This window comes from Leptonotus elevatus, chromosome 13 (genome assembly GCF_054856555.1).
Source record: "Leptonotus elevatus isolate MCC_2025b chromosome 13, RoL_Lele_1.0, whole genome shotgun sequence".
In the NCBI taxonomy this organism is placed as follows: domain Eukaryota; kingdom Metazoa; phylum Chordata; class Actinopteri; order Syngnathiformes; family Syngnathidae; genus Leptonotus; species Leptonotus elevatus.
Window position 1 is genome coordinate 13,071,348 of NC_141251.1, and position 144,179 is coordinate 13,215,526.

A 144,179-nucleotide genomic window follows, 5' to 3' on the forward strand; every position below is an offset into this window, starting at 1 on the left:
GGAGACGAACGGGAAAAAAAGCAGTCTCGTGGATGAAACATTTCCCCCAAAGAATTGATAGCTTGCTGATGTCAGCAATAAAGTCCTGATTTGTTCCCACTATTTCTGTCACTCCTCTCGTGTTGATTTATTATCTCAGAAGTCACAAGTGTTTTATCAAGCAGTGAACCAAGAGCTGCCGTTGATCGTGACAGTGCAGATAGATGCGTTTACAACATGGGACCGCCAAGGTTGAACGCGTTCTATTGCGGGATACTGCTCCACCATTTATTCAGATTTTGAAAAATAAGTATGAGAAATAATTATATTAATCTGTTCTGGACAGAGGTGGCAAATCCAGGTCCAGAAAGTAAACTCCATGCCAGAGTTTGGCTTTAGCCCCAGGTACTAGCTACCTAGCTAGCTAGCTAGCTCCCATAGTGCTCATTTGCCAGCTAGGGAGCTAGCTAGCTACAACTATTGCCACATTAAACATTTTTAGTGTTGAAATGGAAATGAAGCCTATTCTCTACTTTGCTGAAGTATTGCAAGATAAATGTTCTGTCATGATGTCATTGCATGGCAGTTACTACACTTTTGAAGTTTTGTAAGACTTCAAGAAATATATTTTTCCAAATGATTGCATTCCGTGTTGTAAGGAACAGGATGTGAATGATAGTGTCCTTGAATGGGAATCATGAATAATATTGTATTGGCATGTTGTTACGTGCAGTTCAAAGTTAGACAATAGGGGTCTTATCTTATTTCTGCAGCACTTCAATTGAACTGAGGATCCTGAATAGCACTCAACATATATATATATATATATATATATATATATATATATATATAAATATATATATATATATATATATATATATATATATATATATATATAAATAAGAGAGAGAGAGAAAGGGGGATGGAGGAATAGATGGATAGATAGAATTGTAGCTTGGAATATAATCAGAAGAGTATGACTATAAAATTACAAAGAGTCAAAGGTGAGACCACTATCAGCAAACTTGACGAAGACATGTCAAAGACAGAGTTGAATGCGGAATGAACTATTCTAGAGAAAAGTAAATCCCAGTAATGTTTATATTTATGAATATGAAAGCAATTACACAATGCGCAGGGAAGTAATCATCCCCAGGGCAGTAGGTTATCGCCCTTAGAATTGGTGCCAGCTCATTATTTTTCTAATCGAGCAGCAAGCCCTCAAAGTGTATTCAAATTCCATGAAATAGCAATGATTTCTGATAAGATGAATCATATACGCTTCCTGCAGGGTGTTTTTCAACTTCTTCCCCATTTCTACGTACTGAGATCAGATAAGAAAAGCTCCCCGCCTGCATTTCCTATTACACGAGTGCTGTGGTCTTGAAAATAACATTTGCACCTCCAATCAAGTGAGCGAAGAGCATTCCAGCGTGGAGGCAGACGCTCATGGTGGCCCTCGCCTCCGCTCCGGGACAGCAGCTGGCAGTCAGTCAGGAGGTATTTGTTTCAAACATCCCTGTCTACGCACAACACGTTGCGTGTGCAGCGTTCTGTGACCATCCTTTATAAAGGCACGACCTGTCGTGTGGGTTTTCATGACGAGGAATTGATTTGTTTATAAGGGGATCCTGGAGTTTTGCAAATATTGCCTAAAATGTCGAATACATAATAGAAAGCATGAAAAGAAAAAAAAGAAGTCATTTTTGTGTGGCACTATTTGTATCCATCTTTCAAAGATGGCCTTTTAAAGACGCCAACTTACTGATGCCCATTGAATTGTGGGCCTTTAGGATCATCTGTGTTCCTTTGCTTGTTAGCATAAAAAAAAACTCACAAAAAGGAATGAAAATAAAATACGCTAACCTTTAAATTAACTTAATTTGACCATCTCTTACTGGCCAATGTTTCACTAATTGCACAATTTACCATTCTTCTGCTGACCAAGTTAGGTATGGTTTTTATCTCATGATGAAAAAATATGAACAGCATGAGAAGAAGATTGTGTAAATGCCAATATTCTAATTGAACCAGGATATGTATTGGTCATGAATCAAACACTTGTTGTTGGAGAACAGGTAGTTGTAAAAAAAAAAAAAAAAAAAATTGGTTATTCCATTTGTAACTTTATATCAATAGTTTGATTACATTCACTTTAAGATGGATTAATTTGGATTTTGCTTAAAAAAGAGATATGTAAAGATAAATAAATAATAAACTTGTTCAATACTTAGCTAGCTCACTCGGCAGTTGTGCTAGTTTTCCATGACTACACATTGATAAAGGAACTAAGTACAAATAGTTACTATGCACATAATGTATCTGTACTTTACTTGAGTATTAATTTTTCCAACGAATTCTGGCTTTTCTCACTGATACTTTTGAACACATATACGTATCTGTTCCTTCTACTCATGACGAATGTGTTGCCAAAAGACCATCATCCTCTGCTGTTCAATCCATCTAATGTGACCCCCTCACCCAACAAAAACATAAGGTAAGGTGTGTTTTTTTCAGTTATTATTAGCTAAGTTCACATTTTGTATTGTTAGTCAGTTCATGCTAGTGCTTTGTTTATTCAAAAAACAATGTAATAATTGTAATAAAATATATATTAGTATTTTTATTTTATAATTTTATTATAGTTTCTATTGATTAATATTCGCCGCCATATACCATATTTATTTTATTTGTATTTTTTGCTACGCATGTAGCTTCACTGCGTACTTCAAGTTCCAGAATGCACTTCGACAAAGCTCCTCACCTCCCATTGGTGCAGCTCTCAGCAGCAGAGGCGGACATGAGGCGGTGCTGAGAAGTATTTCGAGAGAGAGCTGCGGAACTCAAATGAAGCTCCCATTCCGAACGGGCTTCAGTGCGACCAGTGCCGCCTGGGAAAAGCCTCTTCTTCTCCCCTCCGGCTCGACGCTACTTCGGGTGAATGAAGCGTTCCGTCCATGCGGAGGCTAGCGCTGGTTCTTCTGCCCTGTGCTCTCGCCGTACTGGTGCACTTGTGGTCGGCTCAACAACGGTGCTCCACGCCGCTGGAAGACGACGACACACACTCGGGTACTTTGACGCTCGGCGGCGGGGTTTCAACCCCTTGAGCCCGGCAACTTTTTGGGCGCAGGCACGCGCTTGGCTAACTTTGCTCTTGCCGACTCGCTTCGTCGGTTGTTGTTGTTGTTGGTTTGTGTCGTTATTAAGGGAAATTCATTTTGCGCCTATGCTATAATATACAGTTAAGTACATAAGCTCACATCCTAGTGGGTTGTTTTAAGTTGCAAAAATTGTGACAGCTGAGCGATATGGGGCGTTGCGTTGCAGCATCTCTCTCTCTCTCATCCTGTCGCTTCATGTCAAATCATGACAGACTTGGAAATTTGCACTCAGAATTCTGTCTGTTGATTTATAGTTTCTCCGCTGTACGCACACTGCTCATGCTCGATGTTCTGTGTCCAATGCAGATGGGGTGGTACCGTCCTATGAAGTTCTGGTGGGAGTTCTATCAGCCAGACAGCATTACAAACTGCGACAAGCCATAAGGGACACCTGGCTGGGCTACTTGCACAAGCACCCTCACTTCAAGCACAGGTCAGCAAGGTCCAGCTCCAACTTGTGTTTTTATTTTCTCTTGGGTAGTATAATGAAAGTGAAAACAACACCTGCAGCAGCTGGCAACAAATAACCAAACTTATTTTCTTTACCTGACTAGTGGGCAATATTGTCCACATCCGTTACTCTCTGAAACCAAGATCACAGATGCGGCACGGTGACCCTTGCAGCAACCTTTTAGTAACCATGGTCACTGGGAGTGGATTGATGGAAAAGATTTAGGAAAATAATTGAATGTTCTTGTTTTCAGAGTGGGGGTGAAGTTTATCGTGGGCAAACATGGATGCCCAATCCCAGAGGAGGACAGAGAAGATCCTTACTCCTGCTCCCTACTCAACATCACCCAGCCAGGTAGCAGAAACATTCCATGTTACTCAAATGTGTAAGCTTTAAATACCCTAGGTGCTCAGGGTGCAATCTATTGTTTGCACGACCAATTGTCAGTATTGAGCGGTGACTTGAGTCGAAAGAAGCAAATTCTGAATAGAGGTAAAACATATTTTATTCCACCTCGCTTGCAGCTCAAGGACACTTTAGTTTTCTTCTCCATGGTCAAAGAATGAAATCCACAGTCAATGTCACCGCTTACGCTTTGGTTGCACTAGAACACATCTTGTGAAATATAGTCATTGAACAGGCTCAACATCAGTTGGAAGGTAATTGTTTATGTCCCTCAGCTTCACTGAGGCGCACCGCTACTTAGCGTCATGAAAACATAATTACGGCTCATCAGAGTAGGCTTTGTCGGCCTTATGGGTCACGGCAGAGACGTCTCATTTGTCCAAGCCTCTTCCCCAGCTGTGATAATATCGTGAAATGCCATTCGATTCTATGCTTTGATGCTCCGAAGCACAAGAGTAAAGGACATTGCTCGGCTTGTAAATCCAGTTCAATATTTGGCTTAATATCTTAGATCAGTAAGCAGACTAATAAAAGCTGATTGAAGATGTCGGTTTGTGCTGCATTAATCACAAGGATGTTGGTCATATAATTAGCCGACTTGCTGGAGTTGCGTTGCTGGGGCAGAGAGACGGCATTAATGTTTTTTCAGCCACTTAGCATCAAGGTAAAGTTTGGAGAGCCCAAACTTTTAGATAGCCTGCAAATTAAATGTGCCCATCATTTAATATACAATACTTAAAAGGGAAGTCGGCCCAACATTTTAATTGCAGTAATACTTACGCCACACCAGTCTAAACACGGCAGTCTAATTAATATTGTGTTTGTTGAATGTGAGTTAAGCAGCAAAATCCACCTGTTTTTATCCATCTCAGGGGGCGGCCATTTTGTCACTTGCTGTCGACTGAAAATGACATCACAATTGCTCAGGTAACGACCAATCACGGCTCAGCTTCAGAACGTCGCATGACCTAAAATCCAAAAACAACTGTGATGTCACTTTCAGTCGACAGCAAGTGACAAGATGGCCGCCCCTAATATGGAAAAAAAAACTGGTGTATTTTGCTGCTTCAGTCATATTCCACAACCACAATATTAATCAGAATGATGTTTTGAATAGTGGGGCCGCATACATATTATAGTAAAGAAAATATTTGGGTTGACCTTCCCATTAAATGTATGTTATGGAACTTCTTAAGGAATGTACTGAAGCAGGAGTCCGTGTATCATAAGCCACTGTGCATTGACATATCGACTTGAAGAATTTGGCTATATGCTGCATTCTTGGTGTCAAGCCACTCTTGAAACAGAGCCGATGTTAGGAGCACGCAACCTGCTTCAGGGAGAAAAGAAAATGGACTATGGCTCAGTGGTCCAAAGTCCTATTTTCAGGTGTGAAAGTAAATTTTGCATCTGGGATTCAAGGACCCAGATTCTGGAGGAAGAGTAGAGGGGAACGTGATCTTAAATTGCTACATGTCATGTGGAAAGTTTCCTCTGTCAGTGAGAGTTGGGCTGCCATGTCGTCTACAGGTGTTGGTCCACCCTGTTTTCTGAACAACACAAGAAATTTTCGGGCACTTACTGCTTCCTTCTACTGACAAGCTTTATGGAGATGCTAATGTCATATACCAGCAGAACTTGGCACCTGACCTCAACCCCGCTGAGAATTTATGGGGTACTGCCAGGAGGAAGCTGTGAAACACTAAACCCAATACCGAATTGAAGGCCGCTGTCGAAGCAACCTGAGCTTCAGTAACACCCAATTGTGCTTTTCCAGGACCTGCTAAGGCAACTCAAGGATTTTAATATCGGCAAGGACAACCCTGGTTTGAGGCTTGTTATTAAATTAATTCTCCCCTTTAGCATTTTATGCTGGTATAACTCCCTCACCACCCCAAAAAAACTCTCCCGTACATCAAAACAGGCTGGCAAAAATAATTGGTTCACCCCAAGCTCACTTATCCAAATTATACGCCTGCTGTGAGATTGGGAAGGTCATCCTCCTCCCTCCCTCCACCACCCACTGCTGTCAGGTAAAGTTACACTGGCCCAAAAAAAAAGAAAGTATTCTCCCTGGCATAACCACAAATATATATATATATATGGTGGTCACCATTTTCTGTCTATTACTAAAACTCATATAGCTATTTATGGGAATTTTAATTAGCACTAATGCTATTCCTGCAAGCCTGTGATAAACTCGGGGTTAATAGCATGCAGAACAACTAATGGAGGTGTTAAACAACAGGAGTTACCTTTGAACAATTTTAGAGGGGGGGGGGGGTGCACGCACAAGTTAATTTTCTGTCCTTTTCATTTTGCACATTAATTGAATAAATTAATATATAGTCATAATCAACTAGAAAACATTTGCATGTTATGTTACTCAGACCAAACTTTAGTGATTAGCTGCTTTGTGACATAATTCCATCACCATGCTAACATGTGCACACGCAATAATCCCACTTGGTATTGTGCATAATAAACATTTTGTAGATAATTGATCACAAAACAAAATATCAAGCTGAATGAATATTTCAGAGCTGGCGTTGGCACCCGCGAATATCTAAAAACGATGGATGGAGTTATTTTGTTCCTTGCTTTACTCAGCGGGACACTGAAGAAGTCAGCAATCATTCTTGCAATCATTTTCAGCTCTGGTCTGTCAAAGCGAAATTTGGGAAAACAGTCATCTTGACACATTCCTGCAAGGCCAATTATGGATCCCATCACACTGTTTGTGCCTTTTGCAGCTAGTTTTGATAACTGTAAATTGCCTTCTCAATCACGGTCATAAAAGTCTCTTTCAGGTTTTTGCCGCAGATCCTATCTGTGTGCTGCAAATGTCAAGAAGCTCCTCTGTAATTGTGCCCTGTCTGACCACCCATGACTTTTCTTGGAAACCACTTGTTCGAAGCAATAACTGGCATTTATCAAGATCAACAGAAACATACACTGTAACTGTGTTTCAATTAAATTGTGAATACCCGGTGTCGTGTTGTCAGCTATGGATGTGACAAATATACAGAAGGCTTTAAATTATTATATTCAGGACTGAGTACAGCAGCAATATTTGCTGAGCGTCTATCTTCCCAAGGTCTGCTTCCTTTGTGTGGATCCTCAACAATGCACCACACCACTTCTTTTGTCGATGTGACAATCTCTGGCAGAGTTTTGCACCCAAGTCGCAAACTATTCAGGCACACGTTAGTGTAAAACATATTTCTCATTTCTATGACTTTGAAGTAGTCCTTCTCAAATAGGGAGTGTGCGCAGTGTGATGTCGGTGGGGGCATGTGTGACCTGTTTGTTTTGTTGCCCCTACTGGAATAAAGTGTAATTTCACATCCACTACAGTAGGTGGCAGGGACACTCATTGTCAGATTGCACAATGAGTATTGGCTCCTCTGCAGAAGTGTACTTGGAACCATTTTATAGACAAATGATACAATTTATACTGGGGGCGTGATTTTTTTTTTTCCTGGGGTACAGACCAAAAAAATAATTGAGAAACACTGCTTAAAGCACTTAAAACGAAAAAATAAATCTGAAGTTTAGCAAGTGTTTGAAGCAGCTGAAAAACAAAATTCAGTTTTTAGCCTTACACAATGATGTTTTTATCTAACACTGTGCTGTTGACTTTTATGGCCTTTTTTTTTTTCCGTTTTTTTTTTCGTTTTTTTTTTTTTTTTTTTTTTTTTTTTTTACAAGTCTGCACAATCATCTACTGGTGCGTTTTATATTTTCAAACAGCACTTTATGTTTCTTCTTTGTTATGTCCTTGAAATCACATCTGCCTTTTTAGATAAATATTTTATTCATTCTACTTGGATAGGGTCATGCTGAAAAGAAACAAAGGTGCTTCAATAATAAAGTTAAAATATTGCAAGAAGAAAGTTACAGAATTAGAAGAAAAATAATATTTTTTAGGAAAATAACACTATATTTCAAGCTGAATATACTACCTGCATTATTTTAAGGATGTTGTCAAGTTATATTTTAAACAATAGCAAAGTCAGTGATAGTGTAAGGCATTTGTTTGTGAGAAAGAACTCAAGACACAAATTTCCTTTTTTGGGAGTTTGTTCCCTCATCAAGAAAAATTTCAAGCAAATATTTAATGATATTAGCCTATTAATATATGGCAGCGACTCTTGTGTTTACATTTCTGTCGCAATTTTGACACTTGTTAAATTCAGACAATACGTAAATAAATACTTAGTTTCTTAGTTTGGGGAATGTTTTCATGTCCTGTTACTATTTTTTTTTTCCAATGTGGCCTTTTTGGATATGGCAAATGATCCTCCTGTGATATTCTGATTAAAAAGTGACCAGGATGTCCAAAAGGACGCAAAGAAAATCCATCCTGTCATTGTGCACACACAGGCGCACGCACATCTTTTACTTTTATTCAACACTTAACTACATTTGTTCAACTCAACATAACAATAGCCCGCTTCCCATTAATAACCTCAATCTTTTAATTGATCTCCGGTATATCAATGTGACTCTTTTTACTATTCAGCATTAACGACATCCCCACGCAATTTGAGTCTGAATTTTTCACAGTGAAATCTCTTTACCAGGGGCATTCTGTCTTCTTCTGTCACTTGGGATTTCCTTAAAAAAAATATAAAAAAAGAGGGGAGGTCAGTATGTTGGCATTGTAATAACGCTCACGTAGTGTTTTCTGTGTTCGCTGACTCAGCGGCAGGACAGGATGCTGAGAACGAAATTGTGATGGTGCCCGACCCCGCGGTGCTCGTCCCCTCTGACGTGTCGGCTGTTGCCCTGGATTTTGAGGTGCTCCACCCGGTGGTGATCACCAGGCTGGGGGTTTTCCCCCGAAGCAGCCGGCCTGAGCTGAAGAGCAATGTGACTGTGAAGCTCCTGCAGTTGGATCAGGAGGTCGCTTCTTTTTGCTGCTCCATTTACAACCTACAGGTGAAAATAGCCTCCTAATGAGCAGCTTCGTCTTTTTTGCAGGAGGCGATCGTAACGGCTCGCTTCAGCACCATCAGCACAGGGACCCTCGTAAGCGGAATATGGTACAAACCAGTGGAGCAGTTCATCTTGCCCAAGGTATGTTATGACATTTTTAGCAACACAGGCCATGAGAGAAAACAAAGTGCGTTTGTTATCCAGGGGTTTGAGGGGACGCTAGTATGGGAGAGCTCAGACTCGGACGTACTGACCACGGTCAACTCATCCTGTGCGCAGCTCAATGATGGAGGAGGCGTACTCAAGTTCTCCTCTGTAAGTAAAACAGTCAGGTAGGGTTAGAGATGAAAAGGTGAGATAAGATAAACGTCCCGCTTGTTGTTTTTTGAAACTACAGATTGCAGAAGGCATACTGCCCCACAGAAGTGCTCTTGGATTTCCTGGTTTGGCTGGAGGATTCACCTTTACCATTTACGGTTGGTCCCAATTCCCCAGTGTTAACATTTCAAAACCTTGTTTTCTCAGGCAGGTGAAGAGATTCTGTCCTTTCAGCCGCAGGGCGCTTACCTTCTCACCCACCTCTCATCTTGTTGTGCTCTATTATTGATTCCACATTTGAGTTGTGCTCCAAACCGATTCGAGCTACTTTGGGGGAAACTATTTTAGATGTGCAGTTAAATAATACCTTGCAACAAAACAAGCAATTCGCTTCACTGTTCTATTTGTTTTCTCTCTCCAGCAGGCATCAACTTTGTTTAAAAAGCCCTAATTTAGTCAGAAATGCCGCCTTTTGAAATTGTACTGTACCACCCAAGCCCTCTCTACCTTGCTATGTGCCGCCAGACAGGAACAGTCTGTCTGAGCAGCTGCGGGGCCGCCCAGCCAGGATGGAGCGCCACGCCTCGGGGCTGAGGCAGGAGGACGCCGCCTTGAAGCAAGAGAGCCTAAGGCACGGCGACATGGTGTTCGTAGACGTGGTGGACACTTACAGGAACGTGCCTTCCAAACTGCTTCAGTTCTACAAATGGTACGCCAAGTGCTAATGACTCTTTCCGTCTCCAAATTACCCGGGTCCTCCAAGGAAATCAGCCATCTAAAATGAAAGTGTGTCATTGCCTCACAAGCGTCACACTGTCAGAGACATACTTGCAATCAGTGTGACTATGTGTCATCAATTATCCAGACATAAGCTAAACACGCGCACATTGGGGCCTAATCAATCAAAGATAGAAATGTGCAGCTTGTTAGGCTATTCATTTAATCCAAATATAACTTCTGCTACAGGAATTGCATCTGCCACAAAGATGCACTAATTGCATCATATCACTTGTCACCCTGTGTTCCTAACCACTGTGATGTTTTAAACAGAAATTGATTGTCCTACACGTAGCTCTGTCTTGATTTGTAAAGATTTAAAAACAATCTTTCCCAAATGCTGCACATAAAGATTTCCTACATCCCACTGGCAGCAATGCAATTTTTACTCTTTCATTTACATGTGATTATTTTCCAATACGGTGTGAATGGTTATTTTTCTATGTGCCCCTGTGTGCTGGAGGCCAGTCCAGGGTGTGCTTTGTCTTTTGTCCAATGTCTGCTGAAATAGGCTCCAGCTCACCAACAACCTAACACTGGTCTGTATTAAAAAAAAATAAAAAAAAGTTGCCCAAAAAATTTTCTGGGGCAGTTTTGGATCTAAATATTTTTTCTCTATATGCTCCTGTTTTTTTTTTTTAAAGTTATTTTGACATTTAAAAAATAAGAATAACAATGAATAGGAATTCAGGAAGTACCAGTGGTATTGGATTTGCTATTTTGTATCGGTGACAACTCAAATGCAGAGTACTCGTATTGTTAAAAAAAAGTGATATTGAACATCCCTAATATCAATAATGGAATGTCTGTTATTTTGTCCCCAAAAAATTTGCAATGCAAGTATCTGCAATTTAAACTGAAAATGCTTGCCCACTAAACGATGACTAAGCTACCAACTCAACCTTGGAAAGTCTAGGATGCATATGACAGATTATATTGTGGTCTCCAACCAGTAGAGGATAAGCTTACCTTTAGTTGGTCCTTGAAAGCTCTTGATAAACGTTCACTTGTTTAAAAGCCACTGGCTGTGAGGAAAAGTGATTGAAAACAAAAAAAACCTCCAAATATCCTTGCAGCAAAGTGAGGTGAAATCTTCTCTCATTGTACTCTATGAATCCCTTGGCAGTTCAGGTTTTGTTCTTGGAACCTAGCTAAAAGTTAGCGGTGTGCTGTGTTCCCTTTAAGCTGTGTGGCTGCTGCCCCCCCCCCCCCCCAAAAAAAAAGATTAGCGCATAGAGTGTAACACAAAAGTGGAGCATATGAGGGCTAAATGAATGGTACTGCTTACTTCAGTGCGAAAAACTGATCTATGAATATATTTGTCATTCTTTGTTTTTTTTGGTGCAGACCAATGTAATGAAAATGGATTGTAGAAAATGGATAGATGAGTGACCAGTGCGATGGACTTAGCCATAGTACTACAAGCAGTAAGGTCAAAAGCTCGAAATTCCTTTATGTCAGAACGTTCTTTCATTTTTATTTTACGCTTGTGGTTGAATTAGGCAAATGTAACCCAAACAAGCCACCGCCAAAAAAACACACCAAAATGTAATTAATCCTCTGTCACGGTTTGCTGAAATGTCGTCAAATCAATATGCCTACCTATTTGTTCCTTGAAAGTTTTTGTGCAAATTTTTGCCTTTTGGGCATTGACTGAGATTTTCAAACTTAATGTCACGCTCTACTATGAAGCCTTCAGAAGGACGCAATTCTGCATGTTAGTTCCAGTTCCCCCTTGCGTGTCCTGAATCATCATCTCAAGTTTCCCTACTGTGGGACTAAAAGAGATTATCTATAAATCTACTGGCTCTTATCTTTTTCCTCGATACCATCGCATTTGTATTGACAAGGCACACTTTGGGCTCTAGCCTAATGTTTTAAGCATCTGTGTGCAATGTTTTTTTCTTTTTTTATAGTTCCACTATTATTCAAAATACATCCACTTGTAAATACACTAATTCCCAATTCGACAGGTCTGTGGGGAATATTGACTTCAGTCTGCTCCTGAAGACTGATGACGATTGTTACATCGATGTGGACTCGGTATTAATGAAGATCGAGCACAAGGCTCTCCAGCGCAGCCATTTCTGGTGGGGAAAGTAAGTACAGACTTGTGACATGCTCGGCACCGCTTCGTGCTGTGTTTTGTGCTCAATCGCCAAAGATCATTGATGGGTGAACGTGAAATGCGGTTTTGTGCTAACACGCCATCTTGACCCAGTTTCCGACAAAGCTGGGCGGTGGATCGCATCGGAAAGTGGCAAGAGCTCGAGTATGCCAGTCCCGCCTACCCGGCCTTTGCGTGCGGATCTGGCTATGTGGTGTCACGTGACCTGGTGCAGTGGCTGGCCAGTAATGCAGAGAGTCTCAAGGCTTACCAGGTAGCCCCGTTGAGCGCCAAACACGTTGCTGGAACTCGCGTATGAAAGGTGAGCTAGTAAATGTGTCGTCATAGGGAGAAGATGTAAGCATGGGCATATGGATGGCAGCCGTGGGACCACAGAAGTATCAGGTAAAGTCTGCTGCAATAAGTTATAAATTGGAAGCTAGCGAAGGTCAGCTCGTCACTTTCAGTTTGTGCTCGTTACTAAAAAAAAAATAGTAACTAGTTACAGTTACTAGTTACTTCATTTTAAAAGTTACTAAATTACTCTGATGATTACTTAAACAAAAAAGTAATATGTTACAATTAAAAGTAACTTAAGTTATTTTTTTTTTTTTTAAAGAACATACACTGTTCTTTTATGCTCAACTAAAGTAAAGTAATGAGCGTATTTCCACGTCGAAAAACTCGTCTTGCGCTCGCCTCGACTCTCCATGACTGCCGAATCCGATACCAGCCCACAATGCATCTTCTTCGTTCCATTGTAAACAGGAAGTTGTACAGTACAGTAGTTGATTCTCAACCGCTTATCCTCACACATGTCACACAATTAAGTTAATAAATTAAATGGATCAAGTAACTGACTAACGCACCATATTGTAACTATAACTCAGTTACTGGATTTAAAAAAGTAATGCCTTAGAGTATTAGTTATTGTATGAAGTATCTAAGTTACAGTAATACATTACTAGTAACTAGTTACTGCCCAACACTGCTCACTTTCATGAGTTCACACCAGATAATCCTCTCATGAGAACACAAAATATGAAGTGGACAATACATACTGTATTTTTCATTCATTGTAAATTAGACAGATTAGGTCATGGAAATGTATTTTGCATTCAAACATTTCCTCTGAGCTCGACTGTATAAAGAGAGTAGAGGAAGGCAATTTGAAAATAAATGTAATCCCTATATACCGATTTATTTTCTGAATCATGTCCAGAATGTAATTATGATTATCTAGCAGTGCACAAAATGCAACCAAATTGGGTTTGTTAGCATTTAAGTGCACATGACCAGAGGATTACATCCTTGGGGGGGATGTAATTACTCGAATGCCACTCAGTGGAGCGCAGACAACAATCCAAATTTGGATCTGCACTGAATTGTACACCTTCAAAAATACTCAGCGTCCGCATTGATTATTCATGTAGAAATTGAGGAAAATAGGGCAAAATTCCCTATCATAAAAAGTACACATATTTAATAGTTTCGTCCTTGGCCCATGACCCACCACAAAGTTTAGTGACAATTGTTTTGTTTTTGTCTTTGAATAACGCTAGAACAAATAAAGGGCTTTGAAAACACCCCCCCCTCCTTGGTGGAGGTAATGTCATGCAGACATGCAAACAAGTCCTGATGTTTGCCGCCTAAACACACGCAGCCTGTCATTGTGTTGTTCCATCTCCGCAACATGGAAGCTTGTTTGCGGCGCGTTCACCGAGCAAAAATAAACAGTTGGCGACGGGCCGTGTTAACACAGCTCCTCTCCTGGCCAGGACCCCAGCTGGCTGTGTGAGAAAGAATGCTACCTGGACATGCTGTCGTCCCCTCAGCACACGGCAGAGGAGCTGCGTGCCCTGTGGGACAGGAAGAGGACGTGCGGTGACCCCTGCGGATGTCCCTGGGGACAATAAGGTCTGGGTCACACTCCGCATGCAGCACTGCAAACGTGTGACATTTACTGCTCGCTTCTGCGCTTTCGTCGTACCTTCGATTGGGATTCAGGTGTTTTAAAGTTGACACTGTAATGTTTCATTGAGTGTTTTGAAGAATGATCATTTCTGATATTTGACACAGACTTTTTTTAAGGAATGAGAAGATGATGGCTTTTCTTTGCTTTCCTCCTGTCATTTCTGTCCTGCCACCCAGTTGTCATCGTACAAGGTAGTGACGTTGCCTTATTGTATTTGTAACAGCAACATCGATTCTACGTCTACATATCATTGTACAATTTGCGACCCAAACTTTTGGAACTTGACTCCTTTACAGGACATAAAGAAAATGTCAAAGAGATGAAACTGTTTCTCGTGTACTTTGGGCGAAGATGCACATTTATATTCTTGTTGGGTCTCCGTTTATTTGGTGTCATTTTGTTTGCGTTCCAGCTCAACAACTGTGAAAGGTCCACTGTCAGCAGATGCTCCATTTTGCTACTGAAGTCCATTTTTGGATCTAAAAAGGAATAGGAAATCATTCTGAAGCAGAGTGCTGGTTGTTTTCCTAAGACATCAATCATGAACCTGTGGAATATTTTTTTTTTGGGGGGGGGGGGGGGTCATATATATATAGTTTGGTTCAAATGTAGTTTGACAGCGAAAGTGAGCTCATGGATTATATTTTGTGTGAGTGTGTATATCACTTTTGAACTCCTGCAACCATCAGTTTGCCTCTACAAAATGTTCATAAATAACAAGCATGCTTAACATTTAACTACTATTAGATGAAATGTCTTTGTTTTGTTTTGTTCTGGATGTTGCCTTGAATATCCGCTCGTACAATTAGGCTGACATTTAAACAAACTCTTGTCCCTTGAGATTCAACCTCCTTTCATAGCGAGATAGAAAAGTCCCATCTGCATGCGTTCCAGTCGCCGGCTTGGATAAAGAAACACTACAACCCCCCCCCCCCCCCTCCTCCTCCCCTCATCATTTTGTTGTCTTCTTGGTGAAGTGAGCGAGAAACGAGGGAATCGCATGCAGATGAAAGCTCTCATTTGTGCTTGAGTGCTTCTTCAGGAGATGAACTTATTTAATTTGCCTAAACGCCAGCCAACACTGATGTAAAAGGTTTAAATTACCAACACTCTTTTAATGTGTCCACCTACACGCTTCGCTAATGTGTCTATTCACAAGTCGAATTCAGCCTTTTTAGCTGTGCCTGCCTTCTCGTGAATAGACCATTTTAAATAGTGTTGCATTCACGGTGTTGTTTGCCATGCGATGAACGGACTCATTTGCAGGTGAAGGAGAAAGTGGAAGAAAAGGAGTTGGACTGTGTGAACAACATGTCAAATGGGAAGATTGTCATTATCAACTATCTCTTTTTCTCACACAAATCAGTAATTGCCTGTGAAGCCAATTGATACAACAATGAGAACCAAAAGACTCCATCAAAAAAAGAAGCAAAGTAACTCAAGTTGATACTGAAATGGAGACACATAAATGGTTAAGGGTTCACTTAGGGTGGAGCGGTTCACTCCTCTTGACGTTTTCGTTGCGGGCATCGTGGGTTCAAGATAGGCTTCGGCTCCTTGGACAGAACAAGCGTTATTAAAGCTGCAAATGGTTGATGACAAGTTCAGGGTGTTTTCAACCTATCAAAAAGTCAAGTAGAAGAGAGTCCAGTTCACACACGACCCGAATGAGGAGAATGAAATGGATGGTGGATGGTTTCTGTTTTGGTGTGAGTATGTGACATTGAACTTTATGTTTCAAAGATAGCAATGGTCAAACTGCACCATCGTTTTTAGTAATCATTTTTAACCCTACAAAGCCTGAACCATGAGATTTATGAGAGAAAATTCTGATTCTTTGTAAATAGAGTATTTATTGGTCCTTTTGAACAAACAAGCAAACAATTTTTTGAAAATCAACTTCCACATGTAACTTTGGATTTGTGTCATATTTGATACATCTGGTCACAATGCTTTAAATTTGTACATTTATAACTGTCATTAGTATTTCCTAAAATCAGAAAGAACATTTTCCACTATTAATGAGGTGTCTCTCCTTTCTCAATTGGGGCGATCTTGCAAGGTCGCTGGAAAGGCCATCAGATGGGGGATACTGCCCCCTAATGGATTATCTGTGCAATGCGTGTGTCAGATCATATATGTCAAGAGTTTTAATGGGACAAAATATATTATACTCATGAATTAGACGGCTCAAAATGTCTTGTATTTAATATGATACGTTTGGCTTCATAGGGTTAAAATTTTGAAGAGACTTTCTGCTCCGCGGCATATACCCCATTACGTTGTCCGCGCGTCGCGGCCCGAACGGGTTATTCCAATCGAGCACAAATGAGCATTCAACGGGAGTACGTTTTTCCGCCACGAATGTAAACGTAGTCACGGTTCTATTTTTCAGTTTTCTAATACAGCCTTGCTGCTCTTTGACCTATCCAAATTGAACAACGCCTTCCCCTTCCAAGCCCGATTGAATACCCATAAAGCGTGTTGATTGACCACCATTTGAACAATTTTTGTAGTCATGCAGAACGTTCCGCACTGCTGTCAGTCATCCTCATCCATCCATGTGTGGAGCTCTCCAGGGGGGAGGAAATCATTTATTCATGGCACCCAAAGCAGCCTTGCTGACCGTTTATGACTCCCAGGAATGAGGAGGTAATATTAGACACACAATCACAACTTTCATTCCCACTCTCCTCTCCATGCTTTCTTTCGAACCTCGCGTGTGACATCAGGTCACATGAAATAATCCATTAAAAGACTTCATCGCTTGTCAATGCAATGCTTCTCGAGAGTGAATCGCGTTGTTTTTACTTAAGCCCACTCGACTCCTACCGCAGTCATATGGAAGAGCTTCTCCGACCGAGTGTGTGCGGTTGTGTGATAATGGACTCGCTGAGTGACAGACGTAAAGAGGATCTCAAATGAGCTCGCGCAGCGCACGTCTGCAGTCACACCCAACTCCTAAACACTTTTCCCCGTATGATACATGAAGGCTGAAAACAGCGAATACTTAATTATTCCTTCTTATCCCAAATGGGATGCGACGAGGCAGACGGGAACGAGTGAATGCTGGTAAAAATATGCGCGGGCACATGTTGCTCTGGGTGCATTGACATGCATATTAAGCAGGCTGTTTTAATGTCTATACATCAAGTGTGGTCAAGTCACGTGTCACAGTACGTTATCAAACCTAACAGCTGTCTTCTGAGGCCTATTGATGCATTCAAATACACTTACATATACTTTTATGTCATTATGATCAGTGATACTTTATCACAAAATTTAGTAGAACGTATTGTAGCCACACGTGGAATGATTCTGTAATATCGTACTTTTTCGCGGAGTTCACGATGCACGCAAACATTTTTGGTCACAAATTTAATTCTTACCTTTTACATGTATTTATTGTATTATTTATTGCTGATACTTATACAATAAAAAATAATGTATTATATAAACAACATACCATATCTTAAAAAAAAAAACTTTAAATATTTACCATATTTAAATTTGGACATTTTTGGCTATTTTCTAACATCCCAAACTTAAGAGTGACATGTCCTAATTTAAAAGTCCTCTAAAAAGTCCACCCAAATATCAACATGAGTGTGGGAAGTGCTTCTCAATTATTTGAAGAAAATATTTTGCACCTCACAACTCTCTGCTGTGACTATAAATAGAATCATGTTTATAAAACTGCTAAGCTTCCATGTGTGACAATGAGTGAGTGCCACGGCCACCTACTGTAGTGAATGTGCAATTGCACTTTGTGTGTGTGTGTGGGGGGTGGGGTGGGGTGGGGGGTAACGGGGGTTATTGGGGTCACACTCGAAGATCTCCCCCACCACCTCTAATTTGATAATACAGGATATTTTTATATTACCACCATGTATTTGTATGTGAACATGTGAATATAAAAATGAAAATTAAATACTAATTTTACTCTATATTACATTCTACAAAAAAAAAAAACACTTAATCCAGGACTTTTATCATCAATGTAATTTGCAATTAACATATATAAAAGTATGAAAAGAAAAAGATTTATAAAAAAAAGCTCCATCCCTGTTAAGCACAGTCTGATGATAAATAAACCAAATCTTGGAAGGGGTGGGCGGGGCTGATGGGTTTATCGGTTCCCACACAAACAACAGCATGCTTGCTCTCACTCGAGTGGAGAGAATCAAACCATGAGAGAATACATATGATTGGTGTGGGGTTTTGATGAGTGATTGTGTTGGACTTAAGTCAGCTCTTCTGCTGCTGCGTCACATGCATTTGATCACACTTGCTCAGAGGAGCAAAACAAAATAGCTTTTAGATATCGATGCACACCATCTTGAGAATTCTACCCTGCACACAGAGCGCTCACCACTGAAGAGAATGTCAGCTTTAATAAGACACGAAACAGACACAGGCAGGGGTTGAAGGAGTTCAGGCATAAGTTGCAGCAAAACAGCAGCCATGTCCATAGCAACCAGCCTGGAATTCACTCAAGGTTTTCTGATTTGGCTGCTGCTGCTGGATGTAAAAAAAACAAAAAAGGAAAAAAAGAAACACAACCCGTGTGTCGTGCAGCAACGCATTCATGATCATAGTGCTGAAAAGTTTATTTTTTACAGAATGTTTGTGTTTTGTCGTTTGTGTGATGGCTTTAATGAAAAACATGTATTCCGCCGCTTATCCTTATTAGTGACACCCTGTAGATGGCGCTATTCCTCTGCTCACAGGTTTTAGAGGAAAGCTGAATTGGCAACTGAAGACAGCAAGACCTCAAATCTTGACACATTCTTGAAGATCTTTTTTTATTTAATAGATATAAATGTGAATTTGTGCCGGAGTGCAATGGATAAAGGCTGAGAAAAGCATACAAACATCTTTTAAATGGAATCGCAATATGTTGCATCACAAGTCGACGATTTGAGGTTCTCTCTGAGCGGTGGCGGCTCGATGAATAAGAGCCACGTGTCTCTTAAGCACTCCAAACATCCACATGCTTTAAAGATGGACTTCAGCAAAACACTCAGTTGGTTAAAAAGCAAATGGCGTTCCATTTATATCGCGCCGTGCTGACTTCAAGGTACTCAAAAGGCTTTTAAAATGTCGCCTCATTCACGCAATGATGATAGCGTACGTGGCCATGGTTGGAAATAAAATGTCTGCAGCACACAAAGACCCTGAGCCAGGCCTGGAATATTTCACATTGAGAAGCAAACACTACAATTTCCTGCGGAGTGGCATCATGATAGTCACCCCTGGCCAGAAAACCCGATTCAAGTGTTTATTAAAACATGAACAGCTGCAGCGTGATTCGAACACGCTTCCGACACAGCGAGGACAAAGGCAGGACGCGGGTTGGAGTTTCTTCGTCTTGGTTTTTTGCGATACCATGAGCATTTTCTTGGATGCAAGGCGTGCAGGTTTGTCAGGTGCGGTGAGTGACGAGGAGGTGTGGTCAGTGGTTCCGGCTGACGCGCTGCTCAGCATTGGACTCCGTTTCGGCCTCTTGATGCATGCGGCTGAGGAGTTCCACCAGGCTCTCCAGCTGCGGGTTTCCCCCACACTCCCGGATCAGACGGTAAGACTCGGCTTCCAGCTCCCGCAGAGTCTGACGGGTGTATGCGAACGAGCCCACCTTCTCCAGGTAGTCCACGCAGTAGCGCTTGATGTCCAAGTTGTCTGTGCGCTGTCTGAGGATGTTCTGCACCTGGGTGCTCTCCGGGCGCGACCAGATGGCGTGAATGGTGGGGAAGGAGAACTTGCCCTCCGTCAGGTCCTCACAGAAACTCTTGTTCTCGCTGTACTCGCGCGAGCTCAGGTTGGCGTAGTCGTCGCGGATCTGGAAGAAGAGGCCCAGCGTGTCCAGGAGGGGCTTCAAGTCCTGCTTCCAGTCTGAGAAGAGCTGCATCAGGCCCACGGCCAGGCCGAAGAGACCCCCGGTTTTCTGCAGCACCATGTTGCGGTACTCCTTCTCGGTGGGGCAGGTGTACGTGTCCCTCCAGTGGATGTCCAGGCCCTGGCCGCGGTGCAGCTCCAGCAGCTGCCGGGTGAACACGCGCACGGCTTCGGGGTTGTTCAGCGTCAACACCTTCTCCAAACCCAGGAAGTACACATAGTTGGCAGAGTTGATGACCGAGGGAATGCCGTAGATGCTGTGGGCCACGGGGAAGCCGCGCCGCAGGTTGGAGCTGTCCTCAATGTCGTCTATGAGCAAGCTGGCGTTGTGCAACATCTCGGTCACTTCGATGATCACCTGAATTAGGAATACAACGCAAACTTAAATAAGTTGCGGCTTTATTCATGCGACTTGGCGCATAGAGGCACATTGTTGATGCGCTTCAACTTGAATACAGCAGAGGGCGCCATGTTTTCATGTTCTCTCACTCAAGGTCTGACACGTCAAATGGTGACGTGAATGAATTACACGTCGACACGTCTGTAAATGGATGCCGGACTAAACACCTCATCACCTCCTAAAAAAAACATTCTATTTAGCATTAGAAGACAAAAGGTGTCAGAAAAATACAAATATGAGAGTGAGAATTCTGCAATATGGTCTGTGTGCTCCCACTAGTCTAAACACGGTATTTTGATGAATGTTTTCATTTGTGTTAACATTAATTAAGCAGAAAAACCCACCTGTTTTGATTTTGTTTTTTTATATCCATCTCATTTAGCCTTGAACTGACACACAGGTGGCTGAAAATGACATCACAGTGCCTAAAAGGCTGGTGGTGGGAATGAGAGCTGTTTGCACAAAGAGAGGCTCAGCGGGTCAGGCAGCTGGCGACGACCGCCTAAAACACAACCCCTCACGAACCCTGAAACCTTAGTGAGCCACTTTACACATTACTGTATGCTCTTGGACTGGGGTTCTCAAAGTTTTGGGCCCAAAGGACCCCTTAGATGCAGGGAAGAGAACGTTTCCAAGCACTCCCTCACTCTTGACGCCAATTAAACATAACCATTAGGGGTGGGAATCTTTGAATGGCTCACGATTCTATTCCGATTTTTGGGTGTGCGACTCGATTCAGAATCAATTTTCGATTAAGAGTGATTTTTGATTCTAAATGATTTGATTGACAATGATTTTTGCTTCAATTTATAGATGTTCAAGGAATCGTAATGATCTACTCCAGTCTGACTCGCTAATGCTAATTAGTGCGCTACTTGCGGCACTTTTATCACTCAAAAAAACATCTCTACGCTGCAAAAAAACAACTTTTATTGGAATAACTTGATTGTGACTTTTTCCTTCTACTCTCTAATGTGGCTACAACTTAAGTGTATCAGATCACGTGGAACCACACTGCCCCTAAGTGGCCAAATCGGGTACAACATGGACAGCGCTCCCAATAAAGGCACACGTAAACAAAGGGAAGACAGTATAAAATAATTTAAATAAAATCGATTCTGAATCGTACTAAATGAGAATCGCGATTCTTATAAGAATCGATTTTTTTGGCACACCCCTAATAACCATGTGTGTTTTTTCTTTCAACCTTTATATTAGAAAAGAGTAAGAAAGCACTAGAAATGCTCATTACATGCGGGCATGTCACATTTATGTGCTATCACAATCATTTCAGAGCTTTTAACTGGCTCAATTTGGTTTTGTAGGTTTTATTGGCACACTTGTGTCTATATGGAGGTATGCCTCCTTTTTTAAAATTTTTATTATACATTGTTTTTGTTATAAATTATTTTGCAGACAATAGTTTGACAACCACTTCTCTAGTATAACTTAAAACGGAACATGTTGAATTGTCAATCACACCATTGGTGTAATCTTTGAGTGACAGTCAGTTGCCTCCAATTAGTCAAGTGACATTGGCTTAGAAATGGCAAATGCCGTCACAGCAAATTCAAAATTTCCATCAATAACGGTTCTAAGATAAGAGCGGCAGCAACAATTGCTATGGAATGCGTTTAGTCAGACTGCCATTGCCAAAGTGACGCGTGCCTTCACTGATTCGCAAGTCTTCATTGATTAGCACCACACTTTGCCGACTGTGGACGTCACAGTTTGCAAAAGCCACAAACAGTGATCTATTAACAATGCAGACATGTCTTCGCCTCAAACAAATGCATTCAAGGCAATTTAGTTTGGGGCAGTCAGTTGTGAGCAGGCTGGGTTTTTTTTTTTCATTTAGGGAGGCTGCACAAGCAGAGTCGTACCAGACGAGGCAGCGGATGGAACGGATCATGCCCTTCGCCTCGGACCGAGACAGTACAGGAGGGTCCTGTGTTCTGTTCATACAACAATCAAATGCAAAAACAATAAGTACAGCACTAACTATGCCTTCTCTACTCGCGCTGCTTGATGGCATAATCTTATGCCACTACGCAAACTAGTTTTGTGCGATTTTGTATGCGAACAACCATAACGAAATGACTGCCCGCTATATTCCGGGAAAGAATAAACTAGCTGTTTGGTCCATTTCAGGGCCCACTGCAATACAATCGGACTCAAGTCAAGTGGAACTTGCAATGTTCCACTTGACGAAGTAAAAATGGATATTTTTTGTTATTGACCCATCCAGCATTTAGGAGTAGCCACACGTTATGTGACTGCCACTCACTTCTTAGTGATGTCTTACAGAGGCTCTGACTCTGAATTTGTCACATGAAATGTGCAAGAGGCACTTAGCTCAAAACAACAGAAATAAGGGAGTAATTGGTAGTTTGATGTATGCCATAGAAAATATTGATTCTGAAAGGAAAGGTTTTCTGTTTGGAATGGATTCATTTGTTGAGCACTGTATGCGGCCATTGAAATACACAACATTGTGACGCTAATAACCATTCTACAACGCGCCAGCGAGAACAGAACAAGGGCAACGTCGCAACGTGCTGCGCAAGAGGCACACATTACACATTATGTACTGCCGATGTCCAAATGAATGACACAGTACACCGATGTCACTCCCTTCATCTATCTGAAGGCACACTTTTTTCCATGGCGGCGCCTTCTTGGCAGCGAAGCGCTAATGATGCCGAGAGGAGTGCTCTCAGTCTGCGTGATGGGTTCAGCAGGAGTTTACCGAGCGCCACGCAAAGAGGGGGTGGGAGGGGGGGGGGGGGCGTGCTGTGCCATAATTCACCGAAATTGGAATCATAAGCTTTGTGGCAGAGGACTTAAGTCAGATTTGTTTAGAATATGAACATGTGGAGGTCACATGGAGTGCAAACAGAAAAGGATGTATGAAGTGGGACACACGTTAGGTTACATATGAGGCAGCATGATGTGAGTTTCTGCGTCTAATAAAATAATAATAAATAATAAAGAATAATCTTACCAACATTCCAGGACAACTATGCGTGCAAATATGCAAAACTGCAGTTCAGTGTGCAATGATCAACTGCTTTTATGTTTTTCTCTTTATTTTTGTTGTGCCACCACAGAACTAAAAGAGGTAGTAACGTATGGTGATGGACCACAAATTGGAATATGCTGCTAAGTTCTACACACGTTTCTGTCATGGCTGCTCGGGACAACATGGCGAAAGGGGCAAGTCAGTGTAAAAATAAAAAGAAAAAAAGAAACCAGTCAGCTGTTAAGTCTTAACAAGTTCACATTTGTTTGTTTTTAAGTTTTAATAGATAACATTTAACTTCTACATTTATATGACCATTAAAGAGTTGTTTGGGGAGGGGGAGGGGTGGTAATTGAAAAAACAAATGTTATTAACACTGTTTAACTCATTCACTGCCATTGACGGCTATAGATGTCAAAAATTAATTTTAACTATTTCTATTATTTTTATTTTTTTTTCATTTTTGTGAACAAGAGTATAAAAACCTAGAATTTTATTATTGTACATTTAGAACATACAAAATTTGTGATTAATCTTAAATTAACTATTGAAGTCCTGCCATTAATTACGATTACAATTTTAATTGCCTGATGCTCCAAATTTGTAATCTTTTCTTTTTCTTTTTGATTCATTCACTGCCATTAACGGCTATAAATGTCAAAAAATTATTTGAACTATTTATATTAGTTTAACATTTTTTTCCACTTTTGTTAACAAGAGTATGAAAACCTTTAGTACAGATGTCAAATTTGTGATCATCCTGAGTTAACTGGTAAAGTTATGCAATTAATTACGATTACAAATTCTCATCGCCTGACGCCCCAATGTATTTTTATCTTGAATTTTTTTTCAAAAACAAAAAAAGAAGAAAAGATTATTGAAAATTAGGGGCGTCAGGTGATTAAAATTAATTGTAACTAATTACGTGACTTCCCTCATTAACTCACGATTTAATTTCTTTTTTAAGATGATTAAAAATTAGGCGTCAATGGCAATGAATGAGTTAACAGGTTAAGCTATTTTCAAATCTAAACAAAGGAGAGGTTGACCAACCCACACTGACTGTGTTTGATATGTGAGGGACGAGCTAGTGTAAATAAATGTAAGGCAAGTCCTCACAACAGAAACAATACATGCAAAGCTCAAGCGCACCCCCTGTTGGACGGATGGGAAACTGACGTACATGAAGATTTTATGAGGTCACACAAAACAGTTTTGAACCGCAAGCTTAACCGCGTCTGACAGGCAACGCACTTCTGCCCGCTGTAAGATTAAGAGAGTCGATCTCCACGTTTGTGTCACACGTTTCACTGGCAGTGGGCTGAGCACTAGTTTTTAATTACTGCCACTGCAAAGATGATAGCAAAATGGTTGTGCTAAAAAAAACCCGAATGAATCCTAAGTAGCTCATCCAAATGTAATTTAAAGAAAAACTAAAGCGTCTGATTGACTTGCAAGCCTTAAGATGACATTGAAGCGAGTCATTACCAGCAATTCATGATCCAAAATACATTCAAAAAGTACTGTAATTCTCCTTTCCTTAAATGCCGTCCCTAAATTGTATACAACTTACAACAGCTGTAAGTTAAGAGACGTATCTTGTATGTGTGTTTGAACCCAACCTTGAAATACAACAAAAGCAACATTTTCATAATTTGTTAAAGGATTATCTTGTGCCATAATGTCAGACGGCTGTTCATAAAGACCTCTTTGGTGCTTTAGCTGCTAGGTTGTGTCAGGTTTCATATAAAAAAATAAACCCAAATATTGACACTGTGGCTCGATTTCCAGCAACCCTGCTGTAGTTGTTATCCACAAAACATGCACTAATCAGCCTCTGGGCAATACAAAGCGAGTCAAGGGTAGAATAAATCTGACTTTGCCGGCTGATTGTGGCATGTGACGCACTTAACTGTGAAGCTAGCATTGATTCTTACTTTAATTAACATATCCAAATGTGTCCAATAAGTAATAAGATAGAATTGTGTTTCTTTCTTAGGTTCAGCTTTGTATGTCACCGCTCACACTGCTACTTGTCCTACAGAAATGACTCTCATGATGTTAACGGATTTGGGCTGAGATGAAGTTTATGACCAAATATAAACTGCTTCTCAATTGTGCAAGCGCACCATCTGCATTGCTCTTCGTCGTCACGGACACATACAGTACGAGTACGGCTCTGTATTATGCGTCTGGGTTTACGGTGGCCAGCATATGGTGGCTTTTGTACTGCCAACATAACATAACATGATTATTTTGACTATTTTATGTATATTTAAAAGATGTCTTGTCGATTGGGCAATTACTGTAAGTATTTTGTTCCAACTACTCACCTGCAGTTTGTCTTCTGGAACATTGAGCCAGTGATTGAATGCTTGAGCAAGTTTTGTCCGCACTTGTTTTCCTGAGGAGACAATAATGAAAACTGTATGGATTATTTGAATCTCTTTGATATGAATGTCAACCAGCTAAGAAAACGGGGGGTGGCTGGTGTTTAATTTATATTCTGGATTGATTAGTATGTGTTGTACAGTAACCCACTCGTTTTAATTGCAGGTGTGGAGTACTTTGAATGCAACATTAACTGGTAGGTGGTAGCAGCAGGACCCCGGGAAAAAAAAAAATCAATATTAGATGAATCATATAATTTTATACAGAATTTATCTGACTGAACATTTTGTTCCAGGACTCACTTAATATATTAAAGCTCCAACACACAGTGACGGTTGTGTTCTTGAAGATGGACAGGAACTCACCTGGCAGTTGTAACAAGTATTTGTATGGCTCCAGGAGAATTCGCTCTGAGGCCGCTTCTGGCTCACCGTCCATCACTTCAAAAGTATTTGAAGTCTTGTTGTGAGAAGAAAAAGAGAAAGATATTCTTGAAAATGGGGGGGGGGGGGGGGTATTTTGGTCAAATGTGCATTAACCTGAATGATGGTGAATGATGGTGCTCTTGTTGAGCATCTAGCGTATTTGGCCATTGCAGCATAATGATTACATATCAGATGTGAACACCACTTATGATATTTTATTTATTTATAATTTAGTAGGCCTACTTACACTCACCACATACTCCTAATCAGAACAAATTACAAAAAAAATATTTAATGATTGATTGAATACTTGGAAAAATGCAACGGATGGATACTAACTGATCACATGACTGGATGTGTTTTGTCAACAAGAAAGAATGCATCAAGAAAAGCAGCACAGTTCTCAAATGATTTAATAGAAACACTTTAAGAAAATAGAAATGACTCGATGAGTCATTTACCATCAGTGGACGATCAGAGTACAAAATCAAAAAAACAATACAAAGACATCCAGCAGTATATAATATTTTCCTTGTGTAATGATTACTTCGAGAAAGGCAAAACGGGTTAAATATAAGAAAACGTCTGAATTCAGAATCTCATTCAAGACTAGAGTATTTTAAGAACATACTTCCTATTTAAAATAGGGTTTTACGGCTTATACTGACCTGTTCAGAGTTGCAGGTGAGCTAGAGTGTTGAAAAGTCACGACTGTAATTTAAAAAGTGTAGCCGTGTAGTCTTCAGCTCTACCTACCTTGGTTGTCTCTGTGATATCCGAATGGTGACTAGCCGTTCCTGTTAGCCGCCCGGCTAGTTGACTTGTGTTAGCATGCTAACACAAACGAGCCGCTAACGCGCATTTCTGTGTGGTTTTAAAAGCAATACTTTGGTCGAATGGGGTATAGACGACAGAATTACCAAGTTCGGTAAATGATATCATTGTAGTAATCCACAATACTAGCCAACTCATGGGATGTTGTGCTGTGCTTGCTCCGGAACTAGTGGGTAGATAACGCCTGCTGTCAGAATAGTTAGCTTGCTGAAGCTACATTTATATTCGCGTCGAGCTCAGTGTGTATTGTTTATATACCACACCATTGCCCGATAGCGACATCTGGACTGTACTTGACAAGGAAGTAAAAAGAATAACGAATCGGGACACATGTTACATTAAAACGAACGCACCCAGTTATTATAAACATGGGTGTTGTAGTTTTCTTTATTTTCTGTATTGAGTCGAGTAACCAGTAGGTACGTTTATTTCGTATGGATTGCCTTGGATATTTTTTTTTCCTCCACTATAAACCAATCATTGAGAAGTAAGGCGTTTCCTATGGCGTTATTATCCAATTGCATTGCGCAGGAATGGCAGGGCGTGATCAACGTGCCCGTCAATCATACTCAGAAGGCTGGGGGTGGGGGGATCTGAGAAAGAGGCAGGCTGGAGAAGCTTCTCAACAAGGCAAACAGCACAGCAGTGCTCTGCGAAAACGACTTTATCTAGCCGTGTTCAACATCAACCTGGGGCCGACGAGCGACGGCCAAACCTCCCATAGTCACCACTTAAATGTTCCTATGGATTACTAGCACACTTTCGTCGAAAAACGGACGCGATTCTCAACTTGACAGCGCAGGTAAGACTGCTGTTGTTCGACAAAAGCCATGGCTTATTTTGAACATCTTTGACTAGCTCGCTGCCCTGCTTTATATTCTAACTAGCCAGACTGCGTGTTCGCTAACTTGTTTACTGGCGATGCAGTGTGTCTTTGCACGATCTACAAGGGAATGAATGAATCCACCGGGATAATGGCCGAAAAACAACTCTGGTCAGCTCGATCGCAAAGTTATGCAGTAAACAAACAACCATAAGGCGAGTGAGACGGTTCTTTCGATGTTGAATAGTTCCAAGGCTGCCGGGGGGAGCACCAGCGTTTTGTGTTGTTGAGCGGAGGAATCCTCGTCGTCGAGCGTAGTCTCATAGGCGTCAAAGTGATTTTACACGACACACTAAGGGCGAAGCTTGGCGTCGATGCAGTGATTAAACGACATTTTTTTTCACCCCGTCGTGGCTGTCAGTTGCAGTGCCACACCAGTTCTTCCGAAGTCGCGACAGAATGGGCCACCTTTTATTTAATGAAAAACGAAAGTCCCCTCTCACGATGATGTTTCCCCCCTTTGGATTTGTTCCTGTTTAGCCGCGTCCTTGGTGGTATTTTGACAAAGCAAGCTCGATGTTTCCTTAGAAGATATTCGAGGCTGACCGGTCACTCACTCACTCACTCACTCACTCACTCACTTGTATCGGGCACTAGGAGCTGCTTGTCTGGGGCGGATGACTCCATGTCCTCGGCGTATGTCGGATAAACACGGCGACCTCGGTTCCCTCTTCTAACAATACGACATTAATGTTATTAGCGCTACTATGTCAAGTCGCCATTAGGCTGACCTTGTTGCGAACCGTTTGTCGGGCTTGCTCCTTTGTCAGCAAGCGAGTAGTGTGCAGACATGTCGCTCGAAAAAAAAAAAAAGGAGCTCATTCCGCGAAAGTGACTTTTTAATTGGATGCCTGGCCGCTCGCACTTTGACCAACTTGACGCTTTTAGCGTCTCTTTTTCAACACGACACGGCTGACACGGCTGTAAATGTTCGGCTCGGTGACAAGCGAGTGTTATCACGGCTCTATTTTCGCTATCGAGCGAGTCGCTGAGTCGGCGGAGGAAGGAAACGGGAAGCGCCACGGAGCGGTTTGCATTTAAAAGCCATATCATTCGTGTTGGTGTTTAAAGGCTCTCCGCCTGATTAGTGCGGGTGGATTGGATGCGCTGCTTGCGTACACGTCCAAATGAAGTGCTGTGGTTGTTTGTATCCGACTGTCAGCCACAGAAATGGCGTCATCCGCTGCTCTAGTGTTGGGAGTCGGTGCGGTGCAGGCAGACTGCACGCTGCCCCCACCGTGTGTGTGTGTGTGTGTGTGTGTGTGTGTGTGTGTGTGTGTGTGTGTGTGTGTGTGTGTGTGTGTGTGTGTGTGTGTGTGTGTGTGTGTGTGTGTGTGTGTGTGTGTGTGTGTGTGTGTGTGTGTGTGTGTGTGTGTGTGTGTGTGTGTGTGTGTGTGTGTGTGTGAGAGAGAGAGCATACAGAGTGTGTACGTGTGTTTGTTTGACCCAAAACTACAGTACTACATCGCCGTTGCATTTGCGCAGACCAATAAGGTTATATGTGCCCTTCGCTCAACAAGGCAAACTGACGGATTATAACACACACACAGGCCATTACATAAACGGCTTTAGGCAACTCGGTATGAGAGTGATCATCCTGCCACGGCTTACTTTGCAACACGGATACACAGTATTGTTGGGAACGTGTGTTTTTGTATGTGGAGCCGAACCGCTAATCTGAAGAAGGAGAACGTGCACGCGAGGTGTTGGGATGTTTGCATGCTGCCCAGGTTTTTGCCAAGCAAAAGAATGATGTCATCACAAAACTCGCTGAAGTTGACATGCCTAATGTCGTTTTGAATCCTTTTCAGCCTCTGATCCGCTACTCTGGTCACTTAAAGGACTCTGAGAGAGATGAAGGTAGGCTCTTTTCACTTTTTCATGCACGTTTCTTTCACTTGAATGCCATTTTATTTCTGTTTTTCATTGCATTGTCAGTCTTTTGTGCGTGTGTGTGTTTTAACTACTGGGAAAATCAGGGATTGTACACTCGAGTTGTTAGGGTAGAACCTTCAAAGTCATTCTTATTCTGTGATGTTGTTACCCCTGCCCTGCAATTCGCCCAAAGTCAACTGGGATGGGCTCCAGTTTGACCCTAATGAGGACAAGCGATTGGTAGGACGGATACGTTTAACCGCAAATGAGAACATTTAATTGATCCTGTTGTATATTTGTGTTGCACACCTAAGAGAACCAGAGCTCAGCTTAGTTTTGGGTGTCTTGCGCAAAGGCACATCAGCAGTAGTCGGGGAGCAGACGAGAATCTCTTTCACGGGCTGCAATTTCCTTTTGTCTGCAGCGGGACTTGAAATGTGATACACCAGTACTGGTTTCCAAAGCTCAAGTCCCAAATGAACTGAACTGTCATTTATTAAATGACATTTTAACATTGTTAACGCTCATATGAGTATAAGCAGAAGTTAACAAGGCTGTTATGAATGCGTTGGAAACAATAGAGCACTCTTGAAACCATCTTTAATGACTGATGGGGAAAGGTGTTAAGTGTCATGTCACTAATGTACCTCATGCATTTCATATTTTAATAATAACTGTGACACAAGTTTAAATGGCATCAACCGCCAATGTGATGTTAAACGTTTAAAGATCTGCTCAGTCATCCACATAGATACTGAAAAAACATTGACACCACTTGAATATTAGTATTTTTAAATGGGTGGCCTCTTACTTCATGTAACGTAATTGGATTTTACAAGCCTTTACATGTTAAAAGTTGAGGTTTCACTTTTGCAAATCTGTTATACAGTACAGGCATAATTAGAATTTTCACTAAATGGCATTGTAAAAAAAAATGGAATGCGTGTGTTTGTTTAGTGTGATCATGCTTTTTAAAGCGACGCAATCGAGTGATATGTTTACTTAAAAGAAAAGTCAAGTCAAAAATTGTCAATGTGTTCCATGCGCCCCTTCTAGTCTAAACACAAGATTCGGAATAACATTGCATTTGTGTGAAGAAAGTTTCCAAATCTACCAGATTTTATTCATGAGAGAGGGCGGCCATTTTGCCACTTGCTGTCGACTGAAAAATGACATCACGGTTGCTCAGTGCTCAGTAAGCAACCAATTGCAGCTCAGCTTGACCGTCACATGACCAAACTCAAATAGAGGTGAGCCGCGATTGGTTACCTGAGCATTGAGCAACTGTGATGTCATTTTCAGTCGACAACAAGTGGCAAAATGGCCGCCACCTGACATGGATAAAATGTGGTGGATGGATCTGGACGCTTATTTCATATTCCACAAATGCAATATTAGTCAGAATTGCATGTTTAGGCTAGTGGGGTGCATAGAACATATTATTGTAAATGACATTTTTGAATTGACTTCCCCTTTAAGGCCTACATGAGTTTCGCGTTGTGAGAGTTTTAATATAGGAATTAACTCTTCTAAATCCAAGGCGATTGGATTATACTGCACCTAGTAAAACATAACAAAGTAGCAAATTTCACAGTGTTGTTAAATCCCCAAAACGTGAGTGTTGCCATTTTGGGGGTGCGTTCTGATGCAACACACGCTGATACACATAAACAAATAATTTGTGCACAAACCTGACAGATGTAGTGTGGTACTGTATACATGTCAAGCCAGTTGTTTTTCATTTTTTGGGGGGAGACAACACCGATTTTGCAAGTTGGAAGATGGGTAAGGAATGTCTTCAGCTTTGATCTCCCCTGGAAAGAGACCTCAAGTGTTGACATTTGTTAAATGTGATTATTTTGAGCATGAAAACCATCAATTCATGTTGATTTAAGGGTAATGTTGCAGTGCAAAGCACCATTTAGGGAAAATACATAATTAAATTTGGGATACAGATCATTTTTTCCCCATTCTTATTTTCCTGGAGTGTCTCGCCCAGATTTTTATTTTTTATTTTTAACACATGCTCCACTGCACTTTTTTTTGCGGCTAATACCTGTACGTGTTACATCTAGGCATGGTGTGTAATTCCTATTTGAGGGTTAGTCAGCATAAAATTCTGATCTACTCAACAGCTAGCTCTTTAATTACTTCACAGCCCTTAATTAAAAACTCCCTCCATTTCCCACACTGTAAACTTCAGCTGATGACTGTATGTTGTCTGTTGTTTACCCTCATCTCGCTAATCTGAGAAGCTCTACTACCTTGAAAACAGCATGGGAATGCAAATGCATCTCCCCCGTGGTATTTCAGCAGCCTCTCGCCAACCATTCCGACAAAGGCAAATAACGTAGCAGCTGAGTGAGTTGCATTGCATAAGCAGTTATTCCTTTGATACTTGCTAAACGGAGGTCTTGGGAGGATTTCTGACATCTCCCGCCATGCTGTTGATAACGGTTAGAACTACAAGGTTTTGTTCAACTTTTTCCCAACTTGATAGAATCATAGTCTTAATTTACTTAATTTAATGAATGATCAGTTGTATAGTTGCTTAAGTTATATTTGAACAATTTCATAAGAAAAGAAAAAAATACTTTTGGGTAAGCCGTCTAATACATACGGATGAGCGTTCCTACTGCTGACATATTGCATACATATCCAGTTTATATCCACATACGAAAGACGGCTACGATGGATTTGAAAATTCGGAATTGTCCTGTCCACACTGCACGAAAAAATCTGATACGTGTCAGATGTTGGGCAAAAAAAAAATCGTAATTGGGCTGCAAGTGTGAATCTAATTGTAAGCCTAATTAACCCTTCATATCCACCTGTTGCCGTTCATACAACAAAATAAGTTGTCAGTCAATGTCAAAGTGCGGTGGTATGCAAAATCATTGAACTGCAACAACTTGGAGAAAAAAAAAGAAGCAATAATTGATGAGAGTAGCTGTCTGTGTAAACCATAGGTGTCAAACTCCGGTCCTCGAGGGCTGGAGTCCTGCAGGTTTTGGAGGTTTCCCTCTTCCAACACAAGCTGATTCCAATAAGCAGGATCGTTATCAGGCTTATGCAGAGCTTGCTGATGAGCTGATCATATATCAGCTGTGTTGGAGAAGGGAAACAGCCAAAACCTGCAGTATCCCGGCCCCCGAGGACTGGAGTATGACACCTATGGTGTAAACAGTCAGTTTTGTGTGGAGAGTAAAAGAGACATGAGGTGTTCGCTTCAGTTAGTTTTTCGTCAATGAGCACAGTGAAATGCAATCTTCCATCAATGGCTGTGCAAGTAAGTCTCATTTATTCTCTGCAAAATCTAAAAGGAAAAAAAATAATAATTGGAGCAGCAGATTGAGCATACATACCCTCAGAGATTCATAATGAGGTTTTATGGAGACTCTTGTACATTATTCACTCATGTTAGAACTTGCAAAATGATCATTTGCACTTTGCCGTTCCGCTCATGCTTGAGCCAGTATGATGATTAGAAACAAGCCAGAGTTCGTTAAATATTAATTAGAGTGAGTGAAAACAAGTATTATTTTAGTTTATTTATTTAAATCCCCGCCGTTCAATACAGTCATTCATAAAATATATGTCATGTCTAATGTTTAGCTTCCCCTTTGCGGCTTTGCAGGAGGAGCACAAAAGACGCGCTACCCCCTATTTTAATTGTTATTTGAGGTTTTTTTTTGTTTGGACATTTCTCAAGGCACTTTTTGCTGAAACACCGGTCACTAGGTTTGTCGTACACAAAGAGGTGATTCACAGCAGGATTATTATATGTGCTAGCTAGAATGAGAGAGAGTGTAAATCTTTCCTCCTCCCTGCCTCTTATGGACTTCCTTTGTTCTACTTGGTGTAAAAGCATCACCAATGTAGGAAAATACAAAAATTCAGTCTTATACTTGTATTTCAGTCAGAATACTGCAGTTAATTACTGCGAGAGAGCGCTGGTAGCGCAGTGGTACATGCTGCTGCCGTTTGTGGAGATGATACTGAATGGGTTTAAGTCCTAGTTGGCGCCCCCAAATCCAGCCATTTCTTGTCCTAAACCCAGATTAAAAAATAAAAATTACCACACAAAAAAAGTGTGAGTTGCATAAGAAATGGCATCCAGTGTAACAACTTTGCCAAACAAATAATGCAAGTGACTCACTGTGGTGATAGCCAAGTCGCAACAACAAAAACCCTTGTAGTGATAAATAGTTTTGAAATTTAGTGACTAGCGTCTTTGTGTTGATTTTTGTTTAGATTTTATCTGAATCAGATAAATTATCATCAGGATGGATTTATACCACAAGGTTCAAGTGATACAATTCAGCTTTCACTACAAAATGTTTTTTTAGAATAGATTATTCTATCAATTATTCCATCAATTAATTGAATAATCAGATAAAAAATATATATCTTTCATTCAAGTATATCACGTTTTTCTTTTTTTATTGTTGTTAATGTGGTATTGTTTATCGATTTAGGCAATATCACACGGAGAGGGTTTCATGTACTCACTAACCTTTTTTGAAACCGATTACTGGTTCAGTCATTGTTTTCCAAAGTAAAATCAGATGTTTCCAAATCTCTTACATAAAGCAGATTTTTCCAAGTGTCTTACATACTACAGAAATCCGAGAATAATTACGGTTGGGAGGCTGGAATCGGAGGATTGAGACAATTTGAAGTTAAACAATGCTTCTAACAGCAGTGCCTCTGAATGGTTACTTGATTATTAAAATAGTTGTTAATTAATTTGATTACTTGTTGATTAATCAATTTTGACACACCTAATTCAGATTGTATTATTTTAATATAGATATGTGTCATTATAGTGTATTGAGAAAAGTCACATGGAGTTGGATATTCTCAAATCAGAAACAGGCCGCTTCCATATGGGGGTAAATAATCCAGTATTTAGCTGTTTCAGATCACTTTTTTGTTATATCATTAACGTGAGCCCTTTTAGTCATATTTTTTTTAGCCTGTTTCATGAGTTCAGTTAGTGTATACAGCCGTAACAGAAATGTGTCACTTGAAATATACAGTCTAAAAAAAATAATAATAGAATATAGCACTTGGTCAAAGCAGTGCAAATCCAGCCTGAGGCTATGCCTCAATTATCAATGTTTTTTTTAATGCTTAAAATGGCAATACATGAATTAAATTAATCCTCCGTGTGTAAATTGAGAATATTTGTGTGTTTTTAATTCAGCAGTCATTGTATTTCGAAATGTATCACTCCTGAAACCTGCGACCCTTCTCCTATGGTTGGCAGCTTGACCGCAGGGGAAGGCTTGATGTCGGAACTAAAGTCTTTTGTCAGGCCATCTGGCGTGCTGCGTTGTATTATTGTGCGTTCGCTCATAATCTGATCAGTTGTGTCACCACCTCATCATCTGTAAATATTGTTAATTAGATTATAACGATAACACAATCATTGACAACATGGCATTTTACGTCAAGATTTGGAATCTGTGACGTAATCCAATTTGCCCTCATCCACGTGTGGCGATGTGGATTGACTCAAATATTGATACAGCAGATGAGATCCGATGTCAGTGTGTCTCTGACGATAGAATGTGTGATGGATGGCAGACAAACAAGCGTGCAAAGAGATGACTCGTGTTAAAAGTCAAAACAACTGTACTCGTTCTTGAATTGAATAGCAACGCAGAGAGAGAGAGAGAGTGAGAAGGATTATTTATATTAGTGCAGTTGAGCACTTGGCTATTTGTAACACGGCCTAACAGTCAGCGGGAACAGGTGGAACTCCTCCCTGATCATGCAATTAGATCATATTTTGCTTTCCATTACTAAAGGCAAGTGAAGTCAATTTGATCTAAAGATGGTATGAAAAGCAGCAGCTCATTTCCATTTCGGTGCTTATTAAATCCTCCGAGCTATAACAATCAGTACTGACAAGGTACGACACTTATTTCGCCGTTGCCAGAATTCATCATACACTATGCCTTCTCGGGGAAGAATGATTTTCAGAAAATGCCGTAGTGTTTGTTGCAGCAGCAATGTCTGATATGACAGGTTTAAATACTGAATAGGTGCAATTACAAATGCCTGTTTTTGTGAGCCAGACAAGCATATTAAAATGATTTATTGTGCTGTGTGTGGGTACTATTACTACTGTTGGTCTGCTTCTCCTTTCAGTCATCGCAATTTATTTTCTTGCAAATGTGGTTTAAACAAGGTTACACTACACATCATTTTTCTCAGCACGGTTTGGCTTCCATGTCAGTCTCAGGTGTTAAAGATCACTTCATGCCAGGTCCCATTTGTGTGTGTTTAATCAAGCCTGTGTGCCTGCAGATTGTTTTCCACAGCATTCGTAAGGGACCAAAAGGCTTGACTGGATTGCGACTGTTTGCTGTACTCTGACTGCATTCAGAGGGTAGCATACTCAAAACTTCCTTACGACAAAAAAAAGTGTTTGCGGCCATTAATACGGTTGGCAAACGTGTTTGCGACCTTGAACGAACCCTGACACCCTTCAGTGGGATATGGGCTTTAGGTCACTCTTTTTATTTATCTAGGATCTAGGGGTGTTAGAAAAAATCGATTTGGCAATATATCGCGATATTACAGCGCGCAATTCTCGAATCGATTCGATATGCGGCCAAATAGATTTTTAAACATCAATTTTTTATGTGAATATTCAACAAAAGGTCTTACTTAGGGTTAGGATTCACACATTAAGCATGGAAGAATATTATATTAGTGGAAGATTAATCCTTAATATTTTATTTCAGTGCTATTGAAACATGAAACAGACCTGTTTATTAAATGCAGTGGCCTGAATTTTCAGATAAATAAATACATTTTCATACAAATCCTACAGTGTACATGTACAAGTTTACTGATTAGTATTTTCTAAATTTCAGCAAAAAATAATAAATCGCAATAATCAATTTATAGATTCGCACCGGGATTAATCGGTATTGAATCGAATCGTGGCCTATGAATCGTGATACGAATCGAATCGCCAGGTACTAGGCAATTCACACCCCTACTAAGATCTAATAGTAACCTGGGTTACAAGAGAAAATAGCTCATAACGAAAACGGCATACTTCCATCTCTAGTATCATAGGTTTTATTATAGTTTGGGGATTTGTTCAGGAGTCAGGAGTTGTATTGGCTAAATGAAAGTCCTATTTAAAGAATCAAATCTTTTCTTCTTTTTAACGTTGATTACAGTATGTTATGTCACTGACAGACGCCCGCTTTGCCGACGAATGATGAGAAACTTCAATAAATGACTAAGCACTGACGGAAGTGGGTTTTTGTCCGTCAACTACCGATGGATGCATGACGGAATGCTTACCTCTGTCTGTCGGTTCTAAAATAGTGCCGGAAGCGTGATTAACTCTTTTACCGGCAAGAACGTCAATTGACGTCAACTACTTTTTTTCTCTATTGACAGTAAAACATCTTGTGCAGCGTTGGTTTGCGCTAACACCCACTAACTTTGGCAAACAGATAGCAGCACTGTATCTCTTTTCAATAGGCTCCTGGGTATTAAATGACATAAAAACATGGTGAATCTTAGGAAATAGAACGTTTTCAAGGATGACGTGAATGATCAAAGCGTTTGTCACATTAAATCTAATTCACAGAGCGTCACTAAACAAAAAATATTAGTGTCAAAGTCACTGTTGTGCAGAAAATGTATCTTCACAAAAAGTTGTATTTCTCCTCAATTTTTCCATTTTCGCATGATGTCACTCAAATGACCTATTACTAAAGAATGGAATAAGTCATGCCATCTTTATTTATATAGCGCTTTACAGGTCGAAACATACTTTTTTCTAATGAAAGAATGGAATCCAATCTTTCATATGGTACTATCCACCATGTTTATGCAGTCATAGCACACAATATTCTGTTTGCCTTGAAAGATGAGTGAAAATGCTCGAAATTGTCTGGCACTGTAGGGGGTTGTTTTTTTGGATACGTTTGGCAATAAAAGTGTTAAAATAGAATAAAGGTCTGATGGTCTGATGATTACAGTTTGGTTTGGTTTGAAAAAAATGACGGGCTGACGAAGACAGAAGGGTACCCAGGGTGCTGACGAATGACAGACCAGCAGCATTTTATAAACTTCCTTCCTCTACTGGAGAAAAGAACATACATCCTATGTTTCAATCTCATCTTGTTATTGTTATCCTGTTTTATCCTGAGGAGTTTTGGTGGCTACAGTTGTGAAGATCCCAAACTGTCCCTTTGAGTCCTGATTCAACAGCAAGACTTGCATGAGGATCTCAAGCCAATGGAAATGAAGGAAAAAGTATGCGCTGGGAACTGCAACCTGCCTGTGATGTTTAATTGAGCAGTGAGGGTCAAAGGTACTGGGGTACGCTCACAATAGAGTGCACCCTGTTTTGCCGTGCATGCGTGTTCACCTTTACAGTCGAGATGCGATCTGTCAACCTGTGAATAAATGTTTTCTTTTTATTTTCTGTGAATAAACTGTGTGTTTTAGTTGATGAATAGGAATATTGGCTGAGGCTGGACCTTGTTGTTTTCATTTTTTCCCTGAATTTCAGGGTCTGCTGCCTTTAGAATTCAGGTCGAGTGAATAATTAACTAGCAAAGCACAAATCAAAGCTTTCGCTAATAGACACTGTCAGTAGTAAGTGTGGTTATATTCACCATGCGCTCGTTGAACAGATTTTCAATGAATGTTTTTTTTTCTCTGCAGAATAAAAGATCATTATACAAGACAGTTTTCAACTCATTTGCTTGTTTGTTGCTTTTGAGATGAATGTGATTGGAAGAGCTCACAAATATCAAGCGATCAAACCTGTGACTGACAATCATATACTGACACACTGTAATTTTTTTTTACATATATTTTGACATACAAGGAAATAATTCCACTTAAAGAAATTATTCCGAGTCTATATATTTATTAAATTCATTTCGGCCGATAATGAGCACCAATCTTTTATCAAGCATGAATATTGACTTGGTTATGTGCAAATTGGACCCGCTTCATTGTTCCATCTCAGCATACAGCTGAGAAATGTGACATGTTGTTGTGAATGTATCTACGGAGACAACAGCTTGTTGCCTGACAACCTGCAGCAGAAATAAGAGGACAATAGGGAAGAAAATCTTTGTGTGTCTCACTTACAGTCAGAGGAATTAAGATTGGATTTATCGGGCATTTCATTCATTCGATTAAGAGTTAGGTCTCATTTGCACATGATTATTTTTGCTGACCGATTCCGCATGTCACCTGTGTGATAATGATGTCCAGGTCATACTGTGAGTTTTGCCGCCAAAATTGATCTTCACCGCTTTGTTATTGTCACAATTCTAGAATTCTGACTCTGTATTAAGTACCTTTTTACATATACTGAAATGATGCCACAGGGGGAAAAAAAATCAGCAGCTCAACTATAAAACATTTGTAAACAAAAATAAAATGATTATCTCACAATTGCTGCGATTTGAAGCTTGTTTAAAATGTGAAAATTGCTTCACAGAAGAATGATTTTTGTCACAAATGTAGAAAACCATTACATATTTTATTTGTTTCCTCTTATTGTTTGGGCAGTTCATTTCCCTCAGTAAAAAATAAATAAAAAAATAATTGAAATTGTTCTGTCACTGGTGTGGAGTCTGCTTAAGTTGTACCGTAATGGTATATCATTTATTATTGAATCCGCTTTTAATTCTGCTTTGAAGTAATTCTATAATTTTTTTTGCAAACTCAAGGCATCTTTTTAATTTTTGAGAATGACTCCATTGGCAGGAAGTCAGCAACAGAAAACGGAAGTGGCCAAAGATTGGTTCCGTATGTTCTGGTTTTAACATGATTAATAAAAGTTTACGGTAGAAATGTTTGTGGTTGACTTACGAGTTAGGCAGTTTGCCGATTCTTTTTTTTCCCCCCCAGCCCGAATGGTAACTTTTTTTTTTTTTGCAATCACCATCACAATCAAGTGATTTCTGTAACTGTCAATGAGATTTCTGCACCTGTCGGCAATTAATTTGGCCCACACCTCATGAGAAAACTGCTCAATTTGTCTCAGGTTTGACTTCTCTAGATGCCATTTTTCAGCTCCTAGCACAGGTGTTCAATGGTAATTATTTCAGCACAGCACACAGAATGGTCAGACATTTTGCTTTTGCTTTAAACCATTGGGCGTTTTGGGCCATTATGCTATTGGGAGATCCATGACGTGACTGAGACCAAGCTCATCCAAAATGCCATTATTTCATCGTAACCCTGCACACATGTAGCGACGCTGCCGCAAAACCTAACCAAGCCAGTTTTGTCACCATGTGCCCAAAAGACATTCTCCCCTTTTTGCAAATTCCCGTCTTGCTTTCTTTATGATTTGCTTTCATCAGTGCTGTCCCTCCTTAGTTGTCTCTCATAATGTCCACTTTCTGGACAACTCACTGGTCAACTCTTTGGTTACAATTCATATATTTACCTCTTCAATTAATTTTCCATCATTCACTTTCTTGTTGTGGAACATCCAGGGAGGTTGGCTACAGTCCTGTGGACGTAAAACATCTGCGTATGTGCAACTGTAGTTACAGGAAGATAAAGATGCCTTAAGATATTCTTGTAGCCTTGATATTTAATGTGCTTCTTTATATATTTTTTCTAATCTCTTCAGACAACGCTCTTCTTAGCTTTTCATGGTTGGTGTTTATGATACCTTAAATTTTGTCCAGGCCTGTTTTTATATATATATACATATATATTTTTTTTTATTCTGTCCAATACTGGATGTAGGAAATAAAGAAAAATACCATGCAAGAGAAGACATTTGTACGTGTGAATCACATTGCATAAAAATAAAAACCTGAACTATTGTTCGTGCATAAACTATCCGATCTATCTAATCCAATCTATCCAATGTTCCGGTTGTATAGTGTGACAACTGCAGGCAGGAAGGAGCAGCGGAATCTCTCCTTCGCACAGGGCAGGTGTAACAGTCTTGAGAGTGCAGAGTGTCTTGAAGGGGGTGTTTAGGGTTGTCTAGCATGGTTGACTGCTTAGCCATCATCCTCCTGTCCCCCACTGTGTCAGTTGAGTCCAGGGGGCAACCCAGGACAGTGCTGACCCTCTTCACCTGTTAATCCAGCATCCTTTTGTCCCAAGCAGATATGCTTTTTAATTATTATTTTCCTCCACTTTACCCCAAGAGACTGGCCACGCTTTTGAGTGACCAGTCCATTAACCCATTTTGATTATATGTAGACTGCAAATTGAACCAACGTCAATCAACATCAGTAGCAGAACTATGTGTTGGGCAGGAATGATCAGGAGTTGGGCTGGGCCAGGATGGAATGGCGGGCCGAAGTCAAAATGCCAGGGGCGATTTAAAAAAATATATTATTATTATTATTATTATTATAAATATATACCAGTCCAGTCCTGACTGTCAGGAATTCGTAGACAAGCCAACCACAGGAACAGTTGTTCATGCTATGCTTGACAGTAACACGCCGCCAACGTAGTAAGAAGGCCAACTTCGAAATAAACCTTACCTTACCAAATATATGGAGATCAATGCTTTGAAAGACTTTTATTTTGAGGTTGCCCCTGGTAGCTTGTTACGGCTAACACTTGACTTGTCTTGTCAGTGTTTGGGGTGCCGTCCGTCACACTGTTTGTATCTAGCTATCTAGCTAGCTATTTAAGCTAATTTAGCTAGCTATTTTAGCAAATCTAGATAGATAGCTAATCTAGCTAGATCAGCTGGTCGTTCATTATTAAGTGCAAATTTATGTTTTTTTTGTCTTCTGTATTTATAATTGTTCTTTAATAACCAAACAAAAATATATATTTTTTATTTTTATCTGAATATCTGGTCATTCAATAGAATTTTCAGTGGAATATCCGAATATCAAAATATTTGATAGCTACAGCCCTAGTTTGCAACAACGTTGGCTTATATTCAGAGGTGCTGATGTGAACTGAAAATCTTAGAAGGCACACCTAATTCAAATGTGTCACCAAGCATTTTGTATTTTCATTCTTGGGGGAAGCGGAGCTGCAACTGGGCTCGGGCAGTGTTGTCATTCACGAATGTACTGAATGGAATCATTGGTTCCTTTCTCAGTTCAGTTGAGCTCATCGACAAGCGTGTGCTGCATAAAAAACTACGCCGCAAATATGTGTCCGTGTGGAACCGCTTCAACTCTATACTACAGTTTCCTTATTATCCAGGCCTTTTCAATTATTGTTTAGTTAGGTGAAGAAGACCTGCAGCTGCTCACTCAGTATGAGCTCCCCAGGTTACAATAAACTCAAACGATATCAAGACTTACTGCGTGTAGCAGATAAGGCAGGCAGTAGTAGTAATGGGCAGACGCTCCAATGAAAATTCTCTGTAGACGGCACAGCTACTTATGTACAATAATACAACAGCGAATGCACAAATGCACATTCATTTGTATGGCCTTGTTTATATTAAAAGCTCTCCGAATGAGTGGAAGAAGTCCATGCCCCTCTTATCAGTATTCAGCCACCCACGCCCCCCTCTCGCCGAACAGTGGTGTCCACAAGCATCATCTTCCTTCACCCACTCATAGTCTTTTCTCTGCATCGACCTTTCAATGTAGGAAATAATCATGTAGTGATGGCTGAACGCTAGTGAGTTGCTTTACGGTGATCTGCTGTCTTTGTCGTATCAAAGGAGCAATGTAGTGGCCTTTTTACTTGCTCCTTCAGTGGCTTTTATTCAAATACCCACAACAGACGGTATGCATTTTCCACGGATGATTGACCGAGCTGCGATGGGTTTTGTGTTGCTGCCCTTGGATAAGCAAAGCATGTACGCATGCACTTTAAGAATACACCTGTATATTAATAATAAACTGAATATTAAAAAATGTGTGTTTATTTACCTGTCCCCCCCCCCCCCTGTGTTTTTTGCCAGACTCTGGAGGAGCCCCCTTACTTGACAGTAGGGACCGATGTGAGTGCCAAGTACCGAGGGGCTTTTTGCGAGGCCAAAATTAAGACAGCCAAACGTCTGGTCAAGGCTAAGGTAAGCCACCTTTCAACGTGCTTCTGATAAGAAGTTATACTTTCGGTCTTTTTTTGCTGCACATAAACTCATTCACTGCCAATGACGGCTATAGACGTCAAAAATTCATTTGAACTATTTCTATTAGTTACACATTTTTCCCCCCACTTTTGTCAACTAGTGTATGAAAACCTAGAATTTTTTTATTGTACACTTAGAACAGATATTTGTGATTAATCGTGAGTTAACTAACGAAGTCATGTGATTAATTACGATAACAAATTTTAATCACCTGATGCCCCTAATTAAAAAAATGTTTGTTTGCTTTTTTAATCGCGTCAGGCGATTACATTTTTTAATGTTAATTAATCGCTTGACTTCACTAGATAACTCACGATTAATCACAAATATCTGTTCTAAATGTACAATTTAAAAAATCATGGTTTTCATACTCTTGTTAACAGAAGTGGGGGTAATGTTAAACTAATAGAAATAGTACAAATGATTTTTTTTTTTTTTTTCGTTTATAGCCGTCAATGGCAGTGAATGAGTTAATGATGATTCAATGGTCAAACACTGCTGGATAACCTTGTTAGTTTTTGACGATTATGGTGAGGTTTTCATATTGGACTAACGAAGAGTGATTTAAAGCTATTATGCTGAATGTGGTGAAGCACCACCTGGGGGTTGCTCGTGGTGTTCATCTAGTTGGAGCAAAGTCCTGGGGCCCAGCTCAGACAGATGCATGGTCTCGTCTAGCCCACCAGGTACCCATTAAGGCCTCAGGCATCCATTTTACCCACACCTTCCTCATAGTGTGACAGCTCCAATGTTGTTCCCCCATTGGGTTGAGTTCATGCTTTGCTGATGAAGGCTTTGCAAGATGTGCACTGTGCTGTATCATTCCCCCAGTAGAGCTGAGCATCTGGTTAATATAATTGAGGAGGGGCTGCTCACGTGTCAGTCTAACAATGGAGGCATAATGGTTTATACTACTGGGCAGGACTAAAACTACAGTAATCCAGACTCGGGCCCAACCAATATGGTTTTTTTTTTTTAAGGCCGATGCTGATAGTGATTTTTGGCAGAAAACAAACAAAACTGATTGCCAATTATTTGGCTGATTAAATAAATAAATAAATAATGGAGTTTTTTCTGTTTTTTAATTATTATTTTTGTTCTCTTAAGGGATTTTATCCCAGTTCCTCTCTGTGTTTTTTGTGGAAAACATAATGAATGTTTATGAGCCTTTTTGAAGACTATTTAAAAAATCATAGTTGGATTTTTTTTGGGGGGTGGGGGCAGAATATTTGATCGGTGTTTGACGGGCCTTAATCGTCCAGCTAATTAATCGGTCGGGCCCTAACCCAGAGTAGATTGCTGTCGATATTACATTATCATAGTAATCATGCAATTCTGTATTCATATACACAAAACACACAAACTAGATGAAATCAATGATGATCCCTTTATGATGCAGATCGGACTGAAAATACAAAATGTTGCATAAGCTTAAATTGGATGTTCATTCATTCGAGCAAAGACATTTGTTCAGAATGCCTGTCCTTAGACACCCCGATTCTTGTGGTCACAACACAGTCTTGTAAAATGAACCCATTGAGGCAGTAACAGTTTACAGTATATGTGAGGGCTTGGCTGAATGCAGTGTTGTGTATATAAAAGTCAACATGTTTCATTAACATGTAAGCATGGATCTGAATGTTCTATTCTAATGAGTTCCAACTTCACTCATTAATCTCTATCTGCTTGTGTAACAAGCTGATGGGTTGCAACAGCTGGCGCGGGGTCCTTTAAGTGATTTGAATGAAAGATTTGTGTGACATTCATTTTTATGATGCTGCACTTGAAGACTTGTAAAAAGTCAATTATCCCTATACTGATGTTACCTACTGTGAAATGATAAGTACACTACACAGTCGCACACTATGAGCAAGGACTGACCTTACGGCACTGCTGAACCTAGGGGCCACATTTTTTACGTTACGTTTTGAGCCATTTTCAGTGGGCATGTCATGGAATATTAATGCACTGAAATTATATACCTTATATTAACTCATTCACTGCCATTGACAACTATAGACGTCAAAAATTAATTTGAACTATTTCTATAAAAAAAAAACACTTTTGTTAACAGAGTATGAAAACCTAGATTTTTTTATTGTACATTTATAACAGATATAAAATTTGTGATTAATGGTGAGTTAACTAGTGATTTCATGCGATTAATTACGATAAAAAAAAATGTAATTACATTTTTTAATTGTAATTAATCGCATGACTTCAATAGTTAACTCACGATTAATCACAAATTTTATATTTGTTATAAATGTACAATAAACATTTTTTCTAGGTTGTTATACTCTTGTTAGCAAAAGTGGAAAACATGTTAAACTAATTGCAATAGTTAAAATGAATTTTTGACATCAATAGCCGTCAATGGCAGTGAATGAGTTAACTTGGACTACAAGTCTCTCTTTTTTTTTCATCACAGTTTGTCTCTTGTATATATTAAAAGTCGAGCTTGAACTGGCATCCAAAATCCGACTTTCTGTGCATTACTGCCACCTTCTTTCTTTTGGCAGCATTGCACCAAAAGTATTTGCCATGAATGTAGAAGAAGAAATGGAGGAAGCAGTAGTAGTAGTCATGCAATACTGCCGGTGGCCACCTTATTTAGAGCATGCTAAAGGGAGTGGCAGTAATGCACCAAGAGTAGCCATTGCCAACCACCCAAATAAAGTAGAAGAAGAAATAGAACAATAGTAGTCATGGCAACGAATATGTGACATAAACCGGTAGCTAATTTAGCATGCGGCTTCCTTACGCCACAATAAAGATTTACAGAAGCCAAAGGCGCAATAACTGATCAAGATTCTACCTTTGGCTACAATGCAACGCGGGATTCTAGCTAAGGTAAGCCAAAATGGCGACATTTCTGTACCTAGAAGTGCAAGTTTCGTTCAACCGGAATTTTTTGCAGCCATCAACATGGGGTGCGTTCAAAAATTCACCCTTAAACGCTCTTAAACCATTTGAGCATAGCTAGCTAAGTGTGACTTTCACACATTCGAGTATTAAAAACTCTATTATCATCAATTAACATTAGTAAGTCCATATCACGGAATGTTTGCAGTTAATGACGAGAAGTCGAGAGGAAACACGCATGGAGTCGAATGTGCACACATGAAGCAGTTCACTGAGCATTCAATGTTCACACAGCTGATCTCACTTGCACTTTTGTTCAGAGCTGCCATACAGACTCGATATAAAAAGCCTTTCTAATAAGTCTTTTCATGATGTAAAACACACACAAAAGAAGACGAGACCAAGATACATCTTTTTATTTGAAAATCTTTTCCACTAATGTGATCTATTTAGCAAGGGCGGGAATCTTTAATTGTCTCACGATTTGATTCGATTCCGATTTTTGGGCCTGCAATTCGATTCAGAATCGATTTTCGCTTAGGAATGATTTTTGATTCAAAATGATTTGATTGACAATGATTTTTGCTTCAATCTATAGATGTGCAAGAAATTAAAATGATCTACTCCAGTCTGACTCGCTAATGCTAATTAGCGCGCTACTCGCGGCACTTTTATCACTCAAAAGAACGGCTCCACACAGCAAAAAAACGACTTTTATTGGAATAATTTGATCTTGACTTTTTCCTTCTACTCTCTAATGTGGTTACAACTTAACAGTGTATCAGACCGCGTGGAACCATAGTGCCCCTAAGTGGCCAAATCGGGTACAACATGAACAGCGCTCCAAATAAAGGCACACACAGACAAAGGCAAGACAGTATGAAATAATTAAAATAAAATTGATTTTGGGACATTTAAAATAGATTCTGAATCGTACTAAATGAGAATCGCGATTCTTATGAGATACAATTTTTTTGGCACACCCCTACTATTTAGTAACCTAGGTTACTATAATTATACATTTACAGACAAACATGTCATTCCCCAACATATGAAAAATCCAATTTGATGATATTGGTAACTACTGTGCCCCATATAGCGCTTTATCTACACCATATGTTGACCAAAACACTTTACCAACCTTTAAAAAAAGAAAAAGAAAATCAGAGTGTACCAAGACTGCATGTGGTCGACGAGCTAAATCCACTGCGTCAACCTATGGAAAGGTTAAATTTTCTTACACTGGCCAATGGAAGAACTCATTTTCTCCCCCATTTTTGTAAAGTTTTAAATCCGTCCATTTTCTGTCATAGCAGCTATGTTGCGCTAAGCTAACCTGGAATGGTTCATCTCTCCTGTCCAACGTCCAACTTTGCAAACTCGAGCTAGGACAGCATCAGGGGTCAACAGCGAATTAATGACAAAGGTGCTGATACACTGCCCAGAGTGATTGCTTAACATTTTTCCATTCACGAGCAAACATTTCCGGATGTTGGTTTCGAAGAGCAAAACGACGACCCATAATCCCCACGTACGTCTTAATAATACACAAAATAATATGCTATATGTTTTGTCCACATAAAAGAAGAACCTTGATTCAAATATCGAACAAACTAGCATATTTGTTAATTAGCAGTGTCTGACTTGGCTAGAGTACCGGAAAAGGCAAAGGGTCTCACTAGGAAGTAATACCGGCTTGTGAGACGAGTCGGGTGTTATTGATATTCTGTCTGTAGAGAAGGGGAGACCTCGTGCCCTTGCAGGTGCTAAAGAGACTTCCCATATTACAGGTGAAGGAATGTGGCTCTCTCCATATCTGATGGAACGCAGCCGCTGGAAGCTTTTCATTCCTTTTTTCTTGCTTCTTATTACATGACTGTGCTTCAACATAATCTGTTACTTGAATTTATTGTCTTGATCCTTCCCTCCCAGACAGACTTTCCCCCCGCGGTTACACTTGAAATGGGCCAGGAATATTGTGAATTTGCTACCTGCAGGCTTTTTGGGACACGCTACATTACAACTGTTAAGAGATTCCAAAGCAATTGTGTGGGTACATTTTCATGGATCAGTAGGCGTATATCTTAAGTAAAGCCTTGCATATTGGTATTACATTGCTGGTTTCCTTTTTGTAACTCGGCTCTGGCGTTATTATTAGTATTACAGTATGAATTTTTTTCAGCACATTACTGAGCTTGATCAAATTTGTTGTGACAGAAAAACAAACATCAATAGCTATTTATGGGGTTTCTTTGACGATGTAAATACTGGGTTTCTACGGGTCATTAAAAAAGTAATGAAATGGATTTTGCTAAAATTAAGACCTTTGGATGTCATTAACTTTTACCACCAAAAACGTTTATAATGACGTTTACTAAAATCCAAATGAATGCCGCCAAAAACGTTATTTGACGTTTACTGCGTCTCCCCCCCCCCCCTTTCAATGGGCAGTGGAAGTTGTTAAAAGACTTGTGAAATCACAAACACTTACTAATTATGGCCAGCAGATGGCAGCATTGTATTTATTTTCAATCTTCTGCCGGTTTATGCAATTGCAGTAAAACACAACTAATATGATGTAATAGAACAGTTTTCAAGGATGACGTGAATGATCAAAGCCTTTGTCACATTACTCACTAAACAAAAAATATTAGTGTCAAAGTCACTGTTGTGCAGAAAATGTATCTTTTCACAAAAAGCTTATTTTCCCCTTATTTTTTCAATTTTCGCTCAATGTCACTCAAATTACCTATTTTCAAATGGTGATTACTAAAGAACGGAATAAGGTAGGAACATACTTTTTCTAATAAAAGAATGGAACGTGATATTTCATTTGGTACCCAGCATGTTTGTGTAGTCCAAGTACACGATATTCTGTTTGCCTTGAAAGATGAGTTAAAATGCTCAAAATCGGCTGGCACAGGGTTGTTATTTACAATGAACAAAATAGTCTGAAGTCCAGTCCAATTTGCTACATGTTCTATATACCAATTGCTCTGAATTTGAAATAGGGGTGTAAAAAAAAAAATCGATTTGGTAATAGACAGCGCGCAATTCTCAAAGCGATTCAATATGCGGCCAAATCGATGTTTAAACATAATTTTTTTATGGAAATATTCAACAAAACGTCTTTGGGTTAGGATTCACACGTTAAGCATGGAAGAATGTTATATTAATGGAACATTGAGCCTTAATATTTAATTTAAATGCTGTTCAAACATGAAACGGATTGTTTGTTAAATACAGTGGCTCACAGTTATAAGCAAGTTTAAGATAAATAAATACATTTTCATGCAAATCTTACTGTGTACATGTACAAGTTTACTGACGAGTATTTTCTAAATTGGAGTAAAAAAAAATTGCAATAATCAATTTATTGATTAATATCGGGATTAATCGGTATCGAATCGTGACCTATGAATTGTGATACGAATCGAATCGGCAGGTATTAGGCAATAGGGGTGGGAATCTTTTAATGTCTCACGATTTGATTAGATTCCGATTTGTGGGTGTGCGATTCGATTCCAAATCGATTTTCGATTAAGAGCGATTTTTGATTCAAAATGATTTGATTGACAATAATTTTTGCTTCAATTTATAGATGTTCAAGGAATCGTAATGTTTTACTCCAATCTGACTTGCTGATGCTAATTAGTGCGCTACTCGCGGCACTTTTATCACTCAAAAGAACGGCTCCACACTGCAAAAAAACAACTTCTATTGGAATAACTTGATCGTGACCTTTTCCTTCTACTCTCTAATGTGGCAAGTATAAAATAATTAAAATAAAATAGATTCTGAATCGTACTAAATGAGAATTGCGATTCTTATGAGAATCTACTAGGCAATTCACACCCCTAATTTGAAAAGACAATGCACTATTCCTGTCACCAATGTCCAACATGAAACACTAAAGACATCTAGTGGCAGACAATTACCTATCTATGACTCAATATTTGGTTGATTGTTGCACCACAGTAGAATTGAACATTGGCATAAATTATATGAAAAAGAATACTTCAGGAAAACTACATACAGTATTATTTATTGTGGTCAAGACAAAAAAGCAAATGATTTGAGTAGTCGGTCCAAAGAGTTTTAGAAGTTTCACTCAGGTCATATCAATAATTAGATCTTATGAACTTGTGTTGCACTTAAAAGCTCCAGCGCTTGAACTATATTTATTAGATATAATAAGTAAGGATTCAGATGAGCATCAACTGTATCATTATTTCTAGTCAGTTTGTATGAGTCTGTCCAACAGATTATTATTTTTTCCTGCTGATGGCTGCTTTTCCATTTTCACAGTGTGCTGGGTTTGCACCTTTTGGTCTCAGTGTTACCAGATGCATGCATGATCAGATTACGATCTACCGTGGCTCACCTTAGCAGAGGCTGCAGATGCAATGACTGTTGTGTAGTTGGGGGGGGTGTCTCTGACATTCAGTGCTAAAATCTGCAACAGTTTGCGCCGGGCAGATGTGGCCGTGACGTACAGTTGTCCGGGGGGGGGGGGGGGGGGGGGGTTCAGCTCTCTTCTTAAATATAACTCCGCTGTTGTTGTATCCAAGTAACATGACGGGAATTTTGACAATGAAAGAATGTTCTGATTTGACTATCCAGAATTGAGTCTCCATTCATTTCGCTGACTGTCCTCTTTTCCTCCTCCTCCTCCTCCTCAGGTGACCTTTAAATCAGATTTATCCACAGCCGAGGTCCACGATGAAAGCATCAAAGGACCTCTAAAGGTGAGACGAAGAAGCTGGCAGTCTCAAAACATCATGCATCGCTTTCTCATTTGTCGCTTTTATTTGGATTCAAATGACATGGCATTATTCACTATTCAAATTTCCGGAGCAGAGCCTGGCTTTATTTAATTTCAGTAAATTATAATAATTGCAGCACTCTTTAATAGCTTCACGTTACTTTCAAACACATGATGACATTTCCCATTAAAACACAAAAAAGCTTTTTTCAGTTCAGTGTATTTATCTTATTTTCTTCCTCCAGGTGGGTGCGATTGTAGAAGTGAAGAATCAGGATGGAGTTTACCAGGAGGCCACAATCAATAAGCTGACCGACGCGAGTATTTACACAGTTGGTGAGTCATTACCATGAAATCTATTCCAAGTGGAACATGCGGTTCATATAGACCTAAAAAAAGTTAGTATTTTCTCTCCATTTTTGTTCAGACCGAGACCAGTGCAAATATGGAACTGTTGAGTAGTCACCGATACCAAGTACCGATACCACTATTGCTTTTGATACATAAAATTTCCCCCACAAAACAATGACAGTAAATTTTAAAGAAAGACCTATATATTCCAATATAGCATTTTCTTTAAAATTGCATGAAATTAATGGCAATTTTCTATCCTTCTATTTTCTTGTTCCTTGATTATAAAATGGCCGCAATTTCAAGTATCGATACCTTAAAATACATCCGGGTGTTGGTCCGAAATGATACATGGTGCTCGCCCGTCCCTACGTAATACAATAGTAGTACAATTCAATATTTTGCAGTATCAATAATGTGTCCCATACTACTAGGAACCATATTTGTTCACTTAAGCGTGTTCACAATCGATCTCTCACATCATAGTGTGATGCAATATGTTTGTGAAGCAAAAAAAAAAGAAGGGTGAATTAAATCAAATACCTGATGAATAAAAAAATGCATATTATATACACATAATGCTACATCACTGCAATGAAATATAATTTTAAAAAAGAACAAAAGTAAAAACAACTATGCATACTGACTTTTTACTAGGGGTGTGCCAAAAAATTTATTCTCATAAGAATCGCGATTCTCATTTAGTACGATTCAGAATCGATTTTAAATGTCCCAAAATCTATTTTATTTCAATTATTTTATACTGCATCAATTATTTTATACTGTCTTGCCTTTGTCTGTGTGTGCCTTTATTTGGAGCGCTGTTCATGTTGCACCCGATTTGGCCACTGAGGGGCAGTGTGATTCCACGCTGTCTGATACACTGTTAAGTTGTAGCCACATTAGAGAGTAGAAGGAAAAAGTCACGATCAAGTTATTGCAATAAAAGTATTTTTTTTGCAGTGTGGAGCCGTTCTTTTGAGTGATAAAAGTGCCGCGAGTAGCGTGCTAATTAGCATTAGCGAGTCAGACTAGAGTAGATCATTACGATTCATTGAACATCTATAAATTGAAGCAAAAATCATTGTCAATCAAATCATTTTGAATCAAAAATTGAATTGAATCAAGAATTGCATATGTCACTGATGCAGACAGTTGCTATTGAACATACCTGTCATGTATTGATCGTGCGTGATTCCTGTTTTTTTCCATTGTCACCCCTACAGTGTTTGATGATGGCGACGAAAAAACCTTAAGGCGTTCCTCCCTCTGCCTTAAGGGTGCCCGTCACTTTGCGGAGAGTGAGGCAAGTAACATCAACCCTCTTAGGACCTTTTATGTATTGTACATTTATTGTTTTTTTCTTCTCAAGTACATCCCTTTACTTACGTACTTTCTTCCCAGTACTTAAATACACAGCACAAATGTAATGTTTAAACCCATTCCTGTACTGCTGTTTATGTTCAGCTCAGTGATATCAAAGCAAATATGTCAAACAAGAACGCGGTACTGAGTAAGCCATGTGATCCAAATTTTAAGGCTATTGACTTTCCAGTGTATGCGTACACACAGTTGTGTGCATAAATAAAGCCATGTTATGCAACGTGCCATCATTTTGATATGCCCAATATTTTTTAAATACTTCAATTAGGGCTGGGCGATATGGCCCAAAAATAAAATCTAGATTTTTGCAGTCATTCAGAACGATTACGATTTTAATGATTAAAAAAATCAACACGCATTTATTTTAAGGTTTCATTTATTCAAAAAATATTCCTGTGCAAAATGTTCAGACAACAATAATGTATACTGATTCTAAATCAGTTTTAACATCAACTTAGCATTCAGTTTGTGCTTAAATGCCTCAATGAAATAGTTGGTAGCTTTTGTAAACCAGCCATCCAGCATTCTGCTACTTGTGCAAAATTACAACTTACAATACCATTTGGATGTAACAGAACATAAGAACAACCACTTTTAATAAGCCAGAAGATAAAACGATTTCACGATTTAGCAAATTTTCAACGATTCGATTATTTAAATGACGATGTATCGAACTGATTCGATTTATTGCCCAGCCCTAACTTTCAATACTGAAAATCATTGTCCCCCTTTTCATCTCTTAATGTGTCCTCTGTTTAGTTTACAACTGTGCTCGAGTCTGCCTAATTATCCCTAATGCCTAATGTTTGTCGCCTGTGCAGACACTTGACAGACTCCCTCTCACCAATCCCGAGCACTTCGGCACACCTGTCATTGGCAAAAAGGGTAACAGGGGCCGACGATCCAACCCGATGTGAGTAAAGTCCTTTCCTCGTTTTACATCATGTCCATCATTCAAACGGTGACGGGAGTGCCATGCAAATGGAAATGATGAGCGACGATCCCTGCCAACGCACATTCTTCAGAAAGCGGCGCCCCCATTCTTTGTATCGTGATAGCGAAGACTTGCTCTCATTTCCATTTCTTTCTAAAAAAGCTCCTGAGGCCTACATCAGGAAACCCCACTCACTTTTGAGCGGGTGTGTTATGTTCGGATACGTTCGCTCCAGACTGCACTTTTCATGTGGGAATAGAAACCGCTTCGGGGGTTTTGGCAATGGACATCACCGCGATTATAAGGAGGACGCACTACTTAATAATCTCATCCTGACACCACTGCTAATGGCATTGATGCAATATTGACTTGGAAGAGTTCCAGCTGCACTTTATCACCCCTGGCTTGTCTTTTTCTTCGCTAAAATCGTTTTACCAGCATTAACTCATTCACTGCCAATGACGGCTATAGACGTCAAAAATTCATTTGAACTATTTCTATTAGTTTCACATTTTTTCCCACTTTTGTTAACAAGAGTATGAAAACCTAGATTTTTTTTTATTGTATTAGAACAGATATAAAATTTGTGATTAATCGTGAGTTAACTAGTGAAGTCATGCGATTAATTACGATTAAAAATCGTAATCGCCTGACGGCCCCAATTTTTAATAATCTGTTCTTTAAAAAAAAAGATTCTTAAAAATTGGGAAAAAATAATTACAATTATTTATTTTTTTAAAGAAAACATGATTAAAAATTAGGGTTATCAGGTGATTATATTTTTTATATCGTAATTAATCACAAATGTTATATCTGTTCTAAATGTACAAAAAATTATTTTTTCTGTTTTCATACTTTTGTTAACAAAAGTGGAAAAAAAAATGTTACACTCATAAACACAAACTCAAATAGTTCAAATGAATTTATGACGTCTATAGCCGTCAATGGCAGTGAATGAGTTAACAATGCTGCCTGAAAAGAAATTACTGACAAAGCCAGAAAAAAACATGAATAGTTTTAAGATATATGGCGCGCACATCCAAACATTATTTATTTTTATGGAGCTTTTACATGATATTTTTTTTTTTTTACACGAGGGCTAAATATTTGTTAAAGCTCACTGAAATACATTTCATGTTGTTTGTTTAACAATGCTGTTGCTCGGCAACTAATGGATATCTGGTGAGGTCGGCTGCAGACTATTACCCCACAAGTGATGTTTTTTTTTTACATTTATGTGCATATATGCTGGTAAAATAAAATGAAGAAAATGAGTGATTGACGATGGTGATGTTGCTAAAAATGACTTTACATAAATGAGTAGACCCCAACAGATATGTTGCAAAACATTTTTTTTTTAATGTCTGTTACTGCTTTGGTCCATTACACGTCCGAAAATTGTTTTCCAAAGTAAAAGCAGATGTTTGTAAAAGTGTTATTTTGATTCATCACAATGTCAATCGGTCTGCTTTTATAGAAGACTAAAGAAGTGAGAATATTTTCTGGTAGGAGGCTTAATTTCTGAGGATTTTCACAATTTTAACACATTCACTGCCATTGACGGCTATAGACGTCAAAAATTTATTTGAACTATTTATATTATTATGTTTCCCACTTTTGTTAACAAGAGTATGAAAACCAAGAATGTTTTTATTGTATTAGAACAGATATACAATTTGTGATTAATCGTGAGGTAACTAGTGAAGCCCCTAATTTTTAACAATCTTTACTTTAAAAAAATAATAATATTTTTTTAAATATATATATTAAAATTATTTTATTTATTAAAAGAAAGAAAGAAAAGATTTTTAAAAAATTAGGGGCGTCGGGCAATTAATTTTCTTCACTAGTTAAATCACGATTAATCACAATTTTTATATCTGCTCTAAATGTACAAAAAAATGTTTTAGGTTTTCATACTCTTGGTAACAAAAGTGGAAAAAACTGTTAAACTAATAGAAATAGTTCAAATTAATTTATGACGTCTATAGCCGTCAATGGCAGTGAATGAGTTAAATCTCTGGATGATTAATCAATTACCAAAAAATAGTTATTGATTATTTGATGATCAGAAATTGTTTTTTGTTTTTTATTAACTATTATTATGGTTTTCGATTGATCAATCGCCGCACCTCTACAATCAATATTTTCTGTGACGTACTACGAAATACTCAGTTATTTGGTAACTTTTTTTAAATTTTATTTTTATTTGGATTAAAAAAAACATAATTCAGCCGATTAAGGATGTTTGATCTCACTTTTTTTTCATAACGATACTAGTACTCAACTTTTGAGGTGTCACAAATACCAATACCAAGTACTGATACCAATAGTAATTTAGATGCATACAATTTCCCCCTCAAACCAATGACAGATAATTTTAAAGACAGATAAATCACAACATAGCATTTTTCCTTAAATTTGTATGGAATTAATGGCAATTTTCTGTTCTTCTAATTTCTAATTCCTGATCATAAAATGGCCACAAGTACCAATACCTGGCCTGATACCGATACCTAGTATCAGTACTCGGCCATCCTTACAGCCATCAGCACAACAAAACAATCAAGAGGCAAACCAAAACAAAGGGCATACATAATATTCAAATCTTACAACCATAATTGTCAATATTACACAGTATAAATTTTTAGAAATGATTCATAAGTCATCAATAGTTTAAATATGGTTCTCGTGTTCACTTGGATAAAAATATTACTGTTCAGTCATTTATGTTGTGTACTACAGTCCTTTATGTTGTGTACTACAGTAGTCCCAATAAGACCATTTATTTACTGTTCCACAGGTGCCAGATTATTATTTTTATTTTTATTTACAGATGTCACTGTTGGCTAAGCTTCCCTAGCAACAGATGACACATTAACTGTAGATTCCCGTCCTTGAGTCGCAAGTGTTTTGTTTACGGCTTTTGATGATGCGGTGTTGGAGTAGAAGTCGTAATAGCAGCCAGGCACATTTATTGCGCTTAAGCCACGCCAGACTGCGTGCGTGCGTTTATATCTCGTGTGTACACATAGATTAGCCGAGCGGGCCGAGTGATGCGTAACGAAAGGGCGGAGGGAGGATCTGTTTGCTTGCTTGTGTGATCACATTTAGAGGCACGTCGGGGCTGAAAGAGCTGGCTCATCTATACAAAAATACTAATGGCTGAACAGTCAGGAGTTATGTTCCGCTAAATACTGCTGAAAGGCTTGAACTGAGGAGTTAGACGAGCTCTCGTTACCACCACTGCAATAGAAGTTGTTTTCGTTGCATCATCACTTTGTTTGGTTTGTTACACAAGAACCACCTCATTGGTTCTTGTCGAGGCTTAGGCCACGTACCGAAGAAGAACCCATTACATTTGAGTGTTGATCCATGTAAAAAGTGCTGATTATTTTTAGGGCCCCGTAGTAGAGTTCAAAATATAATTACACCATTTAAAAAAAAAAAAAATACGGTAGTACAGAAAAAGCAGCACTGGATAAATGGCCAGCATATCTGCCTCACAGTTCTAAGGTTCAGTGTTTGAATCCCAGGTCTGGCCTTCCCCTGTGGAGTTCCCATGTTCTCCCCCAGCTTGCGCAGATTTTCTCCAGGTACTCTGGCTTTTTTCAACATTCCAAAAACAAGCATGTTAGTTTAATCAGGGATGTCAAACTAATTTTCGTGGCGGGCCACATTGTAATTATGGTTTCCCTGTGGGGGGTTGGCATGACTGTGAAAATCACATACAGTGGAACCTCAATTTCCCCACTGCAGTGGATTGTTAGATAGATACACTACCATTAAAAATAATTTGGGGTCACCCAGACATTTTATTTCATGAAAACACACCATAGTACTGTTCAAAGGTTTCAGGGACCCTTAGAAATGTCTTTATTTTTTAAATAAAAGCTGAGTTTTTACCTCATCACAAGGTCTAGAATGTATTTCTGATTGTCATCGTCACTGGGTTTAAAAAATCATTGGTTATTTTTAAAATTATTTCTAAATAACCTCTGACTTTTGAACGGCATATTGTTACAATAAATAAAAGGAGCCATGGAGAATTGTGGCACGCCAATATTTTGGTATACAACTACAGTATTGATCAATTTATGTTAGGAGGGATCTGGGTGGAAAATGTTTGTAATATCTGTTAAAAGTGAAGAAAAATAGTCGTTTCAGTCAAGATTTTTTGCCAAAATGAAGAGAAAAATCCTATTTAACAAGAAACAAAGTAGACATGCTTTATTTGCTTTAGTGAGCCACTTAAGGTAATGAGGCGAGCCAGATCTGGTCCTGGGCTTAGATTGGACACAAATTGTGCACTGGTGTAAAAGTGAGTGTGAGTCATCGTGATTGGGCCCAGTGATTGACTGATGAACATGTTTTCTTGGGGGAATTTCTTAAATATCACAAGTACTAGTGGTATCGATACTTTGTATCAGTGACTACTCAAAAGTTCACTACTCATACTAATATCGGTCTGAGAAAAAGTGGTATCGAACATCCTTAGTATTAGAGGTGGGAATCTTTGAATGTCATTCGATTCGATTACGATTTTTGGGTGTGCTATTCGATTCAGGGTCGATTTTCGATTGAGAACGATTTTTGATTCAAAATGATTTGATTGCCAATGATTTTTGCTTGTAATGATCTACTCCAGTCTGACTCGCTAATGCTAACTAGCGCACTACTCGCGGCACTTTTATCACTCAAAAGAACAGCTCCAAGCTAAAAAAACAACTTTTATTGGAATTGTGACTTTTTCCTTCTACTCTCTAATGTGGCTACAACTTAACAGTGTATTAGACCACATGGAACCACACTGCCCCCAAGTGGCCAAATTGGGTACAACATGAACAGCGCTCCCAATAAAGACAGTATAAAATAATTTCAATAAAATCGATTTTGAATCGTACTAAATGAGAATCGCGATTCTTATGAGATTCAATCGATTTTTTGGGCACACGCCTACTTAGTATAACCCCATTACGTGGTCTTTTTGTGTGTGTGTCACACAGCCAAGAGGAAGACTTGTCGTCGTCCTCTAGTGAAGAAGAGGAGAGTGACCAACGGCAGAATGAAGATCTGTTTGGCAAAGTGGTCTGCGTGGAGGGAGTGGCCATGGGGGATAAAAAGAAAACCACGTGGTATCCCGCACTGGTGAGCTCATAACGCCGCGGCGTCCTCTGCTCCATCACTGTCTTCTCATCTTTCCTCAACTCTTATTTATTTATTTGCCTTTTTGATTGTTCACATCACAAAACAACACCACCTTTTTTTTGTTGCACTTAGAAGTTGCAATATTTGTCCGTTCTTCACATGAAAAAAAAACAACTGATGATATTGCAGTCCTAAATTGTGTGGAAAAAACAAACACTGCACAAACTATTGTTTTAGACAGTTCATTTCCACCCACGTTTGACTCTTGTGCAGCATAAACTGACAGTGAAACGGTGACAGGCCTTCTTTGTTTATGTAAGTTGAAGTGGGAGAATGGGAGAGGCTAGCAAAAGCGTCCCCTTTAACTGTGCACTCAGCAGAGCCCCGCCCACAGTGTTTGTTGTTGTTGGCCTGCTGTTGACCGAGCTCTGTGCTGCCTCCTTGCGACAGCCGAGAACTCTACTCTACTTTGTTCTCATATTGCAACCGCACACGCAGCAGGTGAGGTGAGAGCGCACTGGTAAATGTTATTTGCAAACAGGACGGAAACAATGTGTGATGATAATGAAATAGAATGAGATGTGCACTGATTTGCATGCTTGCTCTGTATCGCATCAAAACCTGAGGAATGTTTTATTCCAAAACAAACATTGGGATTCTGTGCGGGGTGTTGTCATGAATACTGGCAGCAGAAAAGTGCGAGGAAATCATATTTCCATAAAGGCAGTGCTGCCTCCTTTGGGTTTGACAGTGAAACAACTCCCACTGTAATGCGCCTCGACCGAAGTCTAGAGCGGCGCCACACACTGCGAGCGGCGCACAGCCTTTGAACAACCTTTAAACCGCACTCTGCATCGCCATCGCTCGCTTGTCTTGCAGACAGCGGAGTTTGGAATCCATCATTCAGCACGGCCTTCACGAACACATTTTTTGTTATGTTGTGACAATGCCAGATTCCTTCACTTCCTTATCTCGTACACACACACACACACACACACACACACACACACACACACACACACACACACACACACACACACACACACACACACACACACACACACACACACACACACACACACACACACACACACACACACACACAGTCACACTCTGTCTGCTACCTCATCTGACCTCCGGATTGTCTCTTGTTTCTGCACACTCAGGTCACCTCCCCCGACTGCCATGATGACATCACAATGAAAAAGGAAAGCTTATTCGTCCGCTCTTTCAAGGATGGAAAATTGTGAGTCTGAATTATTAACGGTGTTACCGTGAATATTTGACTAGTAGAATATTTGAATGCGATAGTGATATGTTTGGCACATTTGAATCCGGCATTAATGAATCATTTTGATGCTGTTTTAAACCATCCATGTTGTATTAATAGAGTGCGCATGCAACCGAAAATGCAATATTTTGAGAGCAGCTTGAGGACAAACAATCCTTACTCTGGGAATACTTTACTTCGATGTGTATGCAATTTGTTTAGATATGGTGGCAGATGCAATTGCGCTCTCGTTTCCAAATTTGTGTCTGCTCGGAATGTAACAATATCCAAAAGTCACAATATAATATTATCATGTTAAGAACCTCACGATATGATCATTATCATGCGATTGTGGGGAGGTTGGCAATATAAAAAGAAGTTCATTAGCATTCTTAAAAAGTTCAATGAAAACATGTAAATAGCTCTCTATTGTCATCTACAGTATAAATATATTTTTCCCAAATTTCAAAATACCTGAAAAATGTTGCAATTTTCACTTACTGGCATTTCAGTTTTAATTTCAAACAAAAACAGAAGGTGCAAAGAGTCAACAAAAAGTCAACTGAAAATAAATAAAAGGTAGCACTGTTTTTAAATAGAAAGAAAGAAAGGCAGATGCCGACATTTGTCAAAATGCTGGATTATTAAAATGCTAATTAGCTGAGGTCATAATGCATAGTTCCAACAGTACAGTACAGGTATCATGAAGTCAGTGTAAATAAATGACCTACAATCACTCATAACACTTAATATGGCGAATGCATGCACACATTGTGATTGTGTTTCATGTGGAGGAACTCAAACGTTACCTTCCCCTTCATTTGGTGATTAGTGTGTCTTCAACGTAGGTGGCCAAAACATGCCCAATTAAAATTAAAGTGCACTAATAAACTAACCACCAGATGGTGCTGGAACTGCACTTTTGAACAGATGTCATGTCAGCACGATGACGATCAATTTTGCGGTATTGCCGTTATTTTTACATTCCAAGTGTCTAGTTTGTAAATGAACTCAAATGACCCTGAGTAATTTTCTTAAAGGTTGTAAAATGTGAAAGTTGGGATTGTTTGTTTGTTTGCACCCTGCTACTTTACTTGAATTTCATTGTTGAAAGGGCAGCCAGGTTTCCTTATCGCAAGCCTTGCATCTGCAGGCCACAATACTCCTCCCGTGTAGTCATCACCGAATAATTATAGCACAGAAAGTGTGAAAAGACTTCTTATCGCGTGTGCGGTTAATAGTCAGGTGAAGGGTAGAGCCGATTAGAGGGAAGATAAATCACAGATGAAATGCCTGTTTTATTCTTGTCGGGTATTATTACACTGCGCACACAGTAGCTGTTCCACGTCCTGTCGCTATTAGATTTTACCCACTGAAATCAGCCCAGTGTATCGAGGGGCTGGATTCCAGAAATAATAATGCGAGAAGACGGAAAATCCATCTCTGTATTAATGAGATTTTCAAGGGTTGTTTCCTTCCAATCTGCCTGCTTTTTATGTGGAAGGAATAACAAGATGAAAGTGGTGATCGTGAAAGTTTGAGCTGTCAGCCACATATCTTTTATTTTCGTATGTTTGCGTCTTGATTTGCTCTTAGCGTTTTTGTTATTTATTTGCTGTGCAAAGAACCATTTGTTAAACTAAGCACAATGTTTGCACCAGTTGATGCAGCCCACACATCCTTTATAATAAACTATATTTGCTTTCCACACGTTCGCCAATGTTTCCCTTATTTTTTTGTTTTGTTTTTGCGTAATCATTTACACAAGCCTCTTGTCGTCGATTATTCCAGGGCGGTGCTAACTGCCGTGTCATGTATGTGCGTTGTTTGCATCCATAAGCCTGCTGACCTCTTCAATGCAGCTCATAGGTCTGTGCGGAGCTCCCTCCCCACAGAGTTTGGATCGCTGGCGATAAACGTGCTTTTCAGAAACAATGGCTTTTGTAAATATTTTTAGGAAAAGCAAGGTCACACGTGCAGAGGGCAGATGGGGTTGGACGAGGAGGGGGGCGGGGTTCACAGAGCGGTTATTCATAGTTTGTCAGATTGTTACCTTAGCAACAATGGAAACTGTTTGGTACCCTAACTTACTGCACTTGTATTAAAAAAAAATAATAATTGCTTTTTTACTTTATTTGAAGCTGCTTGGATTTTTGATTGCTCGTCTCATAATCATGCAACTGCTAATCAGCGTTCCCCCCCTCTCACACAGTTACATGGTGCTACGAAAGGATGTTCGAGAGATCGACACAGATTGTCCCCCTAAGGCAGATGCGGGGCTGAAGCCAGGTGAGTTTAATTTCGGTGTACTATACTCAAGATGAGACCATAAATCACAAACATTTAAGGGATGACAGCAGACTTTCAGTACAAGCTACCGATAAAGTATTGTTTAATTCCTCACAAGAGTTTTTGAACAACAATCTGATCTGATTGTCTCCTTTACAAAAATGTAAAACAATCTGCAAAGGTGGTTTGTTGCTTCTTACTCCCCCTGGTGACCTTTGACAGAATTGTTCTGCTTTGCAGTATATTTTGCTGTTAAATGACCTTTTTAATGTTGCCCTTTTTGTGGTTCAAAAAGCCACAACCTCAGCCACACTTGTGGCCGGGGGGAGTTAAATCAAGGCTGAACAATGTGCTTGATTTTGAACATCTTGTTCCAATTCATTTGTTGATACAAAAGGCCAATCTAACAATTCATGTGTGTGTGTTGAACAGCGCTGGATGCAGCGTTTGAGTTCCAGCAACAGTTGGTCATTCCCAGTACCTGGAAGACTGAAGTGAAAGAGGAAAGCTCCAGCAGTGAGGGGGATGACGATGACGAAGAGGAAGAACAGGAGGAAGATGCCAGTGGCGAAGAAGAAGAGGTAAAGCGACCGTACTTGTTTTTCCACAAACTTCAAGTGGAAATCGGCCTCAAAACAGTTTGCCCTGCTGGCTTTAGGAGGAAGTGGAGCCATATCCCGAAGAGAGAGAGAACTTTCTTCAGCAGCTCTACAAGTTCATGGAAGACAGAAGTGAGTTGAACTCGGTTGGAGGTTACGTTCTTCTGACTATGGCTGAACGATTTTGAAAAACTATATATATATATATATATATATATATATATATAATTTATTTTTTTTCCCTCGTTATTGCGATTGTGATTTAATATATACGATTATTTTTTATGGACCTCTTGCCATAAATTAATCTGTAAATTTATCTATTACAATACACAATGAAATAATTATTACATGTTAATGTTTTGGTCTTCTAGGCTACACTTACGCTAAAATAAAGGTAAATGAACCCTGAATTAATATGATAGACACAGAATCTATTTCAATTAGGTTTGTTAACCTAAACACGTGGATTTGAAGTCTTCAAAACGTTCACTATGACAACTTAACAAAAGTCAATAAACCACAAATCAGCGGCTTTAGCAACCTTTCATGAAACAATGAAGCTTAAAAGCCTACCGACCAACCAAAATGAACCAGATGTTTTTATGTATTTGTTTTCACAGAACTGCAGCCTTTGTGATTTGAAAATTGCATTCTACTAAATTGCAAAGTCATTTTAAATTTAATTGTTGAGCCATAGTCAGGGACACAAATCAAATCTGTGTAAATTAGTAACATCTTTTAACCTCTGCCATATTTTCACGTTGTCAACCCTTCTTTTTAATTAGAAGATTAACTCATTCACTCCCAGCCATTCTCACTGAAGCAACCCCTTTCGCTCCCGGCTGCTTTACTAGATTTTGACAGATTTTGCAAGGCCCACAGAATATTGTGTTCTATTGTTAATAAAACATGGAACCTACCAAAAGAAAGATTATAGTCTCTTCTTTCATCAGGAAAAAAAAGTATATTTCTATCTGTTTCCGTTTTTGCAGCAATAAGCATTAGAATGTAGCTAAGTGGCGGCCGTGGCTCAGGGTGACGGTCGTTCATTTTTTTCCGTTCAGTCTTTGGGACACTTAAAACATTTAAAATAGAAGGTATTTATACGTTTTTGGGAGCAAATGAGTTAAGAGTTTCTACTCAAATGGACATTGTACTTCACGTCACTATTTGTGTATAACAAACGTATATATAACATATTTTCTTGTAAAAGCTCAAGTTGTTTGTATGTTAGGGGTTGTTCATAATTTAATATGTACTCCAAATCTGCTCCACAGGAACGCCCATTAACAAGCGGCCTGTTTTGGGTTATCGGAATCTCAACTTGTTCAAGCTCTATCGACTGGTGAACAAACTAGGAGGTTTCGACAATGTGAGGGCCACGTCGACCGCAGTGACTGTTTATTGTTCTCTTGTGGGCTAAATACAGATGTACGATCTGTTCTCGCCAATGTCACACAGATTGAAAGTGGCGCTGTTTGGAAGCAAATCTACCAGGACCTCGGAATCCCTGTGCTCAATTCAGCTGCTGGCTACAACGTCAAATGCGCTTACCGCAAGTATGTACGAGCGCTGCATTCACAACTCCGCCGGTCAAATGCTGCTGGTTCCTTAGATGCGCTCAGCAGTTTTTCCCACCAGTTCGGGACAATCTCTTTGCATCTGACACAAATTGTGCTTTCATGCAGGTACCTTTATGGCTTTGAGGAATACTGCACTTCCACCGCCATCACATTCAAGATGGACCTCCCTTTGAAGCAGGCCCCCAAGGGAGAGGTGACGTCTGTGGTCGAGGGAGGAATGGCAGCCCCCACATCAAGCAGCCCTGAAGAGCAGAAAGACCTTGGGGATGGACAACCAATCGGCACACAATCTGTGGTCTGCAAGGTGCAGTCACACTTAAGAATGGGTTCCAAATGCATATATATACAATAGTCACATTTCATATGGCAAGTGCTTTTATATTAAAAGCATCCCTTTCCCTCAGGAGGATAAACTTGAGTCGGTTGTCAACAAAAGTCAGTGCACATCTTCAAAAGCTGAGGGAAAGGACAGCAATGGAAGCAACACCTATGATGACGATGAGGAGGAGGAGGAGGAGGAAGAGGAGGAGGAGGAGGATGATGAAGAAGACAGTAGCCCCCACACAGAAGACGCAGATGAAGGCTCTTCAACGTCTCGCCTCGGAGCCGAGAGCATAAAACAGGAGGAGGACGAGGACCAGGAGAGCAAGGACAACTCTGGGTAGGTGCTTTGAAGGGATGACTCCTCAAGTAGGGTGGTTATAAAAATAAATAAATAGTGTGGGTGGAATAGTCTCATTAGTCATTGACTTCCTTCAAAATATTAGCAATGTGTTTTTGATAAAGACCAAAGTTAATGTTTTTCCGCGGTGGCAGCACCTGAAGCCATCATCCAGACCTTGTGTTAGCACTAGTTCCCAGTATATCCACAATCCACCTTGGCTTGCTAACTAGTGGAGAGAGAGGAAGGCTCCCCTCTCTTCGTCCAACTAAGCTCTTTTACCCACTGTGCTTTTATTATTAGTTATGGCTTAGTCTTCATCAGCTGGCAAAGGCAGCGAATCCTGACAAGTACTTTTTCACCTGGCATGCGTCACACTGCGCTCTCTTACTGTCTCTCTCCTGCTCAACAAATGACACGGCCTCTTGACTTCCACCCTGCCCTGATAGCGACAAAGCTCTCTTTTTTCTGACTACCTCATATTCAGCTTTATTAAATGTTCCGTGTGAGTGTGTGCGAGTGTGATTGTTGTCGCTGACGCTTTAGACCGCTGGACATGATGCTTTCTGTGTCGTTTTTGGTCATTAACATGTTGGCTGTTTTTGTTAGATGTGGTTTATAAATTGAGGTGATGCATTTTTGAGGCCTGACACGGTTGTTGATCTCATACTTGGTCAAGTTTCATTGCCACAAACCAGTGTTAACTTATTTTTAATAAATTGCCTGCTCAGTTGTATTGCAGTGCATTATGACACAAAGATAAAATGTCATGATGTCTTCAGTGTACTTTTTATCATCCATGATTGTGCTGATTTGTCATCCGCTGAATCAGGGAACTTGAAGTGCTTTTTTGGGAAGGATCATCCGTCCTCTTTCATTTTTATGTTTAGTTTGTTTGTACACAACATTGGACAGTAGCGAGGTTAGCCTTCATTACAGTCATTTCTGGACTACAAGCCGCTACTTGTTTCACTTGCATTCGACTCTGCGGCTAATACAAAGGTGCGGCTTATCCATCAGATCACATGGGGGCGCACTATAAAGGAAGTGCAAGAATATCAGGCATACCTGGCCTTATTTCAAGGTATCGGGACTCGCGACAGGAACTAGAAATGAGCAGAAAAGGATATTAACATTAATTTCATGCAATTTTTAAGAAAAATGCTATATATAGTAGGGGTGGGAATCTTTAAATGTCTCACGATTCGATTCCGATTTTTGGGCCTGCGATTAGATTCCGAATCGATTTTTGATTTGGAACGATTTTTAATTCAGAATGATTTGATTGACAATGATTTTTGCTTCAATCTATAGATGTGCAAGGAATTGTAATGATCTACTCCAGTCTGACTCGCTAATGCTAATTAGCGCGCTACTCGCGGCACTTTTATCATTCAAAAGAATGGCTCCACACTGCAAAAAAACAACTTTTATTGGAATAACTTGATTGTGACTTTTTCCTTCTACTCTCTAATGTGGCTACAACTTAACAGTGTATTAGTCCGTGTGGAACCACACTGCCCCTCAGTAGCCAAACCGGGTACAACATGAACAGCGCTCCAAATTAAGGCACGCAAAGGCAAGACAGTATAAAACATTTTTTTTTTTTAATTACATCGATTTTGGGACATTTTAAATCGATTCTGAATCGTACTAAATGAGAATCGATTTTTTGGGCACACCCCTAATATATAGGTCTTTCTTTGAAATTATCTGTCATGAAAATTGGATGTATCAAAAGTACTAGTGCTATATATATATAGGTCTTTAAATGTATCTGTCATTAAAAATTCCTAGTGGTATTGTCAATTGGTATTGGTGACTACTCAAGAGTTGAAAAAAGTGGTATCGAGCATTCCTAATTTCGTCTTAAATTACACATCCCAACAATGTTCTATTTCTCCTGTCCAATAGTTCACTAACCCAGTTATTGCTCTGGCCCGAGCTTTTTTTTTTTATATATTCAAAATAGAGAAAAAAGCAGAACAATCTCAAAATTATTGGGACCAAATGATACTATCAAATGTTTCCTAAGAAAGTAAGTTTTTTTTCCTGTTTTTAAATCCTTTTCAGTTCAGTATTTAAAGAGCGTACGCAGCTTCTTTCCTTGTACCACTTGGTGCACAGATAATCACATTTTAATTGTACTATATTGAAAATGAGCTTCTAGCGGCAATCATTCGCTCTGAGGACTTTTTGGAGGGTTGTCAGAGCTGCTCTTCATGGCAGATAAGAAAATTGAATGTTGCAGTCACGCTTCAGGTTGCTGTGTTGCCTGCCAATTTGTGCTTTGCTGTGCTAACCTGCGGCCCCTGATGCCCCTGTGGCCCCTGCAGTCATAGCCACTTAACCGGCACTCCTTCACTGCCAGTAGACCCTCCAGCTTTGACGGCTCCTGACTGTTTCTCACTAGCTCCTCCTTGTGGCTGTTGTGTTCTCTACAGCGTGTGAATGGCAATCCCAAGTTTGCTGTGTGCATCTAGGGCTGGATAGTTAGGATTGTGGACATTCTATGAATGAAGTTTTATGTTTGAAATATTCAAGCGCTGTAGTTTGGAAGGCTTAACATGTATTATTTAGCCTGTTGTACTGTAGATGAGGAATAGGAAGCTTATGAGACCTGTCAATTGGATAGTATAGTGTCTGAAGATTTGCACCAAAGTGGGAGGCTGTGTGGGATTGTGTGGTTTTCTCTGGAGCAGATTAGGGACAGGAAGTGCTGAACTGTTTTTCTTGCAGGGATGACAACAGTCAGGAGGGGGAGGAAGGGGAAGAGTTTGAGTGTTACCCCCCGGGGATGAAGGTGCAGGTGAGGTATGGGCGAGGCCGCAGTCTGAAGACGTACGAGGCCACTGTGAAAGAGGCAGACGTGGAGGGGGGAGAGGTGCTCTACCTGGTGCACTACTGTGGCTGGAACATCAGGTAAGACAGGACGTGGGGACAGTCACCTAACTTTTATATTCACCCTCAAACAAAATCACATCTTAACCTTCAAATTGGCCCGTGGGGTTACCACTTCATGGATATCCCTGCAGCATTGACTAATGCACTCCTCCTCACAATTCTGCTTCATCTGATCTTGTCTCTTGGTCAGAGCTCACTGAGCCCTCTAGTGGCAGAAACAGAATTGGGCACGGGGTGGATGTGGAACCTTTCTCAGCTCCTCTTAGTGATTGAACCCCCTGTCTGTCCACCACCCCCCCCCGGCTGTCTGAACGGACATGCTGAGCTTCTATCTGTTTCATGCTTGGATTGACCACAAAGTGGTTCTAGTCAAATTCCTGTAGATCCTGCAGTACTGAGTTAGGCTAATCTCAGCAAGGCCAAGCATAGTGCCGTTTGTTATGCTCACCTCTACCTCCCTCCCCCCCTCCCCAGTGGGCTCGGGTTAATGCAGTGTCAACTAGAGCGTTAGGGCAACTAGCAAAAAAACAACAAAAACACATTTCATTGTCTCATTGTTGTCGTGTGATCCTGTGGTAATCTAACGACAATGGTTGTTCTCTGCATTGTGTATGTGTGTGATGTTGTGAGATGTCGTGCATTTTTTTCATTCTTGTCATATGACCCAATTAGCACCCTGTGTTCTGTCGGTTGTGGTGGTTGGTGTAAATCTGTTTCTCTCCTCATCGTAAGGATTGGATGTATTCCTTTGTACTGAAGGCTTTTTGTATCACAGCAATGTTTCAGGCCAGACAGCGGAGGTGGCTGTGTGGTGGGTGGTGGTGTGATATTTTATTGAGCTGCTTTCTAGGATGTGATTGACGAAAACTGCCTTTTGTGTTTTTTACTTGCTCTTTAGATATGATGAATGGATCAAAGCAGACAAGATTGTTCGCCCAGCCAATAAGAATGTACCGAAAATAAAGCACCGTAAAAAAATAAAGGTACAACCTTGCATCGCTTTTTATTTTGGGGCTTGATGACATGAAGTAGATCCCTGATTTTATATTCCATTTTGACAGAACAAAGCTGAGCGGGAGCGAGACCGGTTGGAGAGGCTCAATGACCGAGACGTCCTCGGTCCTTCGCCCAATAATAACCGTGTCCCTCGCTCTAAATGTGACCTTGGTCAAGATGTATTTTCCAAGCTGGAACAGGGCGAGGACCAAGGGGCTCAGCAGCACTCCCCAGCCAAGTCCATAGAGATTACTTCCATCCTCAATGGTCTGCAAGGTAACGACACTATCAATTCAAAACTCCTTCAGTTGCACATGTACATAATGAAACAAGTGTTTTCTTACCCATCTCAGCCTCTGAATTGTCCTCAGACGAGAGTGACCATGAGAGTGAGGAAGAGCATAACAAAGAAGACGGCGATGCTTGCAAAGGCGCATCAGAGCTTCAAAAAACCTCAGAATGGCGAGACAGTGGTACCCCACCAAATGGATCCAAACCTTCTGCAGTTTCAGGGAAGAACCTTGAGATAACCAGCGGTGAAGTAGGGAAGCGCAAACCAGATTTGATCGGGGAAGCAAGTACTAGGAAGAGGAAATCGGAAGGTGCAGTAGAGAGGACCCCCAAAAAACAGTCCAAAGCTAAGAGGGCCACAAGGAGTGCAGACTGGTTGCCTGCAGGCTCGTCCAGGAAACTGGAGGAGAGGAGTGCTGGTGCCATGGAAGACAGAGGGGCCTCATCTAGCAGCAGTTCGGATGATGAGGGAGCAGGTTCCCAGGCTGAGGGCAGTGAACGGGGCCACCCAAAAAGCAAAGGTTCCACTTCCAAGAAGTACAATGGGACAAAAGAGAAGAGCAAATCCAGCAGACAAGCGGGATTCTGGGACATTCCTGAAAAGAGGGCCAAGATGTCTGGGAATGGAGAGGATAAGCCGGCTGTTCGCTCCAAAGGCCAAAAAGACGTGTGGTCCAGCATTCAAGCGCAGTGGCCGAAGAAGACCCTGAAAGAGTTATTCTCTGATTCCGACACAGAGGCTGCTAATTCTCCTCCTCCGCCTATACCATCCAGCCTGGAGGATACAAGCGTTGAGCAGGAAGCAGGACCCGAGGACGACGCCTCGGAGGAGCACATTGAAAATGACAAACTGCAAGAGTTCCCTAGCAGTGGCAGTAACTCTGTACTCAACACACCGCCCACCACACCGGAATCCCCCTCAGGAAGAGGCAGTACATTGGAAGACTGCGGCCAAGCACCACCGCCTTCTCCACCGGCGCCGCCCACACCACCTGGTCTGCCTCCAGTGTCCACTTCTGCAAGTCTCCTGCCAGGGCTGGCACAGGAGGAAGTGGCATGCCGGCGAAGCGAGAGTGACAGCAGCACGGTAGAAGTGGAGAGTCTGGGCGGGGAGTTACCAGATCTTCCGCGAGATGAAGGCACCGGCTCGCCACCAAAAGTGTTTGATGCCCCGCTCTCCTCCAACAGCAGCAGCAGCTGCAGCTTGGAACTGAGCAGCAGCAGCCAGCATGAGAGCGAGCAGAAGTCCAAAGGTACAAAAAGCGTACTTTTCCCTGATAATCTAGCACAATCATAAGTACAAGCCCTTTGGCTGGCACATTTACCTTCTTTTTTTTTTTAATACACTTTGTCATTGTAGCATCTGTGAGTCAGAAACGGCAGAAAGAATCACAGACAGGCGGAGTCTCAAAGAAACACAAGCCAAACCGCAAGAGCCTTGGTGTGCCTCCCAAAAAGAATAGGAAAACAGGTAAACAGAACTTGACACAGACTAGCTAAAACATGTCCCTTTTACGTATTAATTAGCCTGCAGCACACATCGTGTCAGGTGGAGTAGATCTCAGACGTTGTTCTTTTATCCTTCAGCCAACAGCAGTGACAGTGAAGACCAATCTCTTGTGGAAGGCTCTGCCAAACCAGCTGCCACCAAGAATGACACATCGGACGTCAAGGTTGCCGTTTCGCCTAAGTGTCGCGGCCGGTCTCCCCCGTCAAGCCATAAGTACCACAAGCAAGGTGACGGCGATCACTCGCAGCACCGGGAAAACCTTGGAAGATCGCCACGGGTTTACAAGTGGAGCTTCCAGATGTGTAAGTGTGGCCAAGACCATTAAGCTAACCCTCATTGACTGCAGTGTCATATGCTGACTAGCTTGAACTCCTCTACCGAATTGTTAATTTCATTTACTGTATCTGTTTAACGGAACTCTTGTTAGATTAGGCCTTTGGCTTGGCATCTTCCTAACTATCTACACTCTGGCACACATATCTAGGTGAAACCAGTTAAGGCCGTCAGGTCACACATGAGCTCAGCACCTATTTTGGACAGATTATACTTTCTTCTGCATCCATCTTAAAAAGCTGTGTATTTGATCTTTGTGGCGTCCAGTAAATAGTTTAACAGAAAATATTTAGTCTTCTGCTTGTTGTTATTAGCATAGCAAGCATTAAGGATAAAATAAAAGTTACCTTCCATTGGTGCCCTGACCCGGATAGTCGTGACACTAATAATTCAATTGTATTTACTACTAGCTGACCTGGAGAAAATGAGCAGTCTGGAGAGGATCTCATTCCTTCAGGATAAGCTTCAGGATATCAGGAACCACTACCTCTCGCTCAAGTCCGAGGTGGCCTCCATCGACAGAAGACGAAAGCGCATGAAGAAAAAGGAACTGGAAAGTGAGTTGCATGTTGATGTCACTTCAAGGTGAACCAGCCTAATTAGTAGGGGTGTGCCAAAAAATCGATTCTCATAAGAATCGCGATTCTCATTTAGGATGATTCAAAATCGATTTTAAATGTCCCAAAATCGATTTTATTTAAATTATTTTATACTGTCTTCCCTTTGTTTGTGTGTGCCTTTATTGGGAGCGCTGTCCATGTTGTACCCGATTTGACCACTTAGGGGCAGTGTGGTTCCACGCGGTCTGATACACTGTTAAGTTGTAGCCACATTAGAGAGTAGAAGAAAAAAGTCACGATCAAGTTATTCCAATAAAAGTTGTTTTTTTTTAGCGTGGAGCCGTTCTTTGGAGTGATAAAAGTGCCACGAGTAGAGCACTAATTAGCATTAGCGAGTCAGACTGGAGTAGATCATTACAATTCCTTAAACATCTATAAATTGAAGCAAAAATCATTGTCAATCAAATCATCCCGAAGCAAAATCGTGATTAATCGAAAATCGATTCTGAATCGAATCGCACACCCAAAAATCTGAATTTAATCGAATCGAATCGTGAGACATTCAAAGATTCCCACCCCGACTAATTAGCCAACAATTGGATGGAAGTGCGGAACAACTCCCTCACGGACATAGATTCACAAATGAGAGAGAACAAAATAGAGACCCCTACCTATTTGGATACAAGCCAGTAAACATTTCAGTTTTACATATGTACCATTTACCAAATCCTCTTCCTGGTCCGCAGGCACTGTGGCCGCATCGTCCTCATCATCATCCTCTTCACCGTCCTCGAGCTCACTAACAGCAGCAGTCATGCTGACGCTGGCCGACCAACCGGTGTCTTCATCCTCCTCCTCTTCACAGAACTCTGGGCTATCAGTGGAGTGCAGGTGACAGGATGTAGCAGCGAGGAGCCGCCGCACTAAGCACTTAACCAGCACCCTGGGGCCACTGCCCCCATTCCCTTCACACAGGATGGACAAGTCAAGCTACATACTGTAACAACTGGGGCACAATACCAGACCAGAGACAAAAAATACAACAAGAAACAAGCACTATTTTCTATTGACAACTGTTTTCTTGGCAAGCTAATGGCACTTAAGTGCACTTTCATGACGATTGCATGGGTAAGGGGGGGTGGGTGATGAAATTTGTCGAAACAGATCCACAATTGTCTTTTGTGCTCTACTTAATTCTAATTGACCATTTATAAGAATGCATTTTTACAAGCAATAGCTGTTTCCATTTGATAAGAAATGCATTGGTAACTGATGTTTTCCATTCGACTCCTTATTGTGCTCTGTCCTCGTAGCGCAACATGCTGCCACCTGAGCTCACTGTTAATTGGGAAAATGCAGACGAGCATTGCCACATTGGCATTAAGGGCAAAGTAAATGTGTAACTTAACCATGTTCCCTGTCCGCCACCATCACACAAGAAAGGCCTTCGTATGGTGAAAACTCAGTTGACAAAGCTCCTATCTTCTTCAGGCATGCACGTGTTTGCATTGAGTCTTGGAAGTCACTGGTAGCCACAGTGGATGGATTGTGGTATGATACTGTAGTGCCTTTTAGTTATTTTCCATGTGGCACTTGGAGGAAGGACAGAACTTTTTCCTGCTCGTCCTCTCAAATCAGATGGTTGCCTGAAATTATATATCCCTTACAAAAGACTTAAGAATGATGTGTAACTGAGTTATGTGTGTGTGTTTGTATGTATGTGAAGGATAGTGAATAATTGATAGTGATGGCTTTTATCAGAATATGATAATATTTAATTGTAGAACTATACTGGATCACCTGTAATGAAATTACTACTGAATACTTATCCAGCTTGGGTATAAACCGTGCAATGATGCTGAATGCAATGGTCACATTACTTCACTTCATCTGCCTTTTTTTTTTTATAACCATCGCTTTGTTCATGCCTCCATTTTTAACTGCAGTAGTTGTCAGTCTTGTCTCGACTGAAGACTTGATGCATGACCCTAACTAGGATCATTGACTCGAAAACAGCCATAAGAGGTATTCACAGCCGAAATGTGTATAGTGTTCCAAACGTGAAGTTGTTTTATGTTAAATGTGCTTTGTTTTCATGAAGTTCAGCAAAGAATAGCTTCCCCTCTACTATCATTCATAGATCATATCCACTGTCCTATTTTTTTTTTCATACTCACCCTTACCAAAAAAATACAATTTCCCATGTACTATGACCAGAATAAAGGTAAAGATATTGTAAATGTGCATTTATATTATACAGTGATGTATATGAATACATTTTCTCCAGTGTTTCCTTTGTATAGACCTCTACTCAATGATAACCTGAAGTTACATTTTGTTTAGCACTTGTATGTAATTGTATGCTTTTGTTATAGATTTGTATATTGAGAAGTGTTTTGAGTCAAGCTATTTAATATCTTGCACTGTTAATAATGTACTTTTCTGTACAGACAGTTTTATGCTTTTAACTGTACTTTGTGTAAATATTGAGTCACAGCATGCATGTTCTCTTTAGTCCTCATACACTTGTTCTTGTGAGAAGAGGTTTTTTTTGGGTCGATTTTGTTCTGAGTTTTATTCATTTAAATTGTTGCTTCCCCTTATTGTTTTCCCTTTTTTATTTCGAGTTTTACTTTGTATTCAATTTTTGTTTTAATTAGTTTGTGCTTGTAAGAGAAGAATGGTGTTTTTTAATGAGGCCGACTGACCTATTTTTCAAACTGTATGGAAAATGGTTAGGGTGATAGATTATTGATAAAAGAGCTTGTTGAAATAGTATTTATTAGGTTTATTCAATGACGGTCATTGTGTAATTTATTGTAAAAATGCAAAGCAAAAGCCTCTGTTTGAAATAAATGCCATAGTTTGTGAAGTATCCACATTGCCTGTTTGTATATTTGTTTACTTCCAATATTTTCTGTATTCTGAGGCCATTATCTTACAACCTATCTAACAGTATTTGGTTTAACACTAAATTGTACTCTTCAACCTTCTGTTAAAAAAAAAAAAAAAGTCTCAAGTTGGCAATGGTAGAGGGTGAACGTATATACTAGAATCTGATTGGTCTTGAATGTGTCAATCATATCCAAAACCAATGAGATTGTACTTGCACGCTATTTAATTGCACCAGCCAATCATTGACTTGGAATGTATCACGTTGCTCAAAACGTCACTATAAGGTGCTAGCTGCTTAGCTTATTTAGTTCAGTGACCGCTGCGTAGTTGAACTGGTCAGACTACGTACAAAATGGACAGCATTTACGGTGTGGAGAACGGTGAGATGACTCTTTTAATTACCTGCCGTGTCAAACATATAACAAATTATCGTATAAAGGAAAAAACACATTAAATATTGGCCAGGTTAAATGAAGCACATTACGTTAGCTTACACGTGGCCCACTAAACGCACGTTGGCTACCACTTTTGAATAATTGTTTAACTGAATATGTTATACTATTAAAGTACACTCCATTAGGTAAAAACATAGTCAAATAATACAGTTTCTGTAATACTCTGCCTATATAAATTTACTTTGTCGCGTGCTACATTGTAGTGGCGTGAAACTGCATTACATTATACGCTAGTCATCGAAGCTGCAAATGTGCAAAATGAAAACCTCGCTTTTAATTAAATTCCGTGTACCTAACGTTATGACGTATGTTTATGTAACAATAACGAGACATTTATTATTGTGTATAAAGGCACGGCCGTCTAAAGTACATATTTCTGACCTCTAGCAGGAAGTACACGTGGTCAACCACAGCAGAAACATCTTGGCTTCAAGCATACGCCACCTCCTCATGTTCCCAACCAACCGCCTTAACACTGACAAGGTGAGCACATCTTTAACATAGACATATGATAAGCTCATTATTTCTCCTGCATCTTTTATAAACCCCCCAGTTGCCATCTGTGGCCTCTGGGACAAGAAAAGTTGCAAGATCAACCTTAGAACATCCAAAACCGTGAGCCACTTGTGTGATGCTCTTGGTTATTTCACCTCTAAGACACAATTCTGTGTGATTAATCTTTTTATGTTCGTTAGTTTCCTATTGTGTAGTCCATTTGTCCTCAATATTTAACTCCCATCTTCTTATGGCTATGTATATGAAACCAATGAATGGCATGCAAACCTCTGCCAGTGCCAAATAGCAGCTTCATGACCCAAATGTCGTGACACGTTTGTTACATTTAACCCGAACGTGTTATCATTTAACAATCAAATCCAGTTGGTTTTCATGGCTGTCTGTAATGTAAATGTTTCTCACTTGTTACAGGTAAAGATGACCTGAATACTGACAATATAGGTCGTCAACCTGAGCAACATTTTATCAGTTTCAAGCAGGCATCCGTCTCCATATGTTGCCCACCTAAAATCCAAGCACTGACCAGGTGAGTTTGTCTGTTTGCACTATTGTCATGTTTTTAGTTCTCCTAGCATCTTTAGTAAACCCCCCAGTTGCCATTTGTGGCCTTTGGGACAAGAAAAGGTGCAAGATCAATCTTAGAACATCCAAAACCGAGAGCCACTTTTATGACACTTGGTTATTTCACCTCTAAGACAAAATTATGTGCGATTCATCTTCCTGGTTCGGTTTAATGATTGTGGGTGATGAATGAGCAAAGTGATGCCTTGATACTCTAAAGTCTGGATGACAATTACCATTTGCTTTTCAGTGTGGCTTTTTGAAGAGAAGACAACAGACGTTGGCAAATTGTGCACTCTGGTAGGTAGGACTCCAGGTCAAATGCACCGGGAATGTGGGAGGTAGTCATCAACACGCTCCTCAAGCCTTTGGGATGACCAGAAGCAGCTCTGCCTGTTTTTCAAATCTTTCTGGAGAAAAAGGCTAACAATATGCAGTTTCTGGGTCTTTTAGTATGACCCAGAAACCAACGGACAGACCCTTCAACGCAAGACTCCAGATTCCCACGTCCAAATCAGAGAGCCGAAATCGTGTTGATGGCATTCTTTGAGTCCATCAGGAGTTTCTGGTTCTTTCCTGGCAGAAGACAATTCTTTGAGGGACTTGTTTTGCCACTGGAAGAGGCCAAGGCCACTGTGACTTTGCTTATATGGGTGGCAGAATCGTGGGGAGGGGGGGGGGGGGGGGGGGGCTTTTGAAGGGTATAATTTGTGCGAAGTCTTATTTTTGTCACACATAATGACTTAAAGGTTACATTAGGTTTATTTCATTGACATTTTATGTATTTATTAAATCTACCTGAATCCCAAAAATAAAACCAACATGTTCTGGACTATTAGTTGGCACATCCTTCTCAGTCATCTTCAACTTAAGCCATGGTATGCTAAGTGACGGTATGTTTTTCTACCTCCTAGATGGCAGTAGCAACGCGCAGTAGAGCTGCTGCTCTTTCTCCATGGAAAAGGGAGAGCCACTTTGCTTAAGGAGCGGAAATGTTCCTGGCGATTTCGACATCAGAACGCTAGAGCAGAGAGGAAGCTAATGCTGGTTTATCTAATTGGACCCATTTGTCTTGATGCCGTGTGCTTGGTTTAGCTGGGTTAACGGGGTCATGGTGTTTTCAGTGGAAAAGGAGCATGTCCGCAATGTGTCTCCAAATAGAGCGGTAATTATTTTCCTCCCGTCTGCAGCTGTTTTTGCCTCTGCTCTCAGTCTTGGCGTTGCCAGGAAACGGGAGGGAAGGGTAAACCTGGTTTCTGCACTGAAAATACACCGAGGAGAATGAAAAGTCAATGCAAGATGCTCTACTTTCCATGAGCTCATGCCTACTTAATGTGTTGTGAGCACGTGCACTGCAGAAGTGACTTGTTTTTGTTTGTATGTCCTTTTGAAAATAAAATCTGGACTGCAGCGCTCCAATTAGAATGGAATTTGCTGGCACTCTGTCTGGAACACTTTCTCCACACAAGTTCCCTTCCTTTCTAAACACTGGCCACTTATTCTAGTATGTTGGCGGGGTAAAGCTGAAGTCTGACTGCCATCAATGTTGAGTAGGACTTTCTATAATAGATGAGCCTTCAACTAAAAATGTGGGAAGTTAAGTTCAAGGAGCGAAAAACTAATTGTGTAAGTTAAATATTTACATAATTCCATCAAATTTGCCATCACAAGAAATTTGACTATTACAGAAGCAATAAAAAAATGCATGTTAAAAACAGCATTTTGATTAATATTGTTTGGGGAATGTGAGTTAAGTCCCTTCAAGGAATCTCAATGAACTTGGCTGAAGAAATAAATGACCCTTTGTATAACATAATTTATTTGTACTATGTGAAGTGTTCTCTACACTGTTGTTTGTAGTGTTGTTTTATCTTGTCATACAGTAATGCGCATTTACTTTCTTAGTGTTCCCCACGCTTGCATCTTAAAATACTTCATTTAATTTGGTTACTCCCTGGAATCCACAAATGTATTACCATATCTTAAAAATATAGCAATAGTAATACAAAATACTTGAGTTTTGTTCAGACATGAACACAAAATTCATATTCTATATTTTATTCTGTGTAGTACTGAATTTCTATACTTTAACTCCCAAATATGAAATTATTGTGCATCCACCTTCTGTTAAAAAAATAAAAGTTAAAACATTTATACATATTTTATCATTTGCAGGAAAGCACTGCCTCGTGCTTTTTGCACAAAACATCCATATTTCATACTGCACTCCAAATGAACAGCAGTATAACCAAAGCAAAGTAGTATTTGTATTTGTACGGTGTAATTCAATTACCATGATGACTTCACTTATCTGTGAATATGTTTATGTCCCATGCATGAATCCGTCATGCTTTTCTTAGTGCTATCAAAATAGCCCAATAGGTGGTGCCGTTTGTAATAATTCGGTTGCATTCACGGCGTCGTTTGTGCAACACCGGATTATTATGAGTCAGCGCTTCAACGTTGAGCTGGAGAGAAAAGGCGCAACGACCCTCATGTGCAGTAGGGGGCACTGTGGCTCCGAGCAAGCCGCCTCACGCCGCACTCCCCACTTCTCGGAGGTGTGAATGAAGGATGAGATCACAGCAGCTCAGTTTGACAGATTTAAAAACGTCTGCGGCATGCGTGCATGTATTTGTGATACTTTTACTTAAGTGCGCACGATAACTCTTTCCAAATAGAGGAAGTAAGCTGTCAATGACTGTTATGTTAAAATCCCTGCGCTGAAAACAAAGCCTGATATAAAACCACTAGTCCAAAACCTTGTGAATATGTGTGTTCATGGGGCTATTAGGAGGGATTTTTAAGATGGGCAAGACATGACTGGAGAACCTGTCACCAAACGATGGTCAGCGGTAATTAATGTTGCTCTGCTGTTTGGCCGTGTGAATGTCAGGTCGTGATCTTGTGCACCGAATGCCTCACATAGCTCGGATTGGATATCTGACAGGTGGGGATGACTGGTAGCGCAGGAGCAGCTGTGTTTGGGAGTCGAGCGGCCAGAAATAGCTCGCTAGTATGTGGTTGCCATGGCAGCTTCAGCACTAGTCTGAGGAGCTTTCGGTAAGATAGTGTTGATCTCTATGAGGCCCTCCGGCATATGTGCCGTTGAGCGTTTTAACACCCGATGCCCAGAGTCGCTCTGTCTGTGGCTGATGTCATGCATGTAGGGCTCATCAAATATACACAGTCACGGAGGGAAACATTAGAAGAGTGCCAGAAGCTATAATAATAAACACGAGTTGGGCCCATTACCCAACACCTCCGTCCGTGTCATTCACCAAGCCAGGGCAAAGATGTCCTAAAAATAAAGCAGCACTGTACGTGCTATGAGTATTAACTTCCACACAGATGACCCATTTTCCATCTCGGAGGGGCGAAGGTTGGATGGAAAATGAGAGAGGGAGCGGAGCCAATCACGTGAATCCAAAGCAGGCTACAAATCCTTGCGGATTTCTCTTCCACTAAAGCCTTTCTGTCATGTGTTTTATGCTCTCTTTGTGGTCATCAGGGGCACCTTTCCGACTGACTGTGGGGGGGGGGGGGGGGTTACATTTCCTTTTGCTATAAACAATCCTGACATGGCATGCGAGATGATGTCGACTCGGGAATTTTCCGCTTTTGGAAGTCAAATTGGAATCCTCCTTCATGTGGAAAGTCTGCAAAATGAGCGCATTGGCGACATAATAGTGGCATTCAGTTGCTCGACTCTGCCAACAGACCAGGACAGTAGCTTGGTTTACACGCAGACTTTTTCATTCCGTTTGAAATCATTCCGATTGAAGGTCAATTGTTTATATGTGACGTGATCTAGTGTACACGTGTGCATTTAATCAAGCTAACTGTTTTAGATCGTCTGACGTGTCCAGATTGATGTGAAGATAATACGATTTATTTAAGATGGCTGTTAGTCGCCTATTTAGCATGATAGCATTTAGCATGATAGTTGCTATTGATGTTACACCTTTTATTATAGCGTTTGTGTTAAAAAATAAAAAAAATAACAGCACTCCTTAGCAGACCAGACCAGTTTGGAAGGCACCCTATTTTCAAGTGGATAAACAATCAGGACGGAGCCTGCGCCGACTAAGCGCAGCCTGACAAAATTCCGATTCCTCATTTGTTTACATGACGAAAAATTATTTTTGATTGCTAAGGCAAAAGTTGCATTCCAAACCTGTGAAACCGGATACAATTGCATTCCATTTCAACCACTTTATTCCGATTGAGGTGCTTATATGGAGCATTTTTGTTATTTGGGATTCTAGCCCGATTCTAATCAGAATGAATACAAGGCTCCTTAGCGGTTTTTTATTTTGATTAAAAAAAAAAATTATTTGTCATTCCGTTTCAAATAATTCGCAATTAAGATTTCTGGTCAACTGTTTACATGTGATGTGATGTATTCCGATCTGCTGTTTACATGGGCCACTACATTAATCAGAAACAGCCATCACATAATTTATCAAGGTGGAGTTCATTTATCTATTTGGCACAGTAGTAGCGATTGTTTTAGCACAAAATCGAGGTAGTGCAAGTAGTTCAAAACAAATTTTCACACTGCAGACGAGTTCTAGTAGGACGCTGTATGTTAAAAAGGCCAGGTTTAACTGTGTTTGTGAGGTTGTGACTGTGACGCCCTCTGTTGGTCAGTTTATCGGCACCGTTTCAATTCTAGTTAGGCATGTCCTTGGCCACCTATGCTTGTTAAAGACCCACGAGACTCAACAGATTGACGAAGTTGGTCGCTAAACGTTCAAGCTCCGCTACAAATTCTCATTTCTCAATGTGTGCGCGCATTAGTGGGTAAGTGCCTCAATGTAACGTATTAGTAATTCCAAGTCATATATATTCATTTAAGTTAATGGTACTTGTACTATTTTTGGACTTTATGTATCGGCAAGTAGCCCAGCTAAATAGCATTGTATTATAGCCATACAATGGCTCCTGTTTCATTTGTATTGTATTGAATTTGCTTTACACAGACCACCACACACATATTAAACAACAGAAAGTGATAAGCTGGTCTGATCACTGGCTCACCTGGACAAGCTATGTTCTAACCGGACATACTACAGCAGTTATCAACCTCATAATTCAGTTTCTACCAGCAAATATTGTTCATTTTAAAGCACATAAGCGACAACGTCACTACGCATTTAAATGAAGTTTACCACTCGACACTAATCCCGTCCTGTTGTCCCAAAAGCCGTTGATGCTGTCCAGCTAGTAATTTTCTCCTCATAGACTGCCACTGACGTCGTCATGTTTGATCTGTGCAAGCGCACGCAGTTAGCACACTATCTGCTTGATTGCGTTCTTTTTAAAAGGCTGATCAATACTGCATCTGCTGTTACAGCTACAAAGTGGCCATTTTGCAGGACCTCTGTGTCGGCGGCTAATATTCTGCAGGCCTTCCTCCCATTTGTGGTTATGGCCCAGCTTCCATTCAAGCCCTCTTGTTTACATTCTCTGCCGAGCTGCATGGCGGGGGCCGCGTGCACCCAACCACCTCCTAACGTCATCCTGCCCAACCTCCGCCTTTCTCCTCATCACCAGATTCCCGATAAGACTGAAATTCAATCGTGCTGCTCTGCCTGAGAGGCGTAAGTGCATCACATGACTTGGGAATCCATGTTTACGTAGGGCGGTGTTTTGGTCTGGCGGCGAGATCCTCTCAGAGGCTGCCAAATTCTTAATGCGACATGACAAAGAGGAGCATTTCCCTTCCTGTCTTCCATCATCAACATTATCTGTGCAATATGCGACGGAATATGCAAAAGATTTCAGAGCAGCAGGGTGAAGCAAGGGTTAACTGTGCAGACTGATTTTTTTTTCTTCCCCCTCTTCCGCTGCCTGTGATCTGCCCTCCTGTCTCTCTCTGGCACAGCAGAGCTTTGAATAGCATGAGAGAGTCAGACAGGCTTGTTTTGCATACTGTCGCTCTCCTGCATTGACTTGTAGCAAATCCCTGCCCTCGGGAGGCATGTCAGAGGGGATTAATGGGAGGGCCCGGGCCTCACAGAGTTCCCCATTGTAACGGCGGCACAGCCCCGCACTGTATTTTCATCGTGCCGATTGAAAAAAGAGCGAGCAGGTGGGGTGGCGCTGCTGGTGAAGGAGGGGTCGAGTGTGTGTGTATAGTGTGCATACAGTGGTGTGATTTCTCACCGTCCTGATTCTTTTGAGAAAGAGGGAGGGCAGGAGGTAAGTAATGTATTTGGAGCAGCAGGATGGTGGAGGTGCAAGGAGGTGGGGGCTTGACCGCACTCGGGGCATGCAAGGGAAGGCAAGCAGCCATGCACAGGAAGCAGGAGAGGCGGGGGGTGTAAGCAGGGGGGGGGGGGGGGGTTGCTGTGGTCCTCTGGGGAATGTGGGGCCTCAGCAAGAATGCAGCAATCCTCCACTTCCGCTCGTCTGTTTTACCAAAACAAATAGTGCTGCTGCTGCTGCTTCTTCCTGCCATTCTGAGTGAAAGATTACGAATATGTTTACATGAGTGAGTTTAGAATTGGATGAATGTAAATAATGCACCTGGTCAGCTATTTACAATAACATATGTAGTAAAAGTCTTTTTTGTTTACTTCTGCTTGTGTATTTCCAGTGGGTTGCGCGCCAGACGCACCGACTTCTATACACGCATATTTGTGTGTAGAATCATACACATTATGGCATTTTCACTGTAGAGACAGAAAATAATGTGAAAAACGCTACAGAGAAATCATTGTATTGAGGTTAGGCTTTGCTTAGCAAATGGCAATGTAAGATGGGCGCCACGCATACAATTAGTTCCTGTACTCAAAAGACCAAAATTGCTTTCGATTAGAGCAGGGGTCAGCAACCTTTGTTGTCAAAAGAGCCATTTTAGGCCAGATTAAAAAAAAAAAAGTCTGTCTGGAGCTGCAAAATATTTTTTTTCCATATTTCATATATTTCTAGACTTTTCTGCCTTTATGTCAAAAAAAATTGGGCAATTTTATGGACATAAATTGGTAATTTTCTGCCTCTCTTCCTCCTTTTTTGTACATTTTGGAGAGAAAAAATCTGCCATTTTTGGCAATTTGGTGAATACTTTATGGTAATTTTCTGCCTTTTGTTTTTGGGCATTTTATATGTACTTTTTGAACATTTTCATTTTTGCCTTTTTTTTAATTCTATTGCATATTTGGCAATTTTATAGACATTTCATTGTAATTTTCAGATTTTCTTCTTTATTTTTGGACATTTTCAGGTTTGGAAACAATTATTGACTAAACATAGTCTATGTCACTTTGTTTGCCGGACGTTTCTCTGCTTCACAGGGCGCTATAGTCCTCTGTTAATGGGACGATTGGAAGAGAAGATTAGTGGTTAATAGACTAGACTCATTCACTGCACAATAAAAAAAAAAATCTAGGTTTGCATACTCTTGTTAACAAAAGTGGGAAAAATGTTAAACTAATAGAAATAGTTTTAATGAATTTTTGACGTTTATAGCTGTCAATGGCAATGAATGAATTCAAAGAAAAATTGGGGGCGTCAGGCGATTAAAATTTGTAATCCTAATTAATTGCATGACTTCACTAGTTAACTCACAATTAATCACACATTTTATATCTGTTCTAAATGTGCAATAAAAAAAAATTATGAATTTTTGACGTCTATAGCCGTCAATGGCAGTGAATGAGTTAAAAGTCGAATCTGAGTTTGCTCAAATATATCCCTGCGTATATCTTCACACTTTACTGGTATCAAGATCTTTACCTCATTTATGAGCTTTTTTTTTTAAACTTAAGATCCCTTTTGTGTTTTTTATTTTTTTCAGGCTCCAAAATGTGTTCTTTTGTAAACAAATATCCATGCGTCTCACTTTTTTTTTTATTCATGTTCAGTTAAAAGGCCCTTAATAGTAATGTAGTGATGCTTTGATCCAACCAAGCCTTCAACTCGTCGTCCTTCAATCAGCAGGACCGCCGTCTTAAAAAGTCGAAGCCACTTTTCTAGTTGCCGAACATGTCTCCATGCAATAATCTGGGATGAAATGCTCTTTGAAATCATTTCTGTTTCAGGCTGGATGTCACTCCCCTCCTCCGCCTGCGTTTGACTGTGATGAAACTTGCGCTATTATACCATCATCTCCTTATCTCCGTGTGTCACTCTCCCTCGGCTCTTCTCTCTTTCACCCACACCAGCTTTGTTTTTTACGGGAGCGATGAAGGAGACCGTAACCTTGGAACGCGAATGAAACGTTCCCCCACTCCCACTGCTTCGATAATTCGGGGGGGGGGGGGGGGGATAATGTGGAGGAAAGCCACTTTTCTTCTCCTTTTTGCTGGAGATGTAACCTTGGAGGAACTTGTTGCTTTGTATTGTCTTCCCGTGCTGCCTGGCGAACTGCAACCCACTTGCTAGTTCACCTAGGAACTACAAAGCGGGTCGGACGCCTTGCATCTTGTGGAAGCGCAGCCTTTGAAGACTTTAGCTTTGAGCCGTGTGCCTCATCAATTCCCCCGCGCGAAAGCTCCATTTGAATGTGAGGCCAGCACGCAACCAGGGGGCGGCTTATCGGCCCCCACTCGTTTCATGTTATTCATTCATGCGCGCTGTTTATAGGACGGGCGTGCAGGATTCTGCTTGCTTATGTAACATAAGGATGATATGTGTGTCGTATCTTTTACACCAGGGGTATGAAAGCGCTGGTTGTTGGGGTTTTTTTTCTCTCTGGAATGTTAGACCAATAGTTGCAACCTCCGGCATCAATGTTAAATGAAATCAATTTGACTATTAGTTTGTGGGTCATTCTGGGTGACGCTAATACATGTCGTAACTGAAGCAGAGTGCAGAAGCGGAGTGAAATAGATATGCCCCGCCCCTCCTGTGTGTCGTTCCCAGTGAGTGGTACTTAACACAGAAAATTCCTGATTTATTTGTCGTTTGGGGCCTTGGATTTGTCACATTAAATCTGCTTTTCTCAACAAACTGGGGATGGAGATTACAGGCTCTCGTAGGCAGTGAGATAATAACAAGTCAGGCTTTGCCTCTCAAATGAAAGTCGTCAAGAGGATGACGCGGAGAATAGAGAGGGACATCGTGTGCTACATCTCATTCTCATGCTATGACTATACGGCACTTCTTGGGACCCTTTGTGTCCTGCTGGAAATATGATTTCATTTGGAGCCCCGATCCAATTGAAATGGGCGGTCAGGCTTGCGATTGTTCAGCGAACCTAAGCTGCTCTTTCCTATCCTTCAGCCCCGCTTCTCACTCGCCACCAAAATCCCCCTCGGGGCGTCAGGCGGCGACATTGGCAGCGTGCGTGCACAAGTTGAAGAAACATTTTCAGCCCTCATTCCATCACATTTCTGTCCCCACTGTTTGATATTTTTTTCTATTGACAGTAACATGTTCCCAGTGGGGCTGGAGAACATGAATATCCACCATTTGACCTATTTTACAACACGCTTTGATCTGCTTCCTTCTTTGCTTGCCGTCTATTTGCGGAGTCTGTAATGATTGCACGCCGAAGATATGAGCAACCCGTGCTTGTTTTCAAAGCAACGCGTTTATTCGCATATAGCTTTTTCTTTTTCTTTGCAAATATATCCACATCTTGGTTTTTTTCCCTGACATGAAAAATGCAATAAAGTTTAGTTTCCTCAGTTAGAGGTTTCTGATTTATGTTTTGAGATTACAAACCCCGTTCCGCTCAGTTGTAGTCATACTTTGGAAGTCAACCTTAAACATTTCTTGACAATATATTATATGTGACCTCACTAGTCTAAACATGCCATTCTGATTAAAATTACATTTGTGGAATATAAGTTATGAAGCAATATCCAGCTGTTTTTATCCATCTCAGGGGGCGGCCATTTTGCCACTTGCTGTCGACTAAAGATGACATCACAGTTGCTCAGGGCTAAGGCAACGACCAATCAGAGCTCACCTGTTTTCTGAAGCTGCGCTGTCATTAGTTGTTACCTGAGACCTGAGCAACTGTGATGTCAATTTTCACTCGACAGCAAGTGACAAAATGGCCGCCCCCTGAGATGGATAAAAATGTCTGGATTTTACTGCTTAACTCATATTCCACAAACGCAATATTAACTAGAATACCATATTTAGACTAGTGAGGTTGCATAAAATATTTATTGTAAAAAATAAAAAATAAAAATTTGGGGGGTTGAAATCCCTTTTAATGTTTTTCATACAAGTATTTACTGGAATTATTACTGCTGCAGCCAAATGTTGCTCCTTTGCCTTCATTATTGACAACTCACTGGCAGGTTCCGACTTGTGTACAAATTGGGATTATGTTGCTGCTTTAGACCGAGCACACTTTATGAATGGAACCTCCAAAGACGAACGTAATATGTTGAATTGGTAATTACACCTTTACTTCTCAAGAAATGGTTCAAAGAAGGCATAAATACATTATTAAATATGTGTACTAATGTGTATTTTTAAAAGTTTTTTTGTCTATCGATGACAAATAACAAAACGAAAAGACCCAAGAGAAACCAAAATCTAATTGTGCAAAACACACACAATGAGGATTTGAACTGAGTTTTGATTGGCTGCACTCCATGTTATATAACTTTTGGAGCTTGCTCTTCATAAGCGCTTCACTGTTTAGCTTCATTCATAAAGGCCCGCATTCTTTCAGCTTTTAATTTACACACACACACTCTGGTGATTAATGAGTCGGCCATTTCTAAAGTGTATTCTGCGGCCAACAGCTTTTCTAATTGAAAAAGTTTAGACCGCACACTTGCTGCCAATTCAATATGCCCGTGTAATTATAAATGCATGAAACAATTAACACAAGTCATTACACATGGGAATGTGCGAGGTTGTCGGCTGGAAAATATTCCACTTGGTTTCAATGCAGACTGAGTTAGTATCGAGATGCTCAATGAAGGCTTTTAGTCCAGCTGATGATGCTAAGTGAGAGCAAGGCATCTCTCGATGAAGCTTCGGCGAAAGCCCACCAACTCCCCGCCACCACACCGCGCACACTATTCTTCCATTGAGACAACATTTTTGACAACCATTAGGAGGTTTCCCATCATTGAGCCAGGCACGGAAAGGAGAGCTAATGATGTAATTCCCTCGGAGAGCACATTAAAATGTCAAAGTGCAAAGAGCTGACATCATCCATTTAGCACACATTTTCCAATAATATACATTTGTCTTTTCCTCTTCCGTGCAAAGTGGGCCTCCGCGCATACGCTGACGCCTGTTCATGCTGTAGCATGAAGTGCATTAAGGAAGATATAATTGCATCAAAGCATGTCTTCCCCTGCAGCGATTAATAGTTGAGCGATGTTTTAACATGGCTACCTGTGTCATTGTGTATATATATATATATTTAGAGAGAGAGAGAGATAGTCTGTTCTCCAAGGCAACAACAGAAATGCTTTCCAGGGAAAATGCATGATATGAATTATATTTCCACAAGGGAGACCTGACAGCTTTTTCTTTTCCATCCCAGTGAGTGGGCAGGCTTTCGCTTCAATAATGGATGCTGGAAGATGGAGTAAGTAGACGTGAACTGGAAGCAGAGAAAGGGGGCTACGCCTCACTCAATAATGAATCAATTGATCCCCTGCAGATGATGGATATGGTTGCTATGACGACAGATGCAGTGTTACTCAGGGCGCGGAGACAAGAGGTCTGCTTCCCAGAACTGAGCACTCAGCCTTGTGAGTGCTCAGAATTGGAATTGTCAGCGCAGGATGCCATGGATGAATGACAAATATATTGGAAGGTAGCTTTATTCGGCTGAGCGGATGCTCAATCACAGTGACGAATTAGTGTGCAAAATCCATCAGTCGACCTTCAAAAATGTCCCAAATCAAATCAGCTATACCCATTTTAGATAGAAGCAGTGGATTATAATAAGCGCTCATTTCTGGATGTTCTTTTTGAATCCCAATGCACACTTGACTTTCATGTGCATGGCGCTTCTAAGAAAGAAAAAAAAAAGTGTTTGCCACGTCTGCGTGTGTGTGTGTTCTGTTGCCATGGCAACATGGCTACTTCTGTTCCAGCTGGGACCATGTTGCCAAGTAACAGCTGAGATATGAAGAGAGGAGGCGAGAAGCGTGGGCACTGAAGGAAGTGAGTGGGAATATGGCGAGCCAAGGATAGGACGGCTTGTACAAAGATGGCGAACAAAAGGGGAGCGAGCACAAGGTGGAAATAGCGCATTGGATAATAACAAAAAAAAGTGTGTTACAACTATTGCCTCATATTGAAAACATATTTGGTTTCCCTCTTTCTCTTGATACTAGTGAGCAGTGACCTTCTTTTACGCGGAAAAAAAAAAAACATGCACGTGGCTCCAAACCAGAACGATCATCTATGTTTAGGTGAGCACCCGTCGCTAGGCAGATTTCAAAGGGCTCAATTACAACTCCTCTTAAAGGCTTCCTCCAACGACCCATTTCGAGGTATCGATGGGGGAACCGAGTAATTGAGTCAAGTTTGATAAATATTTGGTGTTCTCATCTTTGTGTATAGTCTTGTATTTGCCAAAACAGTCGTCACCGATACCAAGTACAGATACCATTAGTACTGTTAATACATAAAATTTCCCTAAAAAAAATCAATGGCAAATAAGTTTAAAGAAAGACCTATATATCCCAATATATCATTTTCGCTTAACATTATATGAAATGAATGGCAATTTTCTATTCTTCTGATTAGAAGATATAGATGGGAACACTATTGTGTTCAAACCGCAACCACCTGCCCATGATGCAGTCAACTCCACTGGTCAGGAATGGAAAAATACAAACGAGCGTCGTCTAATTCTTTTCCCTGAAATTCCAAGTAATAATTGCAGTTTGTTGTGTATGGCCGCGCTGACCCCGCCTCCAGCAGCAGCACAGCGAGGGCACCGTGACTCATGAGCAAACACAGAAATATCGAGAACACTCCGGCGTTGAAGCCCCCTGGCTCAAAATGTGAGCCAGGGGGCTTGTCGTCCAGGAGGCTCCGGAATGCAGATGCACTCAGTGGCCCCACGTTGAGTCAGCACAGTTTTAGTACATGAACAAGGAAGGTTGGCGTGAACGTTCCCAAGGTTTTTCACCGTTGTTTATGTTGGACTTGTGGCTCGCGTCCATTAAAGTCGGCTCGACCTGTATTTTTAGCAGCTGGTCATGTTTGTCAGATTCTTTCAAGGACGGGCTACACCCAGTGAGTCACATCATGAAAGATTAACAAAAAGTGTGACGGTATGTTTTTGCCGGGCACATGTACAAAGACTCATTAATTGTCAACACTTGATTATGTCACCCCAGCATTGTGTCAGCGCGCCGGCTCAAACGCTTCCTCTGGTGCTCATTAATAACACACATTTTTGTCCCTTACCACCCGAGCGTGCTGATTTGTTGCCATGGAAACGCAGGCCATGACGTGCGTTTGCCGCTCCGCGTGGGACTAATTGTCATCCCCCAAACATGCTCGCAGGCTCAAGTCACCGCGCTTGCTCGCCGTCTTTGTTATATGATCCTCATGCTCCAGTACTCCTCCACAATAAAAAAAAAAAGCCAACACAAAGCCCACTGAAATCCAGTGCGTGAGTGACATAGCAGAAAACAACACGGGGAGGGAAAAAAAAAAAAAAACGTCTATTGAATTTCCTGCAACCTTTACCCTGCTCTTTGATCCAAACAAAACAGCGGCCTGGGAAATGAGAAATTTGACACCTGGAGCCTTGCGCTCAGGAAAGAAGTTGCATGCCAAAGCTCAAAACGCCGGAATTACAGGTGGCCAAAGCAGAAAAACAAAAACAATGGAGCCCAGGCTTTATATAACTGGGCTTGCCTGTGGCGATTGTGCAACGCGCTGCAGTTGTCTGGGCTGATGTAAACAGAGCTTTCGTGCCTCTGGAGGCTCAGCCATGTTCCTTGATGCAGCAGTTATGGGCACATGCCCTACTTTCATAAATCAGAGCTGGGTAAAAAGGAAATAGTGTGAGAGGAAGAGAGGAGGGACGAGCGGCGTGAGGGGATGCCGAGTGGGGGTGGGTGGTATTGCGGGCTGAACAAGGCTCATATTGATGTTCCAAACACAGCTGCAGGCGTCAGCTGACGAGCTGGCCTGAAGCTCTCCCTCCCGCCTTTATCAGCTTACACTGTGACCTTTCTCTCTCTACTGGAATAGATCACCCCACCCTCGCTTTTCTCCGTGGGTTATTTGACCCTTTGCCGCTCACTGTCCACATCCCCCGATGAGTTCAGGCCCCTGTCCTCATTGACATCGGATTTCTGAATGTTGTTTGTTTTTAGGGTGCCTTACGCAAGACTGATCAAGTGAAAACAGGATTGTTTTTTCTTTTTCCTTCGGTAAACATGGGGAAATGATTAAAAAACAAGGGATGCACCGATACCACTTTTTTCCTAGACCTCTTGCATATGTGATGAAAATGCATTTCATTTATAAATGTCAGGCCGGTGATGTGGTATCAGTGTGTGTAGCACTGATAGCCGATACTGTTTATCTGAATTTGTGCATCCCGACGAAAAACAATTTAATTTGCATGTGAGGCCAGTTGTTTGTAATGCGACTACCGACTGCATACTAACAGCTTGCGTATTCCATTCGTCAGCGTATATTTTTGAGCTCCCAATTTGACATGCAACACCAATGAACCAGTAGTCGCGGTGTCGTAAAAGTAGTAACCACACATGTTCTTCTCTTGTTATTTCTGTTGACGTACTCTCTCATCAACACGGACTGCCATTTTACAGTGTTTACAGGGAAACTATTTTGGTGCCATTTTGAGATCCAATTTTTATATGTTTGTGCTTTGTCATGTCAACAAATGTCCAAAAGAGCCGTTTTATTCTTATACATTGTAATCTGCCACAAGGTTGCGAGGCTATGTTTGCGTAGTTAAAACTGGATTTACGGGCATATACTTTTCTTTGGATTTTCAAAACGTTTCACAGCAAACGGCAACCCTGTCGCCATCATGTTCTCCCAGGCCTACAAAAATGACTGACATGTGAATGCCGAGCCAGTTGTTGGTAATGGCAACGCATCAAAACCCCCAACTCGATCCAAACGGTCTTACGAAATACCATTTGTTGGTGTACGTGTGACTTTAGTTCTGACATAAGTAACCCGGTTAAATACAGTAGCGATGTTGTAAACATAGAGCTGAATGGAGAAAGATGATGTAATTAGCCCAAACTCATCAACCATAACGAATGAACAGCTTATACATTTTAAAGCTGCTTTTATCACGGTGGAAACGTTCCAGAACCACCTGCAATAGGTGGTGGGGTGTGTGTGTGTGTGTGTGTGGGGGGGGGGGGGGGGCTGCAATATATCAAGAGCATATACTGTACAAAAAAAAAAGAGATAAATAAATTAAATAGTTTTGCCCCTCCCACATCTTATAAACATATTTAAAAACAGGTTTAGAAAATGGAGGGATGGATGGATAAACAAAGTCGCTCCGGAGTCACACTAGACCAAAAATGCATAATTAGGTAGAGGGGGAAAAAAACATACCTAAGTCGCACTGGAGTATAAGTCGCATTTTTTGCGGGTAATTTATTTTACAAACTACTTGACCAAAAAACAGACATTATGTCATCTTGGAAGGGAAGTTATAACATTGATAAAAGAACAGAGAACAGGCTGAATAGGTGTAAGATATGCTAACACAATGACGGTTCACTACTTGCAGCTTGTAGTCTGTAGAATATGATTTTCATTTGAGGTAAATATTTTTTTGTTATGGCGTAGGAGATGTCTGTGCGTAAGTCTAGAGTGCCCTATTGCAATTATATACCCCGGTATAGTTTTTCATGTATAAGTCGCTCCGGAGTATAAATCGCTAAGAAAAACCTATAAAAAAAAAGCGACTTAGTCCGGGAAATACGGTAGTAATAATGGCACTGAGTACTACTACCTATCCAACATGGCAGCCACTCAGAGTGAAGGCTCTATGTATAATCGTCTATGCTGGCGGCTGCTTGCCAGAAATGTACGTTTGCTTCCTTTTCTAAACGATTGGATCGACGGTCACCGTAGTATTTCAGAATGACTTTGGGAAAACAACCTGGAAGGAAAAAGGCCCACGATCAGCACGTGCGTTTGTGTTTGCTTTACGGCAAATCACTGGAGATTTGCAGGCTGCCATGAAAAGATTCTGAGCGTTGTCGAAAAGAACATCAGGTTGTATAATTTCATGTGTATGAACTCTCATTCAAACCCCAAAATGTGTCAATATGTGTTTTAATACTTTGTCCTTCACTCCCAAAAACGTATTTATATGTTTTTTTATTTTTTATTTTTATGCAAGCGTATACAGAAAGCTTTGATGCGGCTTCTAACATGAAGAGGTGGCTTAAAGCAATGGTATTTAATACAAAAACACCCAGCAGGTGGCAGCAGAGTATAAGAGATCAGCCAGGGCCATGTTGCAACAAGCTCTTTTTGCCAGTGTTTTCACAAGGAATGTGAATAATGATGAAACTTAGCTATATTCTAATGCTAATTGCTTCAAAATGGAAACAGATGCAAATATCATTTTTTGTCCTGATAAAAGAAAGACTCTAATCTTTCTTTTAGTAGGTTCAGTATTTTTATAGCAATAGAACACAATAGTCTGTGGGCCTTGCAAAATCAGTCAAAATCCAGTCAACCGGGCGGGAGCGAAGGGGGTTGCTTCAGTGAAAATGGCTGGGAGTGAATGAGTTAAATTAAGATGCATCAACTGGCAGCATGGTTTGAGTCTGTAACTGTCATGAAAATGGACTACCGCTAATTACGATGTAAACGAAACACAAGTTCCAGTCACACCATCTGATTCAAATTAGGATTTGATGTTTAATTTGCCACGCCCACTCTATTGCTCAAAAATCCACAATGCAACAGGGGTGTTGAGTTTGTCGCTTTGTGTCCAACTGGCCGACAATGGCTGCATCCCTCTTTTTGGTGCATCAGCACTTTCGGTTGTCTCGGCTTTCAAGCCTCGCCCTGAGATCTTGCACAACTCACCGTCCAACACCCAACGGCGAGACGGATCAGGAGGGAGTCATGACGCTCGCTTTGTGCGTACTTGAGCGGGATTATCAGGCCGCGCCGGGTGCTCGCCGCAAACAAAAGCGACACGGCTCGCTTAAGTCGACAAGTTTGGACATATTTAGCAATCGCGAAGTTAGCAACAGTTTCAGAGCGGAGATGGAAGCGGCAGCTGTTGCGAGAGGGTTCTGTCCCCGCGGGGCGAATATCAACAGAGGTAACTGTCAATCACTGCCCTGAAGGCCTCTGGGGCTTTTTCGCAGGGAAAAAAAACAAACACACTTCCCCCTTGATGACGCTCTTCAAGTGTTACTGGATAGTGTCTTCATGGAAGCAGTCCTCCCACACACACACGGCGCCCCCCCCCACATCCCCCCTCCCCAACGGTTTGCAGGAAACACTCATCCCTCTCTGGCGATGTTGCCCGCGGCCGCTCACAAATCCTGGACTCCTTTCTGGGAAATGAAAGGCTTAGAAGACACACACATCCACACACGGGGTTAAAGCAGGCTTGGGGGTGGGGGGGTGGGGTGGATGAGTGTGAATGCAAAACACAGATTGCCAAGTATATCTCCAGTGCTCTTTTTGACAGCGAAGAGGCCGGATTGAGTGTCTGCCTCCTGTGGGCGGCAAATAAGGAACATATTCTACCCTCGCTCACCCCACCGTCTCGCTAACTGCGCGAGACAATTTGAGACGTTGCGGTATCCGGGCAGACCTCAGCCATGGCCAAAACATCAGAGGAATGGCAAGTGAGCGCTTGGCGGCGGAGGACGTTCGAGTGGGAGAAAATAAGAGGGAAGGCAAGAGAAAGAATAGGAGCGTTTAAAGGCAGCCAAGCTTCAAATGTCAGTCAGCTCGGTGTCGGACAATGCAAGGCAGCTGTTGCTCGTCTTTGAACTGCAGCTGTCCGCCTTCCGTTAGCCGCGCGAGCGCATGTGGCCGCGTTTGAACACGGGGTTGTTAAAATGTATCCGTGTGCAGGCTGCAACATTCGCATGTAACACGTGGGGGTCATTGGGAGTTGCGGAGAGACACATGATGTGGTGGCGAGCGCGGTCCGGATTTAGAAAGCCTGGAGGGCGCCAAAAAGGAGGCGCGTCGGAGCAAGGCCCGGTCGCTGCTGTCTGGGGGCCACGTGGGGGGTTGGGAAATATGAAGGTTACAACTCAAGGACTTTAAGCGAGACCGTCTTTTGATTGTGATTGCCTTTCTCTGAGGCTTTTGACCAAAATGGCTGCCAACAGCCCCCCACCCCCGTTTCCACTACACTCTTTATGGGAGTCATCTGATTGTCACAGAACATCTCATCCTCATCTTGCTTTTTGATCTGATGCGAGACAACGCGCCATTAAGGCCTGGCCTGATTTTCGAAAGCACAGCTCAATTACTGGAGGGGGCGATTCATTATCATATCAGAGAACGCAGACGTGACTTTGCAAATAAAAGGACACATTACATTTCTTCCCATAGACACACATCACGCCTCAATCATTCATATAACGTAAGAGGGCACCTTGATTTCCATCGGCGACGGCGAATTAGCATTTGGGAGCTCTCCGTCCAGCACATCAGCTTGCAACGGTTTCACTCAGGCCCAAGCGTGGCATTTTATTATTCCGGATCAAATGGCCGACAGCAGACCTCAACGTCGAAACGCCTTCAGTGTCACTTTTTCATGCTGTAGCATTTTGTCACCCAAGTTAAGTGTGTGCCACCCCGGGTGCCTCGTCAGCATCTGCTGGGCTACACAAAGCAGGCCTCTTCAATTATGCATAAGAAGGCAAAACACACACATGTGGTCCCACTTTGCATGTGTGATACAGATAGCGCTCGCCACCACCCTGTGTGTGTTCTACTAAACTGGAGACAGATGACAACATTCTCCAGAAAATTGTTTTCCTTGGCTCTGGCATTTTAGCACAAAAGCACCCTCACCCCCCACAATGAACATCAAAGACCCTCAGCGTGTGTGGTGCTAACGTCCAAACAAGACCATTTTTAACCAGAGACAAATGAAATAATGAAAGTATTGTTTTGATCTTTTTGTTTTGTTTTTTTGTTTTGCGTATTAGAGCTTGAAAACACAAACACTTGAAAACACTCGCTTTGGCTACATTCTTGGCACGACATAGTTCTACTCCATATTGATACTTTCAGTTGTCAAACAGAGGTTGTTCTGATCACAGTCAACGTGTCAAAAGGTGTTTCATTAAAAGAAAGAAGGAAAAAATGTCATACTTCTGTATTTAAGGAGGAAAACCCCCACAGTTTGGCTTTAGCTACAGATGCTAGCTAGCGAGCTCCCTAGGTACTCGGATACCTGCTAGGGTGCTAGCTAGCTATCACAAGGAGCTAAAGCCTAACCGTGGCAGGGTTTTTACTTTCTGGACCTGGATTTGTCCCCTCTGATGAATTTACAATGTCCTAATTTATGTGTATTTCGCACTAAAATTTCATACGTTTGTCTGTATATTATTTTGATAATGTAGTCAGTAGTTGGAATGCATTATGGGTAGCATAAGCAGTGTTCAATCTGAGAAATACTTGTTGAAAAAAGCCTGCCTGTATATCCTAACTGTTTCTCCTGTGTTTTTCTTTTTCATACGCCTGAAAAAGAAATGGCTGTACATTTAATTGTGCTTAGAAAGCTGGGGGGAGGGGGGGGGGGTTATAATTACGCTGCCATGACACATTTCGCAAATTTGCAATTGTGCCACTGGAGAGCAAAAAAATCTGAATTGTGTCACTATGTAGTGAAAATCCAGCCTTTGATTCAAAAAGATTATTGAAAGCAGTTGTTGAGTATGCGACGTGTTTCTTGTCAAATGTTATTCTGTGCTTGCTTGCACGGTAACACACTTTCAGTTGCGCTTGCAGCTTGGCGTGTGCATGAGAAACTTTTCAACAACCAAAGAGAAGAAGCAAAACAGTTTCTATTAGATCATTGTCATAAAAAAAACATCCCCTACTTTGTATAAAGGCATCGCGTGCGACGAGGGCGGAATGCGCTGCCTTGCAACCCTCAGCTGGAGTAAAATGGGAATTTTCCTTGAATAATATATCAGCCCTTTCATTCAACCCGGTGCCTTACTATTTTTTTTACATGCATGAGTAAATTCCTGTGCGTGCCTGCCTATGCCTGAGCTGCGCATCGCCTCTCTGTTATTGTGCATGCACAATATGCGCATGCGTGTGCGCGCGCGTCAGCGACCGACTTTGTGTGCATTCCACGGTAAATAGATCTGGCTGCTCTCTAGACTGGATGGAAAAGGGCCTGGGGCGAGCAGTGTACAATGCATCAGCAGATGGGAGAGCCCATGTTGCCATCACACGGCATTCCTCATCACTGGGCATGCTCAGTGGGCCTCGCTCTCCTGCCCCCTTTTTTTCCCTCCCAGGGCCTGTTTGAACCAGTCAGTCGGAGGTGGCGTTGGTGGTGGAGGTGGAGCGGCTGCGCTGGCTTCTCTTGTTTCTCATTTGACCTTCAAAACGACAGGCGTGGGGGGGACGTGGCTCAGCGGTGGAGAGGGAGGGAGGGAGGGAGGGGAGGGATGGAGGAGGGGTGTTTTTCTAAAAGCTCTTTGGCTGATATGTCACTCATTATTTCCACTCGGCGCTTTTGCCCTGTCACAGCCCTGTGAGAAGCAGCCAGCAACTCGCTAGTGCTTTGCACGCTCACCGAGGCCTCATTATGCTCACTTGTCACACCAGAGAATATAATTCACGAAAAAAGGGATCATTCGCAGGCAGTAAGGTACACCCGCACAAGCTCATCAGATCTGCACTCAAATACACAAAGAGAAGGTTTATACGTTTGTTATTGCGATCTGTTTGGCACTGTGGTGAAGAACTGCACATGCGGCGTCACACTGAAAGCCGTTTGTTTGCTCATATATTGGGCAAACAAAAACATCTGCATAAAAAGGCATGAGATCGTCCGAAAAAGAGGAACAAACAATGTTTATCTAGACAAAGTTCGAGGAAGAGGGAAGTGAAATTATTTGTCACCGGAGCAACAGTTGCATACATTGTGCAAGCGATGACACAATCACAACATTGAGTTTCACATGTGTCACCCTGAAGCAACGGCGCAATGTTACTACTTTTACACCGTAGTCTGTCTATTTGTGCACGCATGCAGTTTTTCTGTTGGGAGTTAACCCGTTAGCAAGCAGCCTTCCTCTTGTTTCTCTCCAAAGTGTCACGTTGATCAGTGTTTATTTATTTATATAAAAATATCCCAAACTAAGTTGAAAATGAATCGGCCCAAATTTTGTAGTTATTTACCCAAGATCTTGGGTCAAAGTAACCCAATTTTTATAGGTTGTTTTGTTGGTTATTCATTTGACCCAACTTTTTGGGTTGGTCGAATAACCCAGTTCTTTTGAGTCCAAAATGAACCAACCCATTTTTTGGGGGTTGCTTTGTGAGTTATTCATGTGACACAACATTTTGGGTTAATTTTGGCAAAAATTAACCAACCCATTTTTTTTTTAACTTATTTTACCCAAAAAACTGGGTCAAGTTAAATTAATAACTCACAAACAACCCAGTTTTTTGGGGGAGGAGTTTCCACCCAACTAATGGGTTCTTTGCAAAAATCCACTACTTCCTGAACTCAGTACCACTCCTTCGTTTCCTGTCTTTCGTGATTGGACAAACTGATTAATCCAGGTGTGCCCGACCTCAGTAACAACAACGACAATGTCCAATCATGAAAGACAGGAAATGAAGGAGTAGTACTGAGTTAAGGAAGTAGTGGATTTATGCAAAGAACCCATTGATTGTTAATTTATTAACTTTATTGAGTTGGGTCAAACATTAACCAACCCCAATTTTAACCTGGGTTTTAACCCTAAAAGTTGTGTCAAATTAAATTATTAACCCACAGCGCAACCCAATTTTGGGGTTGATTTGTGGGTTATTCGTTGAATTACAGTAATTTCTGGACTACAAGTCGCTACTTTTTCACTTGCATTCGACCCTCCAAGAGCGGTCAGGCAGAGCAAAAATAAACCAAGTGAGCCCAAATACAGTAGGAGAGACAGAACAAGAGCGAGACCATTTGCGCCCTTATTGTAAAACAGAAAGTCGCGGGAACATGGCGATGCGGTAACATTAAAACACCTGCGGCTTAAAGTCGCGTGCGGCTTATATGTGTAACAAACTTGAGAATTCCCCAAATTAAGCTAGCACAGTTTATAGTCCTGAAATTACTGTACTCAACAAGCTGGGCTAGTCGCTTTTTGACCCAATTTGGGTTATTTGACCCAACTGCTTTTAGAATGTCAATTGTAGATCCCAAGATGTGTTAGGCTCATTTTCACAACATTTGGTACACTATGGTCAAAGATAGTGTTACCCGACATTTTGTTGAGCTGAGTCACATATTTTACATGAGCAAAAAATCTCAGACATACCACCAAGTAAAAATGTCACAAAAAGTCGACGTACATATAATTGTCATGCAGCGAAAGATTGTCATTGTTCTTGTCACACAATTGGACAAATACTCCACATCAGTCCACCCGTTCATGCTAATGCTAATGCTATACGTTTACTGGAATCACTGATTTAATGGGATGGCTTTATTTGTCATCGCCAATACACAGAAATGCAGAGCAACAAATTGATTGAATGAAATCCAATAAAAGAATGCCGCCGCACTGAATAATAATGACTAATAATGGTTCAGGTTTCATATTTACCACCACGAGACGGGCAAAATATGAGAAAAAGTTCTCACTATGATAATTGTTGCGGTTGAGTGTTCAGTGGGCTGAAGTGAGCAACACTGTTACTCGGTGACTCATTTGTGAGTAATGCCGGTTGTACCTAAATGATATTTGATGTTTACATCCAATGTGTTTACCAAACGGGGTTTTAAAAATGTGTCTTTAACACATCATATTTTATGCCTGCTCAGGTCACAATGAGCACTTCCCACATCGGTCGCTGCACGCTACGATTACACGGCTGTGAAGCATGCTCCACGCTGACGACGCAGAACAAACGCCTCCGTGACTCATATGGCAAGATCCGAATCCCTCGGGCTTGCGCATTCCGTCTTTTTGTCCTGCAATCGCTGCGTTCCGCTCCGACCGTTATTGGTCACCGTCTTTGACCGACGCCGGGCACGGGCCGACTTCCTGTTCAAGCCGTGCGAGCGTCAAGCCAATCAGCTGTGAAGACCGTGACACTCCTCGCAGCTATTTACTAGCCGACAGCCCGGTTTAAAAAAAAAAAAAAAAAAAAAAGGCTGAAGGCTGAAGGCGAGCTTAGCCTGCTGAGTAATCACACACACACACAAGTGACCTATAAACACGCCGATCCCTTGCGTTTGTGAAAGTCTACCTTCCCGCATGTTTTTTACCCTCTTAAACGTGTTTTTATTTGGCAAAGGAACAGTTGCGTGTACGTGTGCGGTGAACTTGCGCGGGCTGACATTTTTGCGTTTCCACTAAGAGCAGGGATGTGCTGCTTTGCAACTTTTCAAGATAACAAAAGCAGCATGAGGCGGTTGAGTGTAAACTTTGGATGAGGTCACGCCCCGCCAACGCAGCACACTGTGACATGAGAGGGGATTTTGTTCTGGATTCTCCCCTTGTGGGCGTCACGCCTTTCACTGTTTTTTTTTCTCTCTCTCTCTCACTCTCTCTCTAGCTTGCCTTATTTGCTCGTTGAGCGTTTTGGATACAATTACAGGTCGCCTAAACAGCCAGCTCGCATCTGTTATTATATGGTCGGAGTAAAGTGCAGACTGTATTTGACAACAACGAGAATAGACGACACAGAGGCCAGCCCGTGCCGGCTTTCTCTTGAGAGTTCGCAATGTACTCTCGTCTCGGGGACAAAATATAAGCAGAGCTTTGCAGGGCCACTTGAGTTCACTGCGGGCGTTGCATGAGTACTAATGCCTGATTCAACACCGGCGCTGGCAAACATGCTTGACATTCAATGTTTACTCCGCTCAATGAAAGCTTCTAGTCAGACCGTCTGATAGTTTGGCCCGGAATTAGATTCGGGAAGTCATGAGATTTCCAGGTGGCTGAGCTTTCCTGGAATTGTTAAGCCGGGATTTTTCAACGTACTGCCAACACTGTAAAGAATCACAGAAATACCCCCCCCCCCGCCCCCCCTGCTTACAAGCAGCGTATTTAGAAAAGCAGAACCTGTAAATAAATACATGTGTTTTGTTTGTGATGTTTACTTATATCTTATTTTGAAACCTGTGCTTTTAATTTGAAAGGTCTGTTTCCTGTTTTTAGTCCTCCGTTCGTCATTCAGTTCGTAGCGTGCAGTAGTAAATGACGTAGTGTCCATTTTGATCCGTTCCAATTCTAATTCGTGCAGATACGTTCTTAGCTGTGTTTAGTAAAAAATAAAAAATGAAAAATCGGTCTTTGTGTATCTTATATGTTCGTTTTGGCTGATGTTTGCACTTATTAGCAGTTGATAGCTAGCTGGTAGAGTGTGTGGCTGTTAGCAACTTGCTAATATGAGTAATGTAGACCAACAATACAGTAAGCTTTCATCCTAAACAGCCTGTAAACATTTATATATTTGAGTTTATTTGCGTTAGGAGCGTAATTTGCTGTTGAATGATAAAAGCACTCAGATAGTTACTTTAAATGCAATTGTTTTCTTTCCTTTATTTCTCCAGATACTGCAAATCTGCACTTGCAAATACGTCTTGCATTCTGAGTGGATTAAACGGTTGAGTTCAACTGAAGACTTGCATTCTCTTTTACGCCTCAACAAAATGTGTAAATTATGGACTCTAACAGTGAAAGTGAAAGTAGCGCGTGTGCGTACGAGCATGTTTTCCGCGAGAAAAGGCGCTCTGGTGCCAACATTTGGTGCACAGAGATGCATGAATAATGAATCTGTCGTGAACTCCTGCTGAACTCTCCTCACCAGACCCGCAGATCAGAGCCACATGATATGCAACACGCACACACACATACGCACACTCTGTGACCTCCACAAAGCTCCAACCGCACCAGGATACGTGTGCGTGTGCGCGTGCGTGCGTGCGTGCGTCCGTCATGTGAATCATTACACACTGCTGCACCTGGCTGCAGTCAGAGGACTTTCCTCTGATAACCCTGACGGCTGTCGAAGGGGAGGTGGCGGGAACGCGGCGAGCCAGAGTGGAAAGACAAACAAAGCCGCGCTGGGGCGGTTGACGCTCCCGCCCACTCCCGCCCCTTTTGGGTGCCCGAGTGTGTGTGTGTGTGTGTGTGTGTGTGGGGGGTGTGTGTGTGTGTGTGTGTGTGTGTAAGCAGTTCAATGTTTAACCCTTGTGTCAACAGCCAGCATGTGCCACAACAGCATTCCTGCGAGGCGTTTGTCTTGTGACAGAGCGCTTTCATAATGGCGGCGCTGGCGCTGCATTGTTCTGTCGCGGTGTCGGATGACTTGTGGCCTGATGAGTTTCGTGTTTGTGCACGCTGGGAGTTAATCAACACAGAGTTGGGTTGTTCACTTATTGTCCAAACCGCTTCCTTCTCCACGCTGTCAATGTTTAACCCTTTACACACTCTTCATTTTCCATGCTCATGTTTTGCACTGTGGGTCTTTTTTTAGTATATATATTTTTAACCTTGTCTAAGAATATCCTCATAATCACCCATATTTATGAAGCTAAGAACTACTTCTTGGTACATATAATACATATGTTTGAGTAAAATAATGGTATTCAATCATGGTTTGCCTCAGTTTTCTTGCGCCCCTGCCCTCAATGAATATTCATCAACACATGTTCTGGGGCGGCATGGCTCAGTGGTAGAGTGGTTGCCGCCCATCTTTGAGGTTGTGGGTTTGATCCTCAACCCTGGTGACCATGTCAAAGTGTCCTTGAGCAAGACACTGAACCCCGATTTGCTCGCTGAATGTAAGTCTTAAAAGTAAATAATTTTTTTATAAATCAAAGCATGTTGACAGTCGTCATGCTCACTCCCTTTCGGAGTCAGTCAATTTTTGCTGCAGGCAAGGGCAAAAGTTTTGTAAAACAGTAAAAAGTTATTCCAATACTTCAAATATTTCTTGTTTTAAGCAATAGGAGAGCAAAAAAAAAAAAAAGAGTTATTTTATTCATGATATTTTTTTTCAAATTAATCGGACAATTAATTGCTTATCGGACTTTAATTCTGCCAAGTATCGGCACCAGCATCTGGGCAAAAGACAAAAACCACACATCACTTGGGTCCTAGTTATGAGTTATAATTACCAAGTAATGATATTTATGTATGTGAAGACACTAATCATCATAATAATTAGGAAGCAGAAAAGACGATATCGGTAAGCAACATTTTATTTCATTTTGAAATGGTTACTTCTACAATATTCCTGGGAAATCACAGTGTCCCATCAGTGGTGAGATATTTTTAGAACAGGCCCCACGGGATACTCATGCAAATTACTGATCTTTTCAAAACATTAATAAACAGAAAAGGATATCCAATTTATGTCCACATACAAAAGAAGCCTGTGTCGGATTAGAAAAGAAGAATTTGAAGACAAATAAGCACACGTTTCTAAATCTAGAAAGACATGAATGGAATGCACTGTGTCAGTTTCAAGATTGCCACCATTCTCCTCTCAGTGGTAAGTCTAAAGTCCACTTTCCACGTGTTCTATTTGACCTTGAACAACCTCTGTGGACATAAATGTGGTAGCACCGTGTACAAAATTATTTATTTTTTTTATCTTGTAACTTTTGTACGTTTTGGCTTTAGGAAAAGTCATCAGTGATAAAGAATGACACTTTCGGTATTTTTATTTATTGCTGTCAAAACAGTCATTTGGACTCAAAACAGTCAGCAACAAAGGCTTTTGTGGTGACCTTTATTCGCCTTGTTGTTAGTTATGTGAGTTATTTTTCATCAGGGTGACGAATGGCATTTGTCATGTTGAAGAATGAAAGCCAACACAAGACGTCACACCGCCTCAGGAAGGAGGAAGATATGAGCTCAGTCAAGTCGTCCCACAAGTCCACGAGTGCATGTGATACTAATAAAAGTGCAGAGTTGGGAAAGAGTGGCGTGTTTTCCCCTCGGGGCAACCTCGGGTGGAGCCAGACTTGTCAGTCAGCGAGAAACCATTTCCTCCTCCTCAATGGCGTCTGACTCCGCCCTGCGATTGTGTGGCAATGCCGCGTAGGTGAACTTTATTCCCGCTTTGTTGAGTGAGCGCTTTCGTTTGATTTGAATAGAACGAGCTCGGGTTACACATCTGCAGTTCCGTAGAATCGTGCGGGCTTTGAGGGGGCGTAGCAGCCTTTCAAATGTTACTACAGTTAAACGGCAGCCGTCTGAGGGTATGTTTACACAACGCCCTCCGGGACACTTTTGAAAGGATTAAAACAATACGCATTCGCACCTAAAAGCGCTCGTCCTTTTGTGCCCTGTCAAACTATTTATTTGAATTCCATTCGTCGAAGTACATGAAGAGACTTAAATGTTGAGGTTTGAAACACGATGGGGGAGTGCTCTGCGCTCACAGTGTTTGAATTCTCCACGTGTTTGCGTTGGTTTTCTGAAAACTCTAAATAGGTGTGAATGGGAATAGGAATGATTTTTTATATGTGCCCTGTGATTGGCTGGTGAGCAGTCCAGTGTGTATCCAGCCTTTTCACACTGCACTTATAATGTTCACTGCTGGGCAGGGTGCTGGACAGCGATCCTATCCATATTTGGTTGCAAAGATACCGAAAGGAAGTAGCCTTTTGCTGATGGTTTGGACAAAAGAGTGACAACAAACAGCCCTAGCTTTAGTTACAGTATTTTATTTTAAGCTTAACATTTCAATTGTTCAAAATGCTAAAATCACATTCTCTACTTTCTTCTCGCGTGGTGGTGATTGTGCAATGCTATAGATTGATATTGCAATGTAAGCTATGCTCATGATACTGTAATATATGTAATGCTAAAATATATTATTTTATTCTTACTATCTATGTTTTTGTCTTTGCAACGGTCAGCAGTTTTTTTTGCAGCTAGTGGTCAAGATTTGTGCATCTTTTTCAGGTGAGAGAGGAGCAGAAGAAGCATCGGCGGGTTAGTTAATGCAGGCCAGAAGAGGTGTGTTGGGTTTTGCGATGTTGACTTTGAACTCTCAGGAGGTTGGTTGCTTAAAAAAGTAGGTTTTAGGTCAAAAAAGGTTTTCCGAAATAGAGTACAGTAGGCCTATATTGATTACAGCATACTTGCTACGTCGTCACTACCATTGTTGCCAAAATACCGCAACAACGTAGCATGTGCTACTCTGCGATTAACATGCCGACTTCGCGGTTTCGCAACGGTTCACTTTACCGCAGAAGCGGGACAATGGTCGCATTTTTGTTGTCGTACAAGTGAACACGTGTAACCATTTCAAAATGGTAGACCGAAAAGTCATCATGTAAATGACGCGGAATGACAGTTGTCATTTATGGTGTTCCGTTGATAACAGTCTGGTGTAAACAGCCTGCGTTTAAACCAGTGTGACGACTATGGTGCTGTTACGCACAGCGTGTTCTATTAATGTCCCCACAAAAGTCAGATCGCCAAGATAAGACACGCCCATCTCAACGTAACCTTTGGAACTTTGACTTGTTATTCTCCTTGCAAACTCTCACGTTGTCTCTTGGCATCATTGACACACTTACCGTCGTTACCAGCGAGTACAAACAAGCTCAGTTTATATCACCTTGGGCTTTTATCGGGCCCCTTCAAGGGCACTGAACTTTCCCACAGCGCTCCCTCCGCTCCCCGACCATCCCCTCGGGACCCAACTGTTGCGTCAAGGCCTCTTATTCATTCCATGCGCTTCCCACAGGATGACAACAGCAGCACATACGCTGGGCTTGCGTTGGTGACTAAACCATACACCATGTGCTGGAATAACGAATGCACGTATGACGACAGCGTGTACCTTTTGTCAGTGCAGCCCAACCGGTTCGCCATAAACAAGCCCACAGTATGAGCTGATGCGACCTTTAGCGCTGACGCAAACATGACTCAACCCTTTTGAGTGCACTCAGTGAAAAACTGTTCTTGGAATTTAAACATGTCAGCGCTTGATCATCGTTGCAGTACAGCGCAAGACTTTTGTGAAATGTCATGTATGCAAGATGTGATTGTGTCTACTGAAAAATAGAGAGTATGTATTACAATTACATTTAGGTATAATATAGTTATATCCTTAAAAGGGAAGTGAACCCAAGAATGTTCTACTCAAAACACAGCATTCTGATTCATATTGTGTTTGGGGAATATGAATAAAGCTGTATTAATCTGCAATATTCATCAGAATGTCGTGTTTATATTAGTGGCGACACATACAACCTCTGATTGTAAAGATTTTTAGTTTGACATTGCTGTTAAAAGTAAAAGTTAAAATTTTCCAAATTTAAGGTCTTAAAATAAATAACTCTCAACCCTATATCTGATTAGAAGTACTAAATGTGCTACGAAAAAAAAAGCCTCAAGTGTTTGAACGTATTTCACTCCAGATTCTTCATCCTCATTCTTCATGCTATATAAGCTAACTAGGTACCATTTTGAACACACACCAACATTAACATATTTGATTAGTCACTCGCTATATGTTGTCTTTTTTTTAGTTCTTTCATTTCATTGCTCATTCATGTGAGTCAAAATCAAAATTTCACCACTAAATAATTTTTTCAGTGGATGGAATGTATCATGTTCAATCTGACCGTTAGCATCATTCTTCTTCTACTATTATTTGTTTTGCTCTCTGGCACCCCCTACAGTTGATTAGCACATCTATAGCAGGGAAATTTGGGAAGAGTTTCTATCTTCAATTCTTCATTGGTCATCGTATACCTGATTACGGTTGTTGTATACAAATCTTAACAGTGAGGTTAGATATGTTGTCTGAGGATATACTGTATAATAGTCCCAGCATTGCACCCCCCCCCCCCCCACCCCCATATCACTGCAGTGATGTTTTAACTTATCGTGAACGTCCTTGAAATCAGAAACACAGATGTGCTTGTCATTCCAACGTTTTCCATCTCCGCAAGCTATTTCCTAAAACGAGCCTCTGAAGTGGTGGAAAGAGTGCGTGCCCAGATGCCCAGACTGTGTGGTTAAGGGGCTTTTATCACACAGACAGGGCTGGGTGGGTGTGGGGTGGGATGGGGGGGGGGGGGGGGGGGGGGAGGGGAGACAAACACTCATTTGCTGCCCTCCCATCTTTCACATCCGATGTGTGTGCGGGGGTAGGAGGCCGACTGTGACAGGCAACGCTACCCAGCCGCTCAAGACACCCACCAGGCTCGCAAAACCGCAGGCAGATAATGAATGGCACACCATGATGACAACTTGCACTTTTATGGAAAGGGGAGGAAGGACATCTCTGGCACAGGCACTCGCTGTGCGTGATGATGAAACCACCCCCATAAAACAGACAATCACACAGAGGGCACTCGTGTGTACGGGAGTTATGACCAGGACCAAAAAAGGCCCGTTTCCAAGCGGATGATTGAAACCTCAAGATTGACTTTCATCATGCAGACTTCCTATTTATTGGAACTATACTTTTTATGAATGAAATATTTTCCATTTCAATGATTTAATCAGGGCTTCATATTTCTAATACCGTAACATTTGAAAGAAAATGTCCTTAATAATAATAAAATATGTCACAAATGATAGCAACTTTTTCCATAGTTAGCATGCCACTTCCTGTTTCATGCTCTTATTCTGAAAGGCACCAATCTCCGGTAGTAGATTGCCACTGACTCGGCGACAGATACACTAATTAGTAAACACTAATAACGCATTCGGTGCAACAGGTAATGGCTCATTCTAAAATGGCACTTGCAGTACACTTGTTTGTCACACCTCACTATGTCATTGACGTACGCGGCTGAAGCAAAGTTAGAACACGCTCGATTCTCGATACCCTCTGCAGGTATGCGACTCCACCGCCAGCGTGACATCACTAAGTACATGAACTGGACCACTTGAATAACAAACAAATGAACGCAACAGTGTTAAATGCTTAAAGCACTTAAATTGCAGAGATCCAATCATGATTAACGTTGGGGCCTTTACAACAGTATAGTTGGCGTGGCGACAATTTCCAGAATACATGTGCAGACCCAACCAAAACACAAATTGAAGGAATAACAGCTGGGGTGGGGGGGGGGGGGGGGGGGCTGGGGGGCGCAACTAAGAGGTAAGCAGGCCGGACGCGGCCTATTGAACTTCAATTCTTCACCATTCCATGACTTTAACATGCTTGTGAAGTCCTTGGAGACTCTTTTGTGTTTAAGGGATACATAAATAAATTTGACTTGACCTCCAGAGTTTAGTTTCCTGTCCCCCTGTGCACAAAGCAAAGCCCTGAAAGGCATGCTGGGATGACTCGGGTGCGGAGGAACTCGAACTCAACTGCAGTGAAACACACAGTACGTTTTTGACTGTGTGACTGCAAATACATTTAAAAGGATTTAATGTATTTGCAAGTACGTTTAAATATACTTACAAATATGTTTAAACATATTTGCAAGCACGTTCAAACGTATTTGTGGAGGCTAAATGCTAAAAACTTTTTTTTTTTTTACCATTACACCCACCACGGGGTAACATTTTTATTTTATTTTGGGTTTTTTTGCATTTGGCCTACTTTATACCAATACATTTAAAAATTAAGTAAGTATGTTTATGTTTCATTATTATGCTTGCTGTGCATGATTTCCAGTTAACATTTTTTTCCCATAATGCCACGGCGTATTGATTTGCGTATGTGCATAGCCAGTGGCATTATGGGGGGAAAAGGAAATAATCATCATACTAAATCATCAAAAAAATATGAGTAAAGAATGTTTACTTAATTTTCAAACATACTGTATTGGTATAATATAGGCCAAATGCTACAAAAAAAAAATATTATATTTTTTTTAGTTGTGCATGGGCAACTGTTTAGCATCTAGCTTACAAGTATGTTGGAAAGTACTGACCTCTGATGTCATGAATATTATTTTTTTGTTTTAATATGAGAAATGAAAAACATGCGCAAACACGAATCAAAACATTTTCTTCCATGGCATTTTATACTTATACATATTTTGCATTCCATCCCACCTGCAACAGTTACTCATTGCTGTGAAGCATGCCTCGAAAACTAAAAAGCACAGATAATAAATATGATAAAAAATATTTTAAAACAAAATACGGTTATCATAGAGAACATAAATGGTATCATGAATGTACTTTATATGCTACTACAAATCACTTGTATACAAGCTGTTGGTTCGTATTATCTTAGAACGGCTTCATATGGTCCCCATCTTTTACAAGTGGACACTGTGCATAATTACACATGCAAATACATAATTGTGTGATTGGCCTCGTAATGAAAGCGTCTTTCAAATATGTAACAGCGACTTGATTTGTGTCTGACTTTGTCTTGACTTTGCCATTCAATGTAGCGCGCACCCCCAATTCACACCCTGACAGTGACTTGACATCAGCAAGCAGTAGTTTAGTTACACCCTGAATCTGTTTATCCTCAAAAGATTAAGGGGAAAAAAACTTGTTGCATTATTAATTTAACAATAAATTAAATTAACCAACTGATGGCAGCCCCACAATTTCATTTACTTGCTACATACGCGCTCATGCTATCGAGGAACATTTTACACATCAGCTCTATCGCCTCATTTGCTTTCATCTTCTCCCAACCCTGAAATACCCTCTAAATAAAAATGTCATAAATATGCATGTCCACGCATATTTTTATGTTTTATTTACCAGGGGTTTATGCAACTGTTTGGTTAAGCAAATGAATACATGCAAAGGAGCTTGCACAAATCACGAGGGTCCTCCAGCTAATAACAGTAAAGGACAGTGGGAATGTCAAAACATTAAAAGAAAAAAAAAAGCACCCACAAACGGCCGTGAATTAATGCAAAGCTCGGCACCAGGAAAGCGGGCAAGGCATGTTAGCTACCTCGCCAAGGATGTCAGGCACCGTATTCCAGTGACTGCTTGGCAGCTCAAAAATAGACGGGAGCTACGGTCATAAATAAGCCTGCAATGGAAAAGTTTTATTTTGGCTCAGAGGGAAGAGCGTTACATAAAGCATGAAATGCTCCTCGTTGTATTTTTTCTTCTTCTTTCGAGTAGAAAACAAAGCAATAAAATATTTTTGGGGCATTTTTAAAATAACTTTTTTTATATTCCAGGGATATTTGTTCTCACAGTAAGAACTGAAAGGCTACCCATATTTTGCTACAGGGTTGTCATTTTGTGACAGGAAAAGCTCAATACTAAAGTAGGGAGACCAGATGTCCTGTGTTTTTCTGGGACAGCCTCGTTTTGAACCTCGTCCCGTTGTATTTATTTTTGGTCCAGTCAGCAAGCCATGTGGCTGAGCCTTGTGTATTTCAATCACACAGTTGTCATATCATGCGATAAACCAATTAAAAACTAATTTAACTGTTAAATCGCTAGCAGGCATGTTTTTGTCATACTATTTCCTGCTTCCGTTTCTAAGAATCTTGGGAAATGTAGCCCTACTAGCAGAGGTGGCAAATCCAGGTCCAAAAAGTAAAAACACTGCCACAGTTTGGCTTTAGCCCCAGGTACTAGCTAGCTAGCCATCTCCCCATGTGTTTGTTGACCTGCTAGGGAGCTAGCTAGCTAACTAGCACGAGTGGCTAAAGCCAAACTGTGGCAGGGTTTTTACTTTCTGGACCTGGATTTGCCATCTCTGCCTACTAGCATAATGAAGCGGTCGCCGGTCAATGTTTCATGATGTTGAGCTGTCAAACGAGATAGCATTTAGCATTAGCTAAATAAGGAAGTAAGCAATTAAGTTTGATATAAATAGATCCTGGCGAGAATTTATTGCATATTTGATTTTCAGCTAAATTGTAGTGTCCTGATTTTTCATTTTGAAGATCTGGTCACCACACCAGATACTGAAGTTGTCTTGGAAAACGGCCGGTGACGTTATTTGTTATGCGAGCCGACGTGAAGCAGCCAGTAGTGGATTGAGCAACAAGAAGCCTGGGCCGGGGGAAGGGAAGGGGCGTTCACGTCTTTCTATTTGTGACTGAAAATATTCGGGGGGTTTCCGCAAGACAGGAAATGATGCCGTTGGCTCACAAAGCAAGCAAGCTTCCAGAAGGCAACAGAAGGCCTTCCTGTACCTGCTTACCTAAAGTGCATGTGCACTCGAGCCGCGCCGTCAAAAGCATGTATGAAAATGGATGCAGGCGGAACGTTCATTTAGACCCCCCCTCTGAGGACTTGTAAAATATACCCAGTGGCCCGCCTCCTCACTAGGCCAGCAGATTAAAGGGGATGCATTGCCGCCTTGTTTTTTTTCTAAATGGATACACATGTGGCACATCTGTGTCCAAGCCTGACTCATTACTCACTTTTTTTTTTGTTTTATGTTCCATTCTCCGCAGCCATGGCAACAACTGCGTGTTTGGCAGCGGGGCTTTTGAAGGCAGTGGAAAAAGAGAGAGAGAGCCTTGGGAGAGAGCATAAAGGGAGTGTTGGAGAGAGAGAGAGAGAGAGAGAGAGAGAGAGGGAGGGCAGGCGGGTAGGGCGAGCAGGCTCTCTCAGTAGTTGGCCTACATCCAGTGTAATCATGCCATGGAGCCCAAATGAGGCCTTTGGCAGCACACCAGGTTTCTGAGAACAAAGATGTGAGCTTCTAATGTTGGCGGTGGGGCCTGCTTGGCATCCTTTGCCATTTCCCAGCAGCCCTTGCCTTGGCCGACTGCCAGGAATCCCCCCACACACACCCCTCCTTCATCCCTTTTCCACCCACCACCCCACCGCGCCCCACCTCCTGCGGGGACTGCAAAGAGGATCAGAATAAAGAGGGAGGCTTGTTTTTCTCTGCCTCTTGCTCCGGCCCAATGACATCACCTCTGCAGCCCCCAGATTCCACTCGACCGGCACATTTTTCCTTCCCTTTTGCAGACGGACCCTCCATTTTATTTGAATTCCTCCATTTTGTACAGTCGCTCACGTGCAGCGGTGCACTTCCTTGTTTATGACAAGAATCTAAACTGTAGGAATCTTCCTATTTACACAGAAACACGTAATTTGACCTGGAAATATTTCAGGGCAGGTCGAGCTGGGGAATTTGGGAAAAGATTTATGATATTCTGATATTTACTATGTGAAGTAATGAGATTATATTCTTACTGCTGAAAATATCTCACAAACTTTCGTTACCACGCTCTTAATTCAAAACAAAATAGCACTGTGATATTGTACTGAATAAAAACAGAGTAATTAAATAATTCAATAGAATTTTTTTTTGAAAAAGAAGCATTTTTATCACTTTTCATTTTTTGCTTCACTTCAATAGACATGATGCAGCTCATTCTGGTGTTCGTACCCCGGCCACCTGGGGGCAGTATAATACAAAAACAGGGACGCACAAGTTGTGCGTCTCAGAGAGCTAAATGAAATATAATTAATATATTGTTATAATTTGTGTCCACTGTTTTTGTTCAAACATCATTTGCTAAAAGGGTTATTATACTCTGCAATGTCGATGCTATACATTAGCCTATCTAGCCGGTTTGCCTTGTTTGTTAGCATTAAGCTAAACAGATTTAATAAGGAAAAGCTATGTGGTTGTTTTAAATACACAACTTGTATTTCTCTTTTGTCTTACATATAAAGTAACAATACATAGCTTGAGACCTTTTTTCAAAGGATCGTTCACTAGCTTACAAACTGCTGCTTGTCGTTTATGAGACAGCAACAAGCTAAAACTTTATTTTTTAAATTCATTTAAGACGACTGTCACAAGCTAACCTGCAATTTGGACAGTTTCCAACTTGCCAGAATTTTGCAGCCCTAAACAGGATCCCGCTGGCTAATAATAGAACATGGGAGGAATAACAGATCAATACGCAAAATATGAGACATGTCACAATAATAAATCGAGCGTTGGCCTCGCACCGTCCTGTTCTAACCTCCTTTTATGTCTGTGTAACATTTCATAGTTTGGTGCTCGCCTCAGCAGCTAAACAGGTTATATAACTAACACGAGGCTGGTGGGGGGAGAAAAAGCAAAACAAACTAAAAAAAAACAAAAAAAAAACACCGAAGGCATCTTGTGCGCTCTACTTTTTACGGCAGAAAACTTCAGAGAGAATATAAAATGATCCGTTGCCATGAATAAAAGATTGCCGTTCTAATATTTAACAGACTGGGGAAGTGCAAGAGTACAAAAATAATGTCATCTCATCAGGCGTGTGATGCTGTCACATGCCGGGTATTCCCCGGCCGTCACTCTCATTGGCGGTTTCACGTCTCACTTTCCATACTGCTGAAAAGCAGCATTCTGCAGCCGCTCCATCTGCTTGAGCGGCTCCACTGAAACTAGACAGCCGCCAGCCGGGTCACACGCTGGTGATTTTTACTGTATACACGCTGCATATTGCCACTCCAGCCATCTGTGCATGTCTGGCTTCCTCATTGCCGCCTTTATACGTTTCATTTCTGCTTTCGCTTTACAGCCGCTGCGGTGTTTTTTTTTTACATCAATGGGTCTCTCAAATATGGAATCAGATCGTTTGAGGTTTAATAGAATCCCAGCATGTGGCGGTCTTGTGTAACAATGTGCAGCTATTTGCTTGCGCAAACGTTTGCTCGAGCGGAAGTGAAGGTCTCAAAGCATTAGGCAACTCTTTCCCACCCATCTTAAAGGAAGATTTGTTTATTTACCCCCGCTCCTCCCACCCATAGCAGTCATTTCCTAACTGTGTCGTAAAGCCCAGCAACACTTCCTACTGTTGTTCGCCCAACAAGGCCTCGGGTCGAGAGAATGCGAGGATGGGGAAACGTTCTTTTGACTGTAGTTTACCATGAAAAATAACTCGCGGGACACTCGCAGGCGTGTTCGTTCACATGTTGGCGTCTTTACAAAGCCAATCATCGAAGATCATATGGTAAGAGCATAATTATGGTGCGACATAGCTTCTTGATTTGGTTGGTGGAAAGCCTTTGAAGGAAGCCAGCGTGCATGATTCACGGCTCCAGGCCGCCAGCCAAGTGGCCTCACGTCCCATACATGGGTGAGGCGGATGAGGGTACGTGACTAAACATCCCCCCCCCCCCAACGTCACATGGACTTGCACAAACACATCCTGCTTTGTGTCTGCAGGTTTCAGACGCATTGCCTCACCCAAAGCCCGAGGCGAAAAGCTGCAATGAGTTGGAATGAGCCCAGATGAGAGGGAGGAATCTCAACTACTGAGACACTCCTCCGCTTCAAACCTGCACTTTTACTTCAGGGGATTTTGGCACGCTTGCAATATACGACGACACGTCTCTGATATATATATTTTTCTTCCACTGAGTAAAACCGCCAAATAACAGTGCAGTGAATCACCTAGCTTGATCGCTGTGGCCAATATTCAGATTTTTTTTTTTTTGGAAAGCACACGTGTGAACGGCTGATTCATGTTAATCTGTGTTGTGAAACGTGGGCACATTCTCTGAGTGTGTCGCAATACAACAACAACGCTATTAAGAAGATTATCATTTTGCACTTTATTCTTATGCAGAGCAGAGTGGGTGATGCTGTTGCACAGGCTCACATTAGTGTTTTTAAGGACGTGAGTGTGTATTAAACCGCATTCGAGTTAACAGCGATGTCTGGAAATCCCCACCTCATGACACAAGAGCTTCCTGGTTAATGGCTAATGGAGGCTCCTTCTCTTTTCTCCGCATGGCCGCCGCACAAACTGAGCATGTGCATGCCAAAAATCTAGAAATTCAGTTTTTTTTATGTCACAATTGTTTATAAAGAGGAAAAACAGGCTTTTTTTTGTGGGCTCATTGAGTGCACAGAGCAGTAGTAGCAGCAGCACATGGTGGCGTAGAGGCGCTTCGCATGAAGAAAAATAAGCTTCAACTCAGCCCAGAAGCGGATAAAGCTCTGAAAATAGGACAAAGCAGCAGTTAACTGGAGGAGCTGGAGAGCCGCTCTGCTGAGTGTGTGTGAGTGTTATTTTCCATCCCTTGGCGCTCTGCTGCTAGGCTGCAGACACTTTTTTTTTTGTGCACAATTTTGCAAACCTGCTGAGGGGGGAAAAAAAAGAAAAAGTGATCTGCTCATAGTTATTTCATAACAGGAAGACAAATGGTTAAATTTTTCGATTCTCTTTGTTTTGTTGTGTTGTGAAATTGTTTGTAAAAAGGGCAGGGTGAGTGGCAAGAGGCTGCAGTAAAGTGAGGGGGAGAGGAGGGGGGGGCGCGTGCGGAGGGGTTCTGTCGAAGAAATCAAGTCAATAGAAGTGGAAGCGGGCGTGGTGACGTCACTGGTCCACATTGAGCCAGTAGTACATTGAGTCAGCGGCGCTAGATAGACGAGCGCCCGACTAAAGTACACACCGACATGAACTTCTCCCTGTGAAACTCCACCGTCGTCACTCGCTCAGCCGGGAAAGGACCACTTTTCGGCTCCTTTTTGGCCACACGGAACTTGCTTTTTAGCCGCTTTCGCGAGGGGGGAGAAAGAGAGAGGAGAGGAGAGGAAGAAGCTCATTTTGGGTTTGTTTTCAGGGGGTCGACGACGAGCGCCATGTCGTCCGCGGCGGTCGCTGCTTCTTCCAGGAGGCAGTCGTGTTATTTGTGCGACCTGCCCCGCATGCCCTGGGCCATGATTTGGGATTTTACCGAACCCGTGTGCAGGGGATGTGTCAACTACGAGGGAGCGGACCGCATCGAGTTTGTCATCGAGACCGCCCGCCAGCTGAAGCGGGCTCACGGCTTCCAGGAGGGCAGGTCTCCCGGGCCCGTCAAGTCGCAGCTCTCCGGCAAGGAGATCCAGGCGATCAACCACGCCGCGGCGGCGGGGGACCCCGGCTCGCGGCCGCCGCAGCCGCTGGATCGCTACCCGCTCTCCTCCGACCGCCCCCCCAGGCTGGGCTCCGAGTACCAGTCTGGACGGCAGGCGAACGGCATCCCCGTCCCCAATGGATTTCCTAAGCCCGACGAGCCGCCGGAGCTCAACCGCCAGAGTCCCAACCCGCGCCGGAATAGCGCGGTGCCCCCGAATCTTGTGCCTTTGGTGAACGGGAGCATGGCTCCCGTGCACGCCGTCAACGGCAGACCGGGCCAGATGGGGCTTTCCTCCTCCCTGTCGGCCGGTAGCCCCGCCGAGCTGGGCAAGAGACCCGCCTCGTTATCCAGCAGCGAGCACGAGCGCGACGGCAAGGACAAGCACCGACCGGACAGTCTGACGCCGGAGATCTCGGAGGGCCACAAAGGCAGAGCGGAGCCCGACTGGATGGGCAAGGGCAAGACGGTGCGGGACCTGATGGCTCTGCACACGTTCGACGGTCGCTTCAAGAAGGACCATGCGGCCATGCAACAAAGGGTGATGGGCTACGACGGCAGCGCCTCGGCTTCCAAATCAGGTAGGCGGCAGCAGCACGTTTTATTTCTTTATTTCTTTATTTATGTTATTACAATACTATAGTATAGTGTTTTGTTTGTACTGTGTCACCCCACAGAGTGAAATATGCTACATACATGTTCTCCACTCTGCCTGCGTACGTGTGTCCTTGTCTGAGCCCAGCAACTCATCCACACTGTGTTTAACCCTTTCCCACCTCTAGACAGAGGAAAACACCCCCGAAGCATGAAGAGAAAAGCGTCACCCGAACCGGAGGGCGAGGGCACGGCCGCCAAGATGAACGGAGATGCGCAGCAGTGGTTACCTCCGCCTTCCGACGGACTCAAAATGCCACCGGTCCCCCCTCCCAGCTTCGCCAACCCCCCTTCCACGATATCCCCCCACTCCCGCACCACCCCGCCGGAGGCAGCCCAGAACGGCCAGTCCCCCATGGCGGCGCTCATCATGGCGGCGGACAACGCAGGCGGGAACAGTTCTCCCAAGGACGCCAACCAGGTCCACTCCACCACCCGCAGGAACAGCAGCAGTCCCCTGTCGCCTTCCTCCATGAATCAGAGGAGGCTGGCGCAGAGAGATGCATCAGGTGCAGGTACCCCCCACGTGCCAGGCATGGACCAAGTGCACCCCCAAAGCATTCCGGACTCCTCGGTACCGGGCAGCATACCCCTGTGCTGCACGCTGTGCCACGAGCGTTTAGAGGACACCCACTTTGTTCAGTGCCCGTCTGTGCCCTCTCACAAGTTCTGCTTCCCCTGCTCGAGGGAGAGCATAAAGCAGCAAGGCGCCACGGGTGAAGTGTACTGTCCGAGCGGAGAGAAGTGTCCCCTGGTGGGGTCCAACGTACCGTGGGCTTTCATGCAGGGGGAAATCGCCACCATCCTGGCGGGAGACGTCAAAGTAAAAAAGGAGAGGGACCCTTGATTTGGTTCCGAGCCGAAAAAATGAGTATAAATATATAAATATCACATACATACCATTCAAACAAACTAACAGACTTGTACATATTGGACCCAAGGGAAGAGTATACTTCGTAAACATGGTTGTATAATTTTTGATTTTTGAATACATTGTGTTTCTATATTTTTGAAGATAAAGGTATGTACTCATTATAATGGACTACGTTCCTCTTTGTTGATGTTTAACAAAATTCTCGATGTACTTCTAGGTCTGGTGGCAGTTCCTGTTTAACGTAGAATGTGACTAATGCTACTCTACGAGCACTTGGCAAAACTGAAATGCTTTTAGCTGTACTTGTATGCACTTGTTTAAAAATTGCCAAATACAATTTCTTGATCTTGTATGAACCGATTGTCTGAGCTTGCTTCATTCGAGTGGTTAAGGGGCCGGCGCGCCAGGCAGGGCTCCTTTCTGCTTGTTGTGACGCCTCGGGACGACGTAAGTAGGCTAGCGGGCTGCACAAAGGCGCCCTGTCTCTGCGCACATGACTCGTAAAAAATGAAAGCGCGCTTGGTAATAACAGGCACGTTGCCCCCCCCCCCGAACCCCACAAATTGCTTCCATTTGCACAGGACTAACTGACTGCTGCCTACTGAAATATGTGCCGAGTCATGTTCAGTCAGATGCAATCTGTTGAGTCAGTAATGTTGGAACGTGCACCATTATCAGCGCCATGATGATGTGGCAATGCGAGTTCTGGTGTGAATCACTCGGAATTTGCGTCCGAATCCATCACGAGCTGCGGCTGGTATGCAGATTGTGCCTGCCATTAGAAGCCTTTTGTTTTGTTCCAATCACAAGTGGCCAATAAAAACATCAGTGCAGACCGCAAAGCATGAATTGGGAGCATTCGTAGTGCAGCAAAACACATTTCCCACATTCTGTATACATCACACACTGACTGCAATGTTCAGCCATGATAAGAGCAGGAATATGCTACAGTAGGCAGTGTGCCCCCCCCCCCCCCTCACATACTGACTGCACCCTTTCACATGCAAATATGGCAGATTCACAAAAGAGGTGCCGTAAAATGTAAACAGCAGGTCAGTGTGTGTGCGCGTGTGATGGCAACAGGGCGCCCCGACCCCATCCCTGCATAGCGCGAGCAGCCTATGAGGTCCTTAAATGACAAAAGGTAGTTAGTGTGCCGTCAAACGACAAGCGGTGTTGACTGGTTTGGCGCCTACAGACAAAGAAGTCTCACTCGCATGTAGCTGACGCTGCAGCAAACAGACACTTGGCAGGGCTGGGTGGGGGTGCTGCGTGTGTGTTGATGAAGTAGGAAGTTGCGTAATAATTTGAGACACAATCTGCTTCCTGCTCATGTTTTATTGAGCTGGGCCGAAAAACTAAAGCGGTTCGGTTCTGAACTTCACTTCCTGGCACGATTCATATCAAATGTTTTCCTCCTCCCGGTGAACTAATTACAAAAGCTCATTGAAGCTAACGTCCTATAACCCCAAAAAGCAGATAAAACATTTTATGATACACGTCTTTCGATATGTACCATTTTGAAGCCAGCGGTTTGTTTATAACCCCTTTCCGTTTACTGGCCTTCTTATCAGCCGCTTATCACTTGGACTTTAAAACCAGAAACGCGGCTTAGTTTGATAAAGGTCGGCGCTTGAGTTAGTCACACTCGCGCCATCTACCAGTCAATGTGCACTTTATTTTATGAATCAGGACTTTGACCCACTTGTGCTTCATAATGAAATGGCCGGCAAAGATTAGCGATGTGTTTGTGGTCCTTTGCACATTAGCACACAAAGGAACTTTTGTAACCGCCGCCGTTAAGCGTTATCGCAACCGGACCGATGCGTGTTTGTTCACTAAAATAGCATGCGTTGTGACAAATGTGGTGATAACGTATCTACGGTAAGTGTCTGTGCCATAACGCAGCGACGAGTGATGAGTGCGCGGCAGATTCATAAGCGGCGATGTAAGAGGCAAGTCAGTAAACAGCCACAAAAAAATATGTAACTATTATGATTTTGTTTTTGTTTATACTACCAAGGCATGCTGGGACAATTTTAAGTTAATGTGTTACTTAGTTTCAGGGACCTAGCTTAGATGCTAAACCCGTCCAAGCCAAGTGCTAGCGAAACTGACGTCTCTCCGGCAAATTCACTCATTCCGTTTTACTGCATTATGACAAATTTGTATGTATGTATGTCGTGAAATATCTCGGTTGCATTCTTTATCTCTGTGGTGTTTTGTTTAATCAATGGTTGTAAAAATCCCTCATTGGCTGTTTGATTGATATATGTGACAGGGCCCTGTTCATCAGGCTAAGTGAGAGGCAATAATAGATTGGTCAGTGTGTTGCCTCACCGCCTCGCCGCTTAATGGTTAACTAAACTGTAGGTCGGCATGCCGCCTTACGCAAAGATGTTGATGGGGTAATGAGGCCACAACTTGGGTAGGTCACAGTTCATATCTGTTGTCTCTGGAACAACACTTAGAGCTAGGAGTGCACTGACTGACTTGAATAGGCAAACTGGATGTGTTTGCTTTATTCATATGTGATGATAACTTGTATTGTTTTGTCAATTTTACACAAAACACGAGCTACTTATATTTTGAAATATTCCTGTCGTTTTTGTTTTGCTTAGCTTGTCTAACAAGGTAAAACGATTCGTTTCTGCCAAACTCACAATGTCATCCAAGCATTTGCATTTATGTTGAGCGTTGAATTCAGCATAATTGATAGTTTCACGGTAAATTTTGACCTTGTGTGAGTCATCCAACCGGGTTCAGTTTGAATTTGCATTTATCGTCCGTCATCTGCTCAAAACATCATGTTCATAATATCAGGTTGTCCGTGCTGTGGCCCGTCTCCAAAATACGTAACGAAAGGGGGGATTTTGGTCTAAAGCGGACGCAAATGTTTTGAAGGTCATTCCTGACTGACAATGGAGTCAATCACTAAAACATGATGTTACAAGATGTGTTTTCACTGGTTGTTCGGATACACACTTTGACGACGTATGCAGTACAAGGAGAATGTATTTATGTTTAAAAGTAAAACTCAATTGGCGATATGGGATTGAATGTGTATAAGTCCTTGTTGGATTCATAATTCATCTGCATTTCCATCCATTGAATTACTTTGGAAGTGCTCAAGCGGGTTAATGGGTAGTGGGTGGGAGGGAGGGATGGCCCATGTGGGAGACAGTGAAGTATTACATGTTGCCAGCTGTTTTACTAACCCATCTATGTTTAGCACAATTATGTGCCAAGCGGGAGAATCTGGACCACATTTTCCCGCTCCGTGTATAACCGATCCGCTTGGTTTAATTTTAGACCTGTCAGGGAAAACAAGGTCACAGCAAATGTTGTATTGAGGACACACTCGCATCGGCCTCTTTTTTTCATCAATCAAAGTTTCCCTTTGGAGTTGGGCTCAGCCTCCTGCGAGGCCCGTAATGAAGGCTTCTTGTCGAGGCGCTGGAAAGGAAGGGGGGAACGGGAGGAGGGAGAAGTTGGAGCTGCAACCGGCAATTAGGAGGAGCATGGCTGGATGTGTAAAACGTCCCTTTGGATTCTTGGCTGGCTTTTCAATTGGCTGGTCCGGCCATAAAAGCCAACCGCGCTAAGTTGATTACAATGCCGAGAGCCAAACGGGCCTTCTCTCTCTCTATAAGGTTCAGCGAGTTTTGCTTAAGCTGAGGCCATGCAAATCTATATTTTTACTCGTGTTGTGCAAACACGTCTGCTTTATCTTTACACTTCTGTGTGACTGGTAGTCACTGTCCGACTTTACATTCTTACTGTTCTCTCTTTCTGTTGCCGCGTTGCTATGAATCAAGTCTGTGAAATGGAAATGAGGACTCTCTCTCGCTCTCTTCCTCTCCCGCCCTCCCTCTCTTTCCAGACATCAAACCAAGCTATGCCTCAATGTTTTTCTCAGATCTTGGAGTGCTGCCAAATCTTGTAAGTGGAGCAGCTGAGAGAGGGAGGGAGGGAGGTAGGAGAGGAAGAAGGAAAGAGGACAAAAAAAAATATGAGGGGAGCGGATGAAAAATTAACATGGGAAAGAGGCAAAGTAAGAGACGAGGACAAAGAATGGGACGCTTCCAAGAGCGTTTGGGCTTTCGAGCACAGTGCCATCTCTTCTTTTTCTGCTGAGCAACAAGCTCAGACGCCTGGCTCGGGATCAGCTGATAAGATGGCGTGCTGCTACTATGCTGCATGGAAATCAGCATGCCTTATCTAATGTGCCTATTTTCTCTATCCGATTCTCTGTATGTTCAGTAGCCACAGAAGATTTGCGCTCCAGCCGCCCTTGTGGCAAACACCCCACCCACCCAATGTATGTATTTGGCCTGTGTTTCCCCGTCTCACATGCCAGACTAAAGTTAGATTTACCGCCCAGCATAAGCCAGGCTAAAAGTAAACATGTGAGCAGCTAGCGCAGCTTTGCTCCGCAAGGATCTTCAGCTCCCCGCAATGCGACTTTTTTTTTTTCTTCTAATGAGAAACACAGGGCCTCATTCACCAACGAAGTTTGTTTGTAAGAAAAGGACTCTGGATTCACTAAGAGTTCACAAATCCCAGAATTTGAGTGCTTATCTAATGTTTGCACTAAATGCAACATTGTTTTTCAACATCCTCTTCATTCTTATGTTCTTCGTTGGAAAATGGGGCTAACTCAGTGACGACATTTACATGGAGTCCATATTCAGGTCAAAATGACGGTTTCTGAGACGTTTGGGATAACCCGTTTACATGCATGAGCCGACAGTTGTACATATCCCGATATAAACCGTGATGTACGAACAACGTCATTATGCAAATAGACGTCATTTCTGCTTTTAACGTTCTAGACATTCACATCATGAAGTAGTTCGGTTTCCTGCGTCGCCATGTTTGTTTACCTGTCTTCTGGCGGGTTACGTTCGTCTGAGAAACAAACAAATAACGTGAAAGCGCCGCAGCAAAATCAATGTATTCAAGTTAGGCTTGCTTAGCAAATGGCAACGTAAGATGGCCGCAGCGCATACGATTAGTTCCTGTACTGGAAAGAAGGGGTACCACAGGGGTCTTATTCTGGTTTTTAAAAATCTGAGTCAGCGTCGGGCTTTTGTGTGTTGGCCTATCAAAACCCGAGTTTTGAAAGAGTTATTGACTGCATGTAAACATAGTCAATGGCGGTAAACACAATAAACAATAGAAGTCGTTTTTCTTGTTACTGCATATAGTTTATAGCCTAAATATTTTTGGTGCTGGTTGGGATCTGCCTTGTGTGTGTCTGTGAAGGTCTACATGTCTTTGTATCTCCGAGCAGAAGAAGCATACAAAGTCCATTTAAGGTAAACACGGGCTGAGGAGACCCAGGCGGCGTCAAGTAGCTTGTTCCAGCTTCAGCGCCGTGATGTAGTAAAAAGGCTCAACTATCTGAACGCAAACGTCGCCGGCGTGTATCTGACGAGGGAGCGGCCCGCTGGGCTGATGAATGGCTGGCGTTCTGGGGTGTGTCAGCAGATCTGCGGTGATGTATTATGGGATGCTCATAGCAGCTCATTTCCTCCCCCGTCCTTGTCTGTTCTAGCCTCGCTCCCGCTTAGGGCCTCGGCCTCACATAATTATTGCCCTTGCAAGTCGGGCTGCGGCGCGGCGAGTGCGCGTCTGCGTGCTACGGAAATCAACCTCCGCCACAACCGCACAATTACGCTCTGGAGTTGTGGAATCAAAAAGCACACAACTTTGCTTGCTGAGAGATCCTTCTTTCATCTCCATGTTGTCAGCAGATAAGAGCGTCACTCTTAAATATTTTGTCACTTTCATTTGTATCTGGTGCACAAACTGTGTGTGACTCGCTGTATTTTCTCTGTATGTTACATAACTGAGTACGGAAGCTATTTCTCCTCGGAGCGCTAATGCTGTTGCCAATCAAGTCTTTGTAGTGGCATCCACTGCAGAGGCAAGGAGAGCATGTCTTGTTTGGGCCGCTGCTAGCAAATATTTTGGATATTTAGATATCCTACTGAGAATTCTTTCGAACAACCGGGAATTCCGATAAAAATAGAAATGATATATTTTTGCTTGGTTAATGTTATTGGTTTTCATTTTTAGATATATATTTTTAAACTTAAACTAAATAAGCTAAGCGACATTTCAGGCAAATCTCCTACCAAAGATTTTGCTCTATGAGACGAAATGTCGTCAGAACCACAGTAGCGATTTTGTTGGCTAAAACTGCACATTTGAGTACGCCTGTTTTGTTAGCAACGGCAACTGTGCTAGGCTGTCAGCATCAAAGTGTGCGTCTATTAAACTTTCTTTTAAAATTAATCTGATGGATCTTTCCAGCGCTGCTAGCCGCTAAGGCTGCTAGCCGCTAACGCTGGAGCAACCGCTAAACACTAGCAGCTAGCGCTATGCAGTAAAATTTCAACGTATTTCAGACTTTTTAGTGCACTTAATTGGCGATTGAACATGATTTAAGGCTGAAGTTGTGTTGTTGACATCAGTAGCAACAATTTGTGACAGCAATATAACCAAACACAGTTGAGTTAGGTCAACCGTTACGCCGCGACATGCTGCCAGGAACAACGACTTCAAAATAAAAGCGTTCCAAGGCAATGATCTGCATATATTATTATGTTGAACAATTTTCCTGACAGTGTTCACCTAAATAAGCATGTATCCGAGGCACTTTTTGTACTCTATTTACTCAAGGACCGTTTCAGCCCTAATGTCTTGTCTACACTCCTGACGCTTTTGTCTTTCATTTTGCCAAACTATTTCCTCGATAAGTGAGTCTGCCGCCTCTCAGCCACGGAACATTTGGAGAGGGCAAGCGCGGCCTGCGTTTGACAGGTGGCCGCTATTATTGGAGCTGGTGACTTCGAGTGTGTTACACAACTGTCGCTAGGGCCGCTTTATTTCGAGCGCTTGCATTGCTTTGCCGATTAGCTGATAACTCCGTTGATGCATTTGGCAACAGGTGGGCGTATGGAGGCGGAGGGTCTGTGTAGCAACGGAATAACCCAATGCAGTTGTGTCCCATCATCATATAAAAAGTTGGCTAATGACAGGTTGTGTGGGATATACTGTAGTGTATACACAGCTCTGTAATGATATAATCACAAGGCAGAAAGGGCAGCCGCTCCCCTCCCTTGTCCTCCTCTTTGGCTGGAATGTGCAGGGGGAGAAAAATGATCCAATGTCATCCGGAGTGATGGAAGCTTCGCCGTTGAGCCAGAGGGATATGTTCAGCGGAGGGAGGAAGGGTGGGAGGGGGGGAGTGCGGATATTTCTGTTTCAGTGTGAGTTGGAGTAAGTCTGGGCACTGAGCCAAGCATGCTGATGGAAAGGAAGGGAGGGGCTGAGTGCGGTGGTGGTGGTGGGGGGCTTAGAGGGGGAGAGAGAAAGGAGGGAATCAGAGACCTTTTTGGGCTGTCAGCTTCACGAGCACACAGCTGCTTCTGGAAAATTCTGCACCCCGCCCCACTAAACCATCAGGCATGACATGAATAACAAGAGTGGCCCAGCCGTCCGCTGCGGATAGTTTTTCTTTTGACGCGGGCCTAACAGAGCGCTCCGAACGCACTGGCCTTGCACATAGTGGAAAAATCAACAATGAAGGGGACACCGGGGCACAATGTGGAAATGAAATCCAGGCTTTAGAGGGCTTTGTCTGGACAAGGACGCCGTCCACACAGGCCCCGAGGGCTTTGGAAAAGGCCGTGTAGCAAAATGCCAACTGATGTGTTTTGATGGGGTTACTTGTTCACCAGCCAGTCACTAATTGGAGACTACCAAGCCACTAAATGACTTTCACCCAGCGTGGGGCTTTTGCAAATTTCCTCTCTGCATTTATGCTCTCCTGCCAAGGCGGCAGGCAGCAGCAGTGAGACAAAGCCAGCGCTTCCAAACAGCACGTCGCTTCCATCATGACCAGTAACCACTTGCCTGGGGTCTAAGTACAGCCTTTGCGTCGGTGTGTGAGTGTGATGAGATAATGCTAGCCTTTATTGGCCCATGCGGCTGTTAGCCGTGCCTGCCCGGTGTTGACATTTCCCTCCCCGGCTTGTCTGAACACATCGAGCAATGGCGGCTCCTGTCAGGCTGCTTTTACGGCCGATAGAGAGATGAGTCACACGCACTCATCTCGCCTCCGCCTCTGCCTGGCAGCGCTCTTCCCCTTAACCCCCGCCATTCCCGCTCTCCAGGCCTTATGTGTACATGCGGCACATGGCAGATTATATAAATAGCAGGGAACGCGTGGCTCGTCGCTGACGCCTGACATTTTCATGCCCCAGCAAGCCGCTCATACAGTTGGCGCTTGGCACGCATTCCTCTCCTGGGTTTATCCATCTGTTGGTGTTGAGCCTGGCCCCTCCCGCGTCCGGCCGGTTGTATGTTCTTGCAACGTAACACGAGCATCACCTTTCGCTCGATTCATCTTTACATGCGAGCGCCCCCTGACGCAAACCTCGCCCCTCCCTCGGGCAATGTTTTTCTCTGCCGCGCTCTCTTTCACTCCCTGCCAACCATCTCACCCAACACCTCAACTGCAAATAAAGCCGTAATGATCATAATTATAACGGCCATAACCACGCTTTTGGTTTCATTGGTCCTTATAATAGTCTTCATCCTATAAATATTCTGAAGAGATGAAGTGATGCTGGCTTTGTGTCGAGCTGGAAGGCACAATGCGAGCTCCGTGTGCAGGCAGGGTGCTTCCTGGATGCCCGCCAACTTCCAGTAGCACAGCACTGCAGCGTGTCAATATGCCCGTTGCCACGGAAACAAGGAGCGCACATACTGTCACGTTGGCAACCGAAAGTCTTCTCGTTACTCTTCACTGCCTTTCTTTACAAAGAGCCGGCAAAGTTGTACGACTACTGTCGATATATCACCGCCTTCCCACACACAAAGAGATGCCTGCACCATTCAGTCACTCTGCGACTGGGGCAGGGCATGGCCTCACCTGCACAATTGTGTTTGTTGAATTAGCGATTTCAGAGCGTGGAAATGCCAATGGGGAGTAAACATTTTTAACTGGAAAATACATTTAAAACATATTTGTAAATTAATTTTAACATATCTGCAAGTATGTTGAATATACTTCCAAGTACATGTAGGCTAATTGCTAAAAACGTAGCATTTTTTCCCATAATGCTACGGCGTATTGACTTGCGCATGCACATACCCTGTAGCATTATGGGAAAAAAATGCTGAATGTAAATGAAACCATCAAAAAATATGTACAGTGTTTTCTTTCTTAATTTCCAGACATATTAGTAAAATGTCTTCAATACATTATGGGGAAAATTCTATGTTTTTAGCATTTGTTAAATTGTACTTCATTGTGGGAATGCTGAAACACACATATGTTATTGTGATTTTTATCCTCCACATTTATTTATTTTTTGCCGTGAAACAACTCCCACATAATACTTCAACTTGCTTCAAAAATTTACGCCTCGTTTGATTCCACACTACTTACAGTATTGGCACAATTTAACGTTAAATATGAACTTTTCCCGATTCATTTTCAATGGGACTGACATTGAACTTTTTCTAAGTACCACTTTCCACGCCCACTTCCTTACATACAACTGATCATCATTGCCAGGTGTCAGATACTGCTCGGTGGCGCAGTTGGTAAAGTGCATTATCCTCTCACCAGGAGGTTGCAGGTTTGAGTCCCACCACCGACTGTACATTGCAAAAATATCCATGGCGGAGAACCTGGGTTCAAACTCCGCTTGGACCACATTTTAGTACATTCGATGGTTCGATGCTAACTGACTATCATATCAGGAAATGGAAATTTCTCTGAAATGATTATATGCCACCTTAGATAGATTGCACTTTTTTAAATTATTTTGTCATTTAACTACAAGTCAAAATTTGTCATTTTCACATAATGTATCTTTCAATTTACTTCATAAGCATTCTAATCTAAACATTCAGCTTTTCAGCATTCCCACGCAATTTCTGCAGAAATTGCACTTTGTCTAGTTTACATAGCGCTTTTCCGCCTTACAAGGCCCTCTAAGCGCTTTACGACTACTAATTGACCTTACGTGAATTAGTAGTCAGTATCTTGCTCAAGGATACTTCAAAGTGGTCACAATCGCATGGGCTCAAACCCACAACCTCTGAGTTACGAGACGACCGCTCTACCACTGAGCCACGCCGCCCCATTTAGCCGACAAGTATGTTCAAATGTGTTTATAAATTAGAGTGCAAATGCGTTCCAAAAAGTTTGCCAGTCAAAAATGTTTACTCCACATTGGCATTTGCACGCTTTCATACATAATGAATTTGTTTGAATAAATAGAGTGATTTTAAAAGAGAATATTGCAAAAAGAATTATCTCCAAAACATCCTTTTTGTTCTGATCAATCTATAACGCCCTTGCCGGTGTGTGAATCGCTGCGTCCTCGCACATGTTATCAGCATAGTGATTGCATCCTGCGGCAAGCAACTTGGCTGTGAGTTATTACTGGCAGGTCTATAGCCCTGCGTCGGGCGTTGAGAAAGAACAACCTCAGCTGTCGTGCAGTGCAGCGCCTCTGTTGCAAAGTCACAACTTGCAACATAAGTCATGCGTTTGAGACACAAAGTGCCGCAGCAAGCTCATCAGTCTTCCCTAAGCTGCGACCTTCATCAGAGGTGGCGCCTCTTTTGCTCATAGGCTAAAACTTCATTCAAAGAAATGTTTGGATACGACACACATGAGTGACTTTATTTGATGCTTATATTTGGTAATAGAAGCTGTCAAGTGACTTATTTATGGCAATTTTTTTAAACTGAGGCAATGATTGATCCGCTAACCAGCAAGTGGCCCAGTAACAACTTGACAAATACGACTACATTGCCCATGAGTTTTCACTTTTTCAGTGTCTCACTGTGGTAACACCACATGGTACAAACAGTAAGTCACAACAACAATAGCTAGAGAAATATTGCCGTATTTTTTGGACCATAAGAGGCACTTAAAATTTAGTTTTCTCAAATATCAACAGTACGCCTTATGCGCTGCACCTTATCTTTGGATGGATAACAGCGTTTCAGTTCGTCATCTTTAATTCAAATTCCGTTCACATTCTCATCCACATCTAATCGCTAGCAGGCGTCTATGTTTTTGTCATGCTGGAACAAAAAATACTTCCTGCTTCCGTCTCTAAGAATCATGGTAGCCTAAATGTCCTACTTGCTTATTGCCGCGGCCAGACCAATGCAAGCTGAGCGTTTCCAATGTTACGATGGCGGATCGGTGCGAGGTGAACAACGCAGCTGGCTTCCAACAGCTGCCATGACCGAGCAAAAAAGGTTGGATAATGGAGAGTGACTTGTATTGTTTACAGTTGTTGAACTGTCAACCAAGATAGCATTTAGCATTACAGTTGTTGAACTGTCAACCAAGATAGCATTTAGCATTAGCCAAAGTTAGCATTATTCCAAAATGTTTTTCGTCTGTCGACGCTTGAAGCAACGTCTTTGTACTTGCATGGTGGAAAAAAGCAAGCAAAACACGCGGCGCAACCCGATATTTCATGTTCGGCCTGAACCAAGGATAATAGCGCTAAATTGAACAATTAAACATGCGGTTAAATTAGAATAAACTATTAACATAAAGTGCTTCACAAAGATAATGCGCCTTTATAACCCGGTATGTCTTATGAATGAAAATGTTTTAAAATAGTGTACAATACAATACAAAAGTACAGTATGGACCAGGACTTGTCGCTGCTTGCTAGCTTAATTTTTGGATGTAAACATTCTCCCTCCCTGCCCCGCAATGACAGATAGTATAGTCCAACTATCTCACAACAGGAAGTATGAGAAGTAATTGTATTAACAGTTCACAGAGAGGTTTATGGTTTATATTTGTCGTTTAATCTAGTCCACTCAATTCACTTCTTTTCGGTGTATCTGAAGGACAGTTAAAGGTTGTCCCTGTCACCAGACATCTTATCCACGTCTGGCTCCATCTAAGCTCGTATCACTGGAGGTGAAAGGTTCTGCGTTAACTATATTTAGGCCCTAAATCCTCTCCACAACTTTGTTTGTGCCTTGAGTGGTGTTGGAGCAGCTGCGCGGGTGTCACAGCTTGCCCGGGGATGCAGATCAAAGTGCTGATACGGTTTGTTATTTTGGGTTCTGTGCTGCCCCGAGGACCCAAGAATTTTTGGGAGGATGGCAAGATGGTCAGAGGGATAAGTGGTGCTGCGGCCAAGGGGATCTCAGCTCAAAGGTCCCCCCCAGCATGCAACGTGAGCCCTACTGCCACATGGCATTGTGGCAATTCGGAGGGGGAAGAGAGCTGCTGATATTGTCCGGCACAGACATGAGCGACCGCACAGATTGGGCCGGATTAGCTCCTCAGATCATTACTGCTATTTCAGATGGACTCTTCAGTTTTGACACATTGCTCCACTTTATCTTCATTATCAAAGTTCAGTTTTGCCTTGATAAACGACAAATGTCACATGACCTCAGCTCAAGGACCAATTAGGAGCTGTTCTGGTGTCTATGAGCATATCATAAGACATTTCTATGACGGAATTTAAGAGCATTGCTTATTTAATTCTGATTGTACACCCCGAGGTGAAAATGTCTCAATTGAGCCCGATTATTCACTTTCCCTACACAGCCACGCGACTCGTTAGTGTTACAAGGCCTCAGGCGCGAATAGGGAGCAGGTGTGTTAAATTTGATATGACAGCTCTCACACTCTCATACTGGTCACTCAAAGTTCAACTTGGCACCTCTTTTCAGTCTTTCAAAGTGTCGTTTATCTGCCTAAGTCACTTTTGTGAGATATACTCTACATAATATATACTATAAATTATACATCTTCAGATTTCTTGGGATGACATTTGAAGCAACTGACCAGCACATGAGGCCATTCGGAAATCTATCAAGCACATATAGGACGCCATGATTATGTATACATTTACAGCAGCTGTACTAGCAATATGTCAGTATCATACTACAATGAGATCATGGGGTCATTCGGAATCAGTCTTCCTTTACTAACTGTCAACGGGTTTCTACTTTCTCCCCATAACAGAAGTTAAAGCACTTCTGCTAAAAAAAGGTCCCCTCACACAACAAACAGCTGCTACCTGCCACAAATGTTAATGTCAAACATTATATTACCATTAACTCTCTGTGCTGCTGCTAAATGTTATCATAGATCTTCAGGCAGACAAAACACTCCCATTTCCATTCAAGTCACATGAGGCGGTAATAGCAGACAAAGGAGAAAGATGCCATGTCATTCACTTAATTACACTTCCCCCTCCAGGCGCACACCTTGAAAACCACTTGATTAATTTGTTTGCCGCTTACGGAAAATGATCAAGGATTCCCCGTCTTCTTGTTCCAAAGTTGCCCGTGTACACTGTGACACGGTATTAATTAAGAGGGATATGTAGCGATTGCGCCATAAATCATTGCGCTCATATTTTCATGCTCGGTCTACTGCTTGAATTCGTTACTTGTTCCTGTCATAACATTGAGGCTGTCAACGAGAAGACAGACGACATCGAAAGGCAACTGCTGTATTGTCATATGGCTCTCTGGAGAGTTTGACAATAGAGGGAAGGATAACTGACTTGTTCTCATTGCCGCCGCCGCCGCCGCTGCGCGTGACATCTGCGACATAAAGCAGGCAGTAACACGGGGTGCGATATAAAATGCAAATTTCAATCTTTCACTAAATCTTTAAAAAGTCACTTGACATTATCTCCACAGCAAGAAGCAGAATACATAATGATGCTGCTTTTGGATTCAGTTTCTGCATTAATGCAAGGTTGTTAACAAGTACACCCACCTGGCTGTCCGTCTATTTCTTCTCTAGTTCTATTTTATCCAAGAAAACCCCATCACAGCACCAGAAAGCACAGTGGCATGTTTGATGGGTCTTCTGCCTCACAGCATGCTTCGAATCTACAGGCTTGGGTCTCTTTTAATTTGCTCTCTCAGAGTAATCAGACATGTCCTATGTCTAGTTGTTCAAATGGCTGCAGGGCTATGGAGGCTATGGCAGGCAAATCAGAATTTTTCTTTACAATATGTTCTATGCGCCTCACGAGTCTAAACACAGCATTCAGATTAATATTCTTTATTTTATTTTATTTTGCATTATTATTTCTTTAAATTTCTATTATTATTTTTTTTTAAACAGTGCTTTTCATTAAATAGTTTCAAAAAAAAGGCACTTATAAATATAATGCATTATTATTATTATTACTGTGTTTGTGCAATATGAATTGAGCAGCGAAATACACCTATTTTTTAATCCATCTCAGGAGGCGGCCATTGAAAATGACATCACAGTTGCTCAGGGCTCAGATAAAAACCAATCATGGCTCAGCTTGAGAACGTCACAGGTGCACCATCATTGGTCGTTACCTGAGCCCCATTTGACATCAAGGATCAAAATGGCCGCCCCCTGAGATTTTGATGAATTCAGATTCCCCAAACAAAATATTGTTTAGAATAGTGAAAGAGCATAGAAGGAACATATTATTGTATTATTGACTCGACTTCCCCTTTAACTGTGACTGCAAATAGACTTCTCGTATCTATTAGCATCATTAGCTTAACGTCGTCTCAGTTCATCCAATCAAATTGCCTTACTATGTCTTTGTTTAGAATTCACCCACTGTGTGGAATCTGTAATCAGACTGTTGTGTTATTTTTGCTCCTCATGTGATCATGTCCAACACCAAATAGCTTCTCTCAGACTTCGTCCTCCGCAGGCCCACACAGGGCGTCTTTTAGCAGAGAAAGGAAGGTCAGTGCTCTGTGTCGTCACACTTCCAACTCACAGGACAAATCCTGGGAGCCGAATCTGCCAGAGAAACAAGTGTCCTTTGTTTGGGGTAAAACAAGATGACATTTGTTGTTGCACTCTGGGCTGTGATGTCACCGTCATGGTTCCTCATTTCTGTCACTTCTGAGCGACGTGGTCAGGAGATGCATACCAACTTGAAGCTCCGCTCGGCCTCGGAGCCACTCCCACACTCTCTCCTACGCGGACAAATACACAAGCGTGTGTATTCATGGCGTTTCACAAAAATAGATCAGTTGCTCCATTGTTCTCTGAAGCCAGTGAAGCGATGGGCGGGGCTACATCAGTACCAGGCCTTTACAAACAATCTGCTACCAAAAAAAAATAGAAGAATGGAACAGAGACCAGAGCCAAGGTTGAGCTATTAACTAATGTGTGATTGTTGTTGTTGTACTTTTCATATTTGCCTTTTTACGCATGGAGAATGAGTACATAACACAGCCAACCTTTGATGATGTACAGTCAACACCCAAGCTGTTTACTTGTCACTCTCGCTTCAAGTTTACTGTAAAATTGTCAACAAAACAGAATAACATTTTTTCACAATGGTTGCAAGCTAAACGAGCCAAAGCAGCTCTCATCGATAGATAGCAGCTAGCAATGCATGTCGACCTTGCAATATTAATATCCAAACAACAAACATAACATGCACTTTGCCGTCTAATTACCTCAGTGTGGGCAAGATGTCATTTGAATGAGGCTCTGCAGTTGTGATGCTAAAGAGTGAGGAAGCACGCACACCTGTTACCTGGGATTAAAAATTCAAATACATCGTGATCAAAGTGGGATTACTCCGCTAAGCCTGATGAATATGAATGTTGGACTAAATCCAACTCTCTTACCCTTCTTAGAGTTTGGGAAAGCCATTTGTAAAAGGGAGTCATTTTTATTTTATATTTTTGCTGACCTTAGTTTCGTGATTGTTGTCTTTGATTTATTTCACACATCCAAAGAAAGATACTCAGTGACTGGAAGGCATGATCCTTTTTAAAAGTATAACATGTATGCTATTTTTGTCTGTTTACTTTTTTATTTTCCCCCCAAGGAATTTGATAATTTTATCGTGCAAATTTTCTTCAAAATGTGCAAAGAAATTAAATGTCCTTAGAAATACAATTTGTAATTTAAATAATTGAAAACACAGTGTAAAAGTCCAGGCAGTGTACCAGCAAACTGGCCTCCATGCTGTTTATGTCTTCCGGTGACCTACTTCCACTTTTAATGCCAAGAATGTTGCAGGCATGTGCTTTTCATTTCTATCCAAGCTAATTGACAAAAGTAGTTTGCTAATTATTGTAATCGTAAACATCAAAGTTCTATCTTTGAAAGGAAAGGTTAGAGGTACTGTAAAAGGTCTTTCCCAACAGGGTCAACGGTGCTGATGAATAATGACGGCCAAGAATCTTGACCTCTGAATGACAGTAGCAGCTGCATGTGGCGGGACCTAAAATACAACTTGAGTGTGCGTCTGAGCGAGTGCGCCAAAGCAATGTGTGACACCACACAATATTAGCCTAGCTAGCTAGTGTTAGCTTGGACGCTATTGATGGTAATAACCTTTCGGGTTAACGTCTGACTACATATTCAATTTATTATTAAAAGTAGTAGTAGTAACTTCATCCTTTTCTGTTCTATATAGTTTCCACATTCACAGAAATAGCTATCACCGCTTTGTGCCGCTTTAAGCAAGCGTTCCGTTTTTTCCAAATGTTCTCTTACAGTGAGCTGTCATCTGACTAGAGATCTGTTGATGGAGAGTTGTGCTTCTCTTCACATGATGCAATGTAAGAATTATACAAGTGTTATGGCTTGTTCCTTGTTTATTATACACTGCAATGGTTACCAGTTGGGGCGCATAAACAGCTGACATGATTCAGGAGGCTGCATGACCTCTTTATTTATTGCGACTTCTTTGGTGTTGGCTCATGAGTGTGTGCGTGTGTGTGGTTACAGGCCAAGAGTGTTAATGCAAGTGTGAGTCAGCATGGAGGAATTGCAGGCGAAAGCTGCATCGTGATTATACAACGAGAATGAGGTAATGCCACATTCTTGTTAACTCCTAAGTCACTAGCCAGGTTTACATGGAGCCATATATTCTGATTAGAATGAATCCGATTGACCAGACGGAATGAAAAGTTCTGACAGAATCTGAATGGAATTTTATGAGGGTGGTATGTTCATTTTGTCAATCCGAACGAGCGTCATGTAAGCAGTTCAGAACCGTTTGCAAGCACTCTTCAAAGCTGTTACTCATTCTCAAAATAATTGGCCGAGCAGAAAACATGCCTGGTTAATGACTTACACGGTTTGCTTACACCATTTACCAATTCAAGGTTGTTCAAATTCCAAAGCAAACTCCATGATCCACTCTCGATATTGTTAAGTTGAGTTTTAGTTTTCTTTTGGGTCGCACCAACCTTTGGTTGTAACTGCAAGAAGTAAGCGTACAACAGGAGCCACCAACTTTTGAAGTGGCATTAAAATACCAGAAATACTGTTTTATTTGTCTTTCTTTTCATTGTGGCCCTAATAATTCCCACATAAAGAAAATTCATAGTTATGATAAAGTAGTTATTCTTCTGGGATAAATTAGTTCATACATTTGTAAATTACAATAAATTGTTATCATTGTGTTACGGGTTAGATCAGGGGTGCTCAAGTTCGGTCCTCGAGAGCCCCTATTCAGCCTGTTTATCATGTTCCCCTCCTGCAGCACAGCTGCATGAATCAGGTGTGTTAGTGGAGAGAAACATGGAAAACAGGCCGGATAGGGGCTCTCGAGGACCGAACTTGAGCACCCCTGGGTTAGATCACGGGATCATTGTTATGGATGTATTATGCTTATGCAGTTACGATGCCCCTTATGATGAGTTATTATTCTTAGACGGGTCGGGGGGGGGGCGTTGCGTTACGCAGTTACTATGCCGGTTATGATAATGTGGCGATGATGTTTTAGCCGTAGTGGCCTCTCGTTTGCCAAGTTTTATGCAGTTACTATGTTCCTTGTGCTGGTAATGTGGTCAGTTGCTATACAGTTTCTATGTGCCTTTTTCAGTTTGGCCAGTCACTCTCATTTTATCCTAAAGTCCTTTTTTCTGTCATATAGAAGTGTGCATTGTCCTTGCGAAATGTCGAACGTCTCTTAACCGAGGTTTTCTCTTCCTACTTTCTTCATACCCAAATCTTAGCATCATCTTCTTGACCAAACTACAGCAAAAGGTTGTGTCAGCGAACGCGGTAATTTGAGTAAATTGGGCATGGGAGAGGAACAAAGAGGTACGCACGGAGGATGTGAATTGGGCGGGGGGTTTGAGATTGAGGCAGTACCTGAGGCGTGCTATACCAATACATCATTATTCCGAGAGGAGCTTTGATGTTTGGGCTGGGTGGATCTCGGTGAGCAGGCAAGAGGCAGTTCTAATTAAAAGAGTAACAATGCAAGCTCAGAGACCCTGAAGAAACGAACGCTTTGAAGAGTCACTGAATGCCCCACAGCTGGCTGCCCACAGATAAGAGCCGATACCCGGCTGATGGACTCTTTAGTGTGCCGTCATAAAAATGTGTGTTTTGACGCCATAACTATTCTCTTGATGTGGGTGAGCATGCGACAAGCTGTCTGTGTCCTACTTTTTGGGCTCTTTGGTGGCATGGAAGGACAGATTGAGCTGGGCCGCTGGTGCTAGGAGGCCAGGCCAAGACAGGAAAACCCACCGTGTGTTCTGGCGTTGACAGGTAGACAGACACAATTTTTTAATTTTTTTTTATGAACTTATGACTAGAGCAGGGGGGCACCTTTGGCGTCTCATTAAGGTGAAGAACATGAACTATTAAATGGTTACATTGTTATGGTTTCCCCAAGATAAAACACGACCACACAGATAGCGAGTGCCGCACTCCGACTTGTCTGCCAAGCATGTTTATGTCTGCGCTCATATTGACTGAGGCTTATTGCAGTGAGAGGCACAAGTGGGCTGCTGCAGAGACAGAAGAGCGATGCTGTGAGACGGTGGCATCTCAAAGAGAGAATAGTCTAATTTTAACTTGAAGACAGAGAGGCTCGTGAAATGGCTCCCCGCTTGACTACAGCTCAATTATTCATCAACACAAGAAGACTCTCAACTAAAAAGCCTGACACGATATTCAACCCCCTCCCAATCCGTCCTTTTCTCCCATGCTGTTTCATTCAGACACACAACACCCTCCCTCATACACGCGCACACACATCTAGCCCACTCTACCCCGGTCGTGAACTGTAACAGTGCCCTCCAGAAATACAGGCTCGGCTTTGTAAAGAAGACAAAAAATAAAAAATACACATAATGATGAGCAGCTTTACTATGCTGAGGAATTTTAGTTTATATTTTGAAAAATAAAGTTTGATAGAAGTGTGGTGTCGTCTTACGTAATAGATTCATTGCATTGGAAATCACATTGACCATCAAATTTTCCACTTAGTTTTATTCCCACAAAAGGCGCAAATATCAGTTCATGTTCATGTCTCGTCTAGTTTAGCATATTTATGAATTTCGTAGACCGCGCTACACCTTAATAGACGTTCTGGTGCATTTGATTGATTGCATGACACTGGCGCACCTGGCAATTTGGTGACTAGATGTACACAAGATTTTAGACTACTTAAAACCAGGTCTAACTTGTGGCACAGGTGGTGAAACACGATTTTGGGCAAGGCTGACAGTGCAGCACTAGCCTGGAAACCCAGACTCAATGTTGCATACCAGCAATTGAGTCTGGTCATAGTCGCATCACGCGCTTTTTCCTAGGCAGAGCAAACCTGAGCAATCAGACAGTGGAATGAAAAAGTCAGCGAAGAGCAGGCGGGACATCAGAAAAGCAACTTGTGGAATATGGAGGACCAAAACTGCCCAAATAAAAAAATGAATAAAAATAAGTTAATAAAAGCGAAAATAAAAATGGATAGAAAAATATACATAAAAAATTACATTTGAAAAAATATATATAACTGGAAATAAAAACAACAAAAATAATAACTGTTCCTTATGAATTTCATGCTGACATTATCTAGCAGCATGAAATAAATAAATATGAGAGCATTTTTTTGTTTATTTATTGATATTTAAATCTATTTATTTATACATTGATTTAAAAACATATATTTAATTCTATTTATTTTTGTATTTATTTACACATTTATTTTTCAATTTATATAGATTTTTATCTTGTTTTTTTATTTTTGTATTCATTATTACAATATTTTATATATATAGTTTTTTTATTATTATTTCCATTTATAGAATTGGAAAAATGATATCCGTTTTCATTCTCACTTTTATTTTTTATTTTGGCAGTTTCGGTTCTCCATTAGGTGGAAGTTGTGGGACGCAAGGCAAACGCGTCTTCTTTTGAAATAAATGCTACCAGTGCCGTCAGCTGCTGGCAGCTACTGAGTTGAATGCTCCCCCGTGAGACATTTTGAATGTTATGTGGATAGACTTCCTCCGCCAAAGAGTGACACAGCACCACAAATAAAGGAATGAATTGCACGGAATTTAAATGAATTAATGAGGGGAGCTGCTTCGTTTGGACGATAGTCTGCTGCATTCCTTCCCACAATGGCGCACAACAAGGCAAAAGCACCCTTTCCTTTTCTATCTGCGCTAGTCTAGCAAAATATCAAAAGATCCGCAACTAATCTGTGTTGACCCTCGTGTAACTGTCGCTGCTGATCCCAGGTCAGTCCGACTGGCCATTCGGCCCCAAGCCGCATGAGCGATGTGCACATGCAGCACTTTGAGTGGCCCGTAATGCGTTTACGGCTGTGACAGTGACTGTGTGGCCCGAGGTAAGCTTGGAAACGTCAGGTTATCTTGCTCCTGCTGTGATAACGACGCCATTTTAAGAGCGATCCGGGCGAGCTGACAAATTGGTGCTGAGGCCGCCGCGTTTTCTTGTTGACTAGCAACTGTGTGCGGCGCACACCACAAAGCAGTTGTGCCTGTCGCAGCTGCGACAACATGACAATGACCGTCTATTTATGGTTCATTTTGATCGCTAATATAAAACCGAGGCTTTGTGTGAATTTGTAGACACTGCATTTTTATTTTCTGACAAATTCTTGCATGAATCGACAGTGAAGAAAACACGGTGGATCGCTACGTTGCGCGACAATAAGTACTTGCCTTGACATTTTTTTTTTGTGATAGAAACGGAGACTTATCATTGATTTGCTTTCCACAACATGTAATCCTGCTGAATCGTGTAGCGTGTTGGCTCTGATGTGGACAGCCTGGCTGGATTTACTATTGGCTACATCTATCAGTGACAGGCAGCAGGTGCTGTAGATCATGTAGAGAGGAAGATAAGGACTTGCCATTGACACTCAGGTATGGTGGCGCTTGTAGATAACGGAGCACCGCAGCATCTGAGTCAAGAACGAACGGGGAAAAAAACTGGGAACTGTTACTCACAAACACTTGCTGCGGACGTGGGCGTGAATTTAAAATCGCGTTGCACTCCTGGGAGACACATCAGATTTAGACAGGGTGTCAGAAAGGCTGGGGAACACTTGCGTCTGACATTTGACAAAATCCTCCCCCAAACATCAATTGTTGAGGCTGGTAGCTTAGCAACCAGGCAAGTGGGCCTGTCAAGTGTTGATTTCCCCACAGTCTGATGCAAAACTCTACATTAATCCATTGTCTTTGCAAAACAAAAGCAATGAATACAATCTTGACTCAACATGATGTTTATAAAATGACAGTTTGCCCCTAAACATTTCACATCCCTTCAGTTAATCTATTCTAAGTGGAAGTCAACCGTAAACATTTCTTGACAATAATATGCTATGTGTGATCTCACTAGTCTAAACATGACATTCTGATTAATATTTAGGCATGAAAATCCCTCACCTTTTCGGCAAACTTCAGCAAAATAGGTCACCTACGTGAGTCGTGCATATCGATGAGCAAATATTGCGGGGGTGGGGGGTGGGGGGGTGTAAGTGTATCACTGAACTCCGGGTGGGATCGGTACGATTCCCATTAAATCAGACGGTGCCATATTTCCAAAGCGCATCTTCAGTTGTGACTATATGTGTTATTAATTTTCTACGGCGCACTTGAACGCAGCGGTGTACGCACCACCAGTGTAGTGACGTCACTCACTCGCGCTGGATTTCATTCACGCTACTTTCCGGGTTTGGGTGGAAGCAAGCGAGATTTGACCGGCGACAAGCCAAACGAGACTGAAGCGTCGCGGTTCCTAGCATGCTTTGGTTGAGCGTGGTGGCCCACCTGGTGCGTGGACTTCTTGGCGCTGAGGCCGAGCGGTGGCTGGGATGTTCCCGCCATTGGCTCGCCATTTGCGGGGAGCCCCGCCGCGTCACCCGTCTCTTTCTTCGGCGCGGACACAGCAGAGGTGTCTTCACCCACCGATTCGAATCATTATGTAAGGTGTGTGTAGAATATGTTATGGAGTTTTAGAACAATACTTACCACGTACGTATACCATATTCATCATTTCATGGGTAATGATAAAATTGCTCAATCTAATTGTGGCCAACATAAAAAGTGCTTCTCACCTTTTTCACCCCTGACCCGTTTTCATGCCTGAATATTACAATTGTGATTTATGCAGCAAAATCCAGCCATTTTTATTTATCTCAGGGGGCGGCTATTTTGTCACTTGCTGTCAACTGAAGATGACATCACAGCTCACCTGTTTTCTGAAGCCGAGCTGTGATTGGTTGTTACCTGAATAACTGTGGTGTCATTTTCACTCGAGAGCAAGTGGCAAAATGGCCGCCTTCTGATATAGATAACGAATGCTGGATTTTGCGTTTTAACTCATATTGCACTGACACAATATTAACCAAAATACCATATTTAGACTACTGGGGCTGCATAGAACATATTATTGTGAAGACTTTTGGGATGGGTTGACTTCCCCTTGACTGTTCCTTGTTTTTTGTATCTCTCTTCAATAAAGCTGTATTGTTACAGTGTTGATACTGCTGATCCACTAATCCAGCCTTGTTCCTTCTGCGAGGCTCAGAAGAGGGATTCAAACTATTCAGGTGAACAAAGCAGAAGTTCTGGCAGAACCAGCAATACTAGAATATTACGTGGCCAGTGAGAGGATGAATGCTTGCCTGCCTATTGTAACAAACAGATAGCACTGAGAAGAGATAACGCAGCATTCTCAATCACTACGTTTACGTGCAGTCAACATGCGGGGTCAAAATTTACATGTGTGAGCAGACAGACATACTCATGTAGATATATCACGATCTGATAGAAACTGGACTGTGGTGCTTGGTCATGAGAACTTGACATTCTCCCATATTTAATCCTTTGGAAAAGTACCAGACCAACCGTTCCAGTTGTAATGTTTCACTGCACTGTTGCGAAAGATCACAGAATTGGCTAATCCGGACACTATCCAATAATACTAAACAGACAAGATATAAAAGATAAAGAAGTCGTAACAGATTGAGGCCATGGACACAGGACTTATTTTGTAACGTGGTGTTTGTGGGTAGTGTTTACTTGTCACTCTATTGGAGTGTATGGCATTGTGATGGAGATGCACCATGGGAAATGTAGAGTTTGCTCCCTTCTTTCCAGCCTCGCGCATCTGTTATCTGTCTGATTGCCTGGAAAACATGCGTAATGGCGGGCAAAGTGCTGCCAGCTCCCTTCAGCTTCTCAGCCTCATTCGCCACCTACAAAAGTGTGTGATCTTCTGACTGCAAAATGCCACACGCACATGCAAATTACGTGTTTCTTGCCTTAGAGATATCAATGTTTTTGGTTCTACTGAATCCGCTTTGATGTCTCGCTTCAGTTTTCAGCGCTAGAGGAGTTCATGCTGAGTTTCTCAAGTTTGTTTTTCGTGTGTCGAATCATATGTGATGGTTTGGCAAAAAAAAAAAAAAAAAAAACATATCTCGGAGCCATGCATCATCGCTTTAGAAGCTGAACGCAGCAGTGCCAGGCAAGCTAAGTATTTGGCTGCAGGCGGTGAAGGCAATAAAGTTTTATTTTATTTTTTTTTATTTTTTTTTGCGTGGTGAAATAAGCAAATTCAAAAGACATTGCATTAATTATTCACCCTTCTTGCTCCAGACTGATATTCAGATTATGGCTGGAGGTGTTCACACACTATTGGTGTGATTGCACAGGAGGCAGGACGAGAGTTTTCAACGTGAATATGTTGTGGGCTATCAAAAAACAAACAACCTCTAATATGAAATAGAAGGAAATTACTATAGTGTCATTGATGTCCATTGTATCCAATGATAAAGTTAGCCTAGGATGAGTTACACAGTTGTCATAGCGATTCATACGATAAACCCATTTAAAGGGAATTTAACTGTACTGTACTTACACACTACTTCCTGCCTCCGTGTCTAAGAATCATGGGAAATGTAGTCCTACTGGCTGCAGTCTCGGGTTGGTCAGAGCCAACACGAGCTGAGCTTTTCTGGCGGAATGTTTCCAATACGGAAACGGCGCTAGATAAACTACACAGCCAGCTTCCAAAAGCTGCCGAGACCAAGCAAAAAAAAAAAAGGGTGGATAATGCTAAGTGCGTTCAGTTGTTTAGCCTTGTTGAACTGTCAACCAAGATAGCATTTAGCATTAGCCTAAAAGAAATAGTGCCTCCGACGCAACCCACCCTTGGTGATGTTGCCGAAGATTGACTGGCGATTAGATTTGAGAAATTATTATACGATTGATTTTCACCTACATTGTATTATCACACTTTTGAATTTTTAAAATCGGGTCACCCTAGGATAGACTTTTACTTGAGAACTGTTTGTGGCATTGGCAGTTTGTGTAAAGGTGAGAAGGTGTGCCACTTTCTGTCTGATGAATGAATGTTGGTTTTAGCTCGTGGAAGGTAGACTGAAATTATAATGCAATTATAAATGTTTTCAGCCTTTCCTGCCGCACCACAAAATAACCATAATTGTGTGCTCACATGAATAGGATATGATGCAACAGCTTTGACACAGTATCTGCCAACATGTGATGGACCAAATTCAAACACCACATGGGGGCATATTTCTTCAGTTCTAGGCAAAAAAAAAAACAACAACCCACTTTTTTTCCCCCCCATGGTGAGATATTGCAGCAGCACTTCAAGCAGCGTCATTGCAAGTCTTTGCTGTCGTGTAGAAGTCAAAATGAAGTGTCGTGAGTCTTGGCAGGCCCGAACAGAAGAGGAGTTCACTGTGAAAACTGGCATGTTGACGCTTTCATGCCGCTGTCACGCTGCTCACAAGGTGCCCCGGAGGGGTGTCACAACGCATTCTTCTCACTTAGCTCACTTAGTAGAGCATGTCCCTGTCCGCAGTCAGACGGCTTTCCCCTCCTGCCATCTGTGCCTACTATTATAGTCGCATGCAATAGTTATTCTAGTCAGCCAGGTTTCAAGCTACTCTCAGCCCACTGCATGCATTACTATTTTACACTATGGCCGCGAAGGACAGAAAAGGAAATAATCTCCTCCGAAACACCTTTAGCAACTGCACAAAAAGATTTGTTGGCTCTCTTAATGGCCATAGAAGTGTAAAAATAGAGAAACCTTTTGACATCCTTTGACTGAATTTGGTGCGTTCATTAGTCGACTTGTGGCTGTTGTGATGGCACGTCGTGTGATTTATTTTTTATTGTAATCTCTTCATGCTATGTTCAGCTAAAAAAAAAGAATATGCGGTGTTCCACAGGGTTCAGTTCAGGGGCCTCTGCTGTTTTCATTGTATACGTTCATTAAATCCTACCACCTGTCTTGAATTATCAACTTACGTTAAGATTCCAATTTGTATTTTCTCAAATGCATTTAACTAGGCTCCACAGTAAAGTAAAAGTATCTAATCAGTGGAGGCAATGTCCATTTCGATGAAGGTCATGTGATTGTTAAACCCTATATATAGGGAAACTGCTTGTTGGCTGAGTGTTTCATAAAAGTGTATGCTGTGATTAGGAGTGGGCAATGATTGCATTGTGTCTTAACAAAACAGCAGGAGACGCTAATTGAATAAGAGAAGTAGAGCAAGCCTTTGCCGCAGTTTACATAACGCTTGATGATGGTGGTAGTGTTCTTAATGTTGTGGAGAATTTGTCTCTTCATGAATATTATTGAGTTAAAAATATTTGAGCCAACATTCTTTTTATTGTAGAAAAGTCAAACTACTTGATAGATGGGAAAATAATTGCCTTGCAATTAATTGGCTGGCGACCAGTCGGGGCTGCACAGCTCCAACTTCCCTTTGACCTGAACAAGAACACAAGCAAGAGAATATGGATGGATGGACATGCATGCAACAAAAATATCCGCGGTTTGCACTCATTGACTAAACATCCTGAGTGTGGTTGCAATGAAGAAATCTCATCTGGAAAACATAGAAAACAAAAAACAAGTGGGAGCAGCTGATGCTGCACAACCACCGACCTCATAATGAACAGGTCATTTGTATTGTTCTGACATGGAAAATGTGCCTTGTTTTGAATGTTCAGTTAAGTCTTCTTTCAGTTCCCAGTTAAGAAACAGGAAGTCCTTATTTAGGCCTACACAGGCTGAATGAGGTTTTGCTGCTTGTTTCGAGCGGTTTGACATTTTTAGTAGTACAACATTCATCATGTTGTGGTTTCCTCACCAGTGTGCTTCTACCGTACGCCCTACATGGTTAGCAGCACGTGGTTTTGATCTGAACCAGGCCTACCTGCTTGTTTTGAAGAAAAATGCACATTCAGCAGATGAAAAGAATGAGGAGTGTGAAATGCTTGGCCGTCCGATAAATGTTAATGCTTTCGCATGCAGTTACGTTGATGCTGTGTTCATGACGTCACATCTTGGTAATATTTACGTATAGTTTGACTTTTGATGTGGTTCCACGTGACGTTATATCATGTGAGTCAGAGGAACGTGGGTAAAAGGGAAGTTTCTTTATTCATGCAGGTTACCCAAACAATGAAATGGCATTTGTAATTGTTTACCACACATTCCAAATGTGTTTCTCCGTCAAGAAGCTATTTTTGTGTAAAGCATGTGATTAATCACTCTTCGAATAACAGCCTTATTTGGTGGTCCAGCAGAGCAGCTGTGGCACAGCAGTAGTAGCGTGCACCGGAGATGAAAGCGAAACATATACAGAGTACAGCGAACCTCATTGTAATCAAGACTTAAAAGGCGCCGTTCCAATGCAATATACAGTATGATGAGCTGAGTGCATAAATCTGAGGTAATGCGTTCTATGCGGATTCAGATAAGATGGACATCATCTGCCGACTTTCCATTTGGAGTCCAGGCACTCTGCACCGCAGTGTGGGAAACCATTAGTTATTGGTGGGAGTGTCTTGGCTAATAAATAAACTGACTTCCTCTTTTGCATCCCATTCATGTGTTCAACCTTTTCTTTGTTCGTGCAAATATTAAGGGAACTTTGTACCCTACCCAGATGGATGGATGGATGGATGGATGGATGGATGGATCAGCTAGCAAGATAGATAGATAGATAGAGCAGCTAGCTAGCAAGATAGATAGATGCCATGAAAGTTTGTGGAATGTTGGAAATAGTTTGATCCTATTCAGAATCCCCCTTTGGACTTGAAAGAGCGCCTTTATATGATTACGACATGTACAATCAGATTCAAAAGTTTTGTTCAAACTGTTCTTTGCCAAGAATATTTTTTGTGTTAATATGCAGACCTCCACAATCCTACCTTGCTGGAGGTCCGCACTCTAGTGGGTTCTACTGTGTTTGTTTGGGAAAAAAACACAGGGGTTGTCCACTGTAATGTTAAGTGGTTTTAACGTAAACATGAGCAAGCACATGAGGGACAATATAGACAAAGTGTCCATGAGTGGCTGTTTTTGTCCATCTGACGTGTGTCACCTTGGAGGTGGCAGTTGACAGCTGTTTGTTGCATAAGCCAGACTTAATTGGTGGGGAAAATTAGCCCGACCTTGACTGTGGCGGTGCGGACCAACGAGCGTCACCGCCTGCCACTTGAAATGACATTGTCGTCATTTTCAACAGCAGCGAGCAAACACTCCGAGCATTAGTTATACGGCGGAACGTGGCTCGATGCGCTAGACACACGCTGAATACTTATATAAGCTGTCATTCCAGTCGCCATAGTAACTCGCGGCATTCGACTCACGC

At 41.7% G+C, this 144,179-nt stretch overlaps 4 protein-coding genes, 1 long non-coding RNA gene and 2 other non-coding genes across 10 annotated transcripts; 6 read left to right on the plus strand and 1 right to left on the minus strand.

Annotated features, from left to right (window-relative positions):
- The first annotated feature begins 2,760 nt into the window (after positions 1-2,760).
- b3galnt2 (beta-1,3-N-acetylgalactosaminyltransferase 2) lies at positions 2,761-14,604 on the plus strand. Its single transcript, XM_086093192.1, has 12 exons — positions 2,761-3,048; positions 3,447-3,573; positions 3,845-3,945; positions 8,705-8,904; positions 8,983-9,078; positions 9,142-9,252; positions 9,335-9,413; positions 9,781-9,964; positions 12,006-12,131; positions 12,254-12,413; positions 12,488-12,544; positions 13,918-14,604. Exons 1-12 carry the CDS (start codon positions 2,937-2,939, stop codon positions 14,053-14,055), a joined length of 1,491 nt encoding a protein of 496 aa, XP_085949318.1. The 5' UTR covers positions 2,761-2,936; the 3' UTR covers positions 14,056-14,604.
- Positions 14,605-18,892: 4,288 nt separating this feature from the next.
- Positions 18,893-27,355, minus strand: ggps1 (geranylgeranyl diphosphate synthase 1). Of its 2 annotated transcripts, none has more exons than XM_086092223.1 (4): positions 26,916-27,355; positions 26,188-26,281; positions 25,765-25,835; positions 18,893-20,367 (listed from the first exon to the last, which is right to left on the minus strand). In XM_086092223.1, exons 2-4 carry the CDS (start codon positions 26,258-26,260, stop codon positions 19,570-19,572), a joined length of 942 nt encoding a protein of 313 aa, XP_085948349.1. In that variant the 5' UTR covers positions 26,261-26,281; positions 26,916-27,355; the 3' UTR covers positions 18,893-19,569. The 2 variants fall into 2 exon arrangements, with proteins under 2 accessions (XP_085948349.1, XP_085948348.1); XM_086092222.1 differs by having other exon boundaries at positions 27,004-27,353.
- A 326-nt stretch (positions 27,356-27,681) lies between these two features.
- On the plus strand, positions 27,682-74,248 carry arid4b (AT-rich interaction domain 4B). 3 transcript variants are annotated; one of them, XM_086092901.1, is made up of 24 exons: positions 27,682-27,883; positions 29,776-29,824; positions 42,756-42,866; positions 50,474-50,539; positions 50,802-50,892; positions 52,134-52,213; positions 53,112-53,203; positions 58,231-58,372; positions 59,539-59,618; positions 61,855-61,931; positions 62,364-62,512; positions 62,590-62,662; positions 63,811-63,905; positions 63,995-64,092; positions 64,222-64,420; positions 64,521-64,777; positions 67,517-67,699; positions 68,580-68,664; positions 68,743-68,953; positions 69,031-70,221; positions 70,329-70,439; positions 70,556-70,780; positions 71,222-71,368; positions 72,118-74,248. In XM_086092901.1, the coding sequence occupies exons 2-24, from the start codon at positions 29,819-29,821 to the stop codon at positions 72,264-72,266; spliced, it is 3,918 nt and encodes a 1,305-aa protein (XP_085949027.1). In that variant the 5' UTR covers positions 27,682-27,883; positions 29,776-29,818; the 3' UTR covers positions 72,267-74,248. The 3 variants fall into 3 exon arrangements, with proteins under 3 accessions (XP_085949027.1, XP_085949028.1, XP_085949029.1); XM_086092902.1 differs by having other exon boundaries at positions 69,049-70,221; XM_086092903.1 differs by lacking the exon at positions 67,517-67,699.
- Positions 74,249-74,539: 291 nt separating this feature from the next.
- On the plus strand, positions 74,540-76,467 carry LOC147163888 (uncharacterized). Its single transcript, XR_015096930.1, has 4 exons — positions 74,540-74,646; positions 75,109-75,204; positions 75,649-75,763; positions 76,049-76,467. It is a non-coding gene; the product is annotated as an uncharacterized LOC147163888 (long non-coding RNA).
- Positions 75,251-75,385, plus strand: LOC147163889 (small nucleolar RNA SNORA14). The gene has a single exon (XR_015097000.1). It is a non-coding gene; the product is annotated as a small nucleolar RNA SNORA14 (small nucleolar RNA).
- Positions 75,807-75,938, plus strand: LOC147163890 (small nucleolar RNA SNORA14). Its single transcript, XR_015096999.1, has one exon. It is a non-coding gene; the product is annotated as a small nucleolar RNA SNORA14 (small nucleolar RNA).
- A 37,632-nt stretch (positions 76,468-114,099) lies between the features above and the next one.
- irf2bp2a (interferon regulatory factor 2 binding protein 2a) lies at positions 114,100-116,552 on the plus strand. Its single transcript, XM_086093587.1, has 2 exons — positions 114,100-115,249; positions 115,451-116,552. Exons 1-2 carry the CDS (start codon positions 114,412-114,414, stop codon positions 116,167-116,169), a joined length of 1,557 nt encoding a protein of 518 aa, XP_085949713.1. The 5' UTR covers positions 114,100-114,411; the 3' UTR covers positions 116,170-116,552.
- Positions 116,553-144,179: the final 27,627 nt, after the last annotated feature.

Excerpts from the sequence above, each read along its gene's own strand:
- b3galnt2 (XM_086093192.1), top strand. The coding sequence starts at position 2,937 with ATGCGGAGGCTAGCGCTGGTTCTTCTGCCCTGTGCTCTCGCCGTACTG. Across the intron at positions 9,079-9,141 it reads AGCAGTTCATCTTGCCCAAG|GGGTTTGAGGGGACGCTAGT; the intron begins GTATGTTATGAC and ends TTTGTTATCCAG. Across the intron at positions 12,414-12,487 it reads AGAGTCTCAAGGCTTACCAG|GGAGAAGATGTAAGCATGGG; the intron begins GTAGCCCCGTTG and ends GTGTCGTCATAG.
- ggps1 (XM_086092223.1), bottom strand. The coding sequence starts at position 26,260 with ATGGACGGTGAGCCAGAAGCGGCCTCAGAGCGAATTCTCCTGGAGCCA. Across the intron at positions 25,836-26,187 it reads ATACTTGTTACAACTGCCAG|GAAAACAAGTGCGGACAAAA; the intron begins GTGAGTTCCTGT and ends TTGTCTCCTCAG. Across the intron at positions 20,368-25,764 it reads TTCCAGAAGACAAACTGCAG|GTGATCATCGAAGTGACCGA; the intron begins GTGAGTAGTTGG and ends TTCCTAATTCAG.
- arid4b (XM_086092901.1), top strand. Across the intron at positions 61,932-62,363 it reads AGATGCGGGGCTGAAGCCAG|CGCTGGATGCAGCGTTTGAG; the intron begins GTGAGTTTAATT and ends TGTGTTGAACAG. Across the intron at positions 70,222-70,328 it reads GAGCGAGCAGAAGTCCAAAG|CATCTGTGAGTCAGAAACGG; the intron begins GTACAAAAAGCG and ends TTGTCATTGTAG.
- irf2bp2a (XM_086093587.1), top strand. The coding sequence starts at position 114,412 with ATGTCGTCCGCGGCGGTCGCTGCTTCTTCCAGGAGGCAGTCGTGTTAT. Across the intron at positions 115,250-115,450 it reads CGCCTCGGCTTCCAAATCAG|ACAGAGGAAAACACCCCCGA; the intron begins GTAGGCGGCAGC and ends TCCCACCTCTAG.